General features: G+C 56.0%; 9 protein-coding genes, 1 long non-coding RNA gene, 1 other non-coding gene and 1 pseudogene across 65 annotated transcripts in view; 8 read left to right on the top strand and 4 right to left on the bottom strand.

Annotated features, from left to right (window-relative positions):
- ZNF707 (zinc finger protein 707) overlaps nt 1–1,060 on the bottom strand; it is a 10,586-nt gene extending 9,526 nt beyond the window's left edge. For 9 of the 20 annotated variants that reach the window (XM_063709592.1, XM_063709590.1, XM_055348450.1 and 6 more), the window contains exons 1-2: nt 411–504; nt 1–200 (exon numbers count right to left, since the gene is read on the bottom strand). The exon at nt 1–200 is cut by the window's left edge. The gene's annotated coding sequence lies outside the window, so the exon portion shown is untranslated. Of the gene's footprint in view, nt 201–410 lie in introns of all 20 variants that reach the window. The other 11 variants (XM_019032850.3, XM_063709593.1, XM_019032851.4 and 8 more) reach the window with 10 other exon arrangements.
- Nucleotides 1,061–30,046: 28,986 nt separating this feature from the next.
- ZNF623 (zinc finger protein 623) lies at nt 30,047–50,104 on the bottom strand. 5 transcript variants are annotated; one of them, XM_055348443.2, is made up of 3 exons: nt 49,709–50,102; nt 44,695–45,555; nt 30,047–36,568 (listed from the first exon to the last, which is right to left on the bottom strand). In XM_055348443.2, the coding sequence occupies exon 3, from the start codon at nt 36,471–36,473 to the stop codon at nt 34,983–34,985; it is 1,491 nt and encodes a 496-aa protein (XP_055204418.1). In that variant the 5' UTR covers nt 36,474–36,568; nt 44,695–45,555; nt 49,709–50,102; the 3' UTR covers nt 30,047–34,982. The 5 variants fall into 5 exon arrangements, 4 of the variants coding, with proteins under 4 accessions (XP_055204418.1, XP_004047685.1, XP_004047686.1 ...); XR_008667743.2 differs by lacking the exon at nt 30,047–36,568 and adding an exon at nt 39,146–44,182; XM_004047637.5 differs by lacking the exon at nt 44,695–45,555 and having other exon boundaries at nt 49,979–50,104.
- On the top strand, nt 40,472–40,531 carry LOC115935680 (U7 small nuclear RNA). The gene has a single exon (XR_004071300.1). It is a non-coding gene; the product is annotated as a U7 small nuclear RNA (small nuclear RNA).
- Nucleotides 50,105–52,066: 1,962 nt separating the features above from the next.
- Nucleotides 52,067–65,298, top strand: LOC134759047 (uncharacterized). The gene is made up of 3 exons (XR_010134904.1): nt 52,067–52,667; nt 53,648–53,822; nt 64,912–65,298. It is a non-coding gene; the product is annotated as an uncharacterized lncRNA (long non-coding RNA).
- Nucleotides 65,299–67,931: 2,633 nt separating this feature from the next.
- Nucleotides 67,932–73,213, top strand: GFUS (GDP-L-fucose synthase). 9 transcript variants are annotated; one of them, XM_004047631.5, is made up of 11 exons: nt 67,932–68,354; nt 69,104–69,260; nt 69,607–69,721; nt 70,903–71,031; nt 71,121–71,194; nt 71,365–71,498; nt 71,590–71,654; nt 72,001–72,067; nt 72,215–72,294; nt 72,523–72,622; nt 72,866–73,213. In XM_004047631.5, exons 2-11 carry the CDS (start codon nt 69,115–69,117, stop codon nt 72,919–72,921), a joined length of 966 nt encoding a protein of 321 aa, XP_004047679.4. In that variant the 5' UTR covers nt 67,932–68,354; nt 69,104–69,114; the 3' UTR covers nt 72,922–73,213. The 9 variants fall into 9 exon arrangements, 7 of the variants coding, with proteins under 7 accessions (XP_004047679.4, XP_018888259.3, XP_004047680.4 ...); XM_019032714.4 differs by having other exon boundaries at nt 68,241–68,354; nt 72,821–73,213; XM_004047632.4 differs by having other exon boundaries at nt 68,278–68,400.
- A 3,007-nt stretch (nt 73,214–76,220) lies between these two features.
- On the top strand, nt 76,221–81,551 carry PYCR3 (pyrroline-5-carboxylate reductase 3). The gene is made up of 6 exons (XM_004047634.5): nt 76,221–76,369; nt 77,702–77,766; nt 78,675–78,854; nt 79,098–79,310; nt 79,623–79,715; nt 79,895–81,551. Exons 1-6 carry the CDS (start codon nt 76,243–76,245, stop codon nt 80,075–80,077), a joined length of 861 nt encoding a protein of 286 aa, XP_004047682.2. The 5' UTR covers nt 76,221–76,242; the 3' UTR covers nt 80,078–81,551.
- A 3,910-nt stretch (nt 81,552–85,461) lies between these two features.
- TIGD5 (tigger transposable element derived 5) lies at nt 85,462–88,057 on the bottom strand. The gene has a single exon (XM_004047646.4). It carries the CDS (start codon nt 88,055–88,057, stop codon nt 85,943–85,945), a length of 2,115 nt encoding a protein of 704 aa, XP_004047694.4. The 3' UTR covers nt 85,462–85,942.
- Nucleotides 88,058–88,301: 244 nt separating this feature from the next.
- On the top strand, nt 88,302–106,046 carry EEF1D (eukaryotic translation elongation factor 1 delta). 19 transcript variants are annotated; one of them, XM_055348437.1, is made up of 10 exons: nt 88,339–88,426; nt 92,843–93,070; nt 95,688–96,778; nt 98,938–99,058; nt 99,500–99,571; nt 104,451–104,550; nt 104,625–104,725; nt 105,047–105,268; nt 105,568–105,762; nt 105,944–106,046. In XM_055348437.1, exons 3-10 carry the CDS (start codon nt 95,688–95,690, stop codon nt 105,980–105,982), a joined length of 1,941 nt encoding a protein of 646 aa, XP_055204412.1. In that variant the 5' UTR covers nt 88,339–88,426; nt 92,843–93,070; the 3' UTR covers nt 105,983–106,046. The 19 variants fall into 19 exon arrangements, with proteins under 19 accessions (XP_004047670.1, XP_004047674.1, XP_018887674.1 ...); XM_019032127.3 differs by having other exon boundaries at nt 98,935–99,058; XM_055348436.1 differs by having other exon boundaries at nt 92,843–93,138.
- A 1,018-nt stretch (nt 106,047–107,064) lies between these two features.
- On the top strand, nt 107,065–111,198 carry NAPRT (nicotinate phosphoribosyltransferase). Of its 3 annotated transcripts, XM_055348440.2 has the most exons (13): nt 107,121–107,670; nt 107,820–107,947; nt 108,024–108,106; nt 108,364–108,494; nt 108,586–108,701; nt 108,921–109,117; nt 109,191–109,331; nt 109,602–109,686; nt 110,281–110,361; nt 110,458–110,560; nt 110,638–110,792; nt 110,890–110,997; nt 111,083–111,198. In XM_055348440.2, the coding sequence occupies exons 1-13, from the start codon at nt 107,445–107,447 to the stop codon at nt 111,143–111,145; spliced, it is 1,617 nt and encodes a 538-aa protein (XP_055204415.1). In that variant the 5' UTR covers nt 107,121–107,444; the 3' UTR covers nt 111,146–111,198. The 3 variants fall into 3 exon arrangements, 2 of the variants coding, with proteins under 2 accessions (XP_055204416.1, XP_055204415.1); XR_008667742.2 differs by lacking the exon at nt 110,638–110,792 and having other exon boundaries at nt 107,065–107,670; XM_055348441.2 differs by lacking the exons at nt 110,638–110,792; nt 111,083–111,198 and having other exon boundaries at nt 107,065–107,670; nt 110,890–111,027.
- A 1,951-nt stretch (nt 111,199–113,149) lies between these two features.
- MROH6 (maestro heat like repeat family member 6) lies at nt 113,150–119,970 on the top strand. Of its 3 annotated transcripts, none has more exons than XM_055348423.2 (14): nt 113,150–113,550; nt 114,044–114,196; nt 114,408–114,562; nt 115,233–115,350; nt 115,570–115,754; nt 115,847–115,984; nt 116,188–116,302; nt 116,413–116,556; nt 116,637–116,810; nt 117,458–117,625; nt 117,916–118,035; nt 118,289–118,391; nt 118,501–118,566; nt 119,651–119,970. In XM_055348423.2, exons 1-14 carry the CDS (start codon nt 113,257–113,259, stop codon nt 119,716–119,718), a joined length of 2,001 nt encoding a protein of 666 aa, XP_055204398.1. In that variant the 5' UTR covers nt 113,150–113,256; the 3' UTR covers nt 119,719–119,970. The 3 variants fall into 3 exon arrangements, with proteins under 3 accessions (XP_055204398.1, XP_055204397.2, XP_055204399.1); XM_055348422.2 differs by having other exon boundaries at nt 118,728–119,970; XM_055348424.2 differs by lacking the exon at nt 118,501–118,566.
- Nucleotides 119,080–119,970, top strand: LOC129524085 (splicing factor 3A subunit 2-like; annotated as a pseudogene).
- A 3,125-nt stretch (nt 119,971–123,095) lies between these two features.
- Nucleotides 123,096–129,322, bottom strand: GSDMD (gasdermin D). Of its 2 annotated transcripts, XM_055348420.2 has the most exons (12): nt 127,830–129,322; nt 127,482–127,599; nt 126,659–126,879; nt 126,242–126,434; nt 125,405–125,573; nt 125,055–125,157; nt 124,736–124,789; nt 124,331–124,417; nt 124,028–124,200; nt 123,809–123,950; nt 123,635–123,708; nt 123,096–123,496 (listed from the first exon to the last, which is right to left on the bottom strand). In XM_055348420.2, the coding sequence occupies exons 1-12, from the start codon at nt 128,098–128,100 to the stop codon at nt 123,254–123,256; spliced, it is 1,848 nt and encodes a 615-aa protein (XP_055204395.2). In that variant the 5' UTR covers nt 128,101–129,322; the 3' UTR covers nt 123,096–123,253. The 2 variants fall into 2 exon arrangements, with proteins under 2 accessions (XP_055204395.2, XP_055204396.1); XM_055348421.2 differs by lacking the exon at nt 127,482–127,599.
- Between the last annotated feature and the right edge of the window lie 1,811 nt (nt 129,323–131,133).

Below are 131,133 nucleotides of genomic sequence, written 5' to 3'. Positions count from 1 at the left end.
GGTTGCAGGAGCTCAGCCTGGGGCCGGGGAGCTTTGGGTGTTATGAATCAAGTCTAAGCGCTTGGGTCTCATCGGAGCGATAGGGCTGGAGACACAGGTGTGGAAAGTGTCTATGAGGGATAACTAAGGTCACGATCGCGGACGGGGTCAGCCAGGAAGAAACCAGCTTCAAGAGGATACGCAACCGGGTCCTGACAAACCTGCAAGTGTAAGGAGCGAGGAGAGAGGACGCGGCTGAGCCGGAAGAAGCCGAAGAACAGCCCCCGAATAGCCGAGGGCACCGGCAGCCTCCCCGGTCTGTCCCAGCAGCCGCGACGCTGGGTCTCACAGCCCTGGGGCGGCCGCAGAATTAGGTTTGACAGCCCACGACCCACGGACGGAGGGGCGGCGGGGGACACGGGCGCACTCACCAGAAGGCCGTCCTCAACTAGGATGCTGCATCCACTACGCCGCGCCGGTAGCCCAGACTTTTACAAACTTCCCGAGCGGAAGTTGTTATCCGAAAGCTTCCGGCCCCTCTAGGAGCCCACGTCTCGGTGGTGCGCGCTGGCCTTCCAGGCCGTCCAGGCCGCCCGCCTCGCCCCGCACCGCTTGTGGTTCCGCCCCAGCCGGCAGGCCCCGCCCCGGTCACAGCCAAGCGCCACGACGCCCGGCTGATTTTTTTGTAATTTTAGTAGAGACGGGGGTTTCACCATGTTGGTCAGGCTGGTTTTGAACTCCTGATCTCAGGTGATCCGCCTGACTTGGCCTCCCAGAGTGCTGGGGTTACAGGCGTGAGCCACCGATCCTGGCCCTCATAACCTAAAGTCGGCCTAAAGGTTTATCCTACAAAGTGAACGGTAACCTAACTGGAGGTGTGAACAGACTGTCACTTGCTCTTGTGCCAGTCACCCAGTTCCAGCCAATCAAGGGTGTAGGGTCCAGCCCTGCGGGGCTAAGCGGGTGTTGTCCCCGTGTGCGGAGATGAGAGATTGTAATAAATAAAGACACAAGACAAAGAGATAAAGAGAAAACAGCTGGGCCCGGGCGACCACTACCATCAAGACGCAGAGACCGGTAGTGGCCCCGAATGGCTGGGCGTGCTGATATTTATTGCATACAGGACAAGGAGGGCAGGATAAGGAGGGTGAGTCTTCTAAGTGATTGACAAGGTGAAGCAAGTCACGTGATTACAGGACAGGGGGCCCTTCCCTCTTAGGTAGCGGAAGCAGAGAGAGAAGGCAGCATAAGTTAGCATTAATCAAAGACTTTAAGACTTTCACTATTTCTTCTACTGCTATCTACCACGAACTTCAAAGAGGAACCAGGAGTACAGGAGGAACACGAAAGTGGACAAGGAGCGTGAACATTGAAGCACCACAGGGAGGGGTTTAGGCCTCCGGATGATTGCGGGCAGGCCTGGGTAATATCCAACCTCCCACAAGAAGCTGGTGGAGCGGAGTGTTCCCTGACTCCTCCAAGGAAAGGAGACTCCCTCTCACGGTCTGCTAAGTAACGGGTGCCTTCCCAGACACTGGCGTTAGGGCTTGACCAAGGAGCCCTCAAGCAGCCCTGATGTGGGAGTGACAGAGGGCTCACCTCTTGCCTTCTAGGTCACTTCTCACCACGTCCCTTCAGCACACGACCCTATATCTGCTGGTTATTCGTAGGTTATATTAGTAATGCAACAAAAAGTAATAGTAAAAGCTAATGATTACTAATGTTTATAATAATGATTGATAATTGTCCATGGTCATCTCTATATCTAATTTGTATTATGACTATTCTTATTCTAACTATTTTCTTTATTATACTGAAACAGTTTGTGCCTTCAGTCTCTTGCCTCGGCACCTATGTAATACTCCACCTACACAAGGGCGGCCAACTGTTCAAACCTAGACATGCCTTTCTATAGATTCCAGGTCTTAGGTAATCACTTAACTTATTCAACCAATTGCCAATCAGAAAATCTTTGAATCCACCTATGACCTGAAAGCATCCAAAGTATAGCCAAGAAATATATTTAAAAGTAAAAAAGGCCAGGCATGGTGGCTCCCGCCTGTAATCTCAGCACTTTGGGAGGCCGAGGCGGGTGGATCACGAGGTCAGGAGATCGAGACCATCCTGGCTAACATGGTGAAACCCGTCTCTACTAAAAATACAACAAATTAGCCCGGCATGGTGGCGGGCGCCTGTAGTCCCAGCTACTCGGGAGGCTGAGGCAGGAGAATGGCGTGAAACCCAGAGGTGGAGCTTGCAGTGAACTGAGATCGCGCCACTCCATTCCAGCCCGGGCGACAGAGTGAGGCTCCGTCTCAAAAAAAAAAAAAAAAAGAGTAAAATATTTTGATTTCCTTTATCTGTCATATGACGTTATGCCAGAGTCAGGTTGGAAACTAAGCCAATTATATAGGGTTAAATAAAACCCATCTGATGACATTTTATGGTTTGTAGGGCAGACTCCCCAGGCCCTTTAGGTAAGAACTTGAGCAAGAGAGAAAAAGATCAGTTTAGTCCTCACTGGTAAAGGAGTGATAGCGACAGGAGGCAGGCAGCCAAATGCCCAGCCAAATGGGGGCAGGTCCCCAGTGAAACCTCCACCTCGAAGCTGAAAACAGCTTAAAGCCTGAAAGCCAAGCTGCAGGTGGAATCCTCAGACCGGATTGAGAGCCTGTCTCCCTGTCTGGCGCACTTTCCTCTGATTGGTCCCACCCTTCACCTATTTTACATATACCTACCCTTTTCTAATTGGCTTTCTACACTGTCATGCCCACCTTTCAGTGGTGCCTTTGCTTTAACCTTTTTTGCATTACTCACAAACCAATCAGCACGCCCTCCCCATTCTGAGTCCATAACACGGGGAACTTTCCTGCCTTCATGTAGGGGGGACCACGCCATGTCCCCTCTCCACTGAAAGCTGCCCCGTCACCCAGTGAAATTCCCCGCCTTGCTCACTCTTCGATTGTCAGAGCCTCCTCATTCTTCTTGGCCATGGACAAGCATTCGGGAACTCGGGGGAGTTGGCGGGCTGTCTCCTGCAGCAGGTAGTGTGTCACGCGAGGCCCGGGCGGGGCGTCGCTGGCCAGAGGTCCCTGGCTTGCAGAATGACTGAGAAGAACATCTGTGTCAATAGGAATGTCTTCAAAATTGTTAGTTACATATAATTTAATACTTGTTGATTTGCTGTTACTTATGTTTTTGGTTTTGAGCCTCTGGAATCGGGGCTGGACAGGTGGCCATGGTGAGGTCTGGGGACAAGTTCCCAGTGCCTAGACCAGCAGCTCCCAAGTAGAATCCAGCCCCATGTGGTCCCCTTTTGCCAGTTTTGCCTCCTGGCTATTCTGGGAGAGGTTGGATCCTCCAGGCATCACCTTCACAGCTCTGTCTTCTGTCCTGAGCTCTAACCTAGGATGTAACTTCGGGCCTCAGACAGTGAGGACTCAGACAGCCTTGACAGCCTCCCTGGGTGCCACATGGCTACTTGAGACCCAGGAGGACTGGGAAAGACTGTAGGGAGGGCACCTGTGTCATAGCTTCATGCAGGGAGCCGAAGGCCCGTGGGACGTGACCAACTCAGCATTCCGCTGGAGGCTCTATGATCAAACAGCAACTGTTTACCATGAATGCAGGATGTGGGTGAACTCACACTGCCCTGCCACCAAAAGGTTTGCTGAGGGCCTCGCTCCCTGGCGCTGGGCTCCTTGAAGTTATCTATTGAGAAATACAGCGCCTATTGTCCAAAGGATGCAGCCTGTTCAAGGCCAACTGACAATTACCCGACAATCACCTCCCTTTTCTCACTATCTCTTTTGCCTAATAGATACGGAGGGCTGTGTAAAGCTCAGGGCCCTTGTCCACTAGAGGCAAGGTGCCCCCTGACGCCCTCTTCCAAATATACTCTTTTGTCTCTTGTCTTTATTCCCGAGTTCGCCCCCTTTGTTCAGTCCCCTTAGGTCCGTGCAGGTTACAAGTGGCGCCCCGATCAGCGATAGAATCGGGTGCTCAACAGTTTCAAAACTGTTTTTTTTTTTTTTTTGGATGGAGTCTGACTCTGTTGCTCAGGCTGGAGTGCAGTGGTGCAATCTCGGCTCACTGCAAGCTCCACCTCCTGGGTTCAAGTGATTCTCCAGCCTCAGCCTCCCGAGTAGCTGGGACTACAGGGGCCCGCCACCATGCCCAGCTAATTTTTTGTATGTTTTGTAGAGACAGGGTTTCACCATGTTGGCTAAGCTGGTCTCGAACCCCTGACCTCAGGTGATCTGCCTGCCTTGGTCTCCCAAAGTGCTGGGATTACAGACGTGAGCCACTGTGCCCGGCCAAGACCCCATCTCTTAAAACATTGGGAAGAAAAAAATCTATAATATTATAAAAGGTGTATGGGCCAGGTGCGGTGGCTCATGCCTGTAATCCCAGCACTTTGGGAGGCCGAGGCGGGCAGATCATAGGTCAGGAGGTCGAGGCCAGTCTGGCCAACAGGGTGAAACTCCATCTCTACTAAAAATACAAAAAATAGCCGGGCGTGGTGGTGTGCGCCTGTAGTCCCAGCTAGTCAGGAGGCTGAGGCAGAAGAATTGCTTGAACCCAGGAGGCAGAGGTTGCAGTGAGCTTGTAGCAGGACAAGACGCAGACAAAACTCCTCAGACACCAAGTCAAAGAAGGAAGGAGTTTATTTGGCCGAGAGCATTGGCAAGACTCCTGTCTCAAGAGCCGAGCTCCCTGAGTGAGCAATTCCTGTCCCTTTTAAGAGCTCACAACTCTAAGGGGGTCCGCGTGAGAGGGTCGTGATCGATTGAGCAAGCAGGGGGTACGTGACCGGGGGTTGCATGCGCTGGTAATCAGAACGGAATGTGATCGATTGAGCAAGCAGGGGGTACGTGACTGGGGGCTGCATGCACTGGTAATCAGAACGGAACAGAACGGGACAGGGATTTTTACAATGTCTGGAATCTATAGGTAACACAACCGGTTAGGTCAGGGGTCAGTCTTTGACTATCAGGCCCAGGGTGCGGCGCCGGGCTGTCTACCTGTAGATTTCATTTCTGCCTTTTAGGTTTTACTTCTTCTTTCTTTGGAGGCAGAAATTGGGCATAAGAGGATATGAGGGGCAGTCTCCTCCCTTATTCCCCCTCTTTGAGACTCTCACTGATTTTATTAGTGGGAGTTCTCACCTTCTTCCTCACTACCTATGTCTTCCTGCATGACAGAGCGATAGTGATTCATGAAGTACATTTGTGCTGAAGCTTTTTTTTCTCTTTTTTTTTTTTGAGACGGAGTCTTGCTCTGTCGCCCAGGCTGGAGGGCAGTGGAGCGATCTCGGCTCACTGCAAGCTCCGCCTCCCGGGTTCACGCCATTCTCCTGCCTCAGCCTCCTGAGTACCCGGGACTACAGGCGCCCGCCACCACGCCCAGCTAATTTTTTTTTTTGTATTTTTAGTAGAGATGGGGTTTCACCGCGTTAGCCAGGATGGTCTCGATCTCCTGACCTCATGATCCGCCTGCCTCAGCCTCCCAAAAAGCTGGGATTACAGGCGTGAGCCACCGCGCCTGGCTGTGCTGAAGCATTCTGGTGAACTAGAGTAGTGATGAAACCTTTTACCATTTGAAGGAGTACAGGTAGTAAACAACGGATCAGTAAGCAGGTTCTTATTACTACTGTAATTTTTATTATAAGAGTTTTAAATCCTCTTAGCGCTGGGAACCATTTTCAAACATGGCCTCAGGATCAAATCTGTGCCACGCTTCTACAGGCACATGTGCCAGTTTCGTCATGTCTTTAACTGTATCTTCAACTACTTCCCCCGATCATGTATGTGCAGGCAGCAATTGGTAAGGTTCAATTTCCCACAGACTTCTCCTTCAGCTGCTAGCAAGTAGTCGAGAGTCAATTTATTTTGATAGATAGCATTTCTCATCTGAGTTTCTTGCCGGGCCAGAATAGTCAAGGCTCTGCCGGTCCTATTAGTGATTATTTCTAAGACAGCTTGTAACCGTATGATTCGGTTGAGCATGTAGATGGGGGTCCGGTATCCCCACAAGCCAACTTGTGCCCAAGTAGCAGGCCTATAATATTGTATCATTCTCTCAGGGGGCCATTTATTATCTTTCTTATTTTTTTATAGCTATGCTTTTCTTTTCGTGGGAAACATAGGTAAGCCCAGGAGTTCACCTGTCTTTACAGGCAGTAGGAAGAAAGATGGTTTAATAGTGCCAATCACACAACTGCCTGCCCATTGGTCGGGTAATTTGGTGTAAGGCCTATGCCCACACATTCAGTATAATCCAGTGGGGGCCGTCCAGTCCCGGTGGGACTCCGGATGGGTCCACACGGTTTGCAACTTTGGGAATTTTCTAAATGGATTTTTTTTAGTGTGGTTTGAACTCCACTAGGTGGCTGTTATTGTAGTACCATTCTACAGTTTTTGCCTAAGGCAGCTGAGTCGTCCCACAGGAAGGGTGAAGTCCTTCCTTACTCTTTTTTTTTTTTTTTTGAGACGGAGTCTTGCTCTTTCGCCCAGGCTGGAGTTCAGTGGCGCGATCTCAGCTCACTGTAAGCTCCGCCTCCCAGGTTCATGCCATTCTCCTGCCTCAGCCTCCCGAGCAGCTGGGACTACAGGCGCCAGCCACCACGCCCGGATAATTTTTTATATTTTTAGTAGAGACGGGGTTTCACCGTGTTAGCCAGGATGGTCTCGATCTCCTGACCTTGTGATCCGCCCGCCTCGGCCTCCCAAAGTGCTGGGATTACAGGCGTGAGCCACCGCGCCCGGCCCCTTACTCTTCCTATACAGTATTGTCTAGTGATTGAGGCTTTTAGGACCCGGAAGTTAGCAGGGTGATTTTTCTGAGCCAGGAATTCGTCAGGAACTGGGTCTGTAGGTACTAATTCTTGGGCTTCCCGTGGCCATTGATCTTTTATTATAGTTCCTCCACACACATAGCGTGAAGTGACATTGAGAGACTGGGCTACATGCTCGGCTAATTGCAAACAAATTTCTTCTTTTTCCTGGAATTTCTGGTACTGGCACATTCAGTTCATCATAGAAGGTTTGAAATACTGGCTCAGGAGAGCGTTCATAAACTTCTCCTCAAACCATGATATTTACTTGAAGATCCAGTCCAGCCCCATCAATTTCTAGAGTTACGGCCGGGTGCGGTGGCTCATGCCTGTAATCCCAGCACTTTGGGAGGCCAAGGCGGGTGGATCACAAGGTCAGGAGATCGAGACCATCCTGGCTAACACAGTGAAACCCCATCTCTACTAAAAATACAAAAAATGAGCCGGGTGTGGTGGCAGGTGCCTGTAGTCCCAGCTACTCGGGAGGCTGAGGCAGGAGAATGGCGTGAACCCGGGAGGCAGAGCTTGCAGTGAGCCTAGATCGCGCCACTGCACTCCAGCCTGGGCAACAGAGCGAGACTCTGCCACAAAAAAAAAAAAAAAAAAAAAAAAAAAATTCTAGGGTTACATGTTTCCTTTTTTTCCAGTGAGGATTAAGGGGGTTGGTTATTACTAGTTCTAAGGGGTTACACTGACCACTGGTATAGGAAGGGCCACTTTTCCTTTTCTGAAGGTGGACAGGATTTTTTTCATTTTTTATCCAAGTAGCCTAAATGACACAAGACCAGTAACCACATTCATTTCCACACAGTCCTAACTCATGATAAATGTACTTATTTTCTGCCATACAGCCTCTTTCCTAATGAAGAGAACCACATCCTATTCCTAACTTATTACTACTAATGACGGCACAGGCATCAAACTTCAAGGTGACTTGTTTGGGCACCTCTTTTTGTTTGTGTGTTTTGGCCGACACTTTACTCATATTGTTTATGAGCCTCCACCAGTCTTTAGTTCTTAATCTTATTTGAAAAACTGTGGTCATAGGAGGCTCAGATGGGTCATAACACACATCAGGTTGGTCATTTCCTGGGCACATACCTTGTATAGAATAACATTATGCAAACAAGTTCTTTTTAGAGTTCCAGTACACTTATAATAACCGTAAAATCATGGGACCGTAGCAACATTTTGTCCTCCCTCAGTGACTTGATGTATACACTGGGAACAGTCCTCAGTCTGAGGAGGGTCAGTTGAAGTCCTTACTGTACAAGTCCAAATTTTAAGGAAAATGAGTCGTGCGATGAGTTTCCTCATGCTTCGGCCGTGCATGGACCAGTCAGCTTCTGGGTGTGACTGGAGCAGGGCTTGTCGTCTTCCTCAGAGTCACTTTGCAGGGGTTGGCGAAGCTGCTCCCGTCCACGTACAGCTCACAGTCTACTGATGTTCAAGGGTGGTGTCGGAGGTTGGGCCTGCTAGAATAAACTGAGCCCAACACCTCTACACAGTTATGTTCAACTGGGCTCTCTGATACTGGGAGCAAGGTGGCAGCGTTTAGGGTGTTGCAAACTGCAGTGGTTATGTGGGGATTTTCACACAGCAAGCTTTGGTACTTGGTTAATCTAGCACTTGTTAGCCAATGACGTCCTTTGGTAGTCATCAAAGTTACCACAGCATGGGGGGCCTTTATATTCAGGTTTTGTCCAAGGGTTAGTTTATCTGCTTCTTGTGCTAACAAGGCTGTTGCTGCCAGGGCCCTTAGACATGGGGGCCAGGCTTTGGAAACCCCGTCTAGTTGTTTAGAGAGATAGGCCACTGCCCTTAGCCAGGGCCCCACAGTCTAGGTTAAAACTCCAAATGCCATTTTTTCTCTTTCTGACACATAGAGTGTAAAAGGTTTTGTCACGTCAGGTAGCCTCAGGGCTGGGGCCAACAGGAGTTTTTCTTTTAACTCATGAAAAGCTTGTTGCTGTTGGTTGTAATAGATGTAGTTTATCTAATCTACACTTTTATTAACTGTCACCTACTAAAATGTTGACGTAAATCCTGTAGCTATTTGATTTCAAGCTTTAAATTGATCTGGTGTTCCTTGTGGGGCCCCAACTGCATCCAAATAGATGTGAGAGTTGAAAGACCCATAAGGGGCTTCTCTCGCTTTATGATGTCTTATTTTTTCTCCCTCTGGTTGATGAAATGCCAGGGTGAAAGGGATAGCCAAATGGACTAAAGCACAAGTGCCACTCCAGTTATTCGGCAGAGTGCCCAGTAAAGGTCCACCACAATACCACCACACATCCACACAGGGATGAACAAGGGCTGACTGATTGATAAGCTCTTGAAAATTCTTAAGCTCACTGCATCCCTTCAGGTCTCCAAGGAATGCTGTTTCCTCCCTGTCGTGAGAGACACGAAGTGAACTTAGTGTTGGGAGACAGAAGCTGGATGGCCCTCAGGGGGCTGACCCGCAGGGTGCTGGACTTCCGGATACAGCAGAGAGAGCTTGGCACGTCTTGTTACTCCAGGCTGTAGAATCCTGGAAAAGAGCTGCTACTATGCAGCCATGCCTGTTCGACTGGCGACCACCTTAGTGGAGGGGGACAATCTGGGCCTCTGGCCTGCCATGTGCACAAGCATGACAATTGCTTTTGTTTAATGTGCAGATGGAATATTTGATCCATTTCAACCAGGCATTTGCACCTTGGTATCCTGTCTTAATTGTTAAAGTTTGTTTTAAGTCTTTAACTTCTATAATCCTCTAGTATTCTCCATCCCCCTCTTCTGCAGCCCTGGCAACCACCGTTCTACTTTGTTTCTATGAATCTGGCTACTGTGGATACCTCGTAGAAATGGAATCACACACAGTAGTGGTCCTCTTGTGACTGATTATCTCACTCAGCACAATGTCCTCAAGGTTCATCCCTCTTGGAGCATGTGTCAGAATTGACTTCATCTTTAAGGCTAACATTCTGCTGTGTGTCCATACCACATTCGGTGTATCCATTTATCCATTGACGGACTCTTGAGCCGCTGGGAATGGTGCTGCTGTGAACGTAGGGGTGCAAACGTCTGCGTGAGTGCCCGCTTTCACAGCTCTGGGAATATGCCCAGAGGTGGAATGGCCAGGTCACAAGTTCACTCCAGGCATCACACGCCAAGGATCCACCAGTCACTCCAGGCACCACACACCGAGGACCCGCCGGTCACTCCAGGCACCACACGCCGAGGACCCGCCGGTCACTCCAGGCACCACACGCCGAGGACCCGCCGGTCACTCCAGGCACCACACGCCGAGGACCCGCCGTCACTCCAGGCACCACACGCCGAGGAGCCGCCGGTCACTCCAGGCACCACACGCCGAGGACCCGCCGGTCACTCCAGGCACCACACGCCGAGGACCCGCCGGTCACTCCAGGCACCACACGCCGAGGACCCGCCGGTCACTCCAGGCACCACACGCCGAGGACCCGCCGGTCACTCCAGGCACCACACGCCGAGGACCCGCCGGTCACTCCAGGCACCACACGCCGAGGACCCGAAGTCACTCCAGGCACCACATGCTGAGGACCCACCATGCTGTTCTCCTTAGGAGGTGTACTATTTTACATTCCAAACAGCAGCACACAGGGTTCTAGCTTCTCCACAGCCTTGCCAATACCTGTTATTTTTCTGTTTTAAGTTGTTTCTGTTTTGTGTTTGTTTTGTTATTTTAATTGTTTGCCATCCTAATGGGTGTGAGGTGGTATCTCATTGCGGCTTTGATTTGCAGTTCTCTAATAATGAGTGGCGTGAACATCCTCTTATGTGCTTATTGGGCCATTATTTTCTTTCCTTTTTTTTTTTTTTTTTTTTTTTTTTGAGACGGAGTCTCACTTTGTCGCCCAGGCTGGAGTGCAGTGGCGTGATCTCAGCTCACTACAACTTCCACCTCCTGGGTTCAAGCAATTCTGCCTCAGCCTCCCGAGTAGCTGGGATTACAGGCATCCACCACCACACCCTGCTAATTTCATATTTTTAGTAGAGACAAGGGTTTATCCATGTTGGTCAGGCTGGTCTTGAACTCCCAACCTCAGGTGATCCGCCCGCCTCGGCCTCCCAAAGTGCTGGGATTACAGGTGTGAGCTACCACGCCCGGCCTATTGGGCCATTCTTGGGAGAGAGGTCTAATTAGTCCTTTGCCTGTTTTTGAATCAGGTTGTTTTTTGGCAGTCGTTTTCTGGAGTGTTCCATGGTAAGTAGGTCTATGTAAACCTGTCTCCAAAGTCCGAGGAAGCTGAGAGGTCAAAGAAAAAGGCTAACAAACCCAGTTTCTTAGAAAGAAACACTTAATAGGGACTTAGAAAAAGAAGCCGTGTCTGTCTTGGCAGCGGCGAGAGGAGATACTGGATCCCACCATTGCCCCCGCCCAGGGCTTGTGTACCACGGGGAGGGTTGGGAGGGAAGTGCAGGACAATGGGCGGCATCAGGGCCGTCTGGCCGTGCGGCAGGGTTTATGGCAAGTGCCTGCCCTTACACAAGGAACAACAACAGATCACCTGGAAACGTCGGAGGCCTTCTCTGGACGGGTTAGTCGAAAGCCCACACAATAGTCACCATCCAGGCTGGAGCGGCTTTGGCCTCCACAAGGAGTTCCTTCGATATTTTGGATATGAGTCCCTCATCGGACACGTGATTTGCAGATATTCTCCCGTTCTGTGGGGAAGGGGCAGCTTTTCACTCTTTTAGGAGTGTCCTTTGATGAACAAAAGGCTTTAACTGTCACGAAGCCATTTGGCTGTTTGTTGTTGTTGCCTGTACCTCTGGTGTCCAGGGAATCATCGCCAAACCCAGCGTGTGGCAGCTTTTCACTCTTTTAGGAGTGTCCTTTGATGAACAAAAGGCTTTAATTGTCACGAAGCCATTTGGCTGTTTGTTGTTGTTGCCTGTACCTCTGGTGTCCAGGGAATCATCGCCAAACCCAGCATGTGGCAGCTTTTCACTCTTTTAGGAGTGTCCTTTGATGAACAAAAGGCTTTAACTGTCACGAAGCCATTTGGCTGTTTGTTGTTGTTGCCTGTACCTCTGGTGTCCAGGGAATCATCGCCAAACCCAGCGTGTGGCAGCTTTTCACTCTTTTAGGAGTGTCCTTTGATGAACAAAAGGCTTTAATTGTCACGAAGCCATTTGGCTGTTTGTTGTTGTTGCCGGTACCTCTGGTGTCCAGGGAATCATCGCCAAACCCAGCGTGTGTGAAAAGCTTCTGCTCCCTGGTTTCTAACAAGAGTTTACTGTTTCAGGTCTTGCATCCAGATCTTTGATCCACTTTTACTTTTTATTTTACTTTATTTATTTATTTTTTTGAGACAGAGTCTCGCTCTGTTGCCCAGGCTGGAGTGCAGTGGCGTGATCTCGGCTCACTGCAACCTCTGCCTCCCGGGTTTAAGGGATTCTCCCACCTCGGTCTCCCAAGTAGCTGGGATTTCAGGTGTGCACCACCACACCTGGCTAATTTTTTTTTGTATTTTTAGTAGAGACAGGGTTTCACCATGTTGGCCAGGCTGGTCTCGAACTCCCGACCTCAGGTGATCCACTCTCCTCAGCCTCCCAAAGTGCTGGGATTACAGGTACAAGTGGTGCAAGCCACGGTGCCCAGCATGATCCATTTCTAGTTAATTTTTGTATGTGGTACTGACGAGGGTCCAACTTCATTCTCTTGCATGTATCACACTTTCCCAGCAACAGCCACTGTAACCTCTACCTCGTGGGCTGAAGCCATCCTCCCGCCTGAGCCCACCACGTAGCTGGGCCTGCAGGAGTGCATCACCACACCTGGCTAACTTTTCAAAATTTTTTGTAGAGACAGGTCTCAATATGGTGCCCAGGCTGATCTGAAATTCCTGGCCTCAAGCAATCCTCCAACCTTGGCCTCCCCAAGTGCTGGGATTACACGCATGAGCCATGGTGCACCCTGGCCCCACCAGGAGATTGTATATCCATGGGTACTGGTGACACTGGGCCTCAATAGAACAATTCCATATATACTGTATATGATTCCATTCACAGGACATTCTTGAAAAGATGGAATTACAGAAATGGGCCAGGCATTGTGGCTCATGCCTGTAATCCCAGCACTTTGGGAGGCTAAGCGAGGTAGGCGGATCACCTGAGGTCAGGAGTTCCAGACCAGCCTGGCCAACATGGTGAAACCTCGTCTCTACTAAGAATACAAAAATTAGCCAGGCATGGTGCATGCCTGTAATCCCAGCTACTTGGGAGGCTTGGGAAAATCTCTTGAACCTGAAAGGTGGAGGTTGCAGTGAGCTAAGATCACGCCACCGCACTCCAGCCTGGGCAACAGAACAAGACTGTCAAAAAAAAAGAAAGAAAGAGAGAAAGAGAGAGGGGAGGGAAGGAAGGAAGGGAGGAAGGGAGGAAGGAAGGAAGGAGAAAAAAAGAAAAGAAAAGGAAAGGACAAGAAAAGAAAAAAGAATTACAGAAATGGACAGAACAGATGAATGGTTGCCAGCCCTGAAGGAGGGTTGGAGGGAGGGAGTGGGTGTGGCTGTGGAAGGGTGAGGACCATATCCTGACTCTGTCAACATCAATACCTCAGCTGTGTGCACTGCAGGGTTCCAGGTGCTACCACTGAGGGAGGTAAAGGGTGCCCAGCATCTCTCTGTAAAACACCTTACAGCTGCATGCAAATCTAAAATTATCACAAAAAGCTTAATTAAAAATAAATAAACATGTTCCTGCCTAGCTGCCTGGTCTAATTAAATCAGGGTGGGTGCAAGTGGGACCTGGCTGCCGCAAGTGACGCCAGTCTATAACCGGGGCTGACACCATTGCCTCTGGGGTGCCCACCAGGTCCCCCGCCCTGCACAAGGCACAGGTTACCGTTACTGCTAAGGTTCTAACTATGTGAGCCCCTTCTAAAGGTCGAGCCAGGGAGAGAGGCCCCAGAGGGCCAGCACTCTCCCAAAACGAGCTGGGAGAGGATGCGGACACCGCACAGAAGGCCCATCGCACCCCTTTCGTAAACCGTAAGTCTCATAATCCCAGCAGTTCAGGAGGCCGAGGTGGGTGGATCACCTGAGGTCAGGAGTTCAAGACCACCCTGGCCAACATGGTGAAATCCCGTCTCTACTAAAAATAGAAAAATTAGTCGGGCATGGTGGCGTGCACCTGTAATCCCAGCTACTCAGGAGGCTGAGGCAGGAGAATCGCTTCAACCCAGGAGGCAGAGGTTGCAGTGAGCCGAGATCTCACCACTGCACTCCAGCCTGAGTGACAAGAGTGAAACTCTGTCTCAAAAAAAAAAAAACCCTTAACTAATGGGTACAAAAAAATTAGAAAGAATAAGACCTAGTATTTGATAGCACAACAGGGTGACTATATTCAATAATGATTTAATTGTACATTTTAAAGTAACAGAGTATAACTGGATTGTTTGTAACGCAAAGGATAAATGCTTGAGGGGATGGATACCCCACTATCCATGATGTGATTATTACACTTTGCACGCCTGTATCAAAACATATACCCCATGGGAGGCTGAGGCAGGCGGATCACTTGAGGCCCGGAGTTCGAGACCAGCCTGGCCAACATGATGAAACCCCGTCTGTACTAAAAATGCAAAAATTAGCCAAGTGTGGCGGTGCTCGCCTGTAGTCCCAGCTACTCGGGGGCCGAGGCAGGAGAATCGCTTGAACCTGAGAGGCGGAGCTTGCAGTGGACTGAAATCACGCCACTGCACTCCGGCCTGGGTGACAGAGTGAGACTCTGTCTCAAAAAAAAAAAAAAAAAACATGTACCCCATAAATACGTACGCCTACTATGTGCCCACAAAAATTCAAAACAAAACCTCTTAACACCAAATCCTAAAACTCTTAGTCTTCATATTTGGTTTCTTTTTTTGAGGCAAGGTCTTGCTCTGTTGTCCAGGCTGGGGTGCAGCAGCCCAATCACAGCTCACTGCAGCCTAGACTTCCTGTTGTCCAGGCTGGTATCAAACTCCTAGACTCAAGCAATCATCCCACCTCAGCCTTCTGAAGTGCTGGGATTATAGATGTGAACCGCTCCAACCCCATATTTGATTTTTGTACAGCAACAGTTCCCAGATATAAAAACAGGCTAACCATGATGGCTCACAGCTTTAATACCAGTGCTTTAGGAGACTGAGGCAGGAGGATCATTTGAAGCCAGGAGTTAGTTTGACACTTGCCTGGTCAACATAGACTTCATTTCTACAAGAAATTTTTAAAAAATTAGCCAGGTGTGGCCAGGCACAGTGGCTCACTCCTGTAATCCCAGCACTTTGGGAGGCCGAGGCAGGTGGATCACCTGAGGACAGGGGTTCAAGACCAGCCTGGCCAATATGGTGAAACCCTGTCTCTACTAAAAATAAAAAATTAGCTGGGTGTGGTGGCAGGCGCCTGTAGTCCCAGCTACTCAGGAAACTGAGACAGGAGAATCTCTTGAACACGGGAGGCAGAGGTTGCAGTAAGCAGAGATTGTACCACTGCACTCCAGCCTGGGAGGTTGCAGTCAGCTGAGATCACGCCACTGCACTCCAGCCTTGGCAACAGAGTGAGACTCCATCTAAAAAAAAAAACAAAAACAAACAAACCAAAAAAAAAAAAAAACAATTAGCCAGGTATAGCATTCCTGTAGTCCTAGCTCTTCAGGAGTGATATGGTTTGGGTCTGTGTCCCCACCCAAATCCCATGTCAACTGTCATCCTCAATGCTGGAGGTGGGGTCTGTGGGAGGTGATTGGATCATGGGGGCGGATTTCCCACTTGGTGCGGCTCTGGTGATAGTGAGTTCTCTTGAGATCCGGTCCGTTAAAAGTATGCGGCACCCCGGCCTCAGCATCGCCTGGGAAGGGAGGGGCGCCCCGGCCTCAGCATCGCCTGGGAAGGGAGGGGCGCCCCGGCCTCAGCATCGCCTGGGAAGGGAGGGGCACCTCTGCCCGGGTCCCCCCACTGTCTGGGAAGTGAGGAGCGTCTCTGCCCGGGTCCCCCCACTGTCTGGGAAGTGAGGAGTACCTTTGCCCGGCTGCTGTGCAACCTCCAAATGTGAAGTGACAGCTTTGTGTGTAATCTTTCTGCCTGCCCCAAGTCTGCATTTTCAACATTAAAGTTTACTTTTTAACTAAAAGTTTTAAATTGGAGAATTAAAAAAAAAAAAAGTATGTGGCACCTCCCCACTCCTCTCTTCCTCCTGCTCTGGCCATGGAAAACGTGCCCACTTCCTGGGATTACAGGTGTGAGCCACCACACCTGGCAGGAAGTTTTGAAGTAGACTCGACATAACTGGATTTACATTTGTTAGATACAGTGAGTTCCTCTTCAAAGGTTCCACTTTACAGTAAACAACCTTCCCGCCAGTCCCAATCTATAACCCAATCTATAACCCACATCTGTTCCCAATCTGTAACCCATATCTGTTCCCAATCTGCAGCCCAATCTGTAAAACCCACATCTGTTCCTTATTTGGCCACTGTAGCCACCCCTGCTCCATTTGAAGTAGCCAGTGGGGATCGGCTTAGATTGTGTGGTGCGACTCCAGCCAATGGGGACTGGACACAGTAGCAGGGTGTGACTGCATTAGGGATAAACACCCCTGCCCTGCTTTGTTCGGTGTGCTCTCCCAGTGGCCAGAAGAGAGAGCAGCACTCTTCTGCAGAAGTAAATTTGCCTTGCTGAGAAGGCAAATTTGTGAGCACTCAAAAAAAAGCCAGTGGAAGTTTTTTTTTGTTTGTATTTTGAGATGGAGTTTTGTTCTTGTTGCCCAGGCTGGAGTGCAGTAACACAGTCTTGGCCCACTGCAACCTCTGCCTCCCAGGTTCAAGCGATTCTCCTGCCTCAGCCTCCTGAGTAGCTGGGATTACAGGTGTCTACCACCAGCCCTGGCTAATTTTGTGTGTGTGTTTTTAGTATTTGAGTGCTCATTTTCTTTTTTTTTTCTTTTCTTTCTTTTTTTTTTTTTCAGACGGAGTCTTGCTCTGTCGCCCAGGCTGGAGTGCAGTGGTGCAATCTCAGGTCACTGCAAGCTCCGCCTCCTGGGTTCATGCCATTCTCCTGCCTCAGCCTCCCGAGTAACTGGGACTACAGGTGCCCGCCACCTCGCCCAGCTAATTTTTTGTATTTTTTTAAGTAGAGATGGGGTTTCACCGTGTTTGCCAGGATGCTCTAGATCTCCTGACTTCGTGATCTGCCCGCCTTGGTCTCCCAAAGTGCTGGGATTACAGGTGTGAGCCACCACGCCCAGCCTTGAGTGCTCATTTTCTTTGCGACTCCAAGCTCTTATTTCCAACACATTTGAGAGGAAGCTGTCCTTGTGCAGTCTCAGCTGTGTGATTGTGTGGGCCAGCTGTGCAACATGTCAAGTTACTTTACCTTTCTGCATCAGGGCACAACCAATCAGCAGACAGAAACTGCACAGTCATTTGGGCAAGGAAAGTTTAATATAAAGGATTATTTACTATAATGGAATTATCTGTACAGGGCTAAAGATAATGCAAAAGAATACTCTGGGCTGATAAGAGAGTTCCCAAGGAAGGAGAAAATGTGAAAGATGGCCTCCTCCCCAAGGCTGGGGCTCAAATCTTGGAAAAGGTGTGGTTGCAGAGATGCTGTTTGGTGCAGTATGGATGATGGAGAGATTCTCTGGTTTTCCCCTAGCCAGAGCTGGTCCACAGTCAATGGGCAATCACTCCTGCAGGTGTAGAGGGGTTGAAGGTGCCAGGTAGGGAGCCTGGCCAGGACTGGCAAGCAGGAAACACCTCTCTGCAGCAGGCTGAGCCTGGATGCTGACCAGTGGAGCACCTGCAAGACTCATGGGGATCCACCCATGGCATTGCAAGTGAAGTTGGCTGGGGGTGAGCAACACTGAGTGTGCTGGCAGCCACATGGCAGGAACAAGAAGAAAACAGAAGAAAGTGCAGAACAGGAAGAGAAGCACTTTCCTCCTGCAGGGTCCCTCCAGTGCCCTCTACTTACAAAGCTTAACGTCATACCTGCTTTAATGGAGAAACAATTTAGGGCCCAGCTCCATTTTCACCAAGCAGGCGATGAAGTATGTATTTGAAGCTGAAAGACGGTAAATGGAGAATTGGCAGTTTCAAGCCTCAGTTGGGCCCTTGGTTTTCTCAGTACTCACTCTGTGCCTCCCAACAACTAATCTTTCTGATTCTCCAAGTAGCTCTTTCAACACTCCGTAAAAATCCTATCCCACCATCTTTCTTCCCACTTGGAAGAAAACCTTGCCTTTTTTTTTTTTTTGACAGGGTCTCACTCTGTCATTCAGGCTGGAGAGCAGTGGTGTGATCTTGGCTCACTGCAACCTCATCCTCCTGGGCTCAAGCAATCCTCCCACCTCAGCTGCTTGAGTAGCTGAGACAACAGGTAGTAAAGTTAAAATGGGGCCTTTGGGTGGGCCCTAACCTGATCTGACTAGGGTCCTTCTAAGAGGAGGAAATTTGGATGCACAGAGAGACATGGGATGTGTGTTTGCATGGAGGGAGGGAGGGCCTTGCACGGACACAGCATGGGATGTGTGTGCACACGGAGGAGGGAGGGCCTCACAGGGACACGGCATGGGATGTACGTGCCCACGGAGGAGGGAGGGCCACGCAAGGACACAGCATGGGATATGTGTGCACATGGAGGGAGGGAGGGCCTTGCGGGGACACAGCATGGGATGTGTGTGCACATGGAGGGAGGGAGGGCCTCGAGGGGACACAGCATGGGATGTATGTGCACATGGAGGAAGGAGGGAGGGCCACGCATGGACACAGCGTGGGATGTACATGCACACAGAGGAGGGAGGGCCACATAGGGACACAGGATGGGATGTATGTGCACATGGAGAGAGGGAGGCCACGCATGGACACAGCATGGGATGTGTGTGCACACGGAGGGAGGGAGGGCCTCGCGGGGACACAGGATGGGATGTGTGTGCACAGGGAGGGACCGAGGGCCTCATGGGGACACAGCATGGGATGTACGTGCACACGGAGGAAGGGAGGGCCTCGCGGGGACACAGGACGGGATGTGTGTGCACACGGAGGGAGGGAGGCCACGCAGAGACACAGGATGGGATGTGTGTGCACACGGAGGGAGGGAGGGCCTCACGGGGACACAGGACGGGATGTGTGTGCACACGGAGGGAGGGAGGGCCTCGTGGGGACACAGGATGGGATGTGTGTGCACACGGAGGGAGGGAGGCCACGCGGGGACACAGGATGGGATGTGTGTGCACACGGAGGGAGGGAGGCCACACAGGGACACAGGATGGGACGTGTGTGCACATGGAGGAAGGAGGGAGGGCCACGCATGGACACAGCGTGGGATGTACATGCACACAGAGGAGGGAGGGCCACGTAGGGACACAGGATGGGATGTACGTGCACATGGAGAGAGGGAGGCCACGCATGGACACAGCATGGGATGTGTGTGCACACGGAGGGAGGGAGGGCCTCGCGGGGACACAGGACGGGACGTGTGTGCACACGGAGGGAGGGAGGCCATGCAGGGACACAGGATGGGATGTGTGTGCACACGGAGGGAGGGAGGCCACGCAGGGACACAGGATGGGATGTGTGTGCACACGGAGGGAGGGAGGCCACGCAGGGACACAGGATGGGATGTGTGTGCACATGGAGGGAGGGAGGGCCTCGCGGGGACACAGGATGGGATGTGTGTGCACACGGAGGGAGGGAGGCCACGCAGAGACACAGGATGGGATGTGTGTGCACACGGAGGGAGGGAGGGCCTCGCGGGGACACAGGATGGGATGTGTGTGCACACGGAGGGAGGGAGGCCACGCGGGGACACAGGATGGGATGTGTGTGCACACGGAGGGAGGGAGGCCACACAGGGACACAGGATGGGACGTGTGTGCACATGGAGGAAGGAGGGAGGGCCACGCATGGACACAGCGTGGGATGTACATGCACACAGAGGAGGGAGGGCCACGTAGGGACACAGGATGGGATGTACGTGCACATGGAGAGAGGGAGGCCACGCATGGACACAGCATGGGATGTGTGTGCACACGGAGGGAGGGAGGGCCTCGCGGGGACACAGGACGGGATGTGTGTGCACACGGAGGGAGGGAGGGCCTCGCGGGGACACAGGATGGGATGTGTGTGCACACGGAGGGAGGGAGGCCACGCAGAGACACAGGATGGGATGTGTGTGCACACGGAGGGAGGGAGGGCCTCGCGGGGACACAGGATGGGATGTGTGTGCACACGGAGGGAGGGAGGGCCTCGCGGGGACACAGGATGGGATGTGTGTGCACACGGAGGGAGGGAGGGCCTCGTCGGGACACAGGATGGGATGTGTGTGCACACGGAGAGGGGGAGGCCACGCAGGGACACAGCATGGGATGTGTGTGCACACAGAGGAGGGAGGGAGGCCACACAAGGACACAGCAGGAAGGCGGCCATCGGCAAGCCAAGGAGAGGAGCCTCCGGCAAAACCCAACCTGCGACACTTTAGTCTCTTCTGGCTTCCGGAACTGTGAGAGAATAATTAATTTCTGTTGTTAAGTCACCTACTCTGCAGTATTTTTAATGGCACCCTGGTGTAACTAACATACTACTGGTGTTGGAGTATTTTATAACTTGTGGAGGCCATGGAAGCATCCCCCGCGCTGTCAGGGAGGCGGAATGTCCTGTGAAAGGAACAAAATCACTTTGGACACACCTGGCAACTGGACAAACCCTCAACTGGTTCCTTGATCAACAGAGTGAGTCTTGTAGTGGGAAAATCAAAGTGGAAGCTCCTGCAACTCTACCCTCTGTGGAGAATGGCAGGTGTTAGGGCCACCTGCGAAGACATAAAAGATCCACACTCGCCTTGCTCCCATCCCCCTCGTCCCCAGACCCCTCGTCCCAGTGCCCCCGGTCCCTGTGCCCCTCGTCCCCACCCACCTTCTTCCTGTCCCCCTTGTCCCCACCCACCTCATCCCCATCCCCCTTGTTTCTGTCCTCCTCATCCCCACCCATCTTATCCCCATCCCTCTCATCCCCATCCCCCTTGTCCTCATCCTTCTTGTCCCCGTCCCCTTATCCACCTTGTTCCTGTCCCCTTAATTCACATCCCCCTTTACCCTGCCCCCCTTGTCCCCATCCCCCTTATCCCTGTCCCTCTTGTCCCCACCCGCCTTGTTCGCATCCCCCTCATCCCCATCCCCCTTGTCCCCGTACACCCCCTTGTCCCCGTCCCTCTTGTTCTTGTCCCCCTTGTCCCCATCTGCCTGTCCCCACCCGCCTTACAATCTGGAAACCCAACCCCTGCGGAAGCTGCATGACCGTGGTGGACAGCAGTGGACTACCACAGGCTTAAACAGTAGTAGCTGAGGCACGCTTGTGGCCATCCACATGGTCTTTCCAGAAGAGACTGATGTGGCCACGTGCATGTGGTTTTTGGCTACTGGTCTGATAAACACATCATTTCCGAAACCTGTTTGGAAGGGGGATCAGAGCAGTTCCTGCCCATGCGGGGCAAACAGCGGCACACAGGTACGGTCGCTCCAGAACCGAGTGGGGTGCTTCATCCCAACGTGGCCCAAAGGCCTGACCCACTGGATGGTCCACGAGCAAAGGTTGGCCCATTCAGTGGATGCCTTAATGGGCACTGGACTCAAGCAGAGATAGCAGGTGCGCTGATGGCCTCAGAAAAACACGGGCGCTGTGGAGGGCAGGAGGCAGACTCCGTACACTTCAGAGGCCTGCCCCATGAGCAATGTTCTCCGGGTGCGGTGGCCTGTAGGGTGCTGGGGCAGGCCTGATGCCTCTTTGGGCTTGAAGGCAATATGTTCTGCCCTTGGCGGGGGAGAGGGAAAGCCATCGGCTCTGAGTGGGGTCTGGAGCAAGGGAAGGGGCTGAGGCAGGCCCAGGCTGGGTGACAGGCAGTCCTGCCACGTGGGTCATGTGGCCGTGAAGTTCCCACAGGCTTCACATGTGTGGCAAAGACACGAGTGGCGCCTGTGGCGAGCCTCAGTGCAGGATGTGCAGCCCAGGCCCAAGACCGCCGGCACAGGGCCCCGTCACGTTCAGGGGACTCCACCAGCTGGTAGGTGGTGCAGGCAAGTGTTTGGGCCCTGACCGTGGAGGCCACGGTGTTTATGAGACTGGCGCTGCCCATCGTGACTGGGTGCTGTCGGAGCTACCAGTCGCACATCCAAGGGGCCGTCAGGAGTTTACTGGGAGATGGAAGTGGAGTCCAAGATTGGGCTTGGGCAGGTCCAGAAGGCACGAGGATGGCCCAGGTCCCCGTGCCACCCTCTATTCTCCACTGGGCCTCTCCCCAAGCCCATGCCTGTGGCTCCATGGGGAGGTCCCCGAGCCCTGCTGCAGGAGACAGGTAGTCTCGTACCTGGCTTACGGAGGGGCCGGTGTGCTCTGTGGCCCTCCAGTCAGAGCAGGGCTCCTGCAGCAAGGCAGTCGGTGAAATGCAGCTCCAGCCCACCTCACAGTGGCCCAGTGGGTCCCCGAACCCAAAAGGCAACACTAGAGCTCCACAGCCTAGAAGCCACACACCTCAGCGCACCGTCTCCACCCTTCCTTGGAAGCCACGTGCCGCAGCGCGCCGTCTTCACCCTTCCTTGGAAGCCACGTGCCGCAGCGCGCCGTCTTCACCCTTCCTTGGCTATGAGCCCTTCCAGTTAGCACAAAGCACAGGGAAATGCCCCAGGGTGACGATGTGACTGTTTGCAGCCTGCTTTCAAAAAGAACGCCAGGAACACAGGCAGGAAAGGCGGGCAGGAGAGAGAAGGAGACTGATAGCCACCAGGTAGCTGACCCCAAATTAATAGGATTGTCAACTCCTTACCAATTTATATTTACCGGTTACATAAAAAATGGTACGGTGACCTCCCCTTCCAGCCATGATTAACAAGTATTGGACTTGCCCTCCTGCCCTAAACTAGAAAGCTGGACAAAATCCATGCAACAGCTGCTGTTAGATGTTGGAGGGTGCAGTGCTGTGACCTGCCCAGGAGGATGGAGATGGGGGGGACACCTCCCATGATGCCAGCTCTCTGCCTGGTGGCATTTTCTAGAATACAGCATATGAAGGGGAAACACAGGCATGGTATCAACTCGCTAAGTTGAGGAGGCAGAGGTTGGACTCTGGGGAGGTACAGAAGGCTCGCATTTATGGGGTCCAGTACGAGAAAGAAACTGGGACCCATGAAGAGGAAGTCCCCAGTGCTGCCATGAGTGTCTGGATGAACGTTAAGCTGCACACACCATGGGGCCAGGCCACAAGCCACGGGGAGCTGACAGCAGACAATCCCCAAATAGCTTGCAGGCCTGGGAGGTGCTCAAAGTGTGATGAGCCAGAGTGGTGGGCCTTGCTGCCCAATGGCGGCACTCAGTGAGAACTGCGAAGGGTCCAGCCCCACCAGGAGCACGGCTAACCTGGAGTAAAGGCCGCTGTAGACCAGCCTCAGCCAAGCTCAGAAACAAGCCTCAAAGGACCAAGCTGATCTACAGTCATTAAGCTGCCTGCAAAAAAATTCAATAACTTTGAAAGGAAGACAAATTTCAGACCCTCAACAATGTAACATTCACAATATCTATCAAAAAAATTACTAAACACACAGAGGTGAAAATGTCACCCATAGCCAAGAGAAACATCCATCAACTGGAGAACATCCAGGCCGGGTGTGGTGGCTCACACCTGTCATCCCAGCACTTTGGGAGGCTGGGTGTGCAGATCACTTGAGGTCAGGAATTCGAGGCCAGCCTGGTCAACATGACAAATCCCCATCTCTACTAAAAATACAAAAATTAGCTGGGCGTGGTGGCATGCATTTGTAGTCCCAGCTACTCGGGAGGCTGAGACAGGAGAATCACTTGAACCTGGGAGGCAGAGGTTGCAGTGAGCTGAGATCGTGCCACTGCACTCCAGCCTGGGTGACAGAGTGAGACTCCATCTCAAACAAAACAAAACAAAACCCTGAAGAACATCCAGACATGATAAAGATGGTGGAATTAGCAGATAAGAACTTTTAAAAAGCCAAATGAGTAATTTCACAGGTTTAAAGGAAAACATGGTAATGAGGAAAGGAATGAAAGGTATAAAGAAGAATCCAGTAGAACTTCTACAGCTGAAAAACCTACATCTGAAATGAAAAGTTCAATGGTGGAATGAACATGAGACCACAAAGGCTTCTGAACCCAAGGTGACCTTTTAGAAATAAAAACAAAACAAAATAAACAAACAAAAAAGACTTCAAAGGCAAAAGAAAAGGTCAATGGACTTGAAGACAAACCCACAGAACATGCCCACATTGCAGCACAGCGAGGGAAGAGGCCGGAAGGCACCAGCAAACAAGGCCACAGCGCCCCGAAGGCGAGCGAAGGGGCAGGAAGGCACCAGCAAACAGGGCCACAGCGCCCCGAAGGCGAGCGAAGGGGCAGGAAGGCACCAGCAAACAGGGCCACAGCGCCCCGAAGGCGAGTGAAGGAGCAGGAAGGCACCAGCAAACAAGGCCACAGCGCCCCGAAGGCGAGCGAAGGGGCAGGAAGGCACCAGCAAACAGGGCCACAGCGCCCCGAAGGCGAGCGAAGGGGCAGGAAGGCACCAGCAAACAGGGCCACAGCGCCCCGAAGGCGAGCGAAGGGGTTAGGAAGGCACCAGCAAACAGGGCCACAGCGCCCCGAAGGCGAGTGAAGGAGCAGGAAGTCACCAGCAAACAAGGCCACAGCGCCCCGAAGGCAAGTGAAGGAGCAGGAAGTCACCAGCAAACAGGGCCACAGCGCCCCGAAGGCGAGCGAAGGGGTTAGGAAGGCACCAGCAAACAGGGCCACAGCGCCCCGAAGGCGAGCGAAGGGGCAGGAAGGCACCAGCAAACAGGGCCACAGCGCCCCGAAGGCGAGCGAAGGAGCAGGAAGGCACCAGCAAACAGGGCCACAGCGCCCCGAAGGCAAGCGAAGGAGCAGGAAGGCACCAGCAAACAGGGCCACAGCGCCCCGAAGGCGAGCGAAGGGGCAGGAAGGCACCAGCAAACAGGGCCACAGCGCCCCGAAGGCGAGCGAAGGGGCAGGAAGGCACCAGCAAACAGGGCCACAGCGCCCCGAAGGCGAGCGAAGGAGCAGGAAGGCACCAGCAAACAAGGCCACAGCGCCCCGAAGGCGAGCGAAGGGGCAGGAAGGCACCAGCAAACAGGGCCACGGTGCCCCGAAGGCAAGTGAAGGAGCAGGAAGTCACCAGCAAACAGGGCCACAGTGCCCCGAGGGCAACAGGAAGCAAATTTCACCTCAAATTGCAATTCCTGGCTAGGAGCGATGGCTCATGCCTGTCATCCCAGCACTTGGGGAGGCCGAGGTGCGTGGATCACCTGAGGTCAGAAGTTTGAGACCAGCCTGGCCAACATGGTGAAACCCCATCTCTACTAAAAATACAAAAATTAGCCGGGCATGGTGGTGGACACCTGTAGTCCCAGTTATTCGGGAGGCTGAGACAGGAGAATCGCTTGTATCTGGAAAGTGGAGGTTGCAGTGAGCAGAGATCATGCGACTACACTCCAGCATGGGCAACAGAGTGAGACTCTGTCTCAAAAAATAATAATGAAAACAAAAATAAATAAATAAAATTAGAATTCCTCTTGGTGTGGGAGGGTGGCAGAAAAACATTGTAAGAAACTGTGGGCTGGGTGCGGTGGCTCACGCCTGTCATCCCAGCACTTTGGGAGGCCGAGGCGGATCACCTGAGGTCAGGAGTTCAAGACCAGCCTGGCCAACATGGCAAGACCCTGTCTCTACTAAAAATACAAAAAAATTAGCTGGGTGTGGTGGCAGGCGCCTGTAATCCCAGCTACTCGGGAGGCTGAGGCAGGAGAATTGCTTGAACCTGGGAGGCAGAGGTTGCGGTGAACCGAGATCGTGCCATTGCACTCCAGCCTGGGCAACAAGAGTGAAACTCCGTCTCAAAAAAAAAAAAAAAAAAGAAAATGTGATGGAAAAGATTCCAAATAAAAGGAAAATAATAGAGCCACAAATCCAAGATCAAAAACCCCCAAAAAGGATAAAAACAAAGAAAGCCACACCAAGGCACATCATAATCAAACAGCTACAAGCCAGTGATAAAGAGAAAATCTTACAAGCACTCAGAGGCAAAGTAAATTACATATTCTATATCCAGCAACATCCTTCAAAAATGAAGGCGAAATCAAAATATTTTCCAAAGATAAAAGTTGAAAGAACTTGGCCGAGTATGGTGGCTCACACCTGTAATCCCAGCAGTTTGGGAGGCCAAGGCGGGAGGATTGCTTGAGCCTAGGAGTTCCAGACCAGCCTGGGCAACATAACGAGACCCTTTTTTTTTTTTTTTGGAAAAAAAAGAGCCAGGCATGGTGGCTCATGTCCATGTCATCCCAGCACTGTGGGAGGCTGAGGGGGGTGGATCACCTGAGGTCAGGAGTTTGAGACCAGCCTGGCCGACATGTTGAAACCCCATCTCTATTAAAAATACAAAAAATTAGCCGTGCATTGTGGTGGGCACCTGTAATCCCAGCTACTTGGGAGGCTGAGGCAGGAGAATCACTTGAACTGGGAGGCGGAGGCTGCAGTGAGCCAAGACCGCATCATCGCACTCCAGCCTGGGCAACAATAGTGAAACTCCATCTCAAAAAAAAAAAAAAGGAAAGAAATTTAATCTCCAATCTCCAATGTGGCAATACTGAGAGGTAAGGCCTTTAAGGGGGTGACTGAATCACCAGGGCTCTGCTCTCATTTGTGGATTAATAGATCAATGGGTTACCAGGGAGGGGATCTGAAGGCTTTGTAAGAAGAGGAAGAGACCTGAGCTATCCCGTAAGGGCTTAGCCCCTCACCATGGAGGTCCCGCACCATCTCTGGACTTTGCAGAGTCCCCACTAGCAAGAAGACTCTCACCAGATGTGGCCCCTTGACCTTGGACTTCTCTGCCTCCATAGCTGTAAGAAATAAAATCCTTTCTTTTATAAATTACCCAGTTTCAGGCCAGGTATGGTGTTGCACACCTGTAGCCCCATCTACTCGGGAGGCTGAGGCAGGAAGATCACTTGAGCCCAGAGGTTTGAGGTTGCAGTGAGCTATTGTGGCATCATTACCCTCTAGCCTGGGCAACAGAGTGAGATTCTGTCAAACAAACATGAATAATCCAGTTGCAGGTATTCTGTTGTAGGCAACAGAAAATGGACTAAGACAGAAAATTGGTACTGAGAGTGGGGTGCTGCTAATAAAAAATAACCAAAAATCTAGAAGCAGCTTTGAAACTGAGTAATGGGCAGAAGCTGCAAGAATCTGGGGGAGCAGGCTAGAAAAGGCCTAGATTCTGGTGAGGGCTTAGAAGACAAGACTAGGGAAAGACTGGACCTCCTTAGAGATCCATTAAGTGGTCACAACCAGAACGCAGGTAGAAGTATGAACTATAAAGGCCATTCTGATGAAGTTTCAGACGGAACGGAGGAACAAAGTGTTGGGCAGTGAAGTAAAGGTCATCCTTAATATAAATTGGCAACGAGCTTCGCTGAATTGTGTCCATGCCTCGGGCTTTGTGGAAGGTCAAACTTAAGAGTGATGAACTAGGATATCTGGAAGAAAAAAAGAGAAGGAGCTGCTGGTGGCCGGGCGTGGTGGCTCACACCTGTAATCCCAACACTTTGGGAGGCCAAGGCAGGCGGATCACCTGAGGTCGGGAGTTTGAGACCAGCCTGGCCAATGTGGAGAAACCCCGTCTCTACTAAAAATACAAAATAAGCTGGGTGTGGAGGCACATGCCTGTAATCCCAGCTACTCGGGAGGCTGAGGCAGGAGAATCGCTTGAACCCGGGAGGCAGAGCCTGCGGTGAGCCGAGATCACACCATTGTACTCCAGCCTAGGCAACAACAGCAAAACTTCATCTTAAAAAAAAAAAAAAAGAAGAAGGAGGAGCTGCTGGTTACTTTTGGCCTCTTATGCTGAGCTTTGAGAGCAAAGGAATAGTTTAAAAACAGAATTTATAAATTAAAAGGAAGCAGAGTGGAAAGATTTGGAAAACTCAGCCTGGCCATGCAGAGTAAAAGTATGTTCAGCAGAGGAAACCAAGGGTATAGCCCAGTGAAGTTTGTGAAAGAAATTAGCTTGGGTAGAAGGGAGCCAGGTGCAATTCTCCCAAGACAATGAAACTAAGTCCCAGCAGGCATTTCAGATTATCGAGGCTGCCTCTCCCATCAGAGGCTCAGAGGCCTAGGAAGGCAGAATGCTTTCGGGGGACAGACCCCAGGAGCCCTCCACAAGCTCGCCCAGGGCCACCTTAGGACTCTGCTCTGGGCACCACAGCCATTGTTCAAGCAGCCCCAGATGTGAATGCCTCACTCCAGAAGACACAAGCCCTAAACCTTGGTGGCATCCATGTGGTGCTAGTTCTGCTGGCTTAGGGAAAGCCAGAGCTGTGAAGGCTTGGCAGCCTCCATCCAGATTGCACAGGATACCATTGAAAGCTGAGGGGCCAGGCAGAGACTTGTAGCAGGGGTGGAGGCACTACAGAGAACCCCCACTAAAGCAATGCTGAGTGGAAATGAGGAGTTGGAGCTGCTGGAGAGTCCCCACCAGGGTAATGTCTAGCGAGCCATGGGAGTGGGACCACCACTGGGACCCAAGAACCGTGGAGTCACTGGCAGCATGCATGCTTGCCTGGAAAAGCTTCAGGCACCAGACTCTAACCCATAGGAGGTAGAGCAAAGCCATAGAGTGGGGTTGCCTGAAGCCTTGGGGACCCAACCCTCGCCCTGGGGTGTCCAGGAAGTGGCACATGGAGTCAAGAGATGATTCTCCAACTTCAGGATTTAATGCCTTCCCTGCAGGGTTTCGGACTTGCTTGGGACCCGCTAACCCTTTCTTATTGCTTACCCCTCCCTGATGGAGTGGGAATGTCTGTCTTTTGCCTGTCACCATCATTGTATCTCAGAAGTAGATAACTTATTTGATTTCACAGGCTCACAGATGAGACTCTGGACTCTGGACTTTTGATTCAGTGCTGGAATAAAATCTGGGGACTATGGGATTGCAACAAATCTGTTTGAGAAGGACATGAGTTTTGGACAGAATGCTGAGTATCTGCCCCTCCAAAACTCATGTAGAAATTTCATCCCCAGTATGGCAGTACTGAGAGGTGGCGTCTAAGACGTGATTGGATCATGAGGGTGAAGCTCTCAAATGAATTAATGAATTAATCTACTCTGGCCGGGCGCAGTGGCTCATGCCTGTAATCCCAGCACTTTGGGAGGCCGAGGCAGGCGAATCATGAGGTCAAGGGTTTGACACCAGCCTGGTCAACATGGTGAAACCCCGTCTCTACTAAAAATACAAAAAATTAGTTTGGCATAATGGTGGGTACCTGTAATCCCAGCTACTCAGGAGGCTGAGGCAGGAGAATTGCTTGAACCCAGGAGGCAGAGGTTGCAGCGAGCTGAGATCTCACCACTGCGCTCCAGCTCGGGCGACAGAGTGAGCCACTGTGCCCAGCCAGAGGACATCCTTTTAAATATAATTAAAATAGAATGTTGAATAAAATGTAATGGAATGTTTTGAACTTTATGCCAATAATTCACTGTTTTACATGAAATGAATAATTCTTTGAGAGAGAAAAGTTACCAAACGTGGCACAAGAAGAAATAGAAAAACCTGAACTGTTATAGCTGTTTAAAAAAATTGAATTTATGGCTGGGCACAGTAGCTCACTCCTGTAATCCCAACATTTTGGGAGGTCAAGGTGGGCAGATCACAAGGCCAGGAGTTCAAGACCAGCCTGTGCAACATGGTGAAACCGTCTCTACTAAAAATACAAACACCTGGGCATGGTGGCATGCACCTGTAGTTCCAGCTACTCGGGATGCTGAGGTGGGAGAATCGCTTAAACCTGGGAGACAGAGGTTGCAGTGAGCCGAGACCATGCCACTGCACTCCAGCCTGGGTGACGGAGTGAGACTGGGTCTCAAAAAAAAAAAAAAGGAAACGAAGGAAAAGAAAAAAAAGAGAGAAAGAGAGAGGGAGGGAAGGAAGGAAAGGAGGGAAGAAAACATTTAAGGAAGAAATAATAGTATCAGTATTACATAAACAACTTCAGAAAACAGAAGAGGATAGAATAATTCGCAATTCTTTGGGAGTAACAGTATCCTGATATCAAAACAAGGACATACTCTTACCAATTCTAAGGAAAACGGAACAAGATGCCCTAGTCAGTACAATAAGAAAAAGGAACAAAGTCCATATAAATTGGAAAAGTAAAATACTTTATTCACAGATGACATGATTATCTACATAGAAAATGCTAAAGAATCTAGAAAAAAGCTACTAGAATAAGTTAACTGATCTAAGTTGCTTGATACAAGATCAATGTACAAGTCTAATGCATTTCTATATACTAGCAATAACTAGAAAATAGCTTTTTAAAAACCTTACCACTTGCAATAGCATGCAGAAATATTAAATACATGAATTTAACAAAATGTGAGAGCTGCAAACTGAGACAAATTAACAGATCTAAATAAATGGGGCAGTACACCATGTTCAACAATTGGAAAACTCAGAATTGTTAAAATGTCATTTCTCCCTAAATTGATCTATAAATCCTGGAAGACTTTCTTTTTGCAGACATTGATAAAAGTTGTTTTTTGAGACAGTTTCACTCTTGGTTGCCCAGGCTAGAGTGCAATGCCACGATCTCAGCTCACTGAAACCTCCACCTCCCAGGTTCAAGCAATTCTCCTGCCTCAGCCTCCCGAGTAGCTGGGATTCTACAGGCGCCTGCCACCACGCCTGGCTAATTTTTTTGTATTTTTAGTAGAGATGGGGTTTCACCATGTTGGCCAGGCTGGTTTTGAACTCCTGACCTCAAGTGATCCGCCTGCCTTGGCCTCCCAAAGTGCTGGGATTACACAGGCATGAGCCATGGGCCTGGCCTGAAGTTGATAGAAGTTGACTTCAAATTTTATACGAAAATGCAAAGGATCTAGAAGTCAAAAAAAAAAAAAATGGGAAAAGAACAAAACGGAAGCCCTTCCAATACCTGAGTTCAACTACAGTTGGACAGGAGTGGTGGCTCACACCTGTAATCCCTCTGGGAGGCTGAGGCAGGAAGATCCCTTGAGGCCAGGAGTTCAAGACCAGCCTGGTCAACATAGTGAGACCCCCATCTCTACAAAAAAAAAATAAAAAATTAGCAAGATGTGGTGATGCATGCCTACAGTCCCAACTACTTGGGAGGCTAAGGAAAGAGGCTCACTTGAGCCCGGATGTTCGAGGTTACATTAGCTGTGATTGTGCCACTACACTCCAGCCTGGGCAACAGAATGAGATTTCTGCCTCAAATAAAACTACAGTAATCAATATAGTGTCATATTGGTGTAAAGTTACACATGCAAGAAGAATGGTGTCCAGAACAGACCACTTCTATGTCACTTAAGTTTTTACAAACCTGTGAAGACTTGGTCATTGGGAAAGTAGAGTCTCAACAAATAGAACCGAAACAACCAACCACACAGATAAAAAAGTGAATCTTGACCCTTATCGCATATGGTACACAAAAATGAACTCAAAATGGATCACAGACTTAAATGTAAAACGTAAAACTATAAAAGTTCCATAAAATAAAAAACATAGGAAAAAATCATGTCCTTTGAGTAGGCAAATTTCTTAAACTCAAATTATTATAAAATATCATAAATCATTATTATTATTATCTTGGTTTACTGCAACCTCTGCCTCCTGGGTTCAAGTGATTCTCCTGCCTCAGCCTCCTGAGTAGCAGGGACTACAGGGGTGTGCCACCCACCCAGATAATTTTTGTATTTTTAGTAGAGACGGGGTTTCACCACGTTGGCCAGGCTGGTCTCAAACTTCTGGCCTCAGATGATCTGCCCACCTTGACCTCCCAAAGTGCTGGGATTGCAGACATGAGCCACCACACCCAAATCTTTGATAAATTAGGCTTAATAAAAAATATTCAAAAGACACCATTAAGAAAATGAACAGGCAAACCAAACATGAAAAGAAAATATTCACAATATTTGTCACAAATGAAGACAAAGAATTCTATATATTACATATATGTTTTTCATGCAGAATATGGAAAGAACTTGAGTCAACAATAAGCATCCCAACTTAAAAACAGGCAAAAGGTACAAACAGACACATCACAAAAGACGACACAGCAAAGCAATAAGCAGATGAAATCATAGACATACATTATTCAGTGGGCAAATACAAATTAAAATCATAAGGAGGCTAGAGTGGATTAAACTTTAAGAGACTGACAATGCCGAGTGTTAGCAAAGACATGGAGCAACTGGAATCTTCCCATAATGTAGTAATAGTGTAAAATGATTCAACCACTACAGAGGGCTGTGTGACAATGTCTTAGGAAGTTAGAAACACGTATTGCAATGGACTGAATGTTTACATCCTTGCACAATTCATGTCAAATTCCTAACCCATAAGATGATATGAGGTGGGGTCTTGGGGAGGGGACAGAACCACAAGGGGAGAGCCCTCACGAATGGGGTAAGCTTGCTAGTCCCTTTCCACCACGTGCAGTCACAGTGAGAAGACATCTACTTAAAAGGAAGCAGGCCCTCACTAGACACCAAATGTTGACACCCTCATCTTGGACTTCCCAGCCTCCAGAACTGTAAAACATAAATTTCTGTTGTTTATAAGCCTCCCAGTTGATGGTATTTTGTTATGGCAGCCTGAATGAACTAAGACACTTACAACACAGCAATGAAAGTCCTAGGTACTTACCCAAGAGAAATAAAAACACATGTGCAAATACATACTTTTACACAAATGCTCATAGTTTTAAGAGCCGAGACTGGAAACCCATTAACACGTGGATGAATAAACAAATGATGGCTTATCCACACAATGGAATACTATTCAGCAAGGAGAACTACTGAAACACAAAACAGCTTGGATGAGTCTAAAAACATGCCAAAGTGAGACATCAGACGCAAAAGAACACATACTAGATGAATCCATTCGTATGAGGCTCTAAACCAAGCAACACTAATCTATGAGGATAGAAAGTGGTTATCTGGGGCTGGAGTGGGCTTAACTAGGAAAAGGCAAAAGGGAACTTTTTTGGGTGACAGAAACGTTCTTGGTTCTGGCGGTGGTGGTTACACAGGTGGTGGTGGTTACACAGGTGTATAGATTTTTCAAAACCTTGTACACTTAAATAGGCGTTCTACTATATGAAAATTGAATCTCAATAAAGTTGATTAAAATGGTCTGGTAAAATCTACATTTGAAACATCTCTAGTAATGCTGATTTTCCAGAAAATGTAATCTCTTTTTTGAATTATTTGTCCTGAGACTTTCAGGGTTGGTAGTATTTAAGAACTCAAAATATGGCCTCATGAGAAAAAAATTGTATCGTTACAAAACTGGACTTTGGGGTTCATGTTCAGATGAAATTCAGAGGTAAAGACTAACAGTTTGGCGAGGTGGCTGTCCACTGGCCATTTACCTCGCCTGCTTTTGAACAGTCCTAGCCAAAAAGCCATCTGTCATGGCTCCATGTTTCTGCAGATTCCTCTCCTGGACCCTATTTTCTTCTTCAGCTGCTCTCTACTGATCTCTGGCCCAGCTGAAATGTCACCTCTTCTGTAATGCCTTCCCAGCTCTGTGCCACATCAGGCACCCCTCACCTGTGCTCCTTCACGCCTGAGAGCACATACTTAACTCATCCTCCTGTGATCTCCGGCTTCCCCACTACACTGTGGATGACTTCAGGGTGGTGGGTTGCTCATCTGTTTTCCCAACATTTAGGACTATTCCTTATAGATATCAATACATTTTGAAATGACACAATGAGCCAGAGAGCATGGAAAACGACAAGAGCTCAGTTCAACCTTAGAACTGCTACAACAGAAGAGTTACGTAGTGCATTGAGACTGTGCCTTTCGAGTGAGACAGAAAGATACAGACAAGTGAAGACCTTCTCTTGAGACCTGCCTCCTCCTGTCCCCACTGTTCTAGCTGAGCCAGGTGTCAATGCCCTCCAGATCAAGTAGACAGTTCTGCATGAGCTGTAAGGTGGCACACAGGAGGGCGTGGATGTGCACAGGATATTGCCTGCAACTTCTAAGTAGGAGCAGCAGACAGTAGCAGGGCTGAGAAGATACTTCTAACAGAATCGTAGATTATACTGATACAAAATGAACAAACAACAAAAAAAACAGCCAACAGCTGAAAATTTTTAGAATGGCAGTATAGAAAGGACAAAGCAAGAGAGATGCCAATTACACATAGATTTAGGGGTGTATTTTTTATTGCCCTGTGCTAGACAGTGGACACATGGACATCAATCAGATATGATCACTGTCCTCAGGAACTCAAGAGCATAGTGACAGAGATAGTCTATCACGTCATTCTGACATATGCAAGTAAATATAGTAATAGCAGTAATCACTGAGCCACAGAGGTGTGGAGAGTGCTGCCAACTAAGCCTGAGGGAAACACCCATTGACATGATGCCTGAGGCATGTCTTGAACCATAATTCAGAGTTAATTAGCTGAGAAGAGACCCTTCAACAAGAACAAAGGCGAGAGAGGTAGGAAGCCGCGTGGAGCACAGGGAAGATGAAGCAGTCGGTGTTGCTGCAGCATTAACCATGTGGCAGGAAGTCAGGCAGTGGGAGGCAGGGCTCCAGGACGCAGGAGGCCTTAGGGCACACGATGGGAGGCCTGGAGTTCCTCCTCAGGACAACAGGGAAATGGCTCGGGGTTCATACACGAGTTACCTTTCTTCAACTTAACACATCAAAATGTCCTAGGTAACATTCTCCTAAGTCGTAAGATTAGATACACAGTTCTGCTGTAATAAGGGATTTAAGTCCAGGATGGACTCTGCTTAACTGGGGATGAAACTTCTTAAAAACCTTTTCTTGAGACCTGTCTTCTCCCTGCCCCTACTGTTCCAGCTCAGAGTCAGGTGTCAAGCCCTGTGACTCTCCTGAGGACAGTGCTCACAGCTGAGGAGAAGGGCTGAGCCGAGTAGGGCTGCACAGTGGCAGGTAGCACCCACTGCAAAAGCAGCCCCATCCATGACTCACAAAATTCTGACATGTCCAAATCTTAGAAACCACATGAATCCTAATTCCACGCATTTCCAAACATCACTCACTGGGCGGGAGAATAATTATTTTATAAGTTACCTGTGTGTTCCCCCTTATCTACAGACCTCTCACCCAAATGTATGGGGGCCTTACTCAAGGAGAGTCCCTCTTGGTGAACACTTTGATTATTTTTAAAGTTTGTAGTTGGGTTAAAATCTCTCCCATACTGACTACATTCATAGAGCTTCTCTTCACTATGAATTTTCTGGTGTTGAAGGAAGTTTGACCTCTGAATAAAGCCCTTCCCACAATAACTGCACACATAGGGCTTTTCTCCAGTGTGAATAATCTGGTGCAGAAGCAGCTTGGAGCTCTGGATGAAGGCCTTCCCACAGTCTTTACATTCGAAGGGCCTGTCCCCAGAGTGGATCTTCTGGTGCTCGGTGAGATGGGCTTTCTGGAGAAACGCTTTCCCACATTCCTTACATTCATACACTCTCTCTCCAGTGTGGATTTTCTGGTGTCGAATAAGGTATGAACTCAGAAAGAAAGCTTTCCCACACTCGTTACATTCATAGAGTTTCTCTCCAGTGTGAATCCTCTGATGCTGGGTGAAGTTTGACGTCTGGCTGAAGCGCTTCCCACACTCATTGCATACGTAAGGCCTCTCCCCAGTATGGATCCTCTGATGCTGAATGAGCTTTGAACTCCGAATAAAGGCTTTCCCACACTCATTGCATTCAAAGGGTCTCTCTCCGGTGTGAATTCTCTGGTGTTCAATAAGGTCTGAGCGATGACGGAATGCCTTCCCACATTCTTTGCATTCATACTGTTTCACTTCTGTGTGGATCTGATAGTGGCGAATGAGGCTCGAGCTCCTTATGAAGGATTTCCCACATTCATTGCACTCATAGGGCCTTTCTCCCGTGTGAATCCTCTGATGGCGAATAAGTAAGGAGCTCTGACTGAAGCCTTTCCCACACTCTTTGCATTCAAAAGGTCTCTCTCTGGTGTGAACTCTCTGGTGCCTAATCAGGTCTGAACTGTGACAAAACGCCTTCCCACACTGCGCACATTTGAAGGGCTTTTCTCCTGAATGAACGCGCTGATGCTCAATGAGACCTGAATAGTGAATGAAATCTTTCCCACACACATTACAGACGTAGAGTCTCTCTCCAGTGTGAATTCTCTGATGCTCCATAAGGTGTGAGCTCTGGCCAAAGCCTTTCCCACACTGATCGCACGTGTAAGGTTTCTCCCCAGCATGCGAAATCCGATGCCTAACTAGGTCCGAATTAAACGTGAAGGTTTTGCCACAGATATCGCAAGGATTGGCTTCCCCCTCTATGAGCTCTCTCTGAAGCAGAAGAAGGTCTGAGTTCAGAATACGGTTTCTTCCTGACTTGGTGCACACTTGAGCTGTCTCTCCTGTCTGGATCTTCCAATGGGTCACTGTCACCTGCTTGCAGCCCCTGTCCTGAGAGGGGGAACTCCCCAGGCTCTGACCTTCTGGATTTCCCAAGAGCTCCCCTAATCTGGGCTCGTGGACTTCCTCAGACTCGGGAGAGGGGAGCTCCATCACCGTGAGTCTGTCTGACGTCGTCCTATGTGAATTTTCATCCTCAGAAATCCAGGCTTCAGTCACCTTCTTCTCACCAGTTCCTACATTAGAATCTGAAACAAAAGACAACAAAATCATCTTTCCCCTTACTTAACAGATGGGGATCTCCTGAATCAGGGCAGGATAAAATCCATATGCAAGAGGTGGAAAGTGTTTCCTCTGTCCCTCATCCTGACCCAACATGCTGCTACCCACAGCTCTGGTCTCACACCCAAGCCTGTCCCACATAAGATGGCTTCTTTGTGGCTCCACTTTTAACATCCAACACCAGGACAGACTGGTCTGTGGTGCACAACACTCCTCTGACCATTGGTGAATCCTGGATGAGTTGCAGAGGGGTGGGGATATGCTTGAACTCCATTAAAAAACCAAGACAGATATTTTAAACAAACGTATAAACACATCAGCCCTGCCACCTCTTCACTGTTCCTCATTCCTTCCTTCATGTCCTCTTCTCCCCTCTGTACCTAGCTTAGAGCCCATGATCTGGGGCACTGTGTTCACTGTAAGTTACATGAGAATCACCCTCCTGCACAGAATCGGGCTCCCCTGCCCTTTTCTCCCTCCATGATACTTGGATGGGAAAGCCCAACCTTTGGTTAAAATGAGGTTGTGTTCTGATTTGTGCCTGCACTCTTGCTATTTTTGTTTGTTTTTGTTTTTTTTTTTTTTAGATGGAGTCTCGCTCTGTTGCCCAGGCTGGAGTGCAGTGGTGCAATCTCAGCTCACTGCAAGCTCCACCTCCTGGGTTCACGCCATTCTCCTGCCTCAGCCTCCTGAGTAGCTGGGATTACAGGCATGAGCCACCACACCCAGCTAATTTTTTTGTATTTTTAGTAGAGATGGGGTTTCACCATGTTAGCCAGGATGGTCTCGATCTCCTGACCTCGTGATCCACCCGCCTCGGCCTCCCAAACTGCTGGGATTACAGACCTGAGCCACCACGTCCAGCCAGCTGACTGAGCTCTTTAAATTCAGAGCTGCTTGCCTAATGGGGCCTGAGAGCTGTCAGCAACTCCTACCCTTCCCACTCTCCACAGGACCTTCCACTTCTCCTGTCTTCTTACAAACCCAGCACTCCCTCCTCCCTCCCCACTGGTGACCCTGCTTCTTGTTTCAACGAGAAAACAGAAGAAATCAGGCAAGGACATCCACTGCCTCCCACATCTCCTGCCAGCCTGTATCTCCACCCATCCTCTGCCAGGCTTGTTACCTGGGTTAAACTGCCCTTGTTCTGACTTAAAGGCAACACTTCCACTTGTGTGTGAGCTCCCTTTCCCTCTCACACATGCAGGGACAGCACCTGAGCACCCATCCCTCTCCTCCATCCTGAAGTCCTTGCCCTCCAAGCCCACCACTCCCCTCAGCATGAAGAAGTGCACCAGTTCCCAGCGACCTGAAAAATGCACGTCATGGGCCCCATGTCCCACCAATTACTACCCCATGACTCTCCTCCTCCGCAGCCCCAAAGAGCCCCCACCCCACGCTCGATTTCTCCATTTCCTCCTTCCCCTGAGCCTACTACAGTAGGGCTCTCACCCCAAACATCCACGTCACCAGATCAGGGGTCAGCTATGGCCACACTTCCAACTCAACCTGCGGCGGCACTGACACAGCCCCGCTCCTTCAGAAGTCACTCTCCTTATGTGAATCTGGGACAGCCTTTCTCTGTTCCCTACCTGCCTCACTGATAGCTCCTCCCAGTGTCCCCTGACGCCTCAAAGCCCTGGCGTGTCTAGGGCTCAGCCCTCATCTCTGTCCATTACAGAGGTGAGTGCACTCATTATCAGACACCAACGCCATCTATGCTGAACACTCACATGCCTGCCTCCAACCTGGCCTTCTTTCCAGCCCCCACACCTGACCAGCTCCTCACCCAACACCTTCATTTGGATGCTCTCAGAAGTTTTTCAACCCTAATGCGTCCAGCCTCACTTCTGATTTTCCTCCTTCTATAGTTTTCTCCATTATCTCATTTGTTCAGGCCACAAACACTGCAATAACCCTCGAATCCTTTTCCCTTTGTTCACACTCCACATCTGTTCAAAACCATGCCCAGCGCCAGATGCCCACAGCCTACAGGGCTGCCATCTGCACCATCGCCTTTCACCGTGAAGTGTGACCGCCTCCCACCTTCTTACTTCTCCCCTTCTCCAGCTCTTTTCTACACAGCCAGCAGGATTACGCTTTAAAATCATAAATCAGATGTCACTTTTCTACTCAAAACTTACAAGGGTTTCCCATCCCCTACTCAGGCCCCACAAGGGCCACCGGGCCTGGACTCCTGCTGCTCACCCTGCCCTCCCCTTCCCTCTTCTTTGGTCACACTGGCCCCTGCAGTCCCTGCCCCCTCGGAGCCTTTGCACTTTCGTAGAGAGACTCAAAAGATATTTGCAGGGTTCACTCCTAGATGTCCTTCAGGTGTCTGTGTTGACATCACCTGATCAGAGTCCTTCCTAGTCACACTATAAAACAGCAAGGCTGGCTGGGCACAGTGGCTCACACCTGTAATCCCAGCACTTTGGAAGGCAGAGGCGGGCGGATCACGAGGTCAGGAGATCGAGACCATCCTGGCTAACACAGTGAAACCCCATCTCTACTAAAAATACAAAAAAAATTAGCCGGGCGTGGTGGCAGGCGCCTGTAGTCCCAGCTATTCGGAAGGCTGAAGCAGGAGAATGGCCTGAACCTGGGAGGCGGAGCTTGCAGTGAGCTGAGATTGTGCCACTGCACTCCAGCCTGAGCGACAGAGCGAGACGCCGTCTCAAAAAAAAACAAACAAAAAAAAAGTAAGGCACCCCCACCCTCAGCATGCCCTCTCTCCTGCCTCTGCTTTCTCTGCACAGTTCTGACCACTTGACCAATCATAAGTCACCCAATCAAAGCAGCCATCGACTGCGAGATGTGACACAATTTTATGAACCATGAAGGAAAATAAAAGTACCAATTTAAATGAAAACACTCCATCAAGCCAGGCACAGTGGCTCACTCCTGTAATCCTAAGACTTTGGGAGGCAGAGGTGGGAGGGTCACTTGAGACCAGGAGTTCAACGTCTGCCTGGGCAAGGTAGAAAGATCCCATCTCTACAAAAAACATTTTTAAAAACAGCCAGGCAAGGTAGCACACCTGTGGTCCCAACTACATGGGAGACTGAGGCAGGAGAATCACTTGAGCCCAGGAAGTTGAGACTGCAGTGAGCCATGCTTGTGCCACTGCATTCCAGCCTGGGTGACAGAGCAAAACCCTGTCTCAAACAACAACAAAAAACACTCCATCAATTCTAACAGGCAACTCAATTTCAGAGACATTAAAATATAGAGAAAGTGTGTCTTAGAATCAATGAATTGTGATATATACATGCATGCACACACACACACGCACACACCCCACAGGCAACAAACTATGTGTTTTGTTGTCTCCCCCACAAGTATGTGAGTGCTGTGTGGGCAGGAACTTTGTTCTGTTCTTTATCCTCAGCAACCCAAACAATTCCTGGCATAAAGTAATACATTTCATCAATATCTGCTGTATGAATGAATGTTCTAATCATGCATACATAATACACTCAATACAAGGTAATAAGCCAGGTACAGTGGCTCATGCCTATAATCCCAGCATTTCCAGTGGCCAAAGCAGAAGGACTACTTGAGGCAAGGAGTCCAAGACCAGCCTGGGCAACATAGCAAGACTTCATCTCTAAAAAAAAATTTTTTTATTTAGCTGGGTGTGATGTTGCATACCTGTGGTCCCAGCTATTTGGGAGGCTAAGGCAGGAGGATCACTTGAGCCCAGAGGTTTGAGGCTGTAGTAAGCCATGACTATGCCATGGAACTCCAACCTAGGTGACAGAGTGAGACCCTGTCTGTAATTAAAAAAAAAGCTCCAACACTTCTAGTATTAAACACTGAAATAAATGTGAGTTATACATACCTTACCTTAAAGAAAGATTAACAGTGCTTGCTACAGCTCTTTTAGAATGTCTAGCAGGTTTCTCAGTTTTTACTGGAAAATCTCCCATAAAAAAAAAAATTAAGAAAAACAAGATAATTATTTACCCACTTATTTTAATGCACAGTCCTGGGTAGCTGGAGCCTATCCAGGCAGCTCAGGGTGCGAGGTGAGAACCAGCCCTGGATAGGACAGGGTCCCACCACAGGGCAACTCACACACCCAAACTCGCTCATGCTGGGACCAAGGAGACACCCCAATTCACCTAATGGACACATCTTTGGGACGTGGAGGAAAGCAGGCGGCCGTGGGGAGAATGTGCACTCTCCACACATGGTGCTCCCAGCCAGGAATCACTTTTTCCCTCATAGATGTTATAACGAAACAATGATATCTGAGGCTCTGCCATGGAAAGGGGGGAAGCCAGAATCCACTCTCTGAAAGCAGAGACCAAAGGAACAGTGACTGCTTTGAGAGAAAGTTTCTTTCTTGGCGCCTGCACTTTACCAGCCTCAAGTCTGAGGATTTGTCTTTTTTTTTTTTTTTGAGACGGAGTCTCGATCTGTTGCCCAGGCTGGAGTGCAGTGGCGCCATCTCAGCTCACTGCAGGCTCTGCCTCCTGGGTTCACGCCATTCTCCTGCCGAGCAACTGGGACTACAGGCGCCTGCCACCACGCCTGGCTAATTTTTTTGTATTTTTAGTAGAGATGGGGTTTCACCGTTAGCCAGGATGGTCTCGATCTCCTGACCTTGTGATCCGCCCGCCTTGGCCTCCCAAAGTGCTGGGATTACAGGCATGAGCCACCACGCTCGGCCGACCATTTGTATTTTCTTTTTTTTTTTTTTTTTTTTTGAGATGGAGTTTTGCTCTTATTGCCCAGGCTGGAGTGCAATGGCACGATCTCGGCTCATCGCAATCTCCAGCTCCCGGGTTCCAGCGATTCTCCTGCCTCAGCCTCCCAAGTAGCTGGGATTATAGGCTTGCGCCACCACACCCGGCTAATTTTGTATTTTTAGTAGAGATGGGGTTTCTCCGTGTTGGTTAGGCTGGTCTCGAACTCCCAAACTCAGGTGATCCGCCCACCTTGGCCTCCCAAAGTGCTGGGATTACAGGCTTGAGCAACTGCGCCCGGCCTTTTTTTTTTTTTTTTTTTTAAAGATAGTCTTGCTCTCTCGCACAGGCTGATTGCATGGTGGCGTGATCTCAGCTCACTGCAACCTCCGCCTCCTGGGTTCGAGCAATTCTTGTGTATTTTTAGTAGAGATGGGGCTTCTCTATATTGGCCAGGCTGGTCTCAAACTCCTGGCCTCAAGCAGTCCAGCCACCTTGGCCTCCCAAAGTGCTGGGGTTACAGGGGTGAGCCACCACACCCAGCCATGTATTTGCTTTTTAATTTCCATATATATTCTGCTTATGCACTGAGGACCCATTAATGTGGCTCTCAGGATGAGAAGGCTGACTGTCTCGCCTCAAGAGCCTTCTCTTTGGGGTTCTTGCTGGGCAGTGGGAGCCGGGCCACTGCGAAGATCAGTAATGTTGCCTTCCCATCCACTACTACTGTCTTCAATACCTCAAGGCCACTGCCAATATAATGAGGGAGGGGGGATCAGCCCAGCCCAGAAGCCAGTAAATAAAACTGGAGGTTCTGCTCGTTTAAAAACCAGAGCTGCACCAGGTACAGCAGCTCATGCCTGTAATCCCAACACTTTGGGAGGCTAAGGTGGGTGGATCACTTGAGGTCAGGAGTTCGAGACCAGCCTGGCTATGGTGAAACCTCATCTCTACTAAAAATACAAAAATTATCCAGGCGTGGTGGCATGCACCTGTAATCCCAGCTACTCGGGAGGCTGAGACAGGAGAATCACTTGAACCTGGGAGGCAGAGGTTGCAGTAAGCAGAGATCACAACACCGTACTCCAGCTTGGGTGACAAAGTGAGACTCCATCTCAAAAAATAAAAAAATAAAAAACAAAAACAAAAACCAGAGCTGTGACGTGGGATGCACTGGCAGCAAGCAGCCCCAACAGTGAGGATATTTTCAAGGGAATTAGGTTGCTGGAGAAACTGCACGCCTACCCTGCAGAAGTCTGTAGCTAGAGTGTTCTTAGCAACATTCTAACACCCTAAATATCTAGCAACAGAAGACTCACACAAACAATAATGCACAGAAAAAAAACTGCCACACACAAAAGCACAGGTGGACCTCACAACAGACGAAGTGCTGAGCAAAAGCAGCCAGGCACAAAAGAGCTCATATTGTACGACTCCATTTACATAAAGCTAGAAAACAGAGAGCCAATCCCTGGTGGAAGGATGTAAGCTGCAATGGTGTTCAGGAGACACTGTCACTGGCAGGGGCGCATGGTGCCCTGAGTCACACAGGTGCTCACTTTGGAAAAGCTGACTGGACCCGGAATTATGCGACCTCACGCAGGCACTGGGACGCTCTCTCCAACCCCGCTATGGAGGGCAATGCCCCAGCCTGCAGTTTGGGAATCCTCACTCTGGGAACTGCTTCCAAGAAGGGGACTCCACCCGCCCAGTGCCAAGCCCTCTCCCAGTTATCCACTGCTCCAAAAACAACTTACACAAACTCAGCAGCTTAAAGCAGCATGCATTTGTTACCCCACAGTTCTGCAGGTCACACATCCAGGCCAGGCCAGCTGGGATCTCCACGCAGGGTCACGCAAAGCTGCAACTGTATGTCATCGGGCTGAGCTCTCATCTGGAGGCCCTGGGGAAAACTGGTTTCCAAACTCATTCAGATTTCGTGGCAGAATCCAGTTCCCTGCAACTGTAGGACTGAGAACCCTGTGTGCTTACTGGCTGTGAGCAGGAGCCGCCCCTAGGGGCCACCTGAAGCTCAAGGCAGGCACAGCACATCACATTTTTCTCACGCATCTAATCTCAGCCTCTGTTCTCAAACCAGATGGAGGAACCTCTGCTTCCCAGGGTCTGTGTGATTAGGTCAGGCTCTCCCAGACGGCCTCCCTTCTAACCTCACTGACCTGGGACCTCCCGACATCTGCAGGTCTCTTCATGACAGTACCAGATGAGTGTCTGAATGAGTAACTGGAAGAAGGGGTATGTACATTAGGGGCCAGGAATCCAAGAGACCACCTCAGAACTCTGCCCTCCACACCCATGCCAGGTGCCCGGCAGGTAACAGGAATCTAAAACTACTGTCACTGTTTGGGGCACCACGAACCGCACCCATATAAGAAGCTGAATTATCAATGTGTGTTTCCTACATCCACCACCGACCGGCTGTTCCCCATCTCTCCCTTTCCTCCAGCCTCCCCCTTCCCTGGATATAACAATATTGAGATTAGGCTAATTAGTAACCTTACCATGGCCTCTCACGTGAAAGGAGGAATCCCACATCTCTCACTTTAAACCAAAAGCTAGAAATGATTAAGCTTTGTGAGGAAGGCATGTCTAAAACTCAGTCAGAAAGTCGGGCCTCTTGCATCAAACGGCCGAGCGGCAATGCAAAGGAAAAGCCCCGGAAGGAAATTAAACGAGCTGCTCCAGTGAACACACAAATGACAGGATAGCAAGACAGCCTTATTGCTGATGTGGAGGAAGTCTGAGTGGTCTGGAGAGATTAAAACAACAACTTTGCCCGACAGCTGGTGTGACTGGCAACCAAAGCTGAATCCACAGCAAGGTCCTAACCGTCCTCAATTCTATGAAGGCCGAGACGGGTGAGGGAAGCTGCGGAAGAAAAGCAGAAAACCAGCAGAGGTTGGTTCATGAGGTTTAAGGAAAGAAGTCACTTCCACACATAGAAGTGCAAGGTGAAGCTGCAAGCTTTACGGGAGAAACTGAAGCAAGTTCTCCAGATCTAGCTAAGATGGTTGACTAAGGTGGCTACTCTAAAAAGATTTTCAGTGTGGATAAAACCGCTTTCTATTGGAAGAAGATGGCATCTAGGACTTTCACAGCTAGAGAGAGGTCAATGCCTGGCTTCAAAGATTGAAAAGGACAGGCTGACTCTCTTGTTAGGGGCGAATGCAGCTGGTGACGGGAAGCCAATGCTCATTTCCCATTCCAAAAATTCTAGGACCCTTAAGAATGATGCTAAATCCACTCTGCCTGTGTTGGAAATGGAATAACAAAGCCTGGATGACAGTGCATCTGTTTACAGCATGGTTTATGGAGTATTTTAAGCTCACTAATGAGACCTACTGCTCAGAAAAAAAGATTCCTTTCAAAACACTACTCACTGACAATGCTCCTGGTCACCCAAGAGCTCTGATGGAGATGAACAGGGAGACTGATGTTCTTCTTTTGCCAACACAACGTGCATTCTGCAGCCCGTGGCTGGGAGTCACTCCAACTTTCAAGTCTTATTAAGAAATATGTTTCACAAGGCTGTAGGTGCCATAATGATTCCTCTGATGGATCTGCGCAAAGTCAGCCGAAAACCTTCTGGAAAGGAGTCATCATTATAGATGCCATGAAGAACATTCATGATTCGTGGGAGGAGGTCAAAACATCAACATTTGGTATTTTGGAAAAACCTGATTCCAGCCCTCATGAATCTTTGAGGGGTTTGAGACTTCAGTGGAGGAAGCAACTGCAGATGTGGTGAAAATAGCAAGAGAGCTAGATTTGGAAGTGTAGCCTAAAGATGTCACTGAATTGCTTCAATCTCGTGATCAAACTTGAATGGATGAGGTGCTGCTGCTTGTTTTTTTGGTTTTTTTTTTTTTTTTTTTTTTTGAGACAGAGTTTCACTCTCGTTCCCCAGGCAGAGTGGAGTGGTGCAATCTCGGCTCACTGCAACCTCCACCTCCCAGGTTCAAGCAATTCTCCTGCCTCAGCCTCCTGAGTAGCTGGGATTACAGGAGTGCACCACTACGCCCAGCTAATTTTTGTATTTTTAGTAGAGACGGGATTTGGCTATGTTGGCCAGGCTGGTCTCAAACTCCTGACCTCAGGTGATCCACCTGCCTCAGCCTCCCAAAGTGCTGGGATTACAGGCATGAGCCACCGTGCCCGGCTGAGGTGTTGCTTCTTAGAGATGAGGAAAACAAGTACGTTTCTTGACATGGAATCTGCTCCTGGTGAAGATGCTGTGAACACTGTTGAAATGACAACAAAGGATTTTGAAGATTCCATAAACTTAGTTGATAAAACACAGGCAGGGTTTGAGAGGCTTGACTCTAATTTTGAAAGAAGTTCTACTTGGGTAAAATACTAGCGAACAGCTTTGCATGCTACAGAGAAATCTTTTGTGAAAGCAAGATTCCACTGATGTGACAAACTTCATCGTCCCATTTTAAGAAACTGCCAGTCACACCAACCTTCAGCAACCATCACCCTGATCAGTCAGCAGCCATCAAGAAAGGCAAGACCCTCCACCAGCAAAATGATTACAACTTAAGGCTCAGATGATCATCTTTTAGCAATAAAGTATCTTTAAATTATTTACATTTTTAGACATAATGCTATTGCATACTGAATAGTAACTACAGCATACCTAAACGTAACTTTTATATACACTGGGAAGCTAAGAAGTTTCTGTGACTTGCTTTGTTTTGCTATTCACTTTATTGCAGTGGTCTGGACCCACACTGGCACACCCCCACGTGTGGGATGAAAGGTCCACTGGACCCTTGGGTAGCCAATGTGGTTCCCCAGCATTCCTGTTTCCTTCTTCAAGTGTTAGAAACCCCATCAAATTACTAATGACTGCCCCAGAAATGACATTTCCTAGTGTCCCCTTAAGTTAGGTGAGTTTGTGACCAAGATGAGGCGAGAAGGGAAGTGATGTGTGCGTGCTGTCCACTCTCTCCCCTCTCCACAGTGCTGATGAGGCAGGGCAGCCAGAGTCCCTGGAGGCCAACCCTACCTTTAAGAGAGAATAAGACAACTCAAGTTTCTTATTTGAAACACCATATTTGAATCTGTTACAGCAACTTTAACCTACGTCTTAAATAATGCTAATATACAACTCAAAATATTCAGATTCAGTTCTCCCCATGATGATAAATTCAAACTGGGCCAGGTGCGGCGGCTCACACCTGTAATCACAGCACTTTGGGAGGCTGAGGCAGGTAGACTGCTTGAGCTCAGGAGTTAGAGACCACCCTGGTCAACACGGTGAAACACAGTCTCTATTTTAAAAAGACAGGCCAGATGCGGTGGCTCACGCCTGTAACCCCAACACTCTGGGAGGCCTAGGCAGGCACATCACCTGAGGTCAGGAGTTCGAGACCAGCCTGACCAACATGGAGAAACCCCGTCTCTACTAAAAATACAAAATTAGCTGGGCATGGTGGCACATGCTTGTAATCCCAGCTACTTAGGAGGCTGAGACGGGAGAATCACTGGAACCCAGGAGGCGGAGGTGGAGGCTGCAGTGAGCCAAGATCACGCCATTGCACTCCAGCCTGGGCAACAAGAGCGAAACTCCATCTCAAAAATAAATAAATAAAAATAAAAATAAATTAAAAAGGGGGTGGGCCAGACATGGTCGCTCATGCCTGTAATCCCAGCACTCTGGGAGGCCGAGGCAGGCAGATCACCTGAGGTCAGGAGTTTGAGACCAGCCTGGCCAACATGGTGAAACCCCATCTCTACTAAAAATACAAAATTAGCCAGGTGTGGTGGCACACGCCTGTAATCCCAGCTTCTCGAGAGGCTGAGGCAGGAAAATCTCTTGAACCCGGGCGGCAGAGGGTGGAATGAGCTGAGATCGTGCCATTGCACTCCAGCCTGGGCAACAAGAGCAAAATTCCATCTCAAAAAAAAGAAGTGGGGGAACGGTGGGGTGGAGATGTTGGTTTCTTGTTTTGGAACTCAGTTGATACCTTCTGATTTTAAACTTTAAAATGGCTGTTATACTACCTGGAAACAAGCTGTTTCTTTTATTTTTTATTTATTTGATATATACATATATTTTTTGAGACAGAGTCTCACTCTGTCGCCCAGGCTGGAGTGCAGTGGCACAATTTCGGCTCACTGCAATCTCCACCTCCCTGCAATCTCTGTCTCGTGGGTTCAAGCGATTCTCCTGCCTCAGCCTCCCAAGTGGCTGGGATTACGGGCACCTGCCACCACGCCCGGCTAATTTTTTTGCATTTTTAGTACAGATGGAGTTTCACTTTGTTACCCAGGCTGGTCTCAAACTCCTGACCTCAGGTAATCCACCCACCTCGGCCTCCCAAAGTGCTGGGATTGGATTACAAGCGTGAGCCACCACGCCTGGCCAGAAACAAGGTGTTTCTGTTTACAAGAACATATCTTAAAACCATATGTGTGCCTCTTAATAATTTTCATAATTTTTTTAACTTTTGAGAAAGTTTTTGTTTTTTTTTTTTTTCAGATGGAATCTCACTCTGTCGCCCAGGCTGGAGTGCAATGGCATGGTCTCCACTCACTGCAACCTCCACCTCCCAGGTTCAAGTGATTCTCCTGCCTCAGCCTCCTGACTAGCTGGGATTACAGGGGCGTGCCACCACGCCTGGCTAACTTTTGTACTTTTAGTAGAGATGGGGTTTCACCATGTTGGTCAGGCTGGTCTCGAACTCTTGACCTCATGATCTGCCCGCCTCCAGAGAAAGTTTTTAAAATTGCAAATATCTTGCTTTGAAGAAACAGTTATCTCAAAATAGCTATCTTCAGTTTTTGCTTACCTTTTTCTTCTATGAATTTAAGTAAAATTAAATCAATACATTTTCATTTAAAGAAACTGACATGAAATGCAAAAAAAAAGAAGCCACCTGACTTGTGGCTCCACACAACGAACTGACTAGCATGGACCCATCTCCTGTTGTAACACAGAATTTGCTGGATAAAACATCACCTGAGGCCAGGCGCGGTGGCTCACGCCTGTAATCCCAGCACTTTGGGAAGCCGAGGTGGGCAGATCACAAGGTCAGGAGTTCAAGACCAGCCTGACCAATATGGTGAAACCTCGTCTCTACTAAAAATACAAAAATTAGCCGGACGTGGTGCCGTGTGCCTGTAGTCCCAGCAACTCAGGAGGCTAAGGCAGAAGAATCACTTGAATCCGGGAGGCAGGGGGTGCAGTGAGCCGAGATCATGCCACTGCACTCCAGCCTGGGCGACAGAGCAAGACTCCGTCTCAAAAATAAATAAATAAATAAATATCACTTGAAATTGTCTCAACAGCAGATGTTGTGTATCATCAGCAGCCACAGCAGCTCTGGGGTGTCTAGGGGTGTCCCATCTGGCACTAGAAGCCCCCAGCTCTTGCACCTACACTGGTAAGCGGATATTCCAGCCTCAAGCTCCCAGCCAGAGTCACTGTGTGTTGCTTACAGCCTGAAGAAATTAACAGGATACACCAAGCTTCGCCCTCAGGAAACAGGAAAAGCAGAACCAGAGGGCAACCGAGTGAGACGTGGACTAGAGCTCCACTAACATCTGGACCTCCTTGCCCCGCGCCACACCAAGGGGCCTACTGGGCGCCACAGGCTAGGCAGGGAGCGCTTCTGTTCCTAGTGCTCCCCACGATGCCCCGGAAGTTCAGGGAGGTAAGAAGCGTAAGGTCAGAGAACTGGAGCCAGCTGTCACCTGCCCCCGCCCCACCCAGGCCATTTGGCTTCTGCTACCGGCATGCTGCTCAGGGCTCTGCCCAAGGACAACCACGAGCCCCCTGTGTCCTCTCCTGGGTCATCTTCCATGACCCCGAGGCAGCGAAGACAAGCTCGGCAGCTCCCTGAGCTGCTTCACACCAACTACCTATGAGTCTGAGGCCAGCATCCAGGCGCTGCCCAGACCCTGAGAGTCCCTGGACCATGACGTAGCCTGTGTGTGACGGGAGCAAGACAGCCTTGACAGAAGCACAGAGAACGCCACTGGGATTCCTAAAGACTCGAAGGGAAAAGGGTACCTTCAAGAAAAAGCAGGACAGCGTAGCCACACCACCTCTCCCCATCTGGGAATTCTCCAGGTCCAAGTCTCGTACTTAATTCTAATTCTGCTCATCACGTTTCCCTCCCCACCCCTATCCCCAACAGCACAGAAGATGCTGGCGCTGCATCTCCTCCAGCACCGAGAGGCCTCGAGGCCCCAGGGAGCGGAGGCAGGGTTCAGGCACAGCCGCGGGAACGCCCACACCCAGTCCTGTCACACCGTAAAACATGTCTGCGGCATCAACCTCACGCAGGCCTGGCGACCTGAAGACTGCGACACGGACACTCAAGCCCGCGGCTCTACGGCCTGGGCTCCGGGCGGGGGGAAGGAGAGGGAACCAGGGGTACCCACACGGCGCTCCTCAGGGAGAAGACCCCAGGCTCGGGCCCGAGGCGGGCTCGCTGGAGAGACGCTGCAGCCTCGCGGGGGCGGCCGTGGCTGCGTCCGGGAGACTGGCTAGCCAAGGCCCCGCTCTTGGACGCCCTAGCGGGGCGGGCAGCGGCCTGCGGACCCCGCCTGGCCCTCTCGGCGGACTGTGCCCTTGCAAGGCAGCCGGGCTCCGGAGCCAGCCGGGGCTGCGGCTAAGGCGTTGCCCGCCCCCGTCCGGAACGCGCCACTCACCCCGCGCGGGCGGGGAGAGGACGGCGCCAGCCCGACGCTGCAGCCGCTGACTGGACCCCGCGGGCGCGGGCCCCACAGATCAGCCGACAAAGCCTGCACCGCCGCCAGCCCGCCGCGACCGGAAGTGGCGAGAGGCCCCGCCTGGGAAACTTCCTGCGCCGCTCTAGGAGCGCCAGGGATCGGCTCCCCTCTCAGTGGTGCGGACTTCCGGGCGCAGGGACTAAGACCCCCCCCGGGGGGTCCAGGGATGTCCGGCAGGAGCGGCATTGCTACGCGGTTGAGAGGGTTGCGGGCCGGGAAGCGCGGGCTCGGAAACTCGGGTCTGGAGCTCGCGGCGAGGTCCGACCGCAGCCCAAGACCAGCTTCTCAGGAGGCGAGGATCCAGGGGAAGTAAATACCGTGAGGGCCAAACTTCACCTCTTTCTGCGCCGCAGAGAAGTGGGGAAGCGGCGCGCTGTGGAGTTTTTTGGTTTTCGGGTTTTGGTTTTTTTAAGACAGGGTCTCGCTCTGTCGCCCAGGCTGCAGTGCAGTGGCGCGATCTCGGCTCACTGCAGCCTCGACCTCCCGGGCTCAGGTGGTCCTCCCATCTCGGCCTCCCAAAGTGCTGGGACCAGAGGCGCGCGCCACCGCGCCGGCTCATTGATTCTTGGTAGACATTACTCACTGCTAGAATGAGTCACAGTCCGAAATAATCAAAATAATTACATTCCCCTGCCCCCCCACCAAAAGAAACATTATATTCGTATTTTGGGTTTTCTTTTTCCATTTTTCTGCTAGCACTGAGGAAACTTGTTTACCTAAATTGTTAGATAGGATTGGGAGGAATTTTGTTTTAGCAATGACGCTCAATTTATTTTTATTTTTATTTTTTGAGATGGAGTCTCGCTCTGTCACCAGGCTGGAGTGCTGGAATGCAGTGGCGTGATCTCTGCTCACTGCAACCTACTACGGCTCCCTGATTCAAGCGATTCTCCTGCCTCGGCCTCTGGAGTAGCTGGGATTACAGGCATGCGCCACCACGCACAGCTAATTTTTGTATTTTTAGTAGAGACAGAGTTTCACCTTGTTGGCCAGGATGGTCTTGATCTCCTGACCTCGTGATCCACCCGCCTTGGCCTCCCAAAGTGCTGGGATTACAGGCGTGAGCCGCTGTGCCCAGCCGACGCTCAATTTCTTTAGCTCTTTCTGACTTATATGCAAAAAACATGACAGCAGTTTATCACCAAGTGTCCTTAATGACCACTTGAATAGGTCCTTTTTAAATTTTGACAGAAGCAAACAAAGAATTAGAAGTAACCTAAAGTGCAAAACTACATTAAGCCTTTCCCAGCCAATAAATTCACTTACTTTCTTAAAATCAACTGCAGAGTTTTGAATTGTCCCTTTGATGAGGAGGACAGCCCAGGTACCAAGGCCAGGTACCAGGGTGAATAAAGGAAGAGAAGCAACGTGGGAAAAGGAGCTGTGGCCAAGGGGGACACGCTAGGCGCGTGCCCTCATCCAAGGACCACCTACAGGAATTCCAGGGCAGAATCCATGTGGAACTCCTGCTGTGATTCTCCAGGGGCTCCCCAGCTCTTGGAAAGGCTTCTGTGTTCCAGGGGTGTGTGTGAAAGCCCTACATTGAGCGACCCCACCTTTCATCCAGGCCCGGAGACCTCGGCTGCTGCAACCCTATTGCCAGCTTACCATGGGACCCAGCTCTTAAGGCGAGAAGGGCTTGGGGCCTCTTCCCCACAGGGCTTACAGACCTTTCAGCCTCCCTGTCCGCAGGCCCAAAGAGCTTGAGAACACCACCTGAGTAGGTTGTCACAGATCAAAATCTGCCTTGTACACCTGACGCCTGCCACTTCAACCCCACCAACAGCTAACACATGGCTGCAGCTTGGCACTTAATACTTTTCTTTTTTTTTTTTTCTTTGAGGCACAGTCTCTCTCTGTCACCCAGGCTGGAGTGCAGTGGCACGATCTCGGCTCACTGCAAGCTCTGCCTCCCAGGTTTATGCCATTCTCCTGCCTCAGCCTCCCGAGTAGCTGGGACTACAGGCGCCCGCCACCATGCCCGGCTAATTTTTTGTTTTTTAGTACAGACAGGGTTTCACCGTGTTAGCCAGGATGTTCTCGATCTCCTGACCTCGTGATCCACCCGCCTCGGCCTTCCAAAGTGCTGCGATTACAGGCCTGAGCCACCGTGCCTGGCTGGCACTTAATACTTTGAGTTTACTTGTTTGGTACTGATTGTCCCTGCCAGTAGAAAGGAAGCTCCATAAGGTCAGGGACCCCCGTCTCGTTCCATGTCTAGCCCAGTGCCTGGCCCCTGTGGACCTCAGCAACTGTGGTGGATGCTGCGATGAGAGGCCCCGGGAGACCCCTCCAGTGACAGGCTGGGTGTCCCAGTTGTTCAGGGTGTGGTAAGCGGCCTTCAGCCATCAGCTGCAACTCGCCAGGATCACACCCTTCCCTGGGACAGCCCACATTGCAAAGTCCTGGACATCCTGGTCCAACCGAGGACAGCCCTGAGGACCACTTCTGTGGCAGAGCTTCCTGTGGGGGACCAGTAGCTGCTGTGCTTGATGGCATCACAGCCCCAGTCCTGCCTCTTGTGTCTTCCCCTCCACAGGTCCAACACCACTCTGTGAAAGTCTGCTCCCCACCTAGGAGCCCCATCGAGCCACAGCAGCCTTGCCAGGTGACTTCTAATATTATGTCCATTTTATAGATGAGGAAACAGAAATAGGGAAGCCGCTCACCTAAGGCATCAGCCAGGACATGCTGGAGGAGGCCTCAGATGTGGCCATCTGCCTCCAAAGCCCTTGACCTAGAGCGAGTACAAAGCCAAAACCAAAGAGTGTGGCTGGAAGGCAAAAGGCCCGAGGGGAGGCTGCCGTGCAAGATGAGGCTGGTGCTGTTGCCATAACCAGAGCTCAAGAAAGGAAAGCTGTCCAAAGAAACTGCATTCAGCCAGAAAGGGAATTTGTAGGGATTTGAGGGGACGGAGCCATTCTGAAGACAAAGCAGAAATTCTGATAAAAGATCCCAAAACATAGTTTCAAGCTATCTGGGATGTGGGGTTTAGGAAAACAGGCCATGGGTGGTCTTGGTGCGGGAGCAAGCACAAAACTGTCTGGGAAATGTCCCTGAGGAAGGCCACTGTGTCTTCGGGCCATGAGCAGAGCTTTCCTGCTTTGGGCGAATGGAGTCTGGGGACAAGTTGATGACAATGGAGGGCTGAAGACAGCTTGGGAATTAGTCTTTCCGAGATAACTACTGGGTGGGGCAGATTGTGTGGTCCCGGTCCAAGCCACACAGGAAGCCCACACTGGCTTCTGAGCAGGAGTGTAACAAAAGCCAGATGACACTGGAAAGACACGTTGGCTGCGTGGTGACCACAGAGGACAGGGTGAGGACGGTGGCAATGGCAGCCACACAGCAGAGCACCTGGGGTGAGACTGGACCGAGCCAGGAAGAGGCAGGGACCGGCTCTGAAGGCCGAGGGAGGGTTCACAGGAGGGTGGGGAGTGGGCAGGAAGCTGACATCCATGGTGACGCAGGGTGGGGCAGGTGGGAGAAAGGTGAAAGAAGAACAGAAGGTCACTTTGGGATGTAAGTTTGAGACCTTGCTGCTAAGTGAGGCCAACAAATTAAAAGATTTTTAAAATCTGCTGGTAGCTGGAGAAGGACCCGAGACATGCAGATGGGAGTTGTGGCAGTAGTGGCCATCTTGAGGGACAGACACCGGGAGAAAACGAGTGATACGTGCAAGGAGGGGCATCGCTGAGCCCACACAGGACTCGAGATGGATGAGACAGAGGCGGACTCAGGTGCCTGCAGGTGGAGAGAGAAGGTAGGGGTGGCCTGGAGGCAGGTCTCTTCTGACTATCACAAAGCACATCCAAAAGTAAATGATGCCAGGTGCGGTGGCTCTCGCCTATAATCCCAGCACTCTGGGAGGCTGAAGTGGGCGGATCAGCTGGACCAACATGATGAAACCTCGTCTCTACTAAGAATACAAAAATTAGCTGGGTGTGGTGGCACGCGCCTGTAATCCCAGCTACTTGGGAGGCTGAGGTAGGAGAATTGCTTGAACCTGGAAGGTGGAGGTTGCAGTGAGCCAAGATCATGCCATTGCACTAGAGCCTGGGCAACAAGAGTGGAACTCTGTCTCTAAAAAAGAAAAAAAGAAAATGAGGTAGGAGGTGGAGCTCAACTCCGGAGGCGGGGCTTGGACATGGGACCAAACTGAGGACTAGCTAAAACAGGTCCAGGGCAGAAGAGCCTCCTGTAAGGCACACCCATCAGTGTGCCATATCAGTTTATCATTGCCATGGCAACACCGGAAGCTACCGCCTCTTTCCATGGCAACAAGACAATGCAGAACTTACCAAGCTAATTCTAGAAATTTCTTTCTTTTTTTTTTTTGAGACAGGGTCTCACTCTGTTGCCCAGGCTGGAGTGCAATGGCGTGATCTCGGCTCACTGCAGCCTCTGCCCCCAGGGTTCAAGTGATTCCCCTGCCTCAGCTTCCTAAGTAGTGGGACCACAGGCATGCGCTACCACACCTGGCTAATATTTGTATTTTTAGTAGAGATGGGTTTCACCATGTTGGCCAGGCTGGTCTCGAACCCCTGACCTCAGGTGATCTGCCTGCCTTGGCCTCCCAGAGTGCTGGGATTACAGGCATGAGCCACCTCACCTGGCCTAATTCTAGAAATTTCTGCATAAGCTACCCCTTAATTTGCATGTGATTAAAAGTGGATATACATGGGACTGCAGAAGTGCCTCTGAGCTGCTTCCCTGGGCTCACTGCCTACGGGGTAGCCCTGCTCTGCAAGGAGCAGTCCCTCTGCTGCTGCAGTACACGCCACTTCAATCAAAGGTGCTTTGAGCACCATAGGCTCGCTCTTGAATTCTTTCCTGGGCAATGTGGGCTAAGCCACAATTTTGGGGCTCGCCTGCCCTTCATCAAAAATATTTTTTTAAAAGAGCTCTGGCCGGGCGCGGTGGCTCACGCCTGTAATCCCAGCACTTTGGGAGGCTGAGGTGGGCGGATCACCTGAGGTCAGGAGTTCAAGACCAGCCTGGCTAACATGGTGAAACCCCATCTCTACTAAAAATACAAAATTAGCTGGGTGTGGTGGCGCACACCTATAATCCCAGCTACTTGGGAGGCTGGGGCAGGAGAATCGCTTGAACCCAGGAGGCAGAGGTTGCAGTGAGACAAGATCACGCCTTTGCACTCCAACCTGGGCGACAGAGTGAGACTCCATATCCAAAAAAAAAACAAACAAAACTCTGTGGTTAAAAGCCAGCTTAACTGAAAGCTGAGGTTCAAGCTCCTCCCTCCTCTGCTGTCTTGGTATCACAAGATGTCCAATGTCTCAGACCCCTTAAGGAACACAGAAAAAGGCGGCACTCACACCCTTTTGGGTCATCCTGTGGAGGCTGAAGAGTCATGGACAGGGTCCTCTCAGGTCTAAAACTCTGCTCTCTTTGTATTGTATCACCTGATCTCTTTGGCTTTGGGGGGCACCAGAGATTACTTTGTTTTTTGTTTTGTTTTGTTTCTTTTATTTTTTATTTTTTGAGATGGAGTCTGGCTCTGTCGCCCAGGCTAGAGTGCAATGGCATGGTCTCAGCTCACTGCACCCTCCATCTCCCGGGTTCAAGCGATTCTCCCACTTCAGTCTCCTGAGTAGCTGGGATTACAGGCAACCACGACCACGCCAGGCTACTTTTTGTATTTTTGTAGAGACGGGGTTTCACCATGTTAGCCAGGCTGGTCTTGAACTCCTGACCTCAGTTGATCCACCAGCCTCGACCTCCCAAAGTGCTAGGATTACAGCTGTGAACCACTGCACCTGGACACCAGAGATTACTTTGTACTGTGAGACACTACGTGCTTTTGCGTGTGTGATGGCTAGTTAGTCATAGGTGAGAGCTGCAGTTTTGGAGGTGGCTGACAGCAGTGGTCTGCAGTGAGTGTTAATTACACAGGGGGCTGTGCACTTTTGGAGGTGGCCAACAGCAGTGGTTCACAGTGAGTGTGTGTGTGTGTGTGTGTTGTGTTGTTTTGTTTTGTTTGAGACGGAGTCTCGATGTGTCGCCCAGGCTGGAGTGCAGTGGCACGATCTCAGCTCACTGCAACCTCTGCCTCAGGTTCAAGCAATTCTCCTGTCTCAGCCTCCCGAGTAACTGGGACTACAGGCACCCGCCACCACGCCAGCTAATTTTTGTATTTTTAGTAGAGACGGGTTTCACCATATTGGTCAGGCTGGTCTCGAACTCCTGACCTCAGGTGATCTACCGGTCTCGGCCTCCCAAAGTGCTGGGATTACAGGCATGAGCCACTGCACCCGGCGTCTCGTTCTGTTGCCCAGGCTGGAGTGCAGTAGTGTGATCTTGGCTCACTGCAACCTCCGCCTCCCAGGTTCAAGCAGTTCTTCTACCTCAGTCTCCCGAGTAGCTAGGATTACAGGCGCCTTCCACCATACCCGGCTAATTTTTTTATATTTTTGGTAGAGGCTGGGTTTCACCATGTTGCCCAGGGTGGTCTCCAACTCCTGACCTTGTGAACCACCCACCTCAGCCTCCCAAAGTGTTGGGATTACAGGCATGAGCCACCACACCTGGCCAATTTTTTTTCTTTTACATAAGAGAATTTTGTGTGGTCAAAATAATGGGGGAAGGAAAAAAATTTTGGTCCTAATACAGAATGCCAATATAAAAAGGAAGTATAGGCTAAAACTGGAGGTGTAGTGAGTTGTACAAGGTTTGTGGAAGATTAATCTTGTGAAAAGAATTTTCTGGCTAGACTCAGTGGCTCACACCTGTAATCCCAGCACTTTGGGAGGCCAAGGTGGGAGGACTGCTTGAGCTCAGGACTTCAAGATAAGCCTGGGCAACATAGCAAGACCTCATCTCTACTAAAAATCCAAAGAATTAGCCAGGTATGGTGGCACATGCCTGTAGTCCTAGCTACTCAAAAGGCTGAGGCAGGAGGATTGCTTGAGCCTAGGAGTTCAAGGCTGCAGTGAGCCACGTTCACGCCACTGCACTCCAGCCCGGGCAACAGAGTGAGCCACGTTGACGCCACTGCACTCCAGCCTGGGCAATAGAGTGAGCCACGTTCACGCCACTGCACTCCAGCCTGGGCAACAGAGTGAGCCACGTTCACGCCACTGTACTCCAGCCTGGGCAACAGAGTGAGACCTTGTCCCAAAAAAAATAAGAGGCCAACATGGGTGAAACCCCGTATCTACTAAAAATACAAAAATTAGCCGGGCATGATGGTGCACCCTGTAATCCCAGCTACTCGGGAGGCTGAGACAAGAGAATCGCTTGAACCTGAGAGGCGGAGATTACAGTGAGCTGAGATCACGCCACTGCACTCTAGCCTGGCGACAGAGCAAGACTCCATCTCAAAAAAAAAAAAGAAAAGAAAAGAAAAAAGTGTGTGTGATCAAGATGGCTAAAATTAGAAGGGGATCATTTGGTTTTACTAAAAATTGAGCATTAATATACAAAGCACACAGATGCAGAGCCAAAGTCTGGGCACTGTGTTGGAATAACAGTTTTCCTGGAGCATTGATCCGCTCTTTAATAGAATGTTGTAAAAGGTTATAAAATGTTTTTGGAAATCTTATCTTCTGTGATAAAAACTGAAATCGGATAGATATGTTTATAAAGTATATTAAAATTAACTTTAGGGGCCGGGCACGATAGCTCACACCTGTAATCCCAGCACTTTGGGAGGCCAAGGCGGGCGGATCACCTGAGGTCAGGAGTTCAAGACCAGCCTGGCCAACATGGTGAATGAAACCCTGTCTCTACTAAAAATACAAAAATTAGCCAGGCATTGAGGCAGGCACATGTAATCCCAGCTACTCGGGAGGCTGAGGCAGGAGAATCACTTGAACCCAGGAGAATCACTTGAACCCAGGAGATGGAGGTTGCAGTGAGCCGCGATCATGCCACTACACTCCAGCTTGAGTGACAGAGTAAGACTCTGTCTCAAAAAAAAAAAAATTATCTTTAGTATTAGTAGTATACTGATGCAAAGATAAAAATTGGTTTTCTCTTTAGAGAAAGATTATTGGAGGTATTAATAAGAAATCATTTAAAATGGTTTACCTTTGGAGTAAAAAAACAGAGGGACTGGCCACAGTGGCTTACACCTGTAATCCCAGCACTTTGGGAGGCCAAGGCAGGCAGATCACTTGAGGTCAGGAGTTTGAGACCAGCCTGGCCAACATGGTGAAGCTCTGTCTCTACTAAAAATACAAAAATTAGCTGGGCATGGTGCCAGGGCCTGCAATCCCAGCTACTTGGGAAGCTGAGGCAGGAGAATTGCTTGAACCCAGGAGGCAGAGGTTGCAGTGAGCTGAGATGGTGCCACTGCACTCCAGCTTCGGCCACAGAGCGAGACTCCATCTCAAAAACAAAAAAGTTAATTAATTAAATTAAAATTTAAAAATACAAAAAATGTCATGTAATACATCGACTCTCCTGAAGTTGCCTACATCCCCCTGCATCTCCCCTGTGCTGAGAGTGTCAGAGCTTCTAGATCTCCCTGGGTTTAGCGTAGATATTTAGTTTTCTTTCCTGGGATGGCCCTGTGCATGGAAGATATTTGTCCACCTTTTCTCCTGTTCATCGGCCTGTGGTCCATTGATTCACAGGCTCAGGTATCAAATGCTCAGAGGGTGGAGGGGAAGTTCTCCCTCCCTGTCAGGGCACTCATCCGCACAGGCAGGATGTGTATGCAGGCCTGCAGACACCTCGGGGGGCTGCCTCACCTAACTGCCACAAAACAACGCCAGGTTATTGTCCTGTAGTTCTAGAAGCTAAACGTTCAAAATCAGGATGTCAGTAGCACTGTGCTCCCTCCAAAGGATCTAGAGAGGAATCTTTGCAGCCTCTTCCCGATTCTGGGGATGGCCGGCAATCCTTGGCACTCTCTGGCTGTAGCGGCATCTCTCCAACAGCTGCCTCTATCATCACGGAGCCGTCTTCTCCGTGTCCAGATTTCCTCTCTTTATAAGAATATCGGACTGGGCGCGGTGGCTCAAGCCTGTAATCCCAGCACTTTGGGAGGCCGAGGCGGGCGGATCACGAGGTCAGGAGATGCAGACCATCCTGGCTAAAACGGTGAAACCCCGTCTCTAGTAAAAATACAAAAAAAACGGGCGAGATGGCAGGTGCCTGTAGTCCCAGCTACTCAGGAGGCTGAGGCAGGAGAATGGCGTGAACCCCGGGGGGCGGAGCCTGCAGTGAGCCGAGATCATGCCACTGCACTCCAGCCTGGGCGACAGCGAGACTCCGTCTCAAAAAAAAAAAAAAAAAAAATATCGGGCCCGGCACAGTGGCTTACGCCTGTAATCCCAGCACTTTGGGAGGCCGAGGCGGGCGGATCACCTGAGGTCGGGAGTTCAAGACCAGCCTGACCAATATGGAGAAACCCCATCTCCCCATCTCTACTAAAAATACAAAAACTTAGCCGGGCGTGGCGGCGCATGCCTGTAATCCCAGCACTTTGGGAGGCCGAGGCAGGCGGATTGCCTGAGCTCAGGAGTTTGAGAGCAGCCTGGGCAACACGGTGAGACTCTGTCTCTACTAAAATACAAAAAGTGAGCCGGGCGTGGCAGCATGCGCCTGTAATCCCAGCTACACTGGAGGCTGGGGCAGGAGAATTGCTTGAACCCGAGAGGTGGAGGTTGCACTGAGCCAAGATCGCGTCATTGCATTCCAGCCAGGGCGACAGCGAGACTCTGTCTCAAAAAAAAAAAAAAAAAAAAAAAGACCAGGCGCGGTGGCTCATGCTTGTAATCCCAGCACTTTGGGAGGCCAAGGCAGGCGGATCACGAGGTCAGGAGATCAAGACCATCCTGGCTACAGTGAAACCTCGTTTCTACTAGAACTACAAAAAATTAGCCGGGCGTGGTGGCAGGCGCCTATAGTCCCAGCTACTCGGGAAGCTGAGGCAGGAGAATGGCGTGAACCTGGGAGGCGGAGGTTGCAGTGAGCCAAGATGGCACCAGTGCACTCCAGCCTGGGCGACAGAGGTAGACTCTGTCTCAGAAAAAAAAAAAAAAAAATCAGTCACTGGATTTGGGCCCACCCTACCTCCATATGACCTCATGTTAACTTGATGACATCTGCAAAGACCCCATTCCCAAAAAGGTCACCTTCACCAGTAAGTTGGGGGTTAGGACTTGAATATAGCTTTTTGGTTGACGTAATTCAACCCACAGCACTGCCTTTTTCATTCCATGTTATGTTTTTTGAGATTTTTGAGATTTGCCAATAAATGAAGCTATAAATTATCAGTGAAAATAAATAATTCAAAATCTAAGCTGTTGAAACTCTAATTATTTTAAGCCTTAAAAGAATGATTATGAGACGAGGCCCGGTGGCTCATGCCTGTAATCCCAGCACTTTGAGAGGCTGATGGGGGTGGATCACTTGAGGTTAGGGGTTCAAGACCAGGCTGGCCAACGTGGTGAAACCCTGTCTCTACTAAAAGTACAAAAATTAGCCGGGTGTGGTGGTGTGTGCCTCTAGTCCCAGCTACTTGGGAGGCTGAGGCAGGAGAATTGTTTGAACCTGGGAGGCAGAGGTTGCAGTGAGCTGAGATCACGCCATTGCACTCCAGCCTGGGCGACAGAGCAAGACTCCATCTCAAAAAAAAAAAAAAAAAAGAATGCTTATGGACCTGAGTCATGTGACAGACAGTTGTATGTAACCTAGGCAACTAGAACCTTTTTTTTCTCTGATTTTAGATTAAGCCTTCTTCCTTGCATGCATTGTTTCGTAAAAGGCTGTAAATGGCTGAAGGGCACCAGGGAAGAGCCCTTGCCTCTCCAATGTTGACTTTCACTGTAGATTAACCTCCTTCTTACCTGCCTCAGACAAAGGCTTCATGGCTCTCAAGTTGTATTAAGATGGAATGTTAAATATACTCTTTTAAGTTAGAAAGGAAATAAAAACAAGCTGTAGGGAAAAGAAAACACACTGAAACCAACTAATTAATTTGTTGTACCTCTTAAACCAGGCTTGTATAGAAAATTTTGTAATCCAGGTAAACGTCTTTGTTTTCTGTCTCTAATAAGCAAGAACTTAACTTTTAACTTTGGAACTGATATGGTTTGGCTGTGTCCCCACCCAAATCTCATCTGGAATTCCCACGTGTTGTAGGAGGAACCTGGTAGGAGGTAATTGAATCTCAGGGGCAGGTCTTTCCTGTGCTGTTCTGGTGATAGTGAGTACGGCTCACAGGATCTGATGGTTATATGAAGGGGAGTTTCCCTGCACAAGCTCTCTTGCCTGCCACCATATGAGACATGCCTTTCACCTTCCATCATGATTGTGAGGCCTCCCCAGCCACATGGAACTGTAAGTCCAATAAACCTCTTTCTTTTGTAAATTGCCCAGTCTTGGGTATGTCTTTATCAGCAGTGTGAAAGCAGACTAATACAGGAACACTGAACCCATTTCTCTGCAGTCAGTGTCTCCTAGGTAGCTATTCCCAGCTTTTTGCTTGAATAAACTCTAAAACTAATTCTGGGTTGGGCATGGTGGGTCAGGCCTGTAATCCCAGCACTTTGGAAGGCGAAGGCAGGAGGACTGCTTGAGTCCAGGAGTTTGAGGCCAGCCTAGGCAAAATAGGGAGACCTCGGCTGGGTGCAGTGGCTCATGCCTGTAATCCCAGCACTTTGGGAGGCCGAGGCGGGCAGATCATGAGGTCAGGAGATCGAGACCATCCTGGCTAACATGGTGAAACCCCATCTCTACTAAAAATACAAAAATTAGCCAGACACGGTGGCGGGCATCTGTAGTCCCAGCTACTCGGGAGGCTGAGGCAGGAGAATGGTGTGAACCCGGGAGGCGGAGCTTGCAGTGAGCCGAGATCGTGCCACTGCACTCCAGCCTGGGCGATAGAGTGAGACTCCATCTCAAAAAAAAAAAAAAAATAGACCTCATCTTTACAAAAAAATGCAAGAATTAGCTGGGTGTGGTGGTGCACACCCCTAGTTCCAGCTACTCAGGAGGCCAAGGTAGAAGGATTGCTTGGACCCAGGAGGCCAAAGATTCAGTGAGCCATGATTGGCCACTGCACTCCAGTGGGCAGTTGAATTTTTGTTTTGTTTTGTTCTGGGACAGGGTCTAGCAATAGAGCAAGACCCTGCCTCAAAACAAAATAATACAAAACTGATTCTGGGCCAGGCGCAGTGGCTCACGCCTATAATCCCAGCACTTTGGGAGGCCAAGGCAGGCAGACCACCTGAGGTCAGGAGTTTGAGACCAACCTGACCAACATGGAGAAACCCGTCTCTACAAAAAAAAAAAAAAAAAAATTAGCCATGTTGGTGCATGTCTGTAATCCCAGCTACTCAGGTGGCTGAGGCAGGAGAATCACTTGAACCCAGGAGGCAGAGGTTGCGGTGAGCCGAGAGCACGCCATTGAACTCCAGCCTGGGCAGCAAGAGCAAAACTCCATCTCAAAACAAAACGACACAAAAAAACTGATTCTAACCTTTTGATTACTTCAGGCTGACATATCCATTTTCACAGAAAAATAGTTCTGGTATCAACATCACTTATCCATCCATTCTCCTGTCCAGGCCGTCAGTGCTGTCTGCATCTTTTTGCTTTACCGCAGGGCTGCTGTGGAATTCCTGCGCCGTCTCCCAGTGCACACACAGGACACCCTCTCTGGTAGACTCTGGGAGCATCGCTGCTGTGCAGACAGGGATCGGTCTGCGACTCTGCAAGGGGAACCATCTGTCTCGTAGTGTCTGTGCCATCTGTAGCCCTGCGTCCTCACCAACCCTAGGCACCATCTGATGGTTAAATGGGCAAATCTGGTGGATATAAAACGCTGTTTTTGTGGTTTTAGGGTTTTTTTACTCCCCTCTCCCTCTCTTTGTGGTTTTAATTTGTATTTCCGCCGGACATAGTGGTTCACACCTGTCATCCCAGCACTTTGAGAGTTAATTAATTAACTTCCTTCACCATATTGGCCAGGCTGGTCTTGAACTCCTGACCTCGTGATCTGCCCGCCTCAGCCTCCCAAAGTGCTGGGATTACAGGCGTGAGCCACTGCACCTGGCCGATTGGGTTTTTTTGTTTGATTTGAGACAGGGTCTCACTCTGTCGCCCAGGCTGGAGTGCAGTGGTGTAATCGTAGCTCACTGCAGCCTCGACCTCCTGGGCTCAAGTGATCCTCCCACCTCAGCCTCCCAGGTAGCTGGACCCACAGGCATGCAACACCATATCCAGCTAATTTTTTTTTTTTTGAAACGGAGTCCCACTCTGTTGCCCCTGCTGGAGTGCAGTGGCACAACCTCAGCTCACTGCAACCTCTACCTCCCGGGTTCAAGCAATTCTCATGCCTCAGCCTCCTGAGTAGCTGGGATTACAGGCGCCCCTCACCATGCCTGGCTAATTTGTTTTTGTATTTTTAGTAGAGACAGGGTTTTACCATGTTGGCCAGGATGGTCTCGAACTCCTGACCTCAGGTGATCTGCCCACCTCAGCCTCCCAAAATGCTGGGATTACAAGGGTTAGCCACCGTGCCTGGCCTCTGGCTAATTTTTTATTTTTTGTAGAGATGGGGTCTCACTATGTTGGCCAGGCTTGTCTCAAACTTCTGGTCTCAAGGGTGATACCTCCACCTCGCAAAGCACTGTGATTACAGGCGTGAATTACTGGCCTGGCACATTGTTTTAATTTGTTACTAAGAGATGTGGATTCAACTGCACATCTGAGACCAGTGATATTCCTTATAAGAGGGATCCCCAACCCCCAGGCTATGGACCAGTTCCAGTCTGTGGCCTGTTAGGAACTGGGCCACATAGCAGGAGGTGAGGCCAGGCGAGTAAGCATTTCAGCTTGAACTCTGCCTCCTCTGGTATCAGTGGTGGCATCAGATTCTCATCGGAGCACCAACCCTATTGTGAACTGTGCAGACAAGGGATCTAGGTTGTGCGCTCCTTATGAGAATCCAATGCCTGAGCATCTGAGGTGGAACAGTTTCGTCCTGAAACCACCCCCGCCCTGGTCCATGGAAAAATTGTCTTCCACAAAACCAGTCCCCGGTGCCAAAAAGGCTGTGGACCGCTGCCTTAAAACAATTCAAAATTACATATGCTATTATTATCTCTTCTTTTTCTTAAGAGACAAGTTCTCACTCCGTCCCCAGGCTAGAGTGCCGTGGCACAATCACAGCTCACTACAGCTTCAAACTCCTGGGCTCAAGGGATCCTCCTGCTTTAGCCTCCCAAAGGTGCTGGGATTGTAGGCATGAGCCACCGCGCCCGGCCCAATATTTCTTAAGTTCGCCCAAAGATGGAACATCTTGAAGAAATCTGGATCCGTTTTGACCTTGAACCCTTCCCTGCTTGGACACAGAATAGGAATAGTGACTTGTCAAAAGCATCAGATACAATGTAGACAGGATTTGAGAAGCTCTAAGAGAGGAGAGAAATGGTGTAGGATACCCAGATGAATACCTAATTGTCTTTCATGGGAAACAAAATTAATTTTGAATTTTCACTGCCACAGCTATTTGATACGAACTGTAGGTCATTAATAATGTTAGAGAAAGCTCATCAAAACCCAAGCAGAAAGACGGACAAATTCACTTTCGAAAGGATTTTAAAACACATTTCTTTAATTTCAGAGAAAATATTTTTCTAAATTGAAAAACTGCACATGAAATACACAAGAGTGGCATACCAATAAAATATGGGAAATTGGCACAAAAATGTTTGTATGACTATGAAGGAGAAAATTCTCACATAAATAATCCTAAGGTAATTTTAGCATAAAGGATTTTCTGACTGTTAGAGATTAAGGTATAGGGCCAATCAAAGAGAGATGTGACCAGACGGACTATCTTCCTGCTCTTTTTCTTTTTGTTTACAATACTCCAGCATTGGGAATTCTGAAGGAGCATGAGAAAGACTGTTGCTGTAAGACATGGCGCTATCTATGGCCTGAATGTTTGTTATCTGTTGAAATCCTAACCCCGAAGGTGATGGTATGAGGAGGTGAGGACTTTGGGATGGGATGACTGCTCTCATAAAGGAGGCTAGAGAAAGGCTCCTGGCCCTTTCCAGCAGGCGAGGACACAGATGCCATCTTGAACCAGGAAGTGGCCGCACCAGACACGGAATCTGCCAGCACCTGGTTCCTGCACTTCCCAACCTCCAGATCTGTGAGAAATAAATTTCTGTTGTTTACAGCCATCCACTCTGTGCTTCAGAGACCTGAACAGACTAAGACAGATGGTGAGCAGTGCTCTATAAAGGTGGTGATTATAAAGTGAAATTAAACATTATATATAAAAATCCATGACTGGCTGGGTGCAGTGGTTCACACCTGTAATCCCAACACTTTCGGAGGCTGAAGCAAGCGGATCACCCGAGGTCAGGAGTTCAAAACCAGCCTGGCCAACATGGCGAAACCCTGTCTCTAATAAAAATACAAAAATTAGCCAAGTGTAGTGGCGGGCGCCTGTAATCCCAGCTACTCAGGGAAGCTGAGGCACGAGAATCGCTCAAACCTGGGAGGCGGAGGTTGCAGTGAGCCAAGATCACGCCACTGCACTGCAGCCTGGGCAACAGAGCAAGACTCCATCTCAAAAAAAAAAAAAATCCACGACTAATTTCTGAATCTAAGAAATTATGGAGGCCAGGCGTGGTGGCTCATGCCTGTAATCCCAGCACTTTGGGAGGCCGAGGCAGGCGGATCACAAGGTCAGAAGATCGAGACCATCCTGGCTAAGAGGGTGAAACCCCATCTCTACTAAAAATACAAAAATTAGCTGGGCGTGGTGGCACGCACCTGTAGTCCCAGCTACTCGGGAGGCTGAGGCATGAGAATTGCTTGAATCTGGGAGGCAGAGGTTGCAGTGAGCCGAGATCACGCCACTGTACTCCAGCCTGGACGAGAGAGCGAGACTCCATCTCAAAAAAAAACAAAAAAAGAAATTTTGGATTTCTTTGATAATTTGTTTCTACTGCCTCAACAGAAAAAAGTCTCCAAATTGCATCTTTTTTTTTTTTTTTTTGAGACGGAGTCTTGCTCTGTCTCCCAGGCTGGAGTGCAGTGGCACGATCTCAGCACAGTCACCTCTGCCTCCCTAGTTCAAGCGATTCTCCTGCCTCAGCCTCCCGAGTAGCTGGAATTACAGGCATGCGCCACCACACCCAGCTAATTTTGTATTTTTAGTAGAGACGGGGTTTCTCCATGTTGGCCAGGCTGGTCTGGAACTCCCGACCTCAGGTGATCCGCCCACCTCGGCCTCCCAAAGTGCTGGGATTACAGGCGTGAGCCATCACACCCGGCCGAACCAATTTTTAAAAAGAAGAGTACAAGCCGAGTGCAGTGGCTCATGCCTGTAATCTCAGAGGTTTGGGAGGCCAAGGCAGGAGGAATGCTTGAATTCGAGTGATCAGGACAGGAATTTGAGACCAGCCTGGGCAACATAGCAAGACTCCATCTCTGAAAACAAAAAAAAAGTACAATGACTTAAGAAAGATTGTGTAGTTTGACACTATGGTCAATAGAATACAAATTATGTGACTTTAATATCATAATTAGTAACTGCTGAAATGAAGAAAACTAAATTTTTATGGAAGAAATATATAACAATTTAGAAACTGTGAAGTCTTTATTTTTTTATTTTACTTTATTTTTTTTTGAGATGGAGTCTCGCTCCGTCGCCCAGGCTGGAGTGCAGTGGCGCGATCTCGGCTCACTGCAAGCTCCGCCTCCCGGGTTCAGGCCATTCCCCTGCCTCAGCCTCCGGAGTAGCTGGGACTACAGGCGCCCGCCACCACGCCCGGCTAATTTTTTGTTTTTTTTAGTAGAGACAGGGTTTCACCGTGTTAGCCAGGATGGTCTCGATCTCCTGACCTCGTGATCCGCCTGCCTCAGCCTCCCAAAGTGCTGGGATTACAGGCGTGAGCCACCGCGCCCGGCCTAAAATTGTGAAATCTTTATTAAGCAACACTGCCTGCCCATCACCAGAGCAGGTGGACATAACCCAGCAGCGACTCACTTCAGTCATCTCTAATGTTTTGCTAACTTCCAGTCAGATAAAAGCCATCGCCTTACGGATGTCTTTAAACGTTATCATCATGAAACGTCCTTTCATAGCAAGATGTTAAGGTGGCGGGGGGCGGACCACATTTCCCTTACCCTTGTCAGCCTGAGTGGCTGTTTTTATTTTATTTATTTGAGATGGAGTCTCGCTCTGTCGTCCAGGCTGGGGTGCGGTGGCGCCATCTGGGCTCACTGCAACCTCTGCCTCCCGGGGTCAAGCGATTCTCCTGCCTCAGCCTCCCAAGTAGCTGGGATTACAGGCGCGCGCAACTACCCCCGACTAATTTTTCATTTTTATTAGATACGGGATTTCACCATGTTTTGCCAGGCTGGTCTCGAACTCCTGACCTCAAATGATCCGCCCGCCTCGGCCTCCCAAAGTGCTGGGATTACAGGCCTGAGCCACCGCGCATGGCCGTGACTGCTTTTAAACGCCTTTCGATGGAAGACGTTGACGGTGGCCTCTCGATGTCAGGGCCGCGCTGCCACCCCCTCCCGCCCCAGGCAGCAGGACTGGGCTCTGAGCTGAGGGCAGGAGCAGCTGGCGGCTCGCAGCGCGACCGTGGGACCCACTGTGAGCCGCCGCGACCCTCCTTGACTCGCCGTGACCCATCGTGATCCGATGTGATCCTTAACCCGCCGTGACCCGCTGTCACCCACAGTCACCCAACGTGATTCGCCGTAACTCTGGTGGTGTTTGCTGCTTGCTGCCCGAGCCTGGGCGTCCCCGTGGGCGCGGGTGACGGTGCAAGTGCTTGGGACGACAACCCGGGCTCCTCATCGCGGCCGGAATCCAAGAGGCTGCGGGGCGAGGTCTGCGTATTCGGGGGCGGAACCCCGGGAGAGAAGGGGAGCCAAGGGAGACGCCGCAGCGTGAGCCCGCCTGGCCCCAGCGCCTGCGAGGCTCCTTCCGACGCCGCGGGCAGCCCGCGCGGCGCTGCCTGCCGGCCCTCGTCTCGTGTCCTCCCACCGTCCCAACCAGGGCCTGGGCCCAGCGCCCCACGGGCTAAAGAGGTTGCGGCCCAGGACCTCGTCCGGGGACCCGCCCGCGCGCGGCCGGCGGACGAGACTGCGCTTCCCAAGCGGCTTTGCGGCCGCGGACTCCAAGTCCCAGCTGCGCCCGGGACGCTGCGCGCCCCCGGGACTCCATTTCCCAGAGTGCCCCGCCCCAGCCTCCCGGCCCCGCCCCCCACCTGGCGCCGCGGGCAGCCGGAGCGCACCCAGCCGGAAGCCGCTGTCGGGGAGCCGGCGGTGGGGCTGGACGCAGGTGAGGTGGCACCGGACTCAGCCGCGCCCTGGGCCGTGGATGCTCCGTGAGAGTCAGGGAACGCTGTGGGGGTCTGGGATCGAGGGGCATGGGGGCAGCCTGGGGCTGTGGTAGGGAGTCTGGCTGCGGTGAGGTCTCCCCGCGTGCTTGGGAGCCGCGCGACGCCTGCGCAGGGCCCCCTCCCCTAAGGGCTGGCCCTGGGGCCCTGCTGGGGAGCCCGAGCAGGTTTCCGGCTCCCAGGATAGGATCCTTGAGGGTGGCTGCGCCCCGAGGCCTGTCCTGCCCTGGAGGAATCTGGCTCGCCAGGGCTCTCCAGGACCAGCCAGCCTCGAGTGGGCGTGGGCTGCACACAGGCGCCGTCTCGTGCCTGTCCCTAGCATGCGGGCTTTAGCTGCGAACCGTGTTAACGACCTGCGCCAGGAGCCCCAGTCCCAAGGTTGTCTGCCTCCCCTCTTGTCAGTCAGAGGGGAGTAGAATGTACCTTTTCTCGGCCTAGTGGGGAGTCGTGGGTTGGGACCAGCTGCTCTGGGCTGGGTGGTAGCTCAGGACCCCTGCGGCGCTGTAGGCCGAGAGCTCCCTGGGGAACAGGGCTGCGACGAGGGAGTGCCTTGGTCCAGCTGGGTCTTTCTGGTTGCCAGTGGACTATGCCCCACTCTGAGGGCCTCACTCTGTGCCAGTTGCCACAGAAGAGTGGGGCTCCAAAGGATGAGAGCGTGATGACCTCAGCCTCCCACTGTTTGACACTACAGGTACAACTGACATGGGTGAACCCCAGGGGTCCATGCGGATTCTAGTGACAGGGGGCTCTGGGCTGGTAGGCAAAGCCATCCAGAAGGTGGTAGCAGATGGAGCTGGACTTCCTGGAGAGGACTGGGTGTTTGTCTCCTCTAAAGACGCCGATCTCACGTGAGTGAGCCCATCCCCAGATCAGCCCTTCCTCTCCATCCTACCCCGCACCCTAGAACTAAGAGTTCCAGGCTGGGCCTGTTCCTGAGTCTAACAGTAGCTGTGTGTCTGGGTCCTTCCTGCCAGGTGGTTGGCCTGTTCTGGGTGTGCTTGGCTGTGTTCCTGGACAAACAAACACCCTCCCATCTCTTCCCAGAAGCCTGCACCCTCATATCAGCCAGGCCCTGGGGCCACCCTCCCTTTTGACTGTCCCTCCTGCCATTGTCCCACCCAGTTCCTGCACTTGGCACCCAACCCTGGGGTGCTGGTTCCCTCCAGAGCCTCCTGACAGCTTGGCTTCCTACAGGGATACAGCACAGACCCGCGCCCTGTTTGAGAAGGTCCAACCCACACACGTCATCCATCTTGCTGCAATGGTGGGGGGCCTGTTCCGGAATATCAAATACAATTTGGACTTCTGGGTAAGTGAGGGTGGCCCCAGCAAGCACTGGAAACCAGGATCCCAGGTTCTGGGAACTTCCTGGCGGGCTTCCCACTCTCACAGGCCCACATTCCCACCCCAGGAAGTCCCTGAGGATCAGGGCTTGGCACAGCCTGGTGGGGGCAGCCCCTGAGGGACCCCCAGTCACTCACACTTGGTGCTGTGGACAGAGGGCCATGCAGGGGGCCTGGAGGCACTTGGCCCAGTAGGCAAAGCTGTGGAGCTGACTTGCAGCATCGGGAAGCTGAAAAGAGCCAGCGGCCACGTGGGACTGGGAGCTGGTTCCTGCCCCCTGAGTCCCCAGGGCCTCTGGCTCCCAGGACTGTGCTGGCTCAGCTCCCCTGAGCCGGGCCCACCACACACTCCGGGGTGCAGGGGTGCGAACAGCGCTCTGTGCATCTGCTGCCTGTGTCTGGGGGAAGGGGGCGTGGTGTAAGGGCCCTGCCGCGGCTAGCTGTGTTCCGGAGGGTTGGCCCCACCAGTCACTGGGCAGCAGCCTTGCCTTAGCTGGCTTTGCTAAGTGTAGGAGGCACTAGGGTCAGCAGAGGCTCAGAGCAGATTCTGCCCAGGAGCCCTGTCACCCCAGAGCCCTCCTTGTCGGTGTCTCGGCCTTCCCAGCAGGCTGCCTGGCCACCACCTCTCCCTTCTCCCAAGACCAGTCCCAGGGCTCCAGCCATGCCGTGTCTAGTTCATGCACGGGAAGTGGGGCCTGCGGGGTGGACCCGGCAAGCGCAGGCTCCATTGATCCTGGGAGGTAGAGCCAGGTGGGAGCTTCTCCAGGGTGGGGAAGTAGACCGCCCTGTTCCCCGTGTAGTGGGAGCCCCAGCCCAGCCCAGGGCCAGACTGGGCTCCTTCCCAGCCTCCAGTGGGGTCCCATACCCTGACCTCAGCAGCCTCCTGGGTGGGGCCGAGCCCTGAGCTGGGGGTGTGATTCTCCTCATAGTGGAAGGCAGAGCCAGCCCCTCCTCCAGCCTTGGTGGGGCTGGAGAGCAATGGTGTCTGTAAGCCCACTGCCTTGTCCGGAAACGGTTAGGATGGGCAGGCTTGGGTCCTACCAGGGCTGAAGGGCCAGGGTGTGTCGCCACTTCTGCGTCTGGAGGAGCAGGTAAGCGCTGGGATCTGGCCTGGGGAGCCTGAACTGTCCCCGCCTCACCCCTGCAGAGGAAAAACGTGCACATGAACGACAACGTCCTGCACTCGGCCTTCGAGGTGGGCGCCCGCAAGGTGGTGTCCTGCCTGTCCACCTGTATCTTCCCTGACAAGACGACCTACCCGATAGATGAGACCATGGTGAGGGGCAGGGCCTGGCTGTGGGTGGGGCCGGGGAGCCTGTGGGCGGGGCCGGGAAGTAGCGGCCTCTGCCTCTCCCGCCCCCGCAGATCCACAATGGGCCTCCCCACAACAGCAATTTTGGGTACTCGTATGCCAAGAGGATGATCGACGTGCAGAACAGGTCCTCACGCCCATCCTGCTGAGGCCCAGCCAGGAGTGGGGGAGAGGGCCCCCAGGGGCGGGTGGGGCCGGCTGGTCGGGTCTTCGTGCCAGCCTCAGTAAGAGGCCAGCGGCAGCCTGGGGTGGGATCGCGGGCCCAGGACGAGGGCAGGAGACGCTGTACCTCCGCAGGGCCTACTTCCAGCAGTACGGCTGCGCCTTCACCGCTGTCATCCCCACCAACGTCTTCGGGCCCCACGACAACTTCAACATCGAGGATGGCCACGTGCTGCCTGGCCTCATCCACAAGGTGCACCTGGCCAAGAGTGAGTGCGTCCGCCCGATGGGGTGCCCGGGCTCAGCTCGGGAGGAGGTGACCCAGTGCCTCTGACACCTGCTCCTTCCCCGAATCTGCAGGCAGCGGCTCGGCCCTGACGGTGTGGGGTACAGGGAAGCCACGGAGGCAGTTCATATACTCGCTGGTGCGTAAAGGAAGGCACAGCTCTCCCCAGAGAACCTGCCCTATTGAGCCCTGGGCTGGCCCCTGCTGGGCTGTTGGGGAGGTGGTGCAGGAGGGAGGCTCCCACCAGCAGAGAATCTGGGCTGAGCTCCGAGAGGAGCCATCTCTGGTCCTTGTGGAGGCCCCATAGGCTCCTGTCTCCAGGAGTCACTGGTGTAGCTCTGAGCTCCGAGGGAGAAAGGAGGGACCCCTGGTCCCCAGGCTGAGCCCCCACTGAACAAGGACAGCAGTATGGACTCCCCGGCAGGGGCGTTTGGGAGAGGGGTGGCTATACCCATGGTCTCTGACCCTGCCTGTCTGACCTCTAGGACCTGGCCCAGCTCTTTATCTGGGTCCTGCGGGAGTACAATGAAGTGGAGCCCATCATCCTCTCCGGTGGGTACCTCAGCCCTCAGCCCCCTTCCTCCATGGTGGGACAGGATCCAAGGCTGTCCTGGGAGGCTGGCTGAGGGGTGGGAGCAGGAATATTCATGGGCAGTCGGGCGGCACCAAGGGGAGGCCTGACCCGGTGGCTCCCCACAGTGGGCGAGGAAGATGAGATCTCCATCAGGGAGGCAGCCGAGGCGGTGGTGGAGGCCATGGACTTCCATGGGGAGGTCACCGTATCCGCTGGCTCCAGTGCTGGGGGTTGGGCGGGGGCCCCTTGGGCGGGCTCAGTGGCCCCCCGGTGTAGGGCCAGCGTGGGTGGGACACTGCGGAGGGAGGTCGCTCACCCTGGCAGGCGGAGGAGCTCTGCTGTGGCTCCCCTGGGAATGGCAGAGGTTCAAGGGCAAGCTGCGGGGGCTGGGGTGGAGGTGCTCCTCTCGCTGTGGCCTTGACAAAGCGTCCAGTTTGATACAACCAAGTCGGATGGGCAGTTTCAGAAGACAGCCAGTAACAGCAAGCTGAGGACCTACCTGCCCGACTTCCGGTTCACACCCTTCAAGCAGGGTGAGCCCTGACCCCACAGCCCTCCACTTGGTGGCCCCCACACCTGCTGGCCTGCCCCAGCCCCTCCCTCATGCTCGCTACCAGGGCAGAGGTGAGGTGCCCCCTCAGAGCCTGTACTGCCCTGGAGGTGGGACACCAAAGCTCTGAGGGGTGACTTCCCTGTCCCTGGGCCTCCTCCCCCCACTTCCTCCCATGCAGCCCCGACCCTCCCTGTCCATGGCCCTCACCTGCCTGCCTCTGCAGCGGTGAAGGAGACCTGTGCTTGGTTCACTGACAACTACGAGCAGGCCCGGAAGTGAAGCGGGAAGACAGGATCAGGTGCCAGCGGACCATCGGCTGGCAGAGCCCAGCGGCCACCACCCGTCAACCCTGCCAGGAGCTGAGGGCACCACCCAGCAACCTGGGCCTGCATTCCATCCGCTCTGCAGCCCCAAGCATCTTTCCAGTGGGGCCCCCATTCACGTTGGTCCTCAGGAAAACCAGGGTACCAGGCAGGCCCGGCGCTTTACTCCCCAAACCAGCCCCCTGCGCGTGTCCACTCTGATCCTGCATCCCACTCCCTGGGAGCCAATAAAGTGCATTTTCACAGGCCTGGCCTTGGCAGCTCTGTGCTGAGCCATCCCCCACACCCAGGCACTGCCCTCTAGCCTGGCCAGTCCCAGGACCCACTATCCCCCTGGCTTACTGTTCAGCCCCCAAGAGCTGGCGACTCCCTGGGGTGGAAAGGCCGCAGAGGCTGGAGATGGGAAGGCACACGTGGGCAGGCAGCAGGCAGACTGGTGTGGACTGTCAGCTGGACAAGGATGTGCAGGGCAGGGCCAGTCCCAGCCCCTCCACATGTGGCCATCTGCAGGCCTGAGTAACTTGAGCTCACCCGGACCTCCCTGCCTCAGCCTGAGGGCCCTGGGGAAGCTGGTCTAGGGGCCAGAAATGTCTAGTGAGCCAGCCGAGCTGGGCCCATGGATGGATATGAGGGGAGGCTGATGATTGGGTGGCTCGGGCTTCCCCTGGCCTGGCCCCTCCTCTCTGTGGCTCTCAGGCTTGGGCGTGGGTCCCCCACCTGGCCTCATCCCATGGAGAGGGACAGGTGCTTGCTGGACAGGTCAGCTCCAGCCACCAGAGGTGGGGTGTCATTGCTCGCCCCCCCCGGCCATTCTCAGAAGGGAGACAGCAAAGTCCAGAATGGTTCCCGGGCCAGTGCCTCAGCCAGGCAGGGTGGCGCTGGGGTATGGACCAGGAGCACTGGGCTCCAGGCCCCAGCTTGTCCGTCGCCCCCTTTCTCAGTGCCTCGCACAGAGGGAGCCCCTAGGCCAGAACCCTCTGGTCCACTGCACCTAGGACCCAGACGCCCTCCCTGGCTCCTGGCCCAACTCTGGGCCCACCTCCTCAGGGTCCCTCTCCTGGGCGCCCTGTGCCGTCTTCACGCACACGATGCCTTTTGGCTGCAGGTAGGGCCTGCTGCTTCACTTCTTTGTTCATTCTGGCAGCGGTGATGTGTCCTCCCTGTCCCGGCACTGAGTCCAGACCGGTGTGTCCTGCACCCAGCCAACCGCTTACCTCATCTCTCACTGTCCCTTTGTGTCCAGCAAGCCGAGGTGTCCTCCAGGCCTCCTCTGAGACTGGCCCCCTCTTGGGTCAAGGCCTCCCTACCTTTTAGGCCTCAGCTGAGGTGGCCCAGCCTCCAAAACACCTTCCCTGATGGCACCTTCACAGCGCCTCTCGGAGCATCCACCCTGCCCTGCTGGGATTGTTTGGAAACCTCTGGGAGCCCCGCCTCAACCCCTACCCCTCCCGCTGACACCCCAGGACCTGGAGCTCCAGGAGATGGGTTGGCCTCGTTCACAGTGTATCCCCTGGCCCCAGCCCTTTGTGGATAAAGGCTCTGCCCATGTGGGGGTTCAGGAAAGGCCTCCTGGAGAGGGTGGCGCCTATGTGGCTGCTTGGATCCACCAGGTGAACAGTGGGAAGAAGCCCAGCCAAGAGCAGAGAGGTGCCCTGGACACAAGCCATGGCTGGCTGGGTGTCCACGTCAGCTGAGGGCTCCCAGCTGATGCTCAGAAGCCCAGCCCGGCATGGGACGGAGAAGTTGAACGGGGCTGGGCCCCTGGGCCTTCTTTTACCCACTGTGGCCCTGGGCACTCAGCCAGCAATCCTCCTTCACCTCGCCTCAGTCCACTTGTTTATGATGAGCTTTGTCCTTTTGTATGATGGCATGGCACTGGATGCCTCTGGCCCCTCTCACCTCCCCACAGCCTTGTTCCTGAGCCATCACTGGCCCAGGGGGCCTGGGAGAAATTCCAGGGAGTCTGTGGGAAGGGGCCGGGAGGATCCGAGGTGGCAGGAGATACAGCTGCTGACGCTGTGTGCCGGTGCAAAGTGTCCACCAACCACGTTTCTCGGCTGCAGTGGCCGAAGCAGCCTCCTGGTGGCTTTCTGTCCCTTTCCACCTCATTTGCTTCAGAGCCTTGACACACTGGCTGTCCCGCGTGTGTGCTGACTGTAGTCTGTCTACACTGCCACCAAGCAGGGCTGCAGGGTGGGGTCCAGCCTGTCCCATCTGCTGCCGTGGGGTGATCTTGCCCAGGCCCAGAGCAGGGCCCAGAGGCTGCAGCTGCACAGTGAATGTTGAATCAATGAGAGGATTTCATTACTGAAGAGCTTAGAAAATGTCAAAGGCTTGGGCCGGCACCGTGGCTCACGCCTGTAATCCCAGCACTTTGGGAGGCCGAGGCAGGTGGATCACGAGGTCAGGAGATTGAGACCATCCTGGCTAACACGGTGAAACCCCATCTCTACTAAAAATACAAAAAAATTAGCCGGGTGTGGTGGCTTGCGCCTATAGTCCCAGCTACTTGGGAGGCTGAGGCAGGAGAATGGCTTGAACCCGGGAGGTGGAGCTTGCAGCGAGTCGAGATCGCGCCACTGCACTCTAGCCTGGGCGACAGAGCGAGACTCCGTCTCAAAAAAAAGAAGAAAATGTCAAAGGCTTCAAAAGAAAATAACATATATAACATGCAGCTTTAGATTGGATGATGAAAAAACCGCACTCAGATCTTCAAGCCTTATTTTCCTTGTGTCGTTAAAAATGACGAGTAGCCCCCTCCCCGACTGTCCCCTCCGTCGGTCTCAGGCCCCTGGCCCTGGCCTGCTCTCCATGACCTGGGTCTCCGCCCCTAGTGCTTCCCCGCAGCTCCACCGTCTGTGGTCGGCGGGGCCTCAGTGACCGCACGCTCTGGACCAGCCCCGCAACCCGCTTCGCTACCCCTCCCCTCCGGAAAACCAACATGTGCTCCTCGCACGCGCGACCGGGACCGCTCCCCGCTCCTCCGGCCTCTCCGAGCGCGAGTATCCCGCCGGCCCCGCCCCTTACGGCCCCGCCCCCATTGGCCCTGCCCCCAGTTTCTCTCAGCCAATGGGTAGTGAGGGGCGGCATAGCCCTTTCGGGCCAATAAGCAGCGAGAGGCGGGGTTCCCGCGCCTTGCAAACCTGTAGAGTGCGGACAAAAAGCCGGCCGGAGTGTGCCGTCCCAGTAACCAATCGGCGAGGGTGGGGACGGGGAGGCGAGTCCTATTGGAGGGCGGGGGTGGGGCCTAGATCTGCGGGCGGGGCGCGGCTTGTGGATGGGCGGTGAGCGCAGCGGCGTCCGAGGCAACAAGATGGCGGCTGCGGAGCCGTCTCCGCGGCGCGTGGGCTTCGTGGGCGCGGGCCGCATGGCGGGGGCCATCGCGCAGGGCCTCATCAGAGCAGGTGGGGCGGCACCGGGCTAGGCCTGCGGTCTGGAGTGGGAGCAGCCCCGTGGGAGGTGTCCTGGCACGAGAGTGGGGCCGGGGGCGCGGGCCCAGCCACCCGGGTCTCCGCTCCGCTGGGCGCAGCCGGGGCCACGCCTGTTTGCTCTTACTTTTTTGACGTGGCTGCGGGAAGATTTGAGTCAAACGTGGCTAGGTGCCGCTTCCGTGGCCGGCTTCCTGGCCGCGTGGCCTTAGCCAGGCTCACCTCTTCCAGCCTCTGATTTTCTCTTTGCGCGCCAGCCCCTCATGGGGAGCAGCAGGACTTCTCCCCCAGACACCTTGGCTCTAGGGACACCTGGGCCAGACTATCCATCCTGTACCAGCAGCACCCCCACGTTGTGACAGCCAAAAATGCCTCCAGACACTGCCGAATGTCCCCTGGGTGGGGGGAGGAGACAGGCAAAATCATCCCCTGCTGAGAAACACTGCTTTATACCCGGGATATTTATGCTGACCATATACTTCTCCAGGCATTTAGAATCCTCTCTGCAGATTGTGGATAGGGAGAGCTGGGTGACTTTTGGCTCTCTGCCTTCAGCCATACTTCAGGGTCCAGAAGAGTCAAGATCAATCGGGAAATAGCTTACTATGAGTCTTAGGAGTCTTCCCTGTGAAACCTGGCAGCACCACATGCCTCCCAGAGCTGTACAGGTTAAATGAGACATAAATGTCTAGTGTTGAGCTTAGTACTGGTGTGTGTGGCTGCCACTGTCATGATTAATTGCTGTGTTCAGGTTGTGGTGTACACTTGTGTCTTCCTGTTCGACATTACCAAAATCTAACCCAATCTCTCCACCCCGTACCCGACAAAAGCAGATAATTTCTACCAAGTAGGCATTTAGCCTTTTCTTAGACATTCCAGCATAGACTCTCCCTCCCGAAGAACCTGGGCCCCGATTGGGCCTTCTGTGGCCAATCAACTGCCTTTGTACCCACCACACTCCCCCAAGGCCTGGTGTTCCTCCAGAGGTACTGCCTCTTCTGCTCCAGGCAGCCTTCCCTTCCCTGGAGACAGAGGCCCCAGGGATCTGTGTCCTCACCAATGAGGTAAGCTCTTGGCCTCCATACCCAGCAGCAGTCAGGGGCGTTGACCGCCAAGTAGAATCAGTGGATCTGATTGTCTGGGCCCAGTGAATGGTGCATCCCGCTTTGGGTTCCTGGGGCCAGGAGGGGGCCCAGGATGGGCCAGGCGTGGCTGAGCCTGAGAGGCCAAGTGAGCTCCTCCCTCTCCTCTCAGTGCCATCCTATCCCACCCCTTCACCAACCCCTCTTCCTTTTCCTTTCTTTCCAGGAAAAGTGGAAGCTCAGCACATACTGGCCAGTGCACCAACAGACAGGAACCTATGTCACTTTCAAGTGAGCATAGAGCCCAGGTTCTTCATACCCTCAGGAGCCCAGGATAGCTCTTGGCTCCTGTCCCACTAAGACACTTATCAGAGCCAGGGATGGGTGGTTTATTTAGCTGAAGTTTGCAGACTGGCTGGTCTGGGCTGGGAAAAGGCAGATTAGAGGCCAGGAGGAAAGTAAGGTTGTGGAGGGCCAAAGCAAAGTGTTTGTGTGTGTGTGTGTGTGTGTGTGTGAGTGCATGTCCGTGATTGTGTGTATATGTGAGGCTATGCGTGTGCATGTGTGTATGTGTGTGCTCATGTGCGTTTGCACGTGCGCTTGTGTGTGCGTGTGCACGTGTGAGTGCATGTATGTCAGTGCATATGTGTGCATGTGTGTGTATGAGTGCATGCTCATGAGTGCATGTGAACCTGTGTGGTCGTGAGTGCACGTATGTGCTCGTGCATATGTGCCTGTGCAGATGTGTATATGAGTGCGTGTGCGCGTGTATGAGTGCATGTGTGTACACGAGTGCATGCTCGAGTGGGTGCGTGTGCACGTGTGTGCTCATGAGTGCATTCATGTGTACGTGTGTGTATGCTCGTAAGTGCATGTGTCTGCGTGTGTGTATATGAATGCATGCTCGTGAGTGCGTGCATGTGCATGGGTGTGTTTGCATGCTGGATGGTGGTCACAGACATTCACTGGGGATGGAGGGCTCAGGGCTTGGGGAGGCGCTGACATCAGGACGGCCTGTGAGGAGTAGGGCTAGTCTGGGTGAGTCCTGGGCACCGGAGAAGTCGGGGTGGTCTAGACACTTGCAATGGGAGAGGCCCTGGGACCATGGGAACGTGTGGCATCCAGCAGGAAGGGCTGTGGTGGAGAGGGCGCGCCGCTCACATGGCTCCTGAGGCTTGGTCCTGGTGTCCCTGGCGCAGGCTCTGGGTTGCCGGACCACGCACTCCAACCAGGAGGTGCTGCAGAGCTGCCTGCTCGTCATCTTTGCCACCAAGCCCCATGTCCTGCCAGCTGTCCTGGCAGAGGTGGCTCCTGTGGTCACCACTGAACACATCTTGGTGTCCGTGGCTGCTGGGGTGTCTCTGAGCACCCTGGAGGAGGTGAGTGTCCCTTGGGCTAAGGCCTTGGTCCCAGTATAGGCTCTGCTGGCCAGGCTTGGGCGGCAGGCAGCCCCCCAGAGAGCCTGAGAGGTGGCCGTGTGGCCCACCTGGATCAAGTGGCTGGATATAGGGTTCCCTCCTGGTGCTGTACCTGGGAGGCAGAAGCTGGAGCCCACCGCGAGCTGACGTGGACCTTTCCTGAGGCCCCTACAGACTCCCTGATTCTGACCTCTCTCTGGCCAGCTGCTGCCCCCAAACACACGGGTGCTGCGGGTCTTGCCCAACCTGCCCTGTGTGGTCCAGGAGGGGGCCATTGTGATGGCGCGGGGCCGCCACGTGGGGAGCAGCGAGACCAGGCTCCTGCAGCATCTGCTGGAGGCCTGTGGGCGGTGTGAGGAGGTGCCTGAAGCCTACGTCGACATCCACACTGGCCTTAGTGGCAGTGGTGTGGCCTTTGTGAGTATTGCCTCGTCCATCCCCGGCCGCACCCTCGGCAAAGAGGGGCCCACCCAAGTCCCTCTGACAAGCCTCTGCCCTCAGAGTCCAACCTTGAGGCCCGCGTGGTTGCTCCCCAGGCCCACTGGGAGCTCTGCTTGTCCCCGGGACTTCACTGCCTTGGGGATGTTTGAGGCCAGCCCCTTTGCAGACCCTTGGGCTCTGGCCTTGGTTCTGGCCATCCATGGCTACTGCTCTGGGCATTGTTCCTGAAGGTCCTGAGCCCCCAGGCTTTGACACCTATCCCCCCCAACCACCATGCCGCGGCTACAGGTGTGTGCATTCTCCGAGGCCCTGGCTGAGGGAGCCGTCAAGATGGGCATGCCCAGCAGCCTGGCCCACCGCATCGCTGCCCAGACCCTGCTGGTGAGTGAGGGTGGCCCCTGGGGAACATCGGGAAGGCCCAGGCCTGTACCACTTCCAGTGGGCAGGGAAACAGCAGGCTCGAGAAGCTGGGGCCAAGGTTGGGGGATGCAACGAGGGCAGGACGCACAGTGGAGACCGCGCCACCTCCCCCGGTCACCAGGCCCTAACGCTCTCCTCAGGGGACGGCCAAGATGCTGCTGCACGAGGGCCAACACCCAGCCCAGCTGCGCTCAGACGTGTGCACCCCGGGTGGCACCACCATCTATGGACTCCACGCCCTGGAGCAGGGCGGGCTGCGAGCAGCCACCATGAGCGCCGTGGAGGCTGCCACCTGCCGGGCCAAGGAGCTCAGCAGAAAGTAGGCTGGGCTCTGGCCATCCTTTCCTGCCTTTGTGCCCCTGCCTCTCCCTGTGTCCCTTCCCCTGAGGACTGCGGCTCCCTCCCTCGTGCATGAGGGTCTCCTACTGCTCCTTCTCCCCTTGCACAGGGAAATGCAGGGGGCAGGACTTGAGAGGTTCCAGCAGGCGGGGGAGCCCCGACCAGTGGGGACACTCCTCCCTCCCCAGTGAGCAGAAGGCACCGTGGTGGTGGCTCTGCCCCTTGCTGCAGTGAGCCCACCTTGCTGCACCATTGGTTCTGAGGGGCCCAAGAGATGGCGTCTTGGTCATTTGCCCACATGGTTGGGCTGTTGGTTGAGGCCATGAACAGAACTTACGGTAACAGGCACGGCTGGCCCAATGCCTGGTCTGGAGCTGGAGCTTGCCTTTGGCTTTCCAGGTGGCTCCGTGCAGCTACAGTCAGGCCAGCTGCCTCATCTCAGCTCTAGGGGGCACGAGCCATATGGGGTCTGCACAAGAGACCCTCTCCCCTGCAGTAAAGCCAGGGGCCCTGGCCTGCTGGCCTGATGGGGCCCCCATGGGGAGCTGGAGCCTGCCCTGCAGCCTGGAGAAGAGGGTGGCTGTGGTGGGCATGCTCATCCCCTGCTAAGGAGAAGGAACTGCTGGGCCAGGTCTGCAGCAGTGCTGGGGTGGCACCAGGTGGGCAGTGGTAGGTGGGGTGGCTTGAGGTCTGGGAGGGTGGCCCTGGCCAGCCAGGACACATGCAGACCCCTGGCTTTAGTTTGGATACAGGCTCCCTCTTTCCTCCCGATCCTAAGCTCCTGGCAAGTGGCCAGGTGGCTCTCGGCCCTCCTGCCCCTTGCCTAGGTCAGGGGTCCTGGAATACCCCGTAGCTCTGGCACCACCCCACTGGCCTCTGACGGCAAGACTTGGCCCCTCCACCTGTCCCTAACGGACAGCAGGTCAGGAAAGCCAGGACTTAGGGGAGAAGCAAACCCCCAGGATTGAAGGCTAGGGTTCTAGGGCCTTTGGGTGGGGAGGGCCCGGGCCAGACGGCCTCAGCTCCGTCCCCTGCCCCACAAGATTCACCTGGGCCTCCAGTCCCACGCTGGCCCCAACTGCTGCAGCTCTCGGCTTCCACCCAACAGCCTCTGGAGGTGACGCGGGAGCATGCCCTCAGCGAGGCTGGGCGGCGGGTCCTGCTGTGCCATCTCCCTGTGCGCCTGAGCAGATCAATTCCCCAGTGCAAAACAGGGCTAAGGGCACCTGCAGGACAGCAGCACGCTCCATCCCTCATGCTCAGCTGCCTCTGCGGCCACGGACTTCTACCCTCCATCTGCTCTCTCTTACTCTCCCGAGCCTAGCCCGTCCGTAAGCTCCCTCCCCTGCCTGGTTCCCAGGGCAGGCTGACTCGGTTGACTGCTTGGTCCAAGCCTGGCCCTGGCACTTGTCAGGGTCAGCCTAAGGAGATGGGAATAAAGAGGCCAGAGAGCACCAAGTGAGCTCATGTTTCACCAGAGGTGGATAAAACCAAGTTCTGGGCTGGGCCCAGTGGCTCACATCTGTAATTCCAGCACTTTGGGAGGCCGAGGCGGGCAGATCACGAAGTCAGGAGTTTGAGACCAACCTGACCAACATGGAGAAACCCCATCTCTACTAAAAATACAAAATTAGCTGGATGTGGTGGTGCGTGCCTGTAATCCCAGCTACTTGGGAGGCTGAGGCAGGAGAATTGCTTGAATCCAGGAGGCGGAGGTTGCAGAGAGCCAAGATCATGCCACTGCACTCCAGCCTGGGTGACAGCAAGACTCTGTCTTGGGAAAAAAAAAAAAAAGAAACAAGGTCCAATGCCTGCCCCATAAGTTGAGGCCTGGAACCTTGGTCAAGGACAGGTGTCAGCCGATGGGGGTGCTGGCACTGTGGACAGCAGAGGTCTCCCCATGCCTGCTACAGGCCTCTACATCACCTGGGGGCTTTGTAGGGCATGGAATTGCAGTTTCCCCTGCACGCTGTCACCCCAGGGGACTGTGTGCCAATCCTGGGCAGGCCTGGGAGCCTGGGGTCTGGTGCAGGTGGCCCCCTGAAGGAAGGTGGACAGCCCTTCTAACGGCCACCTGCATTCACACCGAGCCCATCTGCAAGGAGAAATCATTGACTGCACCAACACCTGTCTGCCCCTGGGACCTCTGACAAGCCCTGGGCGCTAGGTGAGCTCAGCTCGGGAGGTGGAGATCCCAAGCCAGCCACTCCTGGCCCAGCTGGTGAGGGCCTGTGACAAAGACACGGGCTCAGTTCTCGGCACGGCAGGGAGCGTTGTGGTCAGCCAGACCTCCCCTGTGCCTTCTACTGCCAGGTGAAAACTGTTCTTCAAGATAGAAAACGATGGATATGATTACGGTATCTTTGATCAATGTTCCACTTTTATGCCCTATGCCCCAACTGTTAATCTAGGGGGTGTTCCTGATCCAAACGTTGGATCAAGAGTTTAAAAATAAGACTTCAAAACAGGGATGCTCATGAAGTGGACATGTCCAGCCTTTATTAGATAAAGCCACTGGGCCCATCTGACCAGGCGAGCTCAGCTGTAAACAAGCTCGCCAGTTAGACGAAGGGCCCTCAACAGAGCATGACCCCGCAAGCCTAGGGACTCCGACATGCTGTTGGGGCTGCTCCCCATGGGTGTCTCAACTAGGTAGGTAAGGGGTTGGGGTCTCTGCAGGACTCCCCCCCCGGCCTGGGGGTGCTCCCTTTCCTTTCCTACCACAGTGTGATGTTTCATCCGCAGCCCAGTGGACATCCAGGGGGTCCCCCAAGCCTACAGGTCCTTGGGCCAAGGCAGTGGCCTCGTCCCCCTGAAAACGCGGGTCGGGTGGTTTCAACAAAACCTGCACTCATCTTTCCCTCCTCAGCGCCTTCCCTTCTCCAGCCCCCCAAGCCCAGGAACTCTGACAGTGATGCTGACACAGGGGTCACTAACTGGAAGAGCAGTGAACAGGAGCTGGGGGCTCTTGGGGGCCATCTGAGCTGAGGACAGCTGGCTGCACCTCCGAGGCCACAGGCACCCCCACCCACCCCTGCGCCTGCAGGGAATGTGCAGAATCTGCCAGAGCGGGAGCCCAGAGCCCGCAGGCAGCCACGGCTGTTAGAGGAAGCAGATGCAGCCTCACCCCAGCCCACGTCTGTCACCACAGCCAGGGCCTGGCAGGCAATGGCACCCGCGCAGCTTTGGTAAAGAACACTTGGCCTCCCAAAGGGTTCCGCCACCCCCGGGGGGCCGCTACAGCCACCAACCCTGGGGTCTTTCCATCACTTCAGACACTGAGCAGAACCCAGAGAGGGTTAGTGAGCTGCAGGTAGGGCTGGGACGGGGCCCCAGGTTCCAGCCCAGGGCCTCAGGGATCCATGTCTGGCACTGCCCACAGGGCCAGGCATGGGCAGAGCAGCCTTCTCAGCAGCGGGGCCCAGCGGCCAAGCCTCTGTCACACAGCACCCTGTGCCAGCATGCCCCATGCTAGGGAGAAGATGCTTTTTAAGCCCTCTTTAGGGGGTATTTCCCATCTAGTAAGTGCCAGCAGGCAGACCCACTCTTGACAGGCTCCTAATGTCCCCACCAGCTTGCACCTGCATTTTTTTTTTTGGAGACAGAGTCTCACTCTGTCGCGCAGACGAACGCGGTGGTGTGATCTCGGCTCACTGCAATCTCTGCCTTCTGGCTTCAAGCATTTCTCGTGCCTCAGCCTCCTGAGTAGCTGGGGTTACAGGCACCTGCCACCATGCCCAGCTAATTTTTGTATTTTTAGTAGAGACGGGGTTTTCACCATGTTGGCCAGGCTGGTCTCCAACTCCCAATCGCAGGTGATCCACCCGCCTCAGCCTCCCAAAGTGCTGGGATGACAGGTGTGAGACAACGTGCCTGGCCTCTTTTTTTCTTATAGCAAAAATTAGTGCTGCCTTGTTTATAGAAAGTGACCATCGAGGGACTGGGGGACAGGCCACAGCCACCCCGATGAGAGGAGCCCTCACTGACGCCAGCCTCCTGGGACCTGGGCCAACAAAAGGGCTGAGATGGGAAGAAAGGTTGGAGATGAAAGCCTCGCCAAAGACGCAGCGGCAATGAGTAGTTGGGCTGAAGGGCAGTGCCACGGGCCGCCCAGACTACGGACAAGGCCCGGCTGTGCAGCCCTCACTGGCACCGCGGCCATGAAGTCAGCTTCTCCTCAGAGCCCTGGAGGCAGGCCTGGCAGAGCAGAGGTGGTGTCCCCACCTTGGGGGCCTGTGCCCCTGGGAAGGTGCTGGCCCAAATGTCTCAGGCTTTCTGCAGCCCATCCCCAGCAGTTCAGGCCAGAGGCTCTTCCTGCAGGTGGTGGTGGCCTGGTGGGCTTAGCAGGCATGCCTGGAGCTGCTGCCCTGAGCTCTGCTCAGGGAGTCTGTTTCTTCTTCCCCAAATTTCCACACCCTCCCTGAGCTCTCAGATTTTGAGATATAGATATATACATATATATGTATATATTTCTTCACTTGCGGGCAGTTCCAAGGAATGGTTTGTTCCTGGACCTGTATAAAAGTCACTTTTGGGGGACACCCTCCAGCTGCCCCACTGCCAAGCTGGTGCACAGCCCTTCCCTTCCCCGTGCAGACCTCCAGCCTACCCCTGCACTCCACAACTCTGGGTTTTCAAGGTTCCCTCTGCTAGGAGGACACTGGGGGCAGATGGGGACGAGGGGTCAACACCTGGAGGCAAGCAGGCCAGCTCCCTGCCCCTCACACCAGCTCGGGCAGCATCTCTGCAAAAGCAGTTCCCACCCTACCTGAGGAGGCATGGGCATCCCTGGCCCCAGTCCAACCAGAAGGACTGTAGGTCTAGACCTGGCCAGAGCAGAACAGAACCAGGGTTTGACAGGCCCTGGGGCCCTTTCCTCCTTTCAAACTAGGCCTCCCAGGAGCAGCTTGTCAGCCACATCCTTGGCAGTCCCAGGAGAGGCAGAAAAGTCTGAGGGTGGGGAGGAGAGCCCACAGAGGGTGGCACTGCGTATTGCCCTGGGGGCTAATGCCAGGGCCTGCTTCCAGGTAAGTCAGGTGGCTCCAGGCCCTGGGACTGGACAGAATGGTCTGTGGCTGATGAGGAAGCAGGGGAAACTCTCCTGCCATTGGCCAAGTCACCAGGGCCCAAAGCCAGGCAGCTGCCAATCCCAGGGAATAAGAGATCTGTTCAGTTTTCTTAGGGAAAACTAAAAATCCAAGGAAACGGAACTCTACACCTCCCTGCTGCACCCAGAACCTAATACAGGGCTCCACCCCTCCCACTCCACAGTGATGCTCCAGTACCTGGGGCCTCTGACCTCCACAGAAACGCAGGGCGGCCCGAGACCAGCCCACCCGGCCCCTGTTCTCACGGCCCCTCTGAAGAGTATCTTTAAAAACAGATTTAATGTGTTAAAAAAAATAGAATCAAGTGGTGTGCTTCGCCACTGAGATGATTGTGCTGTGGCTCCGGGGCCACATAGCACCAGGGCTCCATAGCAGACAGGAGTTTCGGCCTCGTCCAGTGCATGTGACTGGTGCAGGGGCGGAGGCCCAGCCCCACGGGGGCCAGAGCAGGAACACAGCCACCTGTTCCAACAGGCGCTGTGCCTTGTACGCCCCGCACATGTGCCTGCCCTGAGAGGAGCATGGGCCGGGCCTCTCTTCCAGCTGTGCCCCCAGGGTGCCAGTGAGGCAGGGCAACCTCTCACCAACAGAGCTCCTCCAAGCCATGCTGGATTTGGATTCCTGGAACCCCCTGTACCCATGGGGTGGGCCACCCCAGGGGGAGGGGAGGAGAGATGGGAGACTGTGTGTGTGTCCCCTCCCTCCAAGTGCAGCAGGAGAAAGGTCACTGGGCTGGCCTGGTCACACACCGTCATATGGGCCTGCTGGGGTATGCCCGATGCCCCCCAGCCTCCGGGCCATGCTGATGAGTGAGCGCAACTGCACCAGCCTCAGTGGCCCCACCTCTCTGGGGTCCTGGTTCTCCAGCCACCGCAGAGCTGTTTCTAGCCCTCGCACGGCCTCCCCGGCAGTCGGCACTGAGGTCCCTCCATACTCGGTGGCCTCCTCCTCGTCCTCTCCGCCCCCAATGGCAGAGGGCAGACTGGCTGGGGCCGGAGGCGCTGCAGGGGGCAGGGCTGGGCCCACCTCCTCCCTGCAGCCCTCGGGCGGACCCCCATCATCGTCCAGGTGCAGCCACTCCGCAACCTCCTCCGGAGCCAGGCACTTGTAGGCCAGAGCCGCCAGGTGGGTGAGGTCGCTGAGCACCCTGCTGTGCTCCGCGGCTTCCTCGGCCTGGGCCGGCTGCCCAGCACTGTCCTCGCCGGGCCGGGGCTCGAAGGCGGCCCGCAGGCCCAGCAGCCAACAGCGCTCAATGCTGCCCGCCTGCACCAGGTCCCAGGAGAGGCCAGCCAGGTAGAGCATGTCCTTGAGCATGAAGCTGCGCATGAAGTCCAGCGGGGAGCCGCTGGCGCAGGACACAGCCAGTCGCAGCAGCTCGCGCTTGTACAGCTGTTTGAAGGCGGCCACCACGCCCTGCTCCAGCGGTGCGGGGATATGTGCCCGGCTGCTGCCTTTGGACAGGAACAGCACCCGCACAGCGCCATCCGGTGTCTGCAGCTCCTCCGGGGGACCGAGGGGCTCCGGCCTGCACCGCACGGGGGCATCCTCGCTGTCCTCCAGGGCGGGCATACTGGCAGCTGGGCTTGGGCAGGGCGGGTGGGCCACCAGCAGCACGGCCTTCTGCTGCAGGCAGCTTCGGCGCAGGTAGCGTTTGACGCCTGGGACAAATTCCTCAAAGAACCAGCCCCGCAGCAGCGGGCGGCTGAGCCAGGCGTCGGGGCTGTAGCGGTAGGAGGCCGGGAACTTGTCCTGGTTGTGGTGGCGCAGGCTGGGCGGGTCCGGCAGCCGCCCGATGACCAGCGGCTTCAGCTTGTGGCTGCCGGTCAGGTTGGCGGCCAGCAGCACTGTTACGCGGTCGCCCCGCCAGCGCCGGCCACAGCTCCCCGCCCCGGGGTCCCCTGCGCCCGGGGGCGCAGCCTGCTCCGGAAGCAGCTTCCAGTAGAGGCCGGTGACGCTGGCGCTGTAAATCTGCTCGTCCCCGTAGCCGCCCTCGGCCGGGGGCGGCGGGGCCGGGGCGCGGTCGGGCAGGGGGCCGGCGCCGGAGGGCAGCGCGGGCTCCTCCTTGACGGGCGGGCCGGGCGCGGGGCCCGGGGCTGGGGGCCCGGCCTCGCCGTAGAAGCGCTGGCTGGAGATGCCGTGGCGCTTCTGCCAGCGCCAGAACCAGCCGTGGCTGGCCTTGAAGGTGCACTCGGGCCCGTAGATCTGGCGCGCGAAGGCCTCGGCCTGCGCCTGGATGAGCGGGCCAGACAGCGGCACCCCGTGCTGGCGCAGCGCCAGGAACCAGGCGTACACGGCGCGGTCGATCTCCTCCTCGTTGGCCAGCCGCATCTTCTTGCGCTGAGTGCCCACCTCACCGCCCAGCTGCTCCAGGAACCAGCGCAGCTTGGGCTCGTCCTTGAGCCAGCCGCGTAGCGTCCCGCCCGGCACGCCGAAGTCGCGGCACACACTGGCCTGCCGCTCGCCGCCCTTGACGCGCTCGATGGCCTGCAGCTTGTCCTTGATGGAGTAGGCCTTGCGGAAGGCCATCTTCACGGCCACGCGGGGCCGCGGCCCGGGCGCGGGGGGCGGCGGCCGTGCAGCGGGGACGGGGGCTGGGGAGGGCGCGGGGGGCCCGGGCAGGGGACGGCGGGCGCGGCGCGGTACCGGGCCGGCCGGGGGGCCCGCGGGGTACATGGCTGCGGCGGGGGGACCCGGGCCGCGCGGGTCGCGGGAGCCACACGCCCAGCCGCTCGGGGCGGGGCACTCGGGGGCGGGGCCGCGCGGGTCCCTCCCCTTTGTCCCGCAGCTTGGCGGGCGCACGCGCGCTGACCTAGCCCGGCCTGGCCCCGCCCCGCGCCTGCGCGCTGGCCGCCTCATGCGTCACTAGGCGCTTGCCGGCTGCCGGACCCGCCCCCACCGGCGACACCACTGGCCGCGAAGCGCAGGGGGGGCGCGCGCGCTGCCGCCCGTTCCCAGCACTTGTGCAGACTCCTCCGGGGAAGAGCGGCCTCCGCGGTCATCTCCAACGGAATTCTGCCTTTGAAGTGTCGGGGCACGGCGCGTCGAGGGCCCTGGCGGCCAGGCGGGGCGTGTGCAGGGGTCGCGTCCCCCCCGGGCCCCCGGCCCGTGGCTCTTGGTAGAGCCCAGTGCTTCATTTCCCGTGCGCGGCCCGGGCGTCCCTCCCTTTCATCAGTCTTCCCGCGTCCCCGATTCCTCCTCCTTGGTCGCCGCGTCCTTGGCTGGCGTGTGAGTACCGCGGCCCCCGCCGGAAGGAGTCGGGCGCGACAGAGACGCCCGAGGGGCCGGGAGGGCGGGCGGCCCGGGCTGCGCCAGAAGCTCGCGCCGTTAGGGACTGAGGCGCAAGTGCGCCAGCGCGGGCTTAGGGGCCGTGGGCCAAGTGCGGCACTTGGGGCGAGCGCAGAGAGGCGGGGCGACGGAGGCCACGTGGCCGGCCTGGAGGGCGTCCGCGGGACGGGGGCGCCGGGAGCACTGGCTCACGGCGCATCCCGGTCGTGGAAGCCCCTCGGCCAGGCTGCTGGGGCCTAAGGCCTGTGTTTGCTGCGGTCTCCGTGGGAGACCAGACATCTGCGCCAGCTGTGCCTCTGGCCTGCAGACCTTCGTACACCACGTGTTTATTAAGCACGAGTTACTGCACGCATCAGCTGAGCACGGAGGGGATAGGCACGGACGCAACACTTTTGGAACTTAGACGCTAGTGAGCACGGAAAGGAATAAGCCTGTACTGTGACTGGGTCAAAATTTCTGTCTCTTGATTTGGATGGGGTGATCGGGCAGTCTCTGAAGGGGACGGGGGTGCTGTTGCTGAGAAGTAGTACTTTCAGAGGCTTTAAGTGGAAGGAAGAAGGCAAAGGGGGCGGAGTGGGTTGGGGACCTGATGAGACGTCAGGATTGGTTTCCCGAATGAAGGACCGCCTGGCAGCAGAACTGTGTAGCTAAACTTGGGGTTGTCCCTGCCCGACAGGGCGGGGTGCTTCTTAAGTTGACACTGCCTGCGGCTCACCTCCCAGGGAGGCAGGCCAGGCCATCTCACCTGAGCAGCCTCCTTCTACAGCTCCGCCCACCCCGTCATCTGGACCCCATGAGCCTTAAGCAGCTGGCTCGCAGGCAGTTGGTTACTTCCGGAGCCCCTGTGTGTGCCCAGCCCCGTTCTGGGGGTGGGGGATGCAGCTGAGGTGCTGGGCAGGTGTGGAAGGAGCCCCCCAGCGTCCTCTGAGGTAGTAGACGCTCACCTTCGCCTTCTCACCACATGCCTCAGGCCCAGCCAGGCTCCTAGACCTTCCTCTGTAGAGGCTTTCTGGGCGCAGTGCCAATCCTGTGAGACAGCAGCATCTCCCCTGGGCTGCTGCAGGGTTCACACGCAGTCAGTGCTGGCAGAGTGAGCGCCCAGCCGACAGAGCCCCCGCTGCCTGCCGCCCCCTCTGGAGGACTAGGCCCTCTGGGCTTTGCTCCCGGGTTACTGGGCGAGGCTGCAAGGTTTAGCACAGGTGAGCACACGTGCTTGATGATGGACAAAGAGTACCTGGGCTGTGCCGTGCACTGGCGTCAGCCTTCTGGGGGCTGAGGACAGGAAATGTGGCATTGAGGATTTGTGGGTCATCATCCTGTGCCACTGTGTTAAGGTGACATCAGCGTGTTGGAAGCTGGTGGCAGTGAGTTATGCTAAGTGCTGGTGTAGGAGCCTGCCACGGGTCTCCAGCTCTCCCGCCTCGCTGACAGCCAAGGGTGCCGTGTGAGGTGTGGCGTGGGTATTGTCTGGGGTTCCGGAAAGCCCGTGCAGTGCTGGAGTCACCCAGGAGGCACGGGTGCTGCGCCGGGCAGGCAGGTCGGCCAGAGCCCCTCAAGCATGGCTGGCCATGGAGCTGGCCTGCAGTGACATTTAAGAAAAGACGTGGTTGGGGCGGGGCTTGGCCTGGGGCAGGGTGGGTTGGGTAGCTACAGTGAGTGCTCTGAGATATGCAGGACAGGCTGGCGTTCCCCAGTGGGGCTGGAATATCCAGGGGTCAGACAGGAAAGTGGCTGAGTGGGAATGTGGAACTGTGGAGTTTTTTCTCTTAAAAAGACCAAAGGCGGCTGGGCGTGGTGGCTCATGCTGGTGATCCCAGCACTTTGGGAGGCCGAGGCAGGCAGATCATGAGTTCAGGATATCGAGACCATCCTGGCCAACATGGTGAAACCCCGTCTCTACTAAAAATACGAAAATTAGGCCGGGCGCATGGCTCATGTCTGTAATCCCAGCACTGTGGGAGGCCAAGGCAGGCAGATCACCTGAGGTCAGGAGTTCGAGACCAGCCTGGCAAACATGGTGAAACCCCATCTCTACTAAAAATATGAAAAAAAATTAGCCAGGTGTGGTGGCAGACGCCTGTAATCCCAGCTACTTGGGAGGCTGAGGTAGGAGAATTGCTTGGACCCGGGAGGTGGAAGTTGCAGTGAGCTGAGATCGTACCACTGCACTCCAGCCTGGTGACAGAGTAAGACTCCGTCTCAAAAAAAACCCAAAAATTAGCTGGCCGTGGTTGCACGTGCCTGTAGTCCCAGCTACTTGGGAGGCTGAGGCAGGAGAATCGCTTGAACCGGGGAGTTGGAGGTTGCAGTGAGCCAAGATCGCGCCACTGCATTCCAGCCTGGTGACAGAGCGAGACTCCGTCTCAAAAAAAAAAAAAAGACTGAAGGCCTCACTCCAGGCAGGAAGACATTGATCTGTCCTGTGGCTGCTCTGCCGTGCGGTGGTTTTGCCTAAAGACCTGCTTCCTCAGGGGCTCCAGCCTCATTTTAAGGGCTAGTCGTGGCGCCCTTTGGGCCCTGAAGATACTGAAAGTTCTATCAGGCAGTGCCAGTCCACAGACTCAGGCCAGCCAGGTGGGCCGGAGAGAGCTGCTGCTGGGAGGGGTGGGCGTGCACAGGCTGAGCCGGTGGCTGACCCCGTCCCCTGCCCACCTCCCTGACTTCTCCCTGTGGAGGGTGGACAATCTGGGAGCCTGTCTGTGTGTGCGACTGTGATGGGGTGGCGTGGAGGGCAGGGCCTGGGAGCCAGCTCCTCCCAGAAAGCTTCCGTTTGCCCAGATGTGTGGAGACCTCCAGGCCGTGCAGCACCTTGGTGGCCACAGCTCTCCAGGATGTCCTCACCTTCCTCAGGGCCCTGCCCTCCTGACCTGGAGTGTTCTGGGTAGGAGTCTTTGCCGGGGCTGCTCCCAGGACAGGGACAGGGGAGGCTGTGAGGGCCATGCCACTGCAGTGGGTCTTGCTGGGTGCCACCTGTGTCACAGGCCCTGTTAGCTGGGTGGAGCCTTCCAGAGCCAGGACCCCAGGGCACTCTCAAACTCTGGGCAGCTGCCAGAGGCTCAGGTGCTCGGCAGACACTGTCTGCCCCTCAGGGAAGAGCCGTGGTAGTGAGCCTGGCCTGCTTCCAGGAGCAGAGTAGGGACACTTGGGCCATTTCCCCCTGGGGCCTGGCTCTGGCGTTTCCAAGACTGCTTCTCTGGCAGCCGGCTGTCTCCCTGTGTTCTCTTTAGAAAGCTCCTCCTGAGCTTGGATAAACTGCAGGAGCGAAGGGGCTGACCGTTTGTCGGGACGCAGTTGAAAGAGTTGTTGCGTCCTGCTCCGGGCTCTCCTGCTGGAGAGGAGAGGCTTGCACGTGCCTGTCGTCTGCGCAAGCGTTGAAGCTCAGACTTGATCTCTGTTAGGAGAGATGGCGCGCTCGGTCCGGCAGGTCCTCCCATGCTTGGGAACGCGGGAAGCGGGGAAATGAGGAGGTGGGCTCGGACGTGTGTGGGGCTGTGCTGGCTGTCCTGGGAGGCTCTCTGCCCGCTGTTAGTGGCCAGCTCCCCAGGTGATGGGCCTGGCCTCCAGGTCTCCAGCATGGCTTACTGTGGTGTCTCCTGAGGGCTTCCTCTCTGCAGGGAAGCCCACCCAAGATCCCTCTTACTGGTCCCATGGGGCAGCTGCCTCCGTAGCATCCTCGTCTCCACCAGACCCCTGCAGGGTGCCCAGTTCCTCCCTGCAGGGTGCTCCCTGCTGCAGTGTGGGGTGCACAGAGGTGGGCAGGGCCCTGGGGCCGGAGCTCCCGTTGGTGAAGGAAGACGGATCCCAGCCAGGGCTCTCGGGTTGATCAGCAGTAGGAGGTGGCCCCTCCTGCCCAGTCCCACCCAGGACATGGGCTGGTGGCTGGGCTTTCAGCTGTGCCCAGCTGCCCTTCGCAGAGCTTGCAGGGTTTATGAGGTGGCTCTGGTGAGATTAGGGGCAGGACACCTAGTGTCTCCAGCCGAGGAGTGAACGGGGTGGAGGTCCTGTCCTTGTGTGCACATTGTGGGAGAGTCAGTCTGGGAGGCCTTTGCGGCTTGTGCTGGGGCCCTTGGGTGCCAGCCCTGTCTTGACGGTGGCTCCTGCTGAGAGAGAGGCCCTGTATTAATGTGAGCCCTGGGCTGCCTCCCCCTTGAGGGTCCTTGTCATCTTCCGGGCCTCCTTCAGCAGACCGGACACAGGGGCAGTGCAGGGGAGGGGCTTGGGGGAGCTCCTTGGCAGCTCCAGGGGATGCTTGTGGGCGTTGGCTTATCTTGTCTCAGGCTACCTTGCTCAGGTGACGACAGGGTGGGTGGATTTGGGAAAGGTTGGCTCAGATAGTGGTCCCTGCTTGTCCCCCAGGGCCTGCCCAGGCTCCAGCTGACAGTAATCCCAAGAGCTCCCCTTTCAGGGGATAACGGAGTGACGTCACCTGTGTGGACTCAGCTGCCACCTGGGATTGTGGTGGTGGCGGGTCTGTCTGGCGCTCAGCTTCCATCTCCACCAGTGTCACCTCCACACCACCTCGCCAAGCAGCTTCTGGAAAGGCCCCCGGCTGCCTCGGGCTGACCTGCTGCTGTGTCTGACCCGGTTAGTCTTTCTGGCTGCCTCTAACCTTGCTGCTTTTCCTTCATGCTGTCCTAGGAGGCCAAAGCAAAGTAAGTACTCGCCTGTCCTCGTGCCCCATTCCCCTTCATTTGACCGGGGAACCCCCAGCCCTCGCTGCACCTGAGGGAACCCCACACCACCTGCGCATGGCCCAGTCTGCCCAGAGGGGCTGCAGTTTCCCATCTGTAAAGTGGAGGAATTGGGTTTTCTGGATGGGGCAGCAGCAGGTGGGCACCCTGTGTGGCCGTGAGCAGGGTCCTGGCCTGGGCTGGCAGGTCAGCAGCTGACATGCGGCTCCCTGCAGGGAACGGGTGGCAGTGCCAGGTCTCGGTAGGAGCCTTGAAGTGGCTTCCCCTCCCTGAGCGGCGGCTTCTGCCCGGAGCCCCCAAGAGCATACTGAGGCCACTTTGGCCAATGAAGTCTGGTAGGGCATCGACACTGGGGGCCAGCTTAGTGGCACTGCTGATGGGACCTGCACGGCTCCATGGGAGCAGAGAGACTGGCGGGGGTACCACCGCACGATGTCACAATGCCCAGTCTCCTGGGCTCTTGCTCCCACCCCACCCCCAACCCACAACCCCTGCCTCTGCCCATCAGCCTGGCCATGGTAAGTGCTGCCCCAGCCTGGGGAAGGAAATGAGCAGGGGAGCCTAGGGAGCGTCTTCATGGGCCCTGTGGCCTCCCATGGGCCCCGGTTCTTCGTTGGTGCCATTAGAACTTGTTGCTGGGACTGAGGGATTCGGGCCACATGCCCGCAAAGAACTCCATGTTCCACTCAGAGGCTTCAGAGTGCAGTGCCGGGGGGCCTTCCCAAAAGTCCTCCCTGCCTGGGTGGAGCGCAGACAGCTCAGCACCCCACGGGGGGCATTGGAGCCAGCCTTGGTTTTGTTGGGTAAGGATGTTAGAAGAGGGGCGAAGACCCATAGCCACTGGTGTGAAGGGTCTGCTCTTGACCGAAGGCTGCCTCCCTCTGGGTGCAGACCAGGCAGGTGGTCCCAGTCACGGTGCCCTGGGGCCACTGGGTCTGTCTGCCCTCAGGCTCCACTAGACACACCTGCGGAGGCAGCAGACTAGCAGCGGTGTCTGTGAGGGGCAGCTGCACAGCCCCCTCTTGAGGGTGCTCCTAGGCGTTGGTTAGGCCCAGGCGTTTCTGCTTTTGGGGAGCAGAGCCTGGAGTCGGGCATGGCTGAGGAGGAAGCTATCGCAGGCTGAGCGCGGGCTGGGGTGCTGACCTGCATCCCAAGAGCAGATTTGCCCCTGGCCTTCTGGGCCTGTCCTTTCTGTAACACCACACTGGACACCTGGGAGCAGAGCATGCCCCCGGCAGGATCCCACATGGCTGCTGGAGCACTGGGGCAGCAGGTGACTGAGGTCGCCCAGAGCTTGAGGGAACACCTCATCCAGGGAGGAGGCTGAGGCTCCCAGGCCACAGTAGCAAGTGGGGAGTGGAGCCTCACAACCTGCGTCCCACCAAGATGGTCCCTCTTAACATTACACAGAACCAAAACCTTAGAGGGGGCCCTGATGTCCTGGGACTGTGAAAGCCCCATGATTCCCCTTTAGCTTGGATGGACCCAAAGGTATGGACTCCAGCTGGGAGGCGGGGGCAGCTGATAGAGAGCCTGGAGCCGTCTCAGTGCTCCAGGCGCTTGGCTCCTCCTTTCTACACGGTGGTCACCAGCATCCTCCCTGGCGTCTCCTTCATGAGTGGGCACTCCACCCTCTGCCTGGCCACCTGGCCCCCTCCCAGGGAGGACAGTCAGGCCCACAGAGAAGCTCCCTCTTTTTTTTTCTTTTCCCCTGTTCTGTTGTCCAGGCTGGAGTGCAGTGGTGCCATCTCGGTTCACTGCAAGCTCCGCCTCCCGGCTTCACGCCATTCTCCTGCCTCAGCCTCCCTAGGAGCTGGGACTACAGGCGCCTGCCACCATGCCCGGCTAATTTTTATTTTTATTTTTAGTAGAGACAGGGTTTCAACGTGTTAGCCAGGATGGTCTCAGTCTCCAGACCCTGTGATCTGCCCGCCTCGGCCTCCCAAAGTGTTGGGATTACAGGTGTGAGCCACCGCGCCTGGCCGAGGCTCCCTCTTTTGTAAGAACTTTGAGGGTGCTCTGGGTGTGGCAGTGGTGTGGCCAGGACAGCCACAGAGACCGTTCTGTAGAATGGGAACACCAGCCACCATGGTGGGGTGGCCAGGCCTGGCCTGTGCAAAAATGCAGGGAAAGCTAGTTAGCCAGTTAAAGCTTATTTCAGATAAATGACGAAAAATTTTTGGTATAAGTATGTCTCAGATACTTCATGGGCCATACATTCACTAACAAAATTATGTGTTGTTCATGTATTGGGGGGCACTTGGCCTCCCAGAGTGCTGAGATTACAGGCATGAGCCACTGCGCCTGGCCTGTTTTCTCTTCACAACAAAACGTCCCCACATGGGCTTGACTTCGAAGTCCTCGAATGTCATCTCATGGAAGCCCCACTGGGGAGCATCCTCAGCCCCTGCCCAGGGAGGGCAGCCACGGGGAGGGCGGGCACGGGGCTGCGGCCAGCCGCTGTGTTGCAACTCTGCCCTCTGCTTGCTTTTTATCGCTGTGTCCGGAAGATGAGGAGCGGGAAGGCCTCCTGCACCCTGGAGACCGTGTGGGAAGACAAGCACAAGTATGAGGAGGCCGAGCGGCGCTTCTACGAACACGAGGCCACACAGGCGGCCGCCTCCGCCCAGCAGCTGCCAGCCGAGGGGCCAGCCATGAATGGGCCCGGCCAGGAAGACCCTGAGGACGCTGATGAGGCGGAGGCCCCTGACGGCGGCAGCAGGCGTGATCCCAGGAAGAGCCAGGACAGCAGGAAGCCCCTGCAGAAAAAGAGGAAGCGCTCCCCCAAGAGCGGGCTCGGCCCCGCGGACCTGGCCCTCCTGGGCCTCTCGGCCGAATGCGTGTGGCTGGACAAGTCACTTTTCGACCAGGCAGAGAGCTCCTACCGCCAGAAGCTGGCAGATGTGGCTGCCCAGGCAGCCTGGCCTCCTGCCTTGGCCCCCTGGGGTCTCTGCACCCATGGAAACCAGGTGGCCTGCCACCACGTGACCTGGGGGATCTGGGTCAACAAGTCCTCCTTCGACCGGGCTGAGCAGGCCTTCGTGGAGTGGTCTCAGGCCCTGTTGCTGGTCCCCGAGGGCAGCCGCAGGCAGGGGACTCCCAACACAGGCCAGCAGGTGGCCGTCCCCGACCTGGCCCACCAGCCCAGCCCACCGGTCAATGGCCAGCCTCCGCTGGGCAGCCTGCAGGCACTGGTTCGGGAGGTGTGGCTGGAGAAGCCCCGGTATGATGCAGCCGAGAGGGGCTTCTACGAGGCCCTGTTTGACGGCCATCCCCCAGGGAAGGTGCGCCTGCGAGAGCGAGCCGGCCTGGCCGAGGGTGCCCGGCGGGGCCGCAGAGACCGGCGGGGCCGCAACATCTTAGGGAATAAGCGGGCCGGGCTGCGGCGGGCCGATGGGGAGGCCCCCTCTGCCTTGCCCTACTGTTACTTCCTGCAGAAGGATGCAGAGGCCCCCTGGCTCAGCAAGCCTGCCTACGACAGCGCCGAGTGCCGCCACCACGCTGCCGAGGCCCTGCGCATGGCCTGGTGCCTCGAAGCTGCCTCCCTGTCTCACCGACCCGGTCCTCGGTCTGGCCCGTCCGTGTCCAGCCTGAGACCCAAGTAGGAGAAACGTGCTGGGTGGGCACCCAGCCTGGGCTGTGGGCACAGGGACAGCCATCCCAGGCTGGGGCTTCTCCAGCTTCCTCCCCTACCCACCTGGGGTGGGGGCTCCCCGAGACCCGTGGGCCCAGCAGAGTTGAATGCAGGAGCAGGCTGAGTAAAGGTGGTGCTGCGCTTGTGGGTTCCAGGGACACTGCTTGGGGTTACAAAGTTCCAGGCTGTCTGGATGGGGGCAGGGAAGGGCTCAGCACAGGGCAGAATCTCTGCCTTGCCCAGGGTCCCTCTTTGGCTGGGAAGCTCCCCGAGTCCCCCGTGGCTGTCACATGCCAGGGCTGAGAAGATAAGGCTACTTATAGGGGCGGGAAGCATTGAAGCTGGTTTCTGGCCCTAGCGCTCCCCTGCGATGAGATGTGGGAGCCAGTGTGTCCCTGCCTGCCCATCCTGTGCACCCCCAGCTTTCCTTGTCACCTGAAACCACCTCTGAGGGAAGATGGTGGCGTCTCAGATGCATGGGCATGTGGCTGGTCAGGTGGCCTCCATCCCAGGGTGCCCGGTCTGTGTGACCTCCCTCTGGGTGCTGTGGGCTTGCTCCAGGGTGCAGGTGCAACCCCAGCAGCGGTCTCTGGGGCCAGGCAGGTGGGTGGACGATTGGACTTGGAGGGGAATACAGAGGGCATGGAAGTGGCGAGGCTGGCCTGTTGGCGAGGGTGTCCTGGTGGTGGGGCGGGCTGAGTCAGGGAAGGACTCTGAAGGTCCCAAGCAGCTGCTGAGGCCCCCAAGGAAGTGGTTCCAACCTTGGACCCCCAGGGGTCTGGATTTGCTGGTTAACAAGATAACCTGAGGGCGGGACCCCATAGGGGAATGCTACCTCCTGCCCTTCCACCTGCCCTGGTGTTCACGGTGGCCTGGTCCCTCCTTGCCAAGAGAGTGTCCTGGGTCAGGGATGCAGAGGAGGCTCACAGACTCCAGCCCTTTGTTACCGAGAGGACACTTGACAAGGTCCAGCGACGGTCCGGAGTCCACACACAGACTGGCGGCAGAGCAGGAGGGGGACAGTTCTGTTGTACTTGGTTGGACAGTAAGAGGGTCTTGGCCAGTCCAAGGTGGGGGGCAGCAAACTCCATAAAGAACCAGAGGGTCTGGGCCCCGGCCACAGAGTCATCTGCCCAGCTCCTCTGCTGCTGGCCAGTGGGAGCGGCACGAGGTGGGGCTTTGTGCCAGTAAAACCACAGGCTGGATTTGCCTGCGGGCCATGGTCCCTGTCTAGGGCAGCAATTCTCAACCTTCTTGCTCTCAGGACCCCAAAGAGCTTTCATTGTATCTATTGATTTTTACCACATTAGCAATTAAAACTGAGAAGTGGGCTGGGCACGGTGGCTCACGCCTGTAATCCCAGCACTTTGGGAGGCCGAGGCGGGTGGATCACCTGAGGTCAGGAGTTCAAGACCAGCCTGGCCAACATGGTGAAACCTTGTCTACTAAAAATAGAAAAAATTTGCCAGGTACAGTGGTGTGCACTGGTAGTCCCAGTTACTCGGGAGGCTGAGGCAGGAAAATCGCTTGAACCCAGGAGGCGGACGTTGCGGTGAGCCGAGATCGCGCCGCTGATTCCAGCCTGGGCGACAAGAGTGAGACTCCATCTCACACACACAAAAAAAATAACAAAAAAATTCAGAAATGCTAAGTGTACTTATTTGTTGAAGAAGAAACTTGTTACATATTACTAACATTTTTTTTTATGAGAAATACTTTTCCCATAACCAAAAAATTAAGTGAGCAGAATGGCCTTGCTTGAGGTTTTTGGAAATCTCTCGGGTGTCTGGCTTAGTGGGAGGCAGCTGGGCCCTCATACCTGCCTCCGCACTCCAGCTGTTTGACATAAACCCAGCCTCGTGTGAGTGAAAGGGAAGGGCCTGGGGACCCTCAGAGGTTCTCGTACCACACTTTGAGAACTCTTCGTCTGGAAGACAGGCCTGGGGATGCCATGTGGGGTGAGGGCTTACGGGCTTGGTGTCGCTTTGTGGAGAACCGCTGGTGTCTGAAGCGGGTGTCAGCCCCACTGCACCTTGGTGCTTCTGGGCTGTCCTGATGCCGAGGCCAGGGCTGTCTCGGCCCCACTTCCCAGCCATGCTGACTTTGCCTCTTTCCCCTCCCAGCAGAAAAATGGCTACAAACTTCCTAGCACATGAGAAGATCTGGTTCGACAAGTTCAGATATGACGACGCAGAAAGGAGATTCTACGAGCAGATGAACGGGCCTGTAGCAGGTGCCTCCCGCCAGGTGAGAGCTGCACACGGGGCGGCTGGGCGGCTCTGCTGCCCGACAGGAGCGGCCGGGGCACACAAAGCGGGTTCAGCCAGGCCAGGAAGGCAGAGGCACCCTGGCCCAGTGGCTCTGCCGTGGGTGCTGGGAGTGGGGTCTCGGGGCAGGCGGCCTTGGCCGGGCCCCCGGGCTGGGTCTGCTCAGGGCCCTCCTGCCGGCGCCTGTGCACGTGGTGTGGGGCCAGGCCTGGCACTCCTTCCCCCGCAGACATGGGCGCCTCTGCCTGTCGTCACAGCCTCAGGCACCTCTCGCTTTTCTGGCCCGCTGAGCTCTCGTTCTGTGCAGTACTTTCTTGCTGTCTCTATGTGAGGGTTCATGGGGTTTTTTGGTTTGTTTTTTAATTAAATTCTTTTTTAATAATAAAAAAAAAAAGACTGGTTCTTTCTGCACTGTCTGCAGGAGAACGGCGCCAGCGTGATCCTCCGTGACATTGCGAGAGCCAGAGAGAACATCCAGAAATCCCTGGCTGGAGTGAGTACCCGCGGCCCACGGACCTGCGGGCTCCTGCTTGGCCAAGCAGCATGTCTGATTTTTCCTGATGCTGCTGGTTGTTTTGGCTTCACAGCAGAGTCAGGGCAGGGTGCACGGCGCTGTGCTCCCTGGGACGTGTGGCTCTGTGACCTCCATGCCTGGACTGCCACGGACAGTGTTCTTATTCTCGCGTCCCTTCCGTGCTTACCTCGTCTGCCGGCTGGCGGTCACACTGGCCGCTCCTGTGGGGCCGGCGGGGAGCTGAGTGGTGCCATTAGCAGGGCGCGCTGTGGGCACCTGGCATGAGAGCCTGTGCCTCCCTGCTTCCTCCCTGTGGCAGGACTGTGTGTCTGCTGGGCCTTCCCACATTCCCTCTTAGATCTTGCCTCACTGGGGAGAGAGAAGTGGTGGTTCTGCAAGGCGCAAGGAGTTCAGAGCCTAGAGTTGGCACCGTCTTGAGTTGGAGACCCAGAAGGAGCCCTGTATCCCTGCTTGGCCTCCAGGCCCCGGGCCAAGATCAGGAGTTGGAGGCAGTAGCTGCGGCCTGACAGGCTGGCTGGGGAAGGGGTGTCCTCCGGGAGGTGGCAGCCCTGGTGTTCCCGAGGACTTGGGACTGCCCGGGGTGCTGTCCTGGCCCCAAGAACGGGGTCAGTGTTTCTGTGGCTGCTGCTATGGCTTTCCACAGCTTCACGCTGGAAACAGTACATCTGTATCATGCCGGGTTTCCAGGCCAGAAATCTGAAATGTGTCTCACGAGGCTGTCCCCAGTGTCAGCAAGGTCGCCATCCTTCCAAAGGCTCAGGAGGAGTCTGTTCCTTTGCCTCTCCCAGATTCTGGTGGATGCCCACGTTGCTTGTTTCGAGGTGCTCAGCAGGCAGCCTCATCCCCGCCCCACCTCCACTTCCATCTCGCGCCTCTCGAGCCTCCTGCCTCGCTCTGTCACTTACGTGGTTCTTGTACTTGCTTTGGGCCCCCCAGGATCCCAGGTCCAGGATGTTCCCACGTCAAAATTCTGAATTTAATCATGTTTGCCGATTCTTCTTTTTGCCATGTAAGGTAGTGGATTTGCAGGCTCTGGGGGTTGGGACGTGGGCGTCGGAGATTCTCATTGTCTCATTTGTAAGGTGCATTGCTCCTCACCAACATCTGCAGAAGCCTGGGTCCCCCACAGTGTCCCTCCAAAGTCCAGAATCCCATCCAATCAGGCATGGGGGATTGCGTGGTCCATCCTGAGGCAAAATTCCTCTCCATCTGTGGACCAGTGAAACTGGAAAACAAGTTATTTGCTCCCAAAATACAATTGTGGGACAGGCATTCCCTTTCAGAATGGGAAAAAGAAGAAGGAAACAGGGCGTCACTAGTCCCAGGCAGTTTCACAGTCCAGCCCGGCGGGTCACGTGAGGTTTGAAGGGAGCGCTCCTGTGTGGCCCATGGTCCCCCCCGCTGTCATTTTTTAACATCCCTATTCCTACCAACAGCATGTTCATGGCAGTTTAGGTTTAGGTTGTTCTAGAAGATGACGTATTTTCTCTGCCCTGCTCCTCACCTCCTCTGAGTCCTCACCGAGGGCCTTAGCATCTGAATTCTGCCAACAGGGTGCTCAAGACAGGCTAGGGTTTTTCTTTTGGAGGGGGTGGGTGGGTTGTGGACAGAGTCTTGCTCTGTCGCCCAGGCTGGAGTACAGTGGCATGATCCTGGCTCACTGCAACCTCCACCTCTGGGGTTCAAGCGATTCTCCTGCATCAGCCTTCCAAGTAGCTGAGACTACAGGTGCCTGTCACCAAGCCCAGCTGACTTTTTTTTTTTCTTTTTTTTTTTTTTTTTTTTAGTAGAGGCGGGGTTTTGCCATGTTGGCCAGGCTGGTCTTGAACTCCTGACCTTATGATCTGCCCACCTCGGCCTCTCAAAGTGCTGGGATTACAGGCGTGAGCCACCGTGCCCGGCCCAGTCTAGGGTTTTTCTGTCACGCTCCTCAAAATTCTTCCCGCCTCACCACTGCTCAACTCCAAAGCCATCTCCACGTTGTTAGGCATTGTAGCAGCACCCCACTTCCTGGGCCAGGATCTGTGTTGGTTTCCACTTGATATTGCTGTAACGTTGCCACACTTCCGAGGCTTAAAACAGCAGAAGTTCCTCACCTTACAGTTCCGGGGGCCAGAAGTCTGAGATCATCTTATGGGGCAAAATCAAGGCCGTGGTCCTTCTGGTGTCTCCGGGGGGAGAATCCGCTTCCTTGTCTCTTCTGGCTGCTGGAAGCTGCTCACGGTCCTTGGCCCAAGGCTCCTAGGCAGCTGTCTTGTCACTCAGCCTCCCTCTCCCCTCCCTCACTCCTGCTGCCTAGTGTGGGCCCTTGTGATGACAGTGGGGCCACCTGTGTGATCCAGCATCCTCTCTCCTGCTTAACTTAATCTTATCACATCTGCAGAATCCCTTTGCCATGGGAGACCATATTTACAGGCTCTGCAGACTCGTATGTGGATATCTTTGTGGGGGCCATTATTCTGTCTGCCACAGCCACAGCCACCTAGGGGTGTGCTGGCTCCCGGGCCATAAGCTGGGCATCCCTGGGTGGGTGGGCCCAGGAAGGGCTGCCACTCCTGTCTGCCAGGTGGGGTGCTCCTTTGTGCCTTGCGTTCTGCCCACTGGCTTGCACCCCTGGCTTGCCCAGGCACCTGACCAAGTCCAGGCTAGGCAGACATGAGATTAAGGGAGCACAGATTTTTGCACCCAAGTCAGGCATATTGCACTCCAGTGCCCAGAAGGCAGCGGTCGGGGGCTTGGCCCTGGGGCTGCAGGAATTCTTCAGCCCTGGCTGTGTGGGGTCAACCCTAAGGTGTCTCTGGGACAGGCAGGTGGGACTGGTTTGCTGCTATAACAAAGGTCCATAGACTGGGTGACTTAAACCACATGTATTTTCTCACAGCTCTGGAGGCTGGAAGTCCATGATCGAGGTGGCAGCAGGGCTGCTTTCTCCTGAGGCCTCTCTCAGCATGTAGACTGTCTTCTCCGTGTCTTCACACGGTCATCCCTCTGAGTGTGTGTGTGTCCTGATGTCTTCTTATTGGACAGCAGTCAGATTGGATTAGCCCCCTGCCCCTCAGTGACAGTTACCTCTGCAAAGGCCCTGTCTCCAAATAAGGTCACATTCTAAGGTACCGGGGGATAAGACTCCAGCATGTGGATTTGGAAGGACATTATTCAGCCCATGGCAGGGGCCCAGTCTCATCTTGGACTTGGGGTGGGAGTGCTCAGCAGACACTGGGGTTTCAGAACTGCAGGGTTTCTGGTAACGTGGTGCTGGCACAGGGTTACAGGCATGGGTCTGGCTCTGAAGTGTTTGCCTGTGGCATCCCCCAAGTCCCTGAGGGGCTCTCTGAGGCCCGCTGTGACTGCACTGGGTGACCTGAGCCTGCCCTGTTGAAGCTGTGCTCAGGGATTCTGATGCCTGGCATCCCTAGTCCCCCCCGAGTCAGCATCAAAGGAGGCGACTCTCCCTGTGTCCTGAGTGCTGTGGGCTCTGGCCTAGTGGCCCGCAGAGCCAGGCAGTGGTGAAACGGCCCCCACTGCTCATCATGCAGCCCGGGGCCAGTGCTGACTTAGTGCCTTTTCCAGAGGGGACCTTTTCCCTGTCCTTGGGCCTGCTGTGTGGGGTGCATGAGGCCTCAGGTTCCACTCACAGATTCTGGCCTCCTCAGGACCCAGCCCCACTCCCGCAGGAGGTCTGCTGTGATTCTCCATGCCCCCTGACGCCCCAAAGCCTGGCCCTCCCGTGCTCCAGCTTCTGCCCCAGAGTTTGTCAGAGTTTCTGCCGGTGCCTCCCGCATCCCCACCACCATTCACGCGCCTCTGCTAGCCTGGCCTTTCCCTGTTCATTTCCTCCTGGCCTTGCTGCCAGGTGGGCCTCCTGGGCCAGTCTTGGCTCGGCCTTGCCCATGATCTGCGGGGCTTAGCTCCCACACTCTCCAGATACATAAACAAGCATTCCCCACAGCATGGGCCCAAGGACGGTAGCAGGAGGGCCCCAGGGATGGGGCTGCACGTTGGGCAAAGGCCTGAGTATGTCCTCACCTGCTGCAAGGAGCGGCTTTGCCTGCCCGGCTACTCCAGGCCCCTCCCCACAGAGCGGGAGCCCCGGGGAGCTGCCGAGATGGGGTTTGCTGAGAGCTCCATGCAGCCAGGTGCACCCTGTCCTTAGAGCCATCCTGTTGGAGGGTGGGCAGGCTAAATGGCCCATGCGTGCAGGTAGATGCCTAAGGACTGGCTAGTGTTAAGGGCCAGGAGGCTGGGAGCCTGTCTGGGCCCCGAGGCATCAATCAGTCTCAGCTATGGCAGAGTATGAGGTGGGCTTGGGGCCCTGGATAACCTAGAGACTGGCTTGCTGAGTGAGATGGCAGGCGTGAGGCCCAGGGAGACAAAGCTTTGGGTGGCTGCTGTCCACACAGGTGGGCTCCTTCCTTCTTCCCCCACTGGGCCCTCAGCTGCTCCCGCCTCCCATTTCCAGTGCTGCCTGGTCCCCTGAGGCCTGTCCCAGGTTTTCCCTAGGACTGTGAGTCCTTCAGCACCTCCCACCCAGCCTCTGAGCCTGGCTGCTCAGCAGGATCCCGCCGGGCAGCAGCAGCCATGGCCCAGCTCCCCACAGCCTCCGTCTTTGGGGCACCAAGAGCCTCCTGTCCTGGACTTTGCCTGGCTGAGAATTTCACTGTGGTCTGTGGTGGCCGCCACCTCTGAGGTCATAAGTTTGAGCTGGGCATCAGCAGGGGGTACCTCCTGCTCTCCCGAGCTGTAGTTTTCCTTCCGTGAGTTCCTGCAGTCCTGAGCATGGCAGGGGGACCCTAGGAGCAGGCTGGGCACTGAGCCCTCCCCTCCTCCTGCCTTGCAGAGCTCAGGCCCCGGGGCCTCCAGCGGCACCAGCGGAGACCACAGTGAGCTCGTCGTCCGGATTGCCAGTCTGGAAGTGGAGAACCAGAGTCTGCGTGGCGGTGAGGCCCCGGGCCAGTGGGTTGGGGCTGTCCCTGGCCCCTGCCATCTAACCGTGCTCCCCTTGCCCCCCCAGTGGTACAGGAGCTGCAGCAGGCCATCTCCAAGCTGGAGGCCCGGCTGAACGTGCTGGAGAAGAGCTCGCCTGGCCACCGGGCCACGGCCCCACAGACCCAGGTGAATGTTCTCCCCACACCTGACATTGCAGGGGACCACGTGGCCCTGCTGGCTTCCACGTCGCCCTGTGGGCTGGCCCCAGCAGCAGTGATGAGCTGGCAGCCAGGATACTGGAGTCCTCAGGTCCCCAGGAAGGTTTACAGTTAGCCCTGGGCAGGTGGAGGCAGTTTTTGTCTTTCCTGGGGCCCTGCATGTACACAGCTGGGGTACACAGGGGCTGCCCTTCCTCCGGTCAAGGGAGGGAGGAGGGCCAGGAGGTGGCAGCTCTGGGCCCTGGTTGGGGCGTCTCAGCCGTGCCTCCTGTCCCTTCCCCTGTGGCAGCACGTGTCTCCCATGCGCCAAGTGGAGCCCCCAGCCAAGAAGCCAGCCACACCAGCAGAGGATGACGAGGATGATGACATTGACCTGTTTGGCAGTGACAATGAGGAGGAGGACAAGGAGGCGGCACAGCTGCGGGAGGAGCGGCTACGGCAGTACGCGGAGAAGAAGGCCAAGAAGCCTGCACTGGTGGCCAAGTCCTCCATCCTGCTGGATGTCAAGCCTGTGAGTGGGCGGGGTGGGGCTTCAGGGGGCCAGGCACTGCCCTGGTGTCCGCCTAGCCGGCTCAGCCTGTGACCCTCCCCCTGCCCTCTGGGTTCTGGGGAGACTTTAAAGCCGAGTTTAGAAGTCTTGGGATAAACACAAACTTGGAGGCAGGAAGGTGTGAATTTGGATTGTTTTCTGTGGGCCCTTTAAGGAAACAGAATTGTGGACACACAGTGGTTGAGGGTAGGGTGCATGCAGGTACTTCCTGGGTGTTCTGAGGGTGGCTGACCCCAGCTTTTCCTCCCCTTTCCCCACAGTGGGATGATGAGACGGACATGGCCCAGCTGGAGGCCTGTGTGCGCTCTATCCAGCTGGACGGGCTGGTCTGGGGGGCTTCCAAGCTGGTGCCCGTGGGCTACGGTATCCGGAAGCTACAGATTCAGTGTGTGGTGGAGGACGACAAGGTGGGGACAGACTTGCTGGAGGAGGAGATCACCAAGTTTGAGGAGCACGTGAGTGAGCCGGCCGGGGGGAGGAGGGGAGAGGAGACTGCGGACCCTGGCCCATGCCCTGCACTCCACCCCACGGCAGTGGGGAGCGAGTCCCAGAGTGAACCCCACCTCAGAGGAGGCTCCTGGCTCCGAGTGGGCTGTAGGGGAACAGCCCTGACCATCACCCTCCGCCTCTCCTCAGGTGCAGAGTGTCGATATCGCAGCTTTCAACAAGATCTGAAGCCTGAGTGTGTGTACGTGCGCGTGTGCGTGAGGCCCTGCCACGATTAAAGACTGAGACCGGCCCTCTGACTCCGTCCTGGTCATTTCCTGCTCGTACCTGGCCTGTCTCCCTCCCTGTCTCAGCCCCATCTCTGCCCTGCTGCTCCCACACAGTCATCTTGGCTGCTGCCACCCTCTGTGGCCATGTCACCTTGCCCCCAGCAGACTTCCACCTGTCCCTCCATCTCCTGGCCACTCCCTCCCAAAGCTCTGGCCCGCCCTCTTCTTTCCATTGCAAAAGCAAGTCCAGTTCAGGAGGTTTAAAAAGCCAGAAACAGAAACTGCTAGCTCACTATCTGGAGAGGCTACCACCCCACCACTCTGCCTCCTGTTGGCATTGTCCCCATGGGAGCAAGCGTGCAAGCCTGGAATTGTCCAGGAAAGAGGTCCCAGTAGCACCCGGCCCTGCTGCCATGCCCTTTGTCATGTGCTGTCCCGGCCCTCCCCTCACCTCATTCATCCCTGGAATCCCTGCCCCTTGCTCCAGGGACTGTGCCCCTCCCATGATGTTCTGGGGTGGCCAGAGCATGGCTGCCTGGGCTCTGTGGAGCTGTGCCTCAGCATCCTGACAGCCGTATGTGGTCAGCATGGGTGGCCACACTCCCTCCCCTGGACCACCCGTGTTTGCACTGGGGTGAAAGAGGATGGGGTGTAATTACTTGATTACTTCTGGTCAGACTCTGTCCTCGGGGCCCAAGCCACAGGGGAATGGATTCTCCCTGGGTAGTGGCCCCTGACTTTGCCCTCAAAGCTTTAGAAAGTTTCCTGTGGGGCTTGGAGTGCAGGACCCCATAAAAGCCACCACTGAGGGACACTGGGCATTCATAGCCACAAAAGGTCTTTTGGTGCCAGCTGACAGTGGGCATGCGCCCCCCTGCCCCACGCCGCTCTTTCCAAGCGACATTTGCGTCCATCTGGGCTGCCTCGTCCTAGCCTGGCTGCTCAAGCTCTAACTAAGGCAGCCTCTGGCCTCCCTCCCCAGGCCCAGGGCAGAAGCTGGCTGCTGGCCAGCGGTTGTCTTCTGGGTCGGTGGGGGTGGAGTCTGGCTGGTCTGTCCTCCACCCTTTCCGCCTCCTGGCAAGTCCTGAGCTGCACCTCATTGCCCGGCCAAAGGGCAGAGACACGAGCGACTGGGGGCACCTCTGGTGACCAGGACCGGGCTGCGCTCCAAAGAGGCCGTTGGGCCTGGAGTGGGGTTGGGGGTCCGAGAGGAGTTGGGTGACATCCCCCACCCCATCCCGGTCCAGCTGTTTCAGCCCCTCTCGGCGCGCCGATACTATTAGCCCCCATCCGCCCTCCATCGAGTCCCGTGCCGCTCCCAAACCGCACGATAAGCCCCACAGGGAGTGCGCCATAGGCCGGGGCGCGTCACGGGGCCAGGGCGGGGCGGGGCGGGCCGGAGTCCGGACGTCGGGAGCAGGATGGCGGCGGAGCAGGACCCCGAGGCGCGCGCGGCGGCCCGGCCGCTGCTCACTGACCTCTACCAGGCCACCATGGCGTTGGGCTATTGGCGCGCGGGCCGGGCGCGGGACGCCGCCGAGTTCGAGCTCTTCTTCCGCCGCTGCCCGTTCGGCGGCGCCTTCGCCTTGGCCGCCGGCTTGCGCGACTGTGTGCGCTTCCTGCGCGCCTTCCGCCTGCGGGACGCCGGTAGTCCCCCGTCCGCGCGACGAGCCCCCCACGCCCGGCAGAAACCCCCACCTATGGCCGGTGGAAGTCCTTGCCCCCCAGTGGAACCCCCCATGTCCCACGACCGGTCTGTCCCCGCGCTGGTCTCAGCGCAGTTACCTCGTTTCCAGACGTGCAGTTCCTGGCCTCGGTGCTGCCCCCAGACACGGACCCTGCGTTCTTCGAGCACCTTCGGGCCCTCGACTGCTCCGAGGTGACGGTGCGAGCCCTGCCCGAGGGCTCCCTCGCCTTCCCGGGCGTGAGTAGGGGTAAGCGGGCGGCGCGGCGGCCACGGGGTGCTGGGCCGAGCGCGGAGCTGACTTCTCTCCCCGCAGGTGCCGCTCCTGCAGGTGTCCGGGCCGCTCCTGGTGGTGCAGCTGCTGGAGACACCGCTGCTCTGCCTGGTCAGCTACGCCAGGTGGGCTGCGGGCCACTGGCAGGGAGCGTGGGCATGGGATGGGGCCCCAGCGCCGGGGCTCCGTGCTGGACTGTGGCGGCGAGGCTGGCTGCCCAGGGGTCCCAGGACTGGCCTCCCGCCCCCACTGTTCAGGGTGTAAGGAGGGGCTGGGTGAGGGTGGAGCTCCCAGGTTGGAAGTTCCAGGCCCCAGGTAACCGCCGTCTTGGGTGGCCTAGCGACCCTCACCCTGGGACCCCCTGACTCTTGGCTCCCCACAGCCTGGTGGCCACCAACGCAGCGCGGCTTCGCTTGATCGCAGGGCCAGAGAAGCGGCTGCTAGAGATGGGCCTGAGGCGGGCTCAGGGCCCCGATGGGGGCCTGACAGCCTCCACCTACAGCTACCTGGGCGGTGAGTGTCTGGTGCGGGGCAAGGCAAAGGCCGGGAAGGAGGAGCCCCGTCTTGGCCCGAAGTCCCCCAATCCTACCGCCTTCCTCCCCAGGCTTCGACAGCAGCAGCAACGTGCTAGCGGGCCAGCTGCGAGGTGTGCCGGTGGCCGGGACCCTGGCCCACTCCTTCGTCACTTCCTTTTCAGGCAGCGAGGTGCCCCCTGACCCGGTCAGTCCCTCCTCTAAACCCTGCTGTCTCCAGGCGACAGGCCCCAAGCCAGCCCTTGCCCTGGCGAGAGGTGTGCCACCCAGGCAGGTCACCCCAGTGCTGTCCCAGGAAGCTGGCACGCACTGCATTACCTTTGCCCTCAAACTAGGGTGTCCCTGGCTGCTCCCAGGCCTCATCCTGCATTCCTGGCCCCCATTCTTCACCGACTCTGTTCCACAGATGTTGGCGCCAGCAGCTGGTGAGGGCCCTAAGGTGGACCTCGCGGCCAAAGCCCAGGTGTGGCTGGAGCACGTGTGTGCCCACCTGGGGCTGGGGGTGCAGGAGCCGCACCCAGGCGAGCGGGCAGCGTTTGTGGCCTATGCCTTGGCCTTTCCCCGGGCCTTCCAGGGCCTCCTGGACTCCTACAGCGTGTGGAGGTGAGCCCGGGCACTTTAGGGGTGGGCTCAGCAGCACCTCAGCAGCCTCTGACCCCCTTATCCATTCCTGCAGGAGTGGTCTCCCCAACTTCCTAGCAGTCGCTCTGGCTCTGGGAGAGCTGGGCTACCGGGCAGTGGGCGTGAGGCTGGACAGTGGCGACCTGCTACAGCAGGCTCAGGAGATCCGCAAGGCCTTCCGAGCTGCTGCAGCCCAGTGAGTTTCCGGGGGAGGAGGTGTGCCTGGAGGGAGATCCCCGGGGTTTGGGAACGTGGCAGGGAAGGACAGTGAGGTACTCTGCTGAAGTTTCAGCGGTGATACTGCAGGCCGTGGCAGGGAAGTAAGTGGTGGGGCTCCCTAGGAGCTCCCAAGCAGAAGGTGAGCACAGGTGTCCTTGACTGAGGCGGGGCGGGGAGCAGGGGGACACCAGGGTGAATCAGGAAGACCCGAGGGGTGGCCCCCACCCTTTCTCCACCCACGCGGCAGGTTCCAGGTGCCCTGGCTGGAGTCAGTCCTCATCGTAGTCAGCAACAACATTGACGAGGAGGCGCTGGCCCGACTGGCCCAGGAGGTGGGGTGGATGAGTGGGTAGGCGGAGGGTGGCTGGAGGGCTCTGGGGGCCCCTGCAGGTTCTGGCTGGGCTCATTGCCACCTCCTTCCCCACCCAGGGCACTGCCACCCCCTTCCCCACCCAGGGCACTGCCACCTCCTTCCCCCACCCAGGGCACTGCCACCCCCTTCCCCACCCAGGGCACTGCCACCCCCTTCCCCACCCAGGGCAGTGCCACCCCCTTCCCCACCTAGGGCACTGCCACCCCCTTCCCCACCCAGGGCACTGCCACCCCCTTCCTCACCCAGGGCAGTGCCACCTCCTTCCCCACCCAGGGCAGTGCCACCCCCTTCCCCACCCAGGGCACTGCCACCCCCTTCCCCACCCAGGGCACTGCCACCCCCTTCCTCACCCAGGGCAGTGCCACCCCCTTCCCCACCCAGGGCACTGCCACCCCCTTCCCCACCCAGGGCACTGCCACCCCCTTCCTCACCCAGGGCAGTGCTACCTCCTTCCCCACCCAGGGCAGTGCCACCCCCTTCCCCACCCAGGGCACTGCCACCTCCTTCCCCACCCAGGGCAGCTGGGCTCACGGCCACCCCCTTCCCCACCCAGGGCAGTGAGGTGAATGTCATTGGCATTGGCACCAGTGTGGTCACCTGCCCCCAACAGCCTTCCCTGGGTGGCGTCTATAAGGTAGGGACAGTGTCGGGGGCCCAGGTGGGGGCAGGTCTGAGGGATGGTGCTGGGTGGGGGATAAGGACCAGCCAGCTCAACGCCCTCTCCCTGCAGCTGGTGGCCGTGGGGGGCCAGCCACGAATGAAGCTGACTGAGGACCCCGAGAAGCAGACGTTGCCTGGGAGCAAGGCTGCTTTCCGGCTCCTCGGCTCTGACGGTGAGGCCCTCCCATCCCCCCTGCTGTCCACCTTCAAAGCACCAGGGCCCCCCCTTATTCTTGCCCCGCCCACACAGGGTCTCCACTCATGGACATGCTGCAGTTAGCAGAAGAGCCAGCGCCGAAGGCTGGGCAGGAGCTGAAGGTGTGGCCTCCAGGGGCCCAGGAGCCCCGCACCGTGAGGCCAGCCCAAGTGGAGCCACTACTGCGGCTCTGCCTCCAGCAGGGACAGGTGGCTGCCCCACCGCCCTCATCCTGCCCCCCAGCCCCAGTAGAGCCCTGACTGGGGGCCAGCCCCAAGCTTCTCTTTCCTTACCTCCTCCCTGCAGCTGTGTGAGCCGCTCCCATCCCTGGCAGAGTCTAGAGCCTTGGCCCAGCGGTCCCTGAGCCGACTCAGCCCTGAGCACAGGCGGCTGCGGAGCCCTGCACAGTACCAGGTTGGGGGGAGGCCCACCCTGTCATTCTGCCCTGTGCGCCCCTGCCCTCACCCTGCCCACCGCTCCCCTCCTCTGCTCCCTGCAGGTGGTGCTGTCCGAGAGGCTGCAGGCCCTGGTGAACAGTCTGTGTGCAGGGCAGTCCCCCTGAGACTCGGAGCGGGGCTGACTGGAAACAACACGAATCACTCAGTTTTCCCCACAGCTTGTCCTGTGTTGTTTGTGTCGTTTGTTCACCCAGCCCACGGGCTGCGCCTCCCGGGCTGGGGCTGGGCTGGAGTTGGGAATCTGAGCTCGAGGGAGCAGGAAAATTTGCATCCCAGTGAAAGCACAGGCCCTGCCGGGGTGGGAGACAGCCCTGTGCTGAATCCTGAAGGGCAGTGAGGAGTTCCCTGGCTTGGGGTGGGCTGTGGGGAGTCAGAACCCACACTAGAACTACAAAGCCACAGGCAGGGAGGGCTTTGGTGTCTGCCTTGGAGTTGAGGGAGTTGCTGCGGACCTTTCCTTGCTAGAGGCACGCTGGGGACAGGACAGGGTTGGGGGGTAGTGCCAGGTAAGAGGGTCCAGCCGTGGCCCTGGGCTCCCACGCCTGCCTAGGTACTGCCCCCCAGGCTCAGGGTCAGTGAAGACATCTCAAACTCCCCAAGTCAAAAGGGAGTGCTCAGGTGTCTCCTGCCACTGCTGCTGCCAACCCGGCACCACCCTGGCATCTGGCCTCAGGGACACAGCTCCTGACCCAGCAGCCCATGGAAGGAGAGGAAGAATGGGGAAGAAGTTGAAGCTCTAGGAGATGACTCAGCCCCAGACACCTGGCCGGAGTGGCGCTGCACGTGGCTGTGCTGGGCTGGCCCTGCCTCTGCACCAGCAAGTTCCTGATCTCAGGGTTCCGCCAGTTTGGGCAACATGAGCTTCAGAGGAACTGCTTGGGGGAGAGGTTCTAGGCTTGGCAGGAAGTGGAGGCTGGGGGCCTGGGCCTCTTGTCGAAGCAGCCTGAGGTGGCACAGACAGGCAAGGGCGTGGGGGGAATGCTGACCGCTGGGGTGCATCAGGGGCACTTCCGTCTGCCCAGGCATTCCACCAGACCAGCTCATCTGGCTGCCCGGGGTTCAGGGTGGGCAGCACCACTGTGTGGTTGGCTGAGGGTGGAGGGTGGGGACTTGGAGCAGAGGCCCGGTCCAGCCAGCCCCAGGGAGTACGAGCTAGGAGACAGATACAGACTCACACACGTTGGACAGAACACACCACACCCCAGGCACCCCCAGGGCACCTGCGCACTCCGAGGGGCCCAGCCAGGGTGGCTGTATTCTTCCATTCTTGCACTGCTGTAAAGAAATACCTGAGACTGGGTAATTTCTAAGGAAGAGAGGTTTAATTGGCCTGTGGTTCTGCAGGTACAGGAAGCATGGTTGGGGAGGCTTCAGGAAACTTACCGTCTTGGTGGAAGCGGAAGCGGGCAGGTCTTACATGGCCAGAGGAAGGAGTGGGGCGGTGCCACACACTTCCAGACAAGCAGATCTTGAGAACTCTTATCATGGGGACAGCACCAAAGGGGGAAGTTGCCCCCAGGATCCAATCACTTCCCACCAGGCCCCACCTCCAGCACTGGGGATTACGTTTCAACGTGAGATTTGGCCAAGGACCCAGGACCCAGAGGGGCCTGCACAAGCTCTGGAGGGGCCACCGCTCCTCTGGTGTCTTCGCTGCCCCCTCCACACCTCCGGGCTGCCCCAAGCTCACCCAGTCATGCCTGTTCCAAGGTGTCTGACAGAGCCAGTGTGCAGGGGGCGGGGCCAGCCCCTAGCCCCAGGCCCAGTGGGGAGCTGACTGCTGCTTGGGGGCTGAATCGGGCCTCGACTCAGGGCGGGGCCCAGACTCCTGGACCCTGCGAGGACCTCCTCAGAGCTGTCCACAACTGCCCTGAGCCCCCTGGTCAACAGGGGCTGGTAGTCAGGGTGGGGGCCCTTCTCCCCCTTTCTTTATGGATCTGCCAGCTCTTGGGGATCCTGTTCTCAGGGCCCTGGTGGGTAGAGCCACACCACAGGCACTCAGGCTGCAGGTGGCCACTCCCCTCCAGCAGCCCAGGCAGGAGGGCCCCTCAAAGGCCCATTGTAGGCACCTCCGTGTGGCTCCCCAGCCCCCGCAAGCTCATGCTAGCGCACGCCACCACGCCCGTCCGTGGTCCCGCCCGGGGCGGCTTCTAGGTCAGTCCTGGGCACAACTTCGCAGGAGGAGCAGCGGCAGGTGCTGCAGGCAAGGGCCACCATGGCTGGGGGTGTGTGGGGCCGGAGCCGGGCCCGGGAGGCTCCCGTGGGGGCTCTAACCCTGACAGCACTGACTGAAGGAATCCGGGCCAGGCAGGGGCAGCCCCAGGGACCCCCTTCCACAGGCCCTCAGCCCAAGTCCTGGGAGGTCAAACCTGAGGCTGAGCCACAGACCCAGGCACTCACTGCCCCCTCTGAGGCAGAGCCTGGACGTGGGGCCACCGTCCCTGAAGCTGGCAGCGAGCCCTGCTCCCTCAACAGTGCCCTGGAACCAGCCCCTGAGGGGCCCCACCAGGTGAGGGGTGAGGGAAGGGATGTTGTGCGAACCGGCCTGGGGGTCCTGTGGATGGTAGGTGGAAGGCGGGGTGGTGGGGGGGCGGTGCTGGCCCCGGGGGAGGTCAGGGGCTATGGATGGTAGGTGGAAGGCGGGGTGGCCGGGGGGCGGTGCTGGCCCCGGGGGAGGTCAGGGGCTATGGATGGTAGGTGGAAGGCGGGGTGGCCGGGGGGCGGTGCTGGCCCCGGGGGAGGTCAGGGGCTATGGATGCTAGGTGGAAGATGGGGTAGTGGGGGGCGGTGCTGGCCCCGGGGGAGGTCAGGGTCTGTGGATGCTAGGTGGAAGATGGGGTAGTGGGGGGCGGTGCTGGCCCCGGGGGAGGTCAGGGTGAAACAGGCTGGTGAGCAACAGAGGAGCAAGGCATTTTGTAGGAAGCCAGGTGGGAGGCTGAGGGACCAGGAGGAGAGCTAGGAGAGGTTTGGGCACTTCAGATGCCCCACCCATCCTGCCCTAGGTTCCCCAGAGTTCCTGGGAGGAGGGAGTTCTTGCCGACCTCGCGTTGTACACGGCTGCCTGCCTGGAGGAGGCTGGCTTTGCAGGGACCCAGGCGACAGCGCTCACCCTGTCCTCAGCCCTGGAGGCCCGGGGGGAGCGGTTGGAGGACCAGGTCAGCCTCCACCCACTCCATGCCCTACAGAATCCTGCCGGTTCGGGCACCAAGGTGGTGGGAGGGGCCTGGAGAGCGCAGCCTGACCCTGCCATCTTCAGGCTGCTCCTGCCAGGCGGGATCAGGGTGGGGGTGGAGGTGGGGTGCAGGCCAGAGGGGAATGGACAGTGGAGGAGGCCTGACTGCTGAAGTCTGCCTCCCTCCCCACCAGGTGCATGCTCTGGTGCGTGGGCTGCTGGCGCAGGTGCCCAGCCTAGCGGAGGGGAGGCCCTGGAGGGCGGCCCTGCGAGTGCTGAGCGCACTGGCCCTGGAGCATGCGCGGGACGTGGTGTGTGCGCTGCTACCCCGCTCTCTGCCCCCCAATCGGTAACCCAACCGTCCTGGCCCTGCGGTCCCCACGCGGCTTCCTTCCCTCTTCCCGCTTGGCGGTGGAGTCTGGCCCCAGAAGAGGGAGCTGAAAAGGGGCAGGGCCTCCTTATTCCAGCCCCGCGATGACTCGTGCCCGTATCCATTCCTGCTCCCCTCACTTTTAGCTCCGCAAACTCCCCCTACACTCCTGCCGCAGAGTTTCTGATGCTGGGCTCCTCTCTTGGAGCCACCTTCTATCTTCGGGTGGCCTCCCTGGAGACCGTCCTGCGGTTGGCTCCGGAGTGGGGTGAATGAGGCTGGGGGGCTAACGTGCCTGGACACCCCTGGCTCTTTGGTTAATTGGCCCCAGAAGTTATCTTTAGTTTTATTCTCTGTGGCGATTTTTTTCTTTTTAATAATGCCAGGTTTGTTTCACTGTCGCTGACCCAGCGGGACTCCCAGTGGGTCCCCACCCTGCAGCTCAGCTTGAGATAGGCTATGTTGTGGTCTGCACAATTAACACTTCATTTGTTTCTCTGAGATTTGGGGATGGGGGGAGATGGGAGGGGTTTCCTGCCCCTCCCCTGCTGGAGTCCTACTGGCTGCCTCCACCCTGGCTGGGGACTCCCTACATCCCCTGGACACCCACCCATCTCTTGTCTCACACCAGCCCCCTCCAAACCCTCAGGGTAGCAGCCGAGCTCTGGCGCAGCCTAAGCCGTAACCAGCGTGTAAATGGGCAGGTGCTGGTGCAACTGCTGTGGGCGCTGAAGGGTGCTTCGGGGCCTGAGCCCCAGGCACTGGCGGTAGGTGGCTCCAGCCATTACCAGGGTGTGGGGGCGGGGGTGGGGGGTGGCGGGGAGTGGGGAGGATGGGGATAGGGAGTTTGCACCTAGGTAACTGCTCCTGGAATGTCCCACGCGTGTCTGAGGCTGTCCCCATCCTGTTGACAGCACGCCTGTCCCTCTGCTGCCCAGTGCAGCTCCAGGCGTGCCCCAGGCCTGAGTGGGCCACTTGCTTCACAGGCCACACGTGCTCTTGGGGAGATGCTGGCTGTTTCGGGCTGCGTGGGAGCCACGAGGGGCTTCTACCCACATCTGCTGCTTGCGCTGGTCACACAGCTGCACAAGCTGGCCCGCAGCCCGTGCTCCCATGACATGCCCAAGATTTTGGTTCTGTCCCACCGAGGGCCACCACACAGCCATGCCAGGTGAGAGGCAACACCAGGTTACGTGGGGCGGGCCAGCATGCTGTCACCCTCTCAGCTCCCACTGCCCACCTGCTCACTGTCCCCACCACCAGCTGCGCCGTGGAGGCCCTGAAGGCCCTGCTCACCGGGGATGGAGGCCGCATGGTGGTCACGTGCATGGAGCAGACAGGAGGCTGGAGGAGGCTGGTGGGAGCCCACACCCACCTGGAGGGCGTCCTGCTGCTGGCCAGGTGAGGAGGGTGAGGAGGGGCACCAGGTGAGGAGGGTGAGGAGGGGCCCCAGGGTGTCACACCAGGAAGAGAGTCGTTGCTGGCCAGGTGCTGGGCAGGGGGACAGGGAAAAGGCAGGGGCATGAGGGTGGTGTTGGGATGGGGTCTTCTCGAGGAGTAAGGCCGCCAAACGGAGCGAGAGCTCCCATTTCCACCCACCCCAGTGCTATGGTGGCACATGCCGACCACCACCTGCGAGGCCTCTTCGCAGACTTGCTTCCTCGGCTTCGCAGCGCGGACGACCTGCAGCGTCTCACGGCTATGGCCTTCTTCACAGGGGTGAGCCTGCTTCCCGGATGGGTGGTGAAGGGTGACCCTGGACTTGATCCCTGAATCGCAGCGGCCTGCACGGGGACCGCGGGCGTGCTGACCCCATGTGCCTCGCCTAGCTGTTGCAGAGTCGGCCCACCGCACGGCTCCTGCGGGAGGAGGTCATCCTGGAGCGACTCCTCACCTGGCAGGGAGACCCCGAACCCACTGTGCGGTGGTTGGGCCTGCTGGGCCTGGGCCACCTCGCGCTGAATCGCAGGAAGGTGAGAGAAGGGGAGGGGTGGAGAGGGGCTTGGCCCGGTCGCGGCGAGGTCTGCAAGAGGCTGACCCCGAGTCCCAGCAGGTGCGGCACGTGAGCACGCTGCTGCCGGCGCTCCTGGGCGCACTGGGCGAAGGCGACGCGCGGCTCGTGGGTGCAGCGCTGGGCGCCCTGAGGAGGCTCCTGCTGCGGCCCCGGGCGCCTGTGCGGCTCCTGAGCGCGGAGCTGGGACCGCGCCTCCCTCCGCTACTGGACGACGTGAGCAAACGCCCCGCCTCCGGGCCCCGCCCCTCCCGCTGTCACCGCCCCCGCCCCTCCAGTTTCTCCCTGCCAGGCTCCGCCCCCGTCTCTCTCCCTCCCAGGCCCCGCCCTCTCAGGCCCCGCCCCGCCCCTCCAGTCTGTCCCTCCCAGGCCCCGCCCCCAGTCTCTCCCTCCCAGGCCCCGCCCCGCCCCTCCTGTTTCTCCCTCTCATGCCCTGCCCCCAGTCTCTCCCTCCCAGGCCCCGCCCCCAGTCTCTCTCTCCCAGGCCCCGCCCCGCCCCTCTAGTTTCTCCCTCCCAGGCCCCGTCCCCCCAGTCTCTCCGTCCCAGATTTCTTCCTTCCTGACCGCCCCCGCCCCTCCCGCCTGCTGTCGCCCAGCTCCGCCCCTCCAAGGCCGTGTCCCGCCAAGCTCCTCCCCGCTAGACTTTTCCTTCCGGACCCCATCCCTTCAAGCCCCACCCCCTGCAGGGGCTCTCCAGGCTTCCCAACCAGGTCCAGCTCCAGGCCCTGTTCCCTGTCCCCAGATCACACCGAGTCAGCAGCCTTCCCTAGACCCGCCGCTTCCTCGCTCCGCGCTGGCCGCCCCCTCCCACCCTTGCAGCCCCTCTCAGTCTCCGCCTGCCCTGACTGCGCCCTCCCACGCAGACACGGGACTCAATCCGCGCCTCGGCCGTCGGGCTCCTTGGGACTCTGGTGCGCCGGGGCCGGGGCGGGCTCCGGCTGGGGCTCCGCGGCCCACTGCGGAAGCTGGTGCTGCAGAGTCTCGTGCCGCTGCTGTTGCGCCTGCATGACCCCAGCAGGGACGCTGCTGAGGTCAGCAGCCCCCCACACCATCCCACCCCTATGCCATCCAACACTCACCACTCCCACCGTGCCTCCCCTCCGACAATGACAGGTCAGGGACTCACCCATCCCAAGGACCTCAGTGGCTTGTGTGACAGGCGGCCAGGTTACTACTGCTCTTCCCTTGAGCAGATTCAATCCGGCCTCCTGCCCTGGGCTTTTCTGCCCTTCACCCGATGCCCTTGCTCCTCCTCTTCCCACCCCACCTTTTGCCTTTCTACTTCCTGGACCCCTGACCCGGCTCCCTTTCCCTATCCCAGAGCTCAGAGTGGACCCTGGCCCACTGCGACCACGCCTTTTGCTGGGGCCTGCTGGAGGAGTTGGTCACCGTAGCCCACTATGACAGCCCCGAGGCCCTGAGCCACCTCTGCTGCCGCCTGGTCAGTAGGGGAAGCAAGGTGTCCGCAAGGGGGTGTGATCAGCAGCCCACTTGTTCCAGGGTTCACCGGGGCCCCCAACCGTTTCTACTGCAGCCAAACCACATAGGCTACTGGTGGGGCAAGTCCAAGGCCTGCGACCATGCCACCTGCCCTGGGGGCTCCCCTGGAACCCCGGCCCCTGGATTCAGCTCTGCAGCCTCCTCCGCACTCAGGATCAGCCCTCCTGTCCTGCCACTAGCCCTTTTGTTCCCAGGTTCAGCGATACCCAGGCCACGTGCCCAACTTCCTGAGCCAGACCCAGGGCTACCTGCGGAGTCCACAAGACCCCCTGCGCCGGGCAGCCGCTGTGCTTATAGGTGAGGCCACCCGGGGTCACACTGCCCCTGGCACCGGGGCTTTGGGAGCTGGGCCAGCCTCCCCCTGGGGGGCTGTGGGGCCTGCACTCATGCATCTGCTGTGGTTCAGGCTTCCTTGTCCACCACGCCAGCCCCGGCTGTGTCAACCAGGACCTGCTGGACTCCCTGTTCCAGGGTGAGGCCCCACCTTGCCAGGGGATGGTGTCCTGGAGAGGTGGCTGGTGCTAGGGCGGAGTGGACGGGAGCGGTGGGTGGAGGGCCAGGGGCCCGGGCACTCGGCCCTCCTGGGCTCCTGGGCTCCTGGGCTCCCCAGCCTGAGCCGCGATCTCCTCGCAGACCTAGGGCGGCTGCAGAGCGACCCCGAGCCGGCCGTGGCCACGGCAGCGCACGTGTCCGCCCAGCAGGTGGCGATGCTGGCCCGTGCCCTTCTCCGTATCGCCCCGCGCCCCGCCCGGCCCCCACCAGTCTTCGCCGACAGCCCCTTCCAGCGCCGGAGCGTCGCGGGCCGCTGGGGCTGCTCTGGACCCCGCCGAGCCTGAGGCTCGGGGCTGGGGCCCGAGGGCCAGGGACCGACTCGGGCACCCCACGCGCATAGCAGCCTGTCCCCGCCCTGACGGAGGGGCTCCCTGGGCCTGGTGTTGGACGCCAATGCCCTCCCCCACCCCCCACCCCCGCAACCCCTCTTCAGGCACCCACCTCCCTGATGGCGACAGAGGGGGACAGCCAGCACCCATCTGTCCCCGTCAGGGCTCTTGTTCTCACAGCCCCTGGAGCATGCCCCATGCCCCAACCTTGGGCCTGGCTCCTGGCCCAGATGGCACCTGGCCTCTTGAGTCTGCTGGGGAACCCCAAAGTTGGTGGTCCCATAGGCTGCCCTCCTGGGTCTCCACCTCATGCCTGGACAGGACGCTGTGGCCTGTCCGGGCCTTGGCCAGCCCTGCAGCTGCACCCCCGATCCTCATCCCTCACCCCATTCCCTGCCAGCATCCTAAGGCTCCTGGCGGGCATCCTCTCTGCTCAAAAGTATTGACCTGTCTCCCGGCCACACCTGCCATGCCCTCTCAGCCAGGCCATCATCACCCCCTGTTCATTATGTCAGGCCTCATGGGAGCCTGGCCTTCTCCAGAAGCTGGCCCCGGCGTCCTCCCAAGCTGGACCACGTAGGCCCCGGATCACACCTGGGGGTCCAGATGTAGGGATCCCTTGTGCACGCCCAATCAGACCGAGCACCTGTAACACTACCCCAACACCTCTCCCAGGGCTGAATGAGGAACGCGCCACTGGACACATGAGGAAGAGGCTGCTCTGGGAGCTGCTGATGCTGTGACCTCACCTCTCTGGCTTTGGGCGGCAGGTCCCTGCACCTAGGATGCCTGCCTGGAAATGTCCTTGCATTCGTGGCCTCCTTCGCAGCGTCCTCCTCAGAGAAGCCTCTGCGAGTGCACAGGGAGTGTGCGCAGCCTTGTGAAGGGCTGGGACCACTTGCCCAGACTGGGGCCCCTCGGGCACAGGCGTGGGGTCCTACTGACCTGTCTCCCCAGCTCCCACACAGAAAGCATCTAAAATAAACACACATGGATGGAAAGCGTTGGGCATCTGTTTTGAGTGTGGTTATGGGAGCTGACCCTGGTCCAAGATCTGGCTCAGGCTGGGGTAATAGGCCATAGTCCCTGATATGGCCCTAGGTAAAGAGTCAGTTTGGCAGCAGGGTTAAAGGTCAGGCAGGCTCCAGGCACAGGCTATGGCCAGGTCAGGTTGGGTTAACCCTAAGACAGAGAAGCTGCGCTCTGGTCTAACAGGCATGGAATGGATGGGGTTAGAGCTGTCAGCACTGGGGTGAGTGTCTCTTTGCAGGTCATATGCAGGAAGCTGAGGATCAGGTCAAGGGCCTGGGTCTTTGTGGAGTCAGGGGCAAGGTTTGGTGGATGAGTTTGGAGCCTCCACAGCAGATACCAAAACGGGATTCAACATACCAGAAACAGATCAAGAGAGGGCCAGAGAGGCCAGAGGCCACCAGACGCCCGGTGAAGATCAGATAGATGGAAGCCCCACGGACGTCTGTGCTAGCCTTCAGGAAGCTCTCAAGCCAGCCATCTGTCCGAGGTCCGCACCTCCCAGGACGGGCTAGGAGCACCCATGGGGGGCACACCCTCGGCACTGGCGGGGACGGGTTTCAGGACACAGCCACATGGATCCTCTCAGTAGCAGCCCCGAAGAGGGAAGCAAGCCCGGCCTCCTTGCTCACCCTGCAACCAGGAGCCAGACCCCAGGGCAAGCATGTGCTGCCCACCTAGCACAGGCTTGCCCACACCCCACAGCACGCTGGACAGTCTGGTGGGCAAACCCAACGTGATGCCATGCTCACCCCAGATGGGGGCTGAGGCGGGGAGCTGGCTGTGGTGGGCAGGCAGCACCCCTGCGCTCCTCCCCCTCCCTCATGGTGCCCGGGAGAGTCCGCGCCGTCCTGCGGCAGGCTGTGTGCAGCACAGGCGGGCTTGCATCACACAGCTCCCTGTTAGGAGTGTGTCCAGCCCCGCCTTGCTCTGGCACTGCCCAGAACCTGGTTGCCCTGCCAGGAGTGAGGTTCATGCAAAGTCCACATGGCCTCTAGAGTGTGACTCTTCCCTGCTGGAATTCCTGGGAGGCTCCAGGTGGCACAGTGGGCTGGTCCCTCCATGGGGATGCTGTGTCCCCAGGGTCCATCAGATCCACCTGCAGAGAGCCCACCCCAGGGCAAATATTCCAACGGGGTCTAAGATTGGAGGGCAAGAGGGCAGGTGCACCCTGACACTCGTTCCCTTTCCACCTCCAGCCAGCAGGCTGGGACAGTCTTGGCCTTGATGCCCAATCTCTAATGGGCCACGTTGCCAGAGAGCTCATTGGTGGTGCAGCTCTCAAGATGGGGCTCAGGTGTAGCCTGTCGCATGGCATGGCCTTGCCGGTCTCAGGGCCCCGAGGCTGTACCTTGTGTGCCTGCCTTTCCAAATGCTTTATAGGACCCGGGCTACTCCCACCCCACTCACCCTTTCAAGTCACCCGAAAGGGTTTTCAAAGGAGGACCATGAGTCTGAGAGGTGTTGAGTTTGTTCCTACACTGTGGGTGGGAGTGTCTAGGAGATTCTGTAACTTGGATCTGAGATACTGGAGTTTGTTTTGTCTCCTGTTTCAATGTTAATGTCACTATTCATAGCAATACCCCATCTCTACCAAAAATGAAAAAATTAGCCAGGACTGGTGGTATGCGCCTATCGTCCAGCTACTCAGCAGGCTGAGGCGGGAGAATTCCTTGAGCTCAGGGGATCGAGGCTGCTGTGAACCATGATTGTCCCACTACACAGCCTGGGCGACAGAGCAGGACCCTGTCTCTTTGAAAAAAAAAAAAAAAAAGGCTGGGAGCGGTGGCTCACGCCTGTAAACCCAGCACTTTGGGAGGCGGAGGCGGGTGGGTCACGAGGTCAGGAGAACGAGATCATCCTGGGTGACACAGTGAAACCCCTGCAGTGAGCCGAGATGGCACCACTGCACTCCAGCCTGGGTGACAGAGCGAGACTCCATCTCAAAAAAAAAAAAAAAAAAAGTCTGCTGGGTGCGGTGGCTCACACCTGTAATCCCAGCACTTCGGGAGGCCAAGGTGAGTGGATCAAAAGGTCAAGAGATCGAGACCATCCTGGCCAACATGGAGAAACCCCATCTCCAGTAAAAATGCAAAAATTAGCTGGGTGTGGTGGTGCGCTCCTGTAGTCTCAGCTACTCGGGAGGCTGAGGCAGGAGAATTGCAGGAGGTGGAGATTGCAGTGAGCCGAGATCACGCCACTGCACTCCAGCCTGGCGACAGAGAGACTCCGTCTCAAAAAAAAAAAAAAAAAAAAAAGTCACTGTTGGGCCTGGATACTAGGTTTTCTGGTGGATTTAATGTCCCAGTTGTAGCCAAATCCACTGTTCCTTCTCTTTTGCAAGCTCTGCAAGTTGTGTGGCCATTGTGTGCCCTGACAGAAGTGGGGAAGGCTGGCGACCATGTGCAGGTAGACTGGTCCCCACCAAGGAAGGTTGTCGACTCTCCCAGGAACAATCACTCCCTGGCCACGTCAAGTGTTGCGTGTCCCTCCCTGGACGTGGAGGCCACAGCTGCTGAGCTCCTGCAAGTAAGCAACTGGATGTGACCCTGGACCTGCTTAATTCCCACAGGCCGGAGACTTCCTCTCTCCAGGCTCTTAGCTCAGGCAAGCAGATGTGGGTGAAATGTACCAAAGGTCAGTTTCTTTAGTACTGCTTCCCCAGGAACCTCCTGTGTGGCCCCAGGAGGGCAGGGCCTGTCATCAGTCACACCTGCACCCCTAAAGCCCCTGTGGACCGACGATGGCTACACCCTTCAGCACACGCCTCAAGCTCCCTGAAGCAGAGGTTCCTGCCATGCCTCAGCCACGGACACTTCTGGTGGAACTGTCTCACCTAAATCGCCCTGCCCTTCCTCACAGGCAGAGAAACACACAGGCAGGGGTGGGCAGGGCCATGGGCCCATTACTCTAGAGAGCGGCCAAGCCCAGCATGGGGCTCCCCTTAGCTCCAGGGTGCAAAAGAAGTCGGGCAATGCAGACATCACCTGCACTTGGCCCTGATGTCCCTCCTGATCATGCATGGGTACTGTCCCCACCCCTACCCACCCTACCCCAGATCCAGGACCCCTCAAAAACTCTGCTACCAGCCTTTCCTTCGTATGCCACCTTTATTGTGTTTCCCCAACTCCTGGGCCCCATGGTAGACGGGCCACATGGCTACTGGGCTCCTGGCCTTCCTAGGGCTAGCAGCTGGTGGGCGAACACTCTGCCCTGCTGGAGAGCTGCCAGGCCATGCCCGGGCACGGGCTAGTGGGGCTCCTGGCTCAGTCCTGATAGCAGTGCCAGGGAGGCGTAGAGTGCACACATGCGGCCCTGGGCCTGCGGCTCCCAGCACACGTGGGGAGTGTCCTCCCCCAGCTCCAGGCCGCACTCGTCCAGCAAGACCCAGGCCGGTGCCCCTTCGCCCCAGCTGCTCCCCAGGAGCCTGGGGGGCAGGGACATGGTGCTGCGCTCCTGCCACGGGGCACTCTGCTCCAAGAGGCTGCCCACCTGCCAAGACGGCAGGAGTGTGTCAGATGGGGAAACCTGGGCATCTCGTGCCTGCCTATGCCACCCCTTCCCAGGTGCCACAGGGCCCCTTCCACTGGCTCAGCCCATCCTCCTGCAGCCCGAACCCAACCCTCTCACCAGCTCAAGCGGCCCCAACAGGGTCTGCGACTGCAGCGCCTCCGCCAGCAGCTTGTGCTGCGTTTCACTCAGCACTGGGAGAGAGTCAGGTAAAAGGCGGTTTCTGAAGGCCCACCGGGAAAGCCCACCTCCCTCCCTCCCACCCCCCGCCACCTGCCCCCAGCAGCCGCTCACTGGTCAGTGCCCCCAGCAGGTAGACAACAGGGATAGCGAGTTCCGGCACCAGCATTCCGGAGGAGAACACCAGGCACTCCAGGACAGCACCTGCTGGACCGTCCAGGGGCTCCACCGGCCCAAGGCTCTGGCCCTGCTCCAGCTGTGGGCACGGGAAGGGCAGGTGAGCCTGGCTGGCTGGGCAGGCCTTGTGTGCCCCGGGCACCCTCCCCCGCTCACCGCCTCCTCCAAGGCTCGCAGGGCCAGCTGGTCCTGCAGCACCCCCTCCAGGCCCTCCAGCAGCAGCTGGCACAGCTCTCTGTCCAAAAGCTCCAGTTCCTTGGAGATGGTCTCCACCTCTGCCCGTAGGCCCTGGAAGTCTTCAGTGAACGCCCCCTCCGCAGGGACCCCATCTGTAGGGACAGAAGGGCTGGCACTGCCCGGGTGCTTACAGGATCCTGGAAAGCCTTGGTCAGGACAGGCAGACCCCAGGGGGCAGGAGAGCCCACCAAAGGTCCCCGGGGCGGTCAGGAGGGCACTGACCTGTCAGGAAGTTGTGGAGGCACCTCATCATGGAGAGGCCAGAGGGCAGCTGCGGCCAGGCGCCTTCGCTCGTGGAACGCTTGTGGCCTGGGCAGGGGCATGGGAGGGCAGGGCTGGTCAGTGCCGGGGAAGGGTGTCTGAGCCAGAGAGGGCTGAGGCCTTCCCCGGGCCGTCACAGCCCCGGTCACCACCGCCAACACTGGCAGCCCAGGGCAGGAAGGGAGGCTGGGGAGGCCCAGGGTCAGCTGTCCTGTGTTGCCCCTTGTGTGTGTATGGGGGGTGCCCACCGCCTCAGGGGGCTGCCCGGCCTCCCTGTGCCCTGAGAACATGAGGAGAAGGCCTCAACTGCCCAGGGAGTGTGCTTTTCCCACCGGACACCCCATGCTGGGGGCTCTTGGCTCTCACCTGTCGGGGGTGGCTGGAAGGTCCTCTGCTTCTTATCCGGGAAGAGAAGGACGTCTGGCAGCCAGACGGGAGCAGACAGAGACGGGCATGTCACCTAGATCCCAGCATCCCCTCCCCTCCCCTACTAGGAACTCCCCTGTCCAGCTCAGGCCCTGCCCAATCACCCACACACCAGAGCACAGGACCTCAGCCACCTGCCAGACACAGGACGTTGTTCAGCCAGGGGCCCACGGCAGCCCAAGCTGGCGGGTAGCTCTCCTCAGGCCTCCCTGCTTCTCTGCCAGGGCCTGGGCCCGAGACACCCCCAACTCCAGCTCACCCAAGTCAGAGTCAATAACCAGCTGGGCCACCCGGAATGCGAGGATGCTGCCTGAGGGGATGGTGACCGTCTTCTTCTGGCTCAGGTGGCCCTGGCCCTCACCCTGAGGCATGGAGATGGGCTCGGGGCTGGGCCCTGGCACTGGACCGTGGGGTGCGGGTGCGGGCTGGGTGCGGGTGCGGGCCGGGTGCCGGGGACAGGCCCGCTGCCAGGTGACTTCGGCTCCGCAGCCAAGCGCAGGGCTGGGAGCTGCTCCGAGGGGCCTTGGCGGAGCCCAGCCCGCCGCCTCCGTCACCCGCCGCCGCATGCCCACGTGGGGGGCCAGGTGTGGCCTGGGGCTGGCTACACACCTGCAAGCACATGGCTCCGGGCAGGGAAAACCGGCCCGAGCCCTCCCGCTTGTGGGTGCGCGTGACTTCCACCTCCTTCTGTGTCTGCAGCACCTCGGTCACCACGTACACGTTGTCCCCGCGGCTGCGCAGCTGCTGCAGGACTTTGTGTTCTGGCTGCCGCAGGTGCCTGTGTCCGAGGAGCAGCAAAGCTTGCTGGGCCGCAGCCCCTGAAGGCGTCTTCCCTCCCCTGACAGCCCCACGCCACCGGGGGAGGTGGTGCAGAGGGGCCCTCCAGAGGTCTGTGGGTGCCGGGGCACCGGCAGCCTCTCCGTGCGCTCCCCACGGGGACGGGACCCCATGAGGAAAGGTGGACTCGGGGACTCCAAGTCCAGACTCGAGGCGCGGCCCCCTCACTTGGGCCCCCGGGTTCACACCACCCCTTGTCCTCACAGCAGCCTGAGGCTCAGTCTGGTCCTTAGGATCCAGTCCTGGCAGCGGAGGCCCCAGATGATCCCTGCAGCTTCCTTCCTGCAAGCCGGTTCTGGCCACAGCGCTCTTTTGCCTCTGGGACTTTCCTGATGCCCCAAGGTTGTGACCTTCCCAAGAGCAAGGCTGGGACCCGGCACAGTGGCTCACCCCTGTAATCCCAGCACTTTGGGAGGCCGAGGCAGGAGGACTGCTTGAGGCCAGGAGTTCAAGACCACCCAGGCCAAGATAGCAAAACCTCACCTCAAAAAATAATTTAAATAAATAAATAAAAAAAAGCAGGGTTGCTTGGGGTGGGTGGGGCCCTGCCCTGCCCTGCCCTGCCCTGCCCTGCCCTGCCCTGCCCTGCCCTGCCCTCTTCGGGCCCACCTCTCATGGAGCAGAGTCTGCCAGGTGTTAGGGTCCACACTCAGCGAGTACACATTCATTGAGGTGCTGGAGCTGTCAGACACCGCGGCCCCGCCTGCGATCTTTGCCTGTCCTGGGGCTGCCAGCTCCACGCTGCCCTGTATCTGCCCATCCATGGCATCGTAGAAGTGGAAGCTCCTGCCACGCTGCACGTCTAAAGCAAGGCCAGACCTGAGGCTGTGCCCAGCGCCCCGCCTCTCCCCCGCCCCCACCAGCCCTGTCCCAGCCCCAGGGCAGAGGGACCTTTGGAAAGGCCCTGGCCTCTGGAAGAGAGGCCCAGAACTAGAGGCTGCAGAGCCCGGTGGGTGGCTGGCCCCAGCCCGCTCCCCTCTCCCATCCAGCCTCCCTGGGGCTCTGCCTCAGCACCACATCAGGCACCTGGTTCCGGGGCATCCGGCTCCAGGATGTCCTTGATAGACAGGTTGACACACTTATAACGGGGTTTCCAGAACCATGAGCTTGAGGGCTTCCTGACCACCAGGCAGTAGGGCTGGAAGCCAGTGGAGCTCTGCAGGCTGGTCACAGGGATGAACTCCCCACCATGGTCCAGCTCCTGGACCACTCTCCGGACTACCCGCTCAAAGGCCGACCCCATGCTCCTGAGGAGGGGAAATGGGTCAGGCATTGTGCTCTCGGGGCGGGCGGGAGGGAGTGGGAGAAGGGTCAGTACCTGGATGTCTCCCATGATGGGGGACTCCTTCCCTCCAGAACAGCCCTGCCCAGCTCAGCCTGGGATGCTTCCACTAGCAGAAAGCTTCTGTCCCTGGCCCTCCCCAACACAGAATTACAGTGTTCTCCCTGTTGTCTATGGTACCATGAGCACCTCCAGCCAGGGACAGTGGGGCCTGATGCCCAGACCTGCTCTAACACAGAGGGCTCTGTCCACTAGAATGGCTGCCTCTGGCTGGGAAGAAACAAGCTGTCACCTCCTGAGCATGGCACAGGGACCCACTGCAAAACCCAGCCAGAGTGTCACCAGGGACCCACTGCAAAACCCAGCCAGAGTGTCACCAGGGACCCACTGCAAAACCCAGCCAGAGTGTCACCAGGGACCCACTGCAAAACCCAGCCAGAGTGTCGCCCCACCCCAGCTGCGTCCTCCAGGGCCTTCTCTGTGCCTGGAGCTCCATGAGCCACCTGTCCAAGGCTGAGGCTTTGGGGGTCAGAGGCCATAGCGGGCCTCCGCTGGGATATGGGTCACCTGGGCCACTGTGGAGGGGCTGCAGCTGCCCCAGGAAGCCTCTGAGTGCTGGGTCTGCTGAAAGTGGAGGCTGGGCCCAGAAGGCAGCTGGGGGCGGGACCAGCACCGGCCCGGGAACCTGGATGGCGAACCTGGGAGTCAAGCCCAAGCCCAGGTCCAAAGGCCGGGCCCCTGGGCAGGCCAGGGGCAGCCTTTCCGGAAGCCTGGAGCTTCCGCCCCCGTGTGCGGCGCGGGGCCTTCTGGGCGAACGCTGGGGCAGCAGGACCAGCATCCCCCACCCGGGAGCCAGCGGCCGGCCCCACTCGGGAGCTCCAGCCAGGCCGGGGGAGGGGGCGGGGCGCAGCTCACCGTGACCGTCGGCGCCCCAAGGGTGGCGCGTCTGGCGCGTCTGCTCTCCCTGGGAGCCGTCCGGCGAGCAGGAGCTGGAGGTGCCCAGAGCTATAAGTGAAACTGCAACCTGACGCAGGGCCCGCCCAGGACGCCCTCCCGGAACCGTCCCGGAGAGCCCGCCCCGGCCCCCTTCCTGCCCCCTCTTCCCGCCAGCCCGCCTGGAGCACCAGCCTCGCGCGTCCGGAGGAACCTTGGCTTGGCGCCCCATCCTGGTAGCCTCAAACTTCATAGCACTTTGTGGTTTTTCTTAAAACTCTGAGCCTGTGCCCGGGCGGATCACCTGAGGTCGGGAGTTCAAGACCAGACTGACCAACATGGTGAAACCCCGTCTCTACTAAAAATACAAAATTAGCCGGGCGTGGTGGCGCATGCCTGTGATCCCAGCTACCTGGGAGGCTGAGGCAAGAGAATCACTTGAACCTGGGAGGTGGAGGTTGCAGTGAGCCGAGATCATGCCATTGTACTCCAGCCTGGGCGACAGAGCGAGACTCCGTCTCAAAAACAAACAAGCAAACAAACAACTCTGGGCCTGTGCCGAAGGGTCTGGGCAGATCTTCCAAAGATGTACAAAATGTAGAAATTGCCCTCAAGCAAATGCAAAGATGCTCGACACCCTTAGTCATCAAGGAAATGCAAATGGAATCCACAGAGAGATACTGCACACTGACAAAGATGGTCGTATTACTAAAGGTGAATAACCAGCGCGGGGGGCACGTGGAGTCACCGGAACGTTTGTGCAATGCTGGTGGGAATGTCAACCCGTGCGGCCCTCTGGAATAAGCCTGGCAGCTCCTCCAAGAGTTACCGTGTGACCCAGCAATTCCACTCCTAGCTCCACCCACAGGAATTGAAAGCAAAGACGCAAACAGATGCCTGTGCACCAAAGTTCATGGCAGCATCCTTCGCCATAGTGGCAGCATCCGTCATCACAGCGGCATCATCCTTCATCATAGCGGCAGCATCCTTCGCCACAGCGGCAGCATCCGTCGTCACAGCGGCATCATCCTTCACCACAGCGGCAGCATCCGTCGTCACAGCGGCAGCATCCTTCGCCACAGCGGCAGCATCCTTCGCCACATCCGTCATCACAGCGGCAGCATCCGTCGTCACAGCAGCATCATCCTTCGCCACAGCGGCAGCATCCTTCGCCACAGCGGCAGCATCCGTCGTCACAGCGGCATCATCCTTCGCCACAGCGGCAGCATCCGTCGTCACAGCGGCAGCATCCGTCGTCACAGCGGCATCATCCTTCGCCACAGCGGCAGCATCCTTCGCCACAGCGGCAGCATCCGTCGTCACAGCGGCAGCATCCGTCGTCACAGCGGCAGCATCCTTCGCCATAGCGGCAGCATCCTTCGCCATAGCGGCAGCATCCTTCGTCATAGCGGCAGCATCCTTTGCCATAGCGGCAAGGTGGAAACCCTGTCCATCCACTGAGGCGTGCATAGACTAAACATGGCCAGTCCAGGCACTGGAATCCAGGCCGTAGAACGGCGCCCACGGTCAAAAGGAATGAGACCCTGATGCACTGGGCGACACAGACGGGCGACACAGACTTGGAGACATCATGCTAAGTGAAAAGCCAGGCACACGGAGCGGACGGCGTGATCCTGCTCACATGATGTGTCCCGAATGGGCACGTCCAGAGGGAAGAAGGGAGATGGCTCTGCCGGTGCCCGGGACGGGGGTTGGGAGCGACGGTTGCTGGTTTGGGGTTTCTTTCTGGGGTGAGGAAGTGTTTTGATATTGGCCGTTGGTGATGTTTGCATACCTCTGAATATGCTAAAACCCACAGAATTGCACACTTTAAATGGATGAATTGTATGGTATGGGAATTATATAATTATGTCTCATTAAAGCGGTTATTTTAAAAATCTAGTGCCCAGTAGCAACACCTAGTCTCGGCACAGGCTCCCTCAGTGCCCTACTGACCTAAGTCATGGTGGGCCCAGGGCCACGGGCCCACCCCTGCACACGGTAGTCCTCCCACCCGGCCCTCCCAGCCGCTCCGCGGTTGTGGATGGGGCCACTTGGGCTTCAGCCCCACTCCTAGGCCTGACCACAGTGGGGACGCAGTGGTGCCCTGTGGGTCCCTTCTGGTGCTGTCTCCTGGCTGTTTTGTGTATTTTTTGTTGTTTGTTTTGTTTTGTGTGAGGCAAGATCTCTCTGTCGCCCAGGCTGGAGTGCAGTGGTACAATCACCACTCATTGCAGCCTCGACCTCCTGGGCTCAAGTGATCCTCTCCTGTCAGTCTCCTGAGTAGCTGGGACTACAGGTGCTCAGCACCACACCTGGCAAAGTTTTCGTTTTTGTTTTGAGACGGAGTCTTGCTCTGTCACCAGGCTGGAGTGCAGTGGCGTGATCTCAGCTCACTGCAACCTCTGCCTCCCAGGTTCAAGCGATTCTCCTGCCTCAGCCTCCCGAGTAGTTGGGACTACAGGCATGTACCACCACACCCGGCTAATTTTGTGTCTGTGTGTGAGAGACGGAGTATTGCTCTTTTTTTGCCCAGACTGGAGTGCAATGGCACAACCTCAGCTCATTGCAATCTCTGCCTCCCGGGCTCAAGCAATTCTCCTGTCTCACCCTCCCAAGTATCTTGGATTACAGGTGCCCGCCACCAAGCCCAGCTAATTTTGTATTTTTAGTAGAGACAGGGTTTCACCATGTTGGCCAGGCTGGTCTCAATCTCTTGACCTTGCTATCCACCCGCCTTGGCCTTCCAAAGTGCTGGGATTACAGGCGTGAGTCACCGCACCCGGCTGTAAGTTTTTAAAATTATTTAATTTTCAGTAGAAAGGTCTCACTATGTTGCCCAGGCTGGTCTTGAACTTCTGAGCTCAAGTGATTCTCCCGCCTCAGCCTCCCAAAGTGCTGGGATTCCAGGGCTGAGCCACTACACCGGGCTTGGGTACTGTTTTGCAGACCAGGTAGGTCTAAGGTTTCATCTCAGGACACACTGCTGGGCAGAGCTGGCCTTCCTCCGTGACCCCGGCAGGCAAGGAGCACACACACTGCTGCCCCTGGAAGCCAGCGCCCTGGGGTGTGGCAGCCCGTCCCTGCTGGGTAACAGGGCCAGCACGTGCTGAGCTGTTGTGCTGCAGCCTCCATGGTGAAGATGGAAGGAGCCGGGCACACAGCATCCCTGCAAGGCCACAGGTGTTGGGGGTCGCTGCTCCCTGCCCTGTCCTAGCAGCCACTCCCGAGGGGTCAAGGTCCTGGCTGGGGCAGAGTTGGGCAAGGAGGATGCAGGCTCATTTGC

This window comes from Gorilla gorilla, chromosome 7 (genome assembly GCF_029281585.2).
Source record: "Gorilla gorilla gorilla isolate KB3781 chromosome 7, NHGRI_mGorGor1-v2.1_pri, whole genome shotgun sequence".
Classification (NCBI taxonomy): domain Eukaryota; kingdom Metazoa; phylum Chordata; class Mammalia; order Primates; family Hominidae; genus Gorilla; species Gorilla gorilla.
The sequence above is the reverse complement of the archived record's forward strand: the minus strand, read 5'-3'. Positions and strand labels throughout refer to the sequence as shown.

Coding starts and splice junctions, on each gene's coding strand:
- ZNF623 (XM_004047637.5), bottom strand. CDS start 36,473: ATGGAGCTCCCCTCTCCCGAGTCTGAGGAAGTCCACGAGCCCAGATTA.
- GFUS (XM_055348442.1), top strand. CDS start 69,200: ATGGAGCTGGACTTCCTGGAGAGGACTGGGTGTTTGTCTCCTCTAAAG. Junction 71,032..71,120: donor ACCCGATAGATGAGACCATG/GTGAGGGGCAGG, acceptor CCGCCCCCGCAG/ATCCACAATGGGCCTCCCCA. Junction 71,499..71,589: donor CAAGGTGCACCTGGCCAAGA/GTGAGTGCGTCC, acceptor CCGAATCTGCAG/GCAGCGGCTCGGCCCTGACG.
- PYCR3 (XM_004047634.5), top strand. CDS start 76,243: ATGGGCGGTGAGCGCAGCGGCGTCCGAGGCAACAAGATGGCGGCTGCG. Junction 76,370..77,701: donor GCAGGGCCTCATCAGAGCAG/GTGGGGCGGCAC, acceptor CTTTCTTTCCAG/GAAAAGTGGAAGCTCAGCAC. Junction 77,767..78,674: donor GGAACCTATGTCACTTTCAA/GTGAGCATAGAG, acceptor TCCCTGGCGCAG/GCTCTGGGTTGCCGGACCAC.
- TIGD5 (XM_004047646.4), bottom strand. CDS start 88,057: ATGAGGCGGCCAGCGCGCAGGCGCGGGGCGGGGCCAGGCCGGGCTAGG.
- EEF1D (XM_019032127.3), top strand. CDS start 95,688: ATGAGGAGCGGGAAGGCCTCCTGCACCCTGGAGACCGTGTGGGAAGAC. Junction 99,059..99,499: donor TAGCAGGTGCCTCCCGCCAG/GTGAGAGCTGCA, acceptor CACTGTCTGCAG/GAGAACGGCGCCAGCGTGAT. Junction 104,726..105,046: donor CCACGGCCCCACAGACCCAG/GTGAATGTTCTC, acceptor CCCCTGTGGCAG/CACGTGTCTCCCATGCGCCA.
- NAPRT (XM_055348440.2), top strand. CDS start 107,445: ATGGCGGCGGAGCAGGACCCCGAGGCGCGCGCGGCGGCCCGGCCGCTG. Junction 107,671..107,819: donor CTTCCGCCTGCGGGACGCCG/GTAGTCCCCCGT, acceptor CCTCGTTTCCAG/ACGTGCAGTTCCTGGCCTCG. Junction 108,107..108,363: donor TGCCTGGTCAGCTACGCCAG/GTGGGCTGCGGG, acceptor GGCTCCCCACAG/CCTGGTGGCCACCAACGCAG.
- MROH6 (XM_055348422.2), top strand. CDS start 113,257: ATGGCTGGGGGTGTGTGGGGCCGGAGCCGGGCCCGGGAGGCTCCCGTG. Junction 114,563..115,232: donor CGCTCTCTGCCCCCCAATCG/GTAACCCAACCG, acceptor CCAAACCCTCAG/GGTAGCAGCCGAGCTCTGGC. Junction 118,567..118,727: donor GCTGGACTCCCTGTTCCAGG/GTGAGGCCCCAC, acceptor ATCTCCTCGCAG/ACCTAGGGCGGCTGCAGAGC.
- GSDMD (XM_055348420.2), bottom strand. CDS start 128,100: ATGAAGTTTGAGGCTACCAGGATGGGGCGCCAAGCCAAGGTTCCTCCG. Junction 127,600..127,829: donor TTGGGGCGCCGACGGTCACG/GTGAGCTGCGCC, acceptor TTCGCCATCCAG/GTTCCCGGGCCGGTGCTGGT. Junction 123,709..123,808: donor CCTGCTGGGGGCACTGACCA/GTGAGCGGCTGC, acceptor ACTCTCTCCCAG/TGCTGAGTGAAACGCAGCAC.